The 142,455-nt window shown below is 47.1% G+C and overlaps 4 protein-coding genes across 7 annotated transcripts; 2 read left to right on the top strand and 2 right to left on the bottom strand.

Annotated features, from left to right (window-relative positions):
* The first annotated feature begins 26,881 nt into the window (after nucleotides 1–26,881).
* HJURP (Holliday junction recognition protein) lies at nucleotides 26,882–42,825 on the top strand. The gene is made up of 9 exons (XM_059393764.1): nucleotides 26,882–27,025; nucleotides 27,438–27,504; nucleotides 29,953–30,008; nucleotides 32,783–32,885; nucleotides 35,326–35,387; nucleotides 36,638–36,730; nucleotides 37,750–37,828; nucleotides 38,877–40,434; nucleotides 42,561–42,825. The coding sequence occupies exons 1-9, from the start codon at nucleotides 26,930–26,932 to the stop codon at nucleotides 42,595–42,597; spliced, it is 2,151 nt and encodes a 716-aa protein (XP_059249747.1). The 5' UTR covers nucleotides 26,882–26,929; the 3' UTR covers nucleotides 42,598–42,825.
* Nucleotides 42,826–44,984: 2,159 nt separating this feature from the next.
* On the bottom strand, nucleotides 44,985–88,631 carry MROH2A (maestro heat like repeat family member 2A). The gene is made up of 43 exons (XM_059392722.1): nucleotides 88,556–88,631; nucleotides 88,333–88,341; nucleotides 87,724–87,822; nucleotides 87,294–87,475; nucleotides 84,010–84,141; nucleotides 83,632–83,794; nucleotides 81,556–81,654; nucleotides 80,912–81,063; nucleotides 80,280–80,423; nucleotides 78,924–79,016; nucleotides 78,581–78,659; nucleotides 78,321–78,434; nucleotides 75,596–75,672; nucleotides 74,524–74,643; nucleotides 74,115–74,225; nucleotides 73,154–73,301; nucleotides 72,490–72,530; nucleotides 71,669–71,810; nucleotides 71,359–71,411; nucleotides 70,804–70,911; nucleotides 65,921–66,040; nucleotides 65,585–65,707; nucleotides 64,445–64,597; nucleotides 63,186–63,308; nucleotides 62,135–62,214; nucleotides 60,370–60,478; nucleotides 59,485–59,580; nucleotides 57,387–57,491; nucleotides 56,184–56,307; nucleotides 55,446–55,564; nucleotides 54,468–54,620; nucleotides 53,950–54,104; nucleotides 51,896–52,055; nucleotides 51,627–51,820; nucleotides 51,152–51,289; nucleotides 50,560–50,674; nucleotides 49,312–49,458; nucleotides 49,013–49,195; nucleotides 48,340–48,495; nucleotides 46,770–46,901; nucleotides 46,018–46,120; nucleotides 45,706–45,771; nucleotides 44,985–45,214 (listed from the first exon to the last, which is right to left on the bottom strand). The coding sequence occupies exons 1-43, from the start codon at nucleotides 88,629–88,631 to the stop codon at nucleotides 45,093–45,095; spliced, it is 5,118 nt and encodes a 1,705-aa protein (XP_059248705.1). The 3' UTR covers nucleotides 44,985–45,092.
* Nucleotides 88,632–93,644: 5,013 nt separating this feature from the next.
* LOC132013660 (UDP-glucuronosyltransferase 1-6-like) lies at nucleotides 93,645–139,736 on the bottom strand. Of its 4 annotated transcripts, none has more exons than XM_059393760.1 (5): nucleotides 138,835–139,736; nucleotides 98,731–98,862; nucleotides 97,930–98,017; nucleotides 96,834–97,053; nucleotides 93,645–94,642 (listed from the first exon to the last, which is right to left on the bottom strand). In XM_059393760.1, the coding sequence occupies exons 1-5, from the start codon at nucleotides 139,687–139,689 to the stop codon at nucleotides 94,345–94,347; spliced, it is 1,593 nt and encodes a 530-aa protein (XP_059249743.1). In that variant the 5' UTR covers nucleotides 139,690–139,736; the 3' UTR covers nucleotides 93,645–94,344. The 4 variants fall into 4 exon arrangements, with proteins under 4 accessions (XP_059249743.1, XP_059249744.1, XP_059249742.1 ...); XM_059393761.1 differs by lacking the exon at nucleotides 138,835–139,736 and adding an exon at nucleotides 128,525–129,479; XM_059393759.1 differs by lacking the exon at nucleotides 138,835–139,736 and adding an exon at nucleotides 118,927–119,832.
* LOC132013661 (dnaJ homolog subfamily B member 3-like) lies at nucleotides 112,012–113,176 on the top strand. The gene has a single exon (XM_059393762.1). It carries the CDS (start codon nucleotides 112,241–112,243, stop codon nucleotides 112,973–112,975), a length of 735 nt encoding a protein of 244 aa, XP_059249745.1. The 5' UTR covers nucleotides 112,012–112,240; the 3' UTR covers nucleotides 112,976–113,176.
* Nucleotides 139,737–142,455: the final 2,719 nt, after the last annotated feature.

The following is a 142,455-nucleotide window of genomic DNA, read 5'->3' as shown; positions in this document are numbered from 1 at the left end:
AGAGAGTGAATGGGAGGGAGAGGGAGAGAATCTCAAGAAGACTACCTGCTGAGCAGGGAGCCTGACGTGGGTCTCTCGATCCCATATCCCTGACATCATGACCTGAGCCAAGAGCCAGAGGTTCAACTGACTAAGCCACACGGGCGCCCCGTAAGATGACACTCAATGCCTTACTTGCACACTTTGGAGATAGGTTTTCGCAAAAATGAACGATTTCAATTGCTCTGATTGATTATCAAATACCAGTTTTTAGTCATTGTACCAAAAGCTTTGGCTGTTTCAGTTCATTTGTTCTCTGAATCACCCAATGGAGTGGGTGTCATTATTTCATTTCACAGATGAGGAAATTGAGGCTCAAAAATATGAGGTAATTTGCCCATGTTTGGCTACAATTCTCAGAGCCAGAAATCAAGCTGCGATGTATCCAACTCCAGAGACCGTGCTCTTAATACCAAAAGCCAATTTCCAGGTCGGGTCCAGGTGTTGGTTGTTACTGTTTTGTCTGAATGACTGCTTTGGTGCAGTTAATTAAGAACACTAGCTGAAGTCTCGGCACTACTTAAAAGGCTCATTTCATTGTGAAATCATATGTCTACACTGGACCCAATGGAACTGTCTGTTGGTTGGGCTTTAAACTTGCTCTCTGGCCAACCCTGGACATGGCTCCTGCTCTCACACACTTCTAAAGCAACAACATTCCCCCCGAGGCTCGGTGGGAGCTGTGTTCAGAGCTACAGGCAGCTGACGCGTACCACAGGTATTCCTGGCCATCCCGAGTTCCTTCTTTTCCACCACCGTTCCAGGTGAGAGTCAGGCAGGATCAGAAGATAAGAAAGGAACACCCAAATCACAGGCTTCTCTGATGCCCCTTTTGACAGAGAAGCTCAGCCATTTGAAAGCAGTTGAAAGCAATTATTGAAAACAATTTAAAAATTCTAAATACACTAAATTTTAGAAAAAAAATGGCAATGAAACGACACTTTTATGAAAAATAAATGAGGTTGCTTCCAGTAATTATAGATCAGTGCGGATATGTTTCTTTCATTGGCCATTAATTTATATCAATTATTTATCGAGTCCTGTGATGCTGTGTGCTTAAAACCACTTAGGACTGGCTGCTTTAATGTGGTCTTTAAAGGGACAGACTATAGATTCCTCGTCAAGATGTGCTTTCTCTCCTGTGACTGGCATGGAGAGAAAGAATATGCTATTGGGATCACCTCATCCTTACAAGGAGCTTATTTCTCCTGCCCTCCACCCCTGAAAGTTACAGTGAGAATTTTTACAACTTTTTTCTGGGGGCGGGGAGCCATGAGGTTCCTTGAATACAGAGATGATGCTATTCTTAAGAATTGGTGGTCTGACACAATGGGCATCTTAGGCAGCGTCCTGGCTCAGATAGTGTCCTGATTAGATGGCCCGTTGGATGTCCTGGCCACACCCACGAACATGAGATCAAGACTTGTCCCTGTTTTCTTTATGACATCTGGTCAACCCCCCACCCCACCTAGGGAACATGAACTCAGAATTCAAGTCCAAGCGATAGTATTTGACATATGGCTCTTCTATTCTCTTTTCACCTTGGTGCTATTTCCTGTTCTTGGATCTCTAGTGGTAACAACAGAGCTTGCTGTATACAGAACGGAAACTTCCCCCATGCCAGGGAAGAAGTAGGAAAAGTGGTGAAGGTGACTCAGGATAGAAGTAGTAGTGATGGTGGGGAAGATGCTTTCACTCCGAGACGAACTCAGCTGCAGCTGCCCGCTCACTGGGAAAACCATCTGCCAACATGGCTAAACCTACTGAAGTCCAGCCCGCCTTCTAACGGCATTTAAATGCCTGCAAGCTGGCTGACCAATGCATCCCTTCCCCTTTTTTTCACAACTGCCTTTGATCTCATGCCCCTATCAGGCTGAACAACCATGGTCTGATGCCTCCTCTCCTCCATGCTTTGCTCTCTTATCAGAGCATTTTCTCTACCACCTTCTCTGCCTCGCTAGTGCCTACACAGCCTTGAAGGACCCAACGCCTGCATTTCCTGTTTCAAGAAACTTCTTGTCAGTTTCTGCCCTTGGCTTCCCTGAGTCACATTTCATGTGACCATCACTGCCACTGCATCTGTCCCCGCAGTGTGTTGTGACTTCCGTGAGGACAGGGCTGAGTCTGCTGGCATTCTCAAGGCATTCTGGGACACCCAAGACAGTCCCATAGAGCGTGCTTGGTTTATGTTGCATAATTAATGAACCATGCCCAAAACTAGCAAACAATTCTGGATGTACCTAAGGGGAAACTGTTCCTTGTTGACAAATGTAGAAGTGCTTTATTCATTTCAAATCTCAGGATTTGACTTATATTTTCTTCTGTATAATTCACACACTAGATTCCTTCCTCAAACATTCTCACCATTCTGGTTTCATCTGAAATTTAAATAGTTGGTAAAAAATAATCTACTAAAAGAAGAGTAGATTTGGAGGCCTTATTTCTAAAATAGGATGACGGATCTGATACTGGTCAAATCATAGATACCATTCAGTAAAAGAATAAGATTTCACATGGGAAATTATATGATCCTAAATAAGAACTTCTTGTATTTAAATAGTTCCTTACCAGTTATAAAGAACTTTTGAATATACTGTACCTCACCCATATTTCAGCTCAACACAAGCCTGAATGAGATGAAGCCCACGTATCTGGCATTTCAGCATAGCACATAGGCCAAACAGATCTTGTTTAAGAAGGTTGCTTTAAAGCCAGGCTTCCTGTGTTCCAATTCCATTCATCACAGACAAGCTGTGTGACTTTAAGCAAGTTGCATAAGTTCTCTTAGCTTTAGTTCCTTCACCTATAAAATGAAGATAATCGTTGAATCTTCCTTTGATGGTTGGTGTGAGATATAAAATGAGTTAATGTTGTGGTTCTCAACCTGTAGAGACATCAGAAAGGTTTTTTTAAGATTTTTTTTTCAAAGATTTATTTATTTGAAAGAGAAGGGAAGAGACAGAGAGCAAGCAAGCAGAGGGGCACAAGGAGAGAGAATCCTCAAGCAGACTTCCCACTGAGTGTGGAGAGCTGGACAGAGGGCTCGATCCCACAACCCTAAGATCATGACCTGAGACGAAATGAAGAGTCAGCTGCTTAACCAACTGAGCCACCCAAGTGCCCCCATCTGGAGGGTTTTGAAAAATACTGACGCCGAGGCCACCCTGGACCAAAGATAGCAGAATATCTGGGGTGGAGCCTGGCCATCCAGACACAAGTATTTTATAAAAGTTCCACAGGTGATTCTAATACACAGGCAGCATTGAGACCGTACTCTCTCCAAGCTGAATGATTGGAATCACCTAGCACAGTACCTGGCACACATAATGTTTAGTATGTGTGGCCATGCTTGATGTGTGCAATCACCAATGGGTTTACCTCCATCATTGTGGCACGGGGCTGCTAATGACCTTTGACTTCCACTTTAATTACTGATTTTCCTTGCCTTTTCGCTATTCTCACAGGGAAGCTCTTTAAAATATGTTGCATACTTTCCCTTATTCTTTTTTCTATTGATAACTTTTTAAATTCATGTAGATAGAATTAGAAAAGAACGGTCCATAAAAATGCATTTAAATCTCCTATAATCCTACACTAGAGAAAACTACTATTCACATCTCTTTGGATACTTGTCCAGGTTTTAGTAGCTAGGTATAGGTTCCAAAAGTAGAACATTCGAGGGGTGCCTGGTTGGTTAAGCCGCTAGCTCTTGGCTTCAGCTCAGGTCAGGTCATATCTCAGGGTCCTGGGATCAACCCACATAGGGCTTCCCACTCAGTGGGAAGTCTGCTTCAGGATTCTCTCCCTTTGCCCCTCCCCCTGCTCCCTGTCTCCCTCACTCTCGTTAAAAAAAAGAAGAAAAGAAAAGTTCATTCGTGGTATATCTGCATTTTCTACTCAAACTTTTTAGGAATATTTTGATATTCCTGAATTTCAGGAATAGGTCGATAAATATATTTATAATACTTTTTTAAAATTTTTATTTATTTATTTGACAGAGAGAAACACAGCGAGAGAGGGAACAGAAGCAGGGGCAGTGAGAGAGGGAGAAGCAGGCTTCCCACTAAGCAGGGATCCGAATGCGATGCTGGGCTGGATCCCAGGACCCTGGGATCATGACCTGAGCTGAAGGCAGACACTTAAGGACCGAGCCACCCACGCATCCTGATAAATAGATTTCTAAGACTTATTATTCTACTCTAGAAGCTATCGTAATATATTCAGCCATGCCCCCTCTTTTTTTGAACAAATAATCTGTTTCCAGTTTGTGTGTGTTATAAATAGCACAGCAATAAACATTCATTCATCTGTTTATTCATTCTTTGATTTAAGAAATATTACTAAGTGACTGCCTCATGCCAGGCATTGTTCAAAGCAATAAGGACACAGCAAGGAGCAAGAAAAATCTCTACATCCCTTCCAAAGGGAGAAGAATGACAGTAAAAAACAAAAACATAAAATCTGTGGGACAGCGACAGGGCTATAAGGGAAATAGAATGAGAGCAGCGGGAAGTTTGGTATGTTAACTAGGTGACCAGATGAAGAACTTGTACCTGAGCAGAGAAATACAGGTGGTGAAGGAGGGAGCCAAGCAGAGGCCCTGGGGAAGCTCATCCAGACAGAAAGGGGCACGGAAGTTACACCATGAAGACCCTGTGCCTGGAGTAGTGCAGGCAAGGGGCAGGGGGGTGGGAGAAGTAGAAAAACGTGGGACATTGAAGAACACAGGTCAGTACTTGGGATGTCACCCCAAGAGGGAAGCCTCAGAGGGCTCCTAAGAGAGGAGGGACAAGACTGAGCTGTGTTCTTCACAATGGCTCCTTATAGAGAATGGGACGTAGGAAGGCAAGGATAAGAGCCTCGTCACCAGTGGGAAGGTAATTACAAAATCCAAATGAAAATGGTGGTGGCTTAGCCAAAGCAAGGAAAGGCATGGAGAAAAGTTTGTGCGACCAAATCTTTGTTCACACCTTTACCTTCTGTTATGCATTGAATTGTGTCCTGCCCTCCCCAAATTCCTTTGTTGAAGTCCTGATTTCCAGTCCTTTAAAATGTGACCTTATTTGCAAAGAGCGTAGGTGCTGATACAACCAGTTAAGATGAGGTCATACTGGAATAAGGTGGGTCCCTCATTCAATATGACTGTTGTCCCATAAAAGGGAAAAATTAGGGGACAGAGGTACCCAAGGGAGGACACCATGCAAAGATAAAGACAGAGAGCAGGTGATGCTTCTGTAAGCCAAGGAAAAGACTGCTAACCAATCACCAGTCTAGGAGAGAGGTATGAAACAGGTTTTTCCTTCAGAGCCTCAAGAAAGACACCTTGACCTTGAGCTTTCTAACCTCCAGAACTGTGAGACAAGACATTTCTGTTGTTTAAGCCACCTAGTTTGTGGTATTTTAATACGAAAGTCCCAGCCAACTAATAAACACCTCCCTAGGATAAGTCCCTACAACAGAACTTCTACTTCACAGGAAACATGTATTAAGATTTTTGATACATATCGCTATCACAAAAGGTTGTATCTATTTACACTTCCAACTGCAGCATCTACAAGGGTCCATTTTATCATATTCTTACTAATCCAGGAAATTAGAATTTGTTTTATAACATTTCACAGTACGATAGGCAAAACTATCTTATTGCATTTTAATCTGCCTTATTTGATGACTAGTACTTGTACATTCTTTTTATTTTTTTAAAGATTTTTTATTTATTTATTTGACAGAGAGAGATCCCAAGTAGGCAGAAAGGCAGGCAGAGAGAGAGAGGAGGAAGCAAGCTCCCTGCTGAGCAGAGAGCCCGACGCGGGACTCAATCCCGGGAACTCGAGATCATGACCTGAGCCGAAGGCAGCGGCTTAACCCACTGAGCCACCCAGGTGCCCGGTACTTGGACATTCTTAAATGTTCACTATTTCTTTGTGAATTACTTGTTCCCATCTTTTACCCATTTTTCTATGGGTCTGCATGCCCATACGACTCATACATACACAAAGAAAACACCTTACCTTTTCGAGTTTTCATTTGGCTTTTAATTTTTAATAGTTTATAGTTATAGATTTTATTTTTAAGCAATCTCTACACTCAACATAGGGCTCAAACTCACAACCCCGAGTTCAAGAGTAGCACACTCTACCAAGTGAGCCAGCCAGGGGCCCCTGTATTTATGCTACTTACTACAGTAACCTCTAGCTGCATCTGGCTATTGGGACTTCAAATATGGCTGCTCCCATGTGAGATGTGCTGTTAGTATAAAATACATACCAGATTTTGAAGACTTATCATGAAAACAAAGAACATAAAATATTCCATTAATAATGTTTTCTTTAAGTTTTGATTTAAATTCAATTTTATTAACATTTAGTGTACTATTCGTCTCAGGGGTAGAATTTAGTGATTCATCGGACGCCCATAACCACACTCAGTGCTTATCACATCATGTGCCCTCCTTAATGCCCATCGCCCAATGACCCCATCCCCCGACCCACCTCCCCTCCAGCCACCCTTATTTATTTCCTATGATTAAGAGTCCCTTATGGTTTGCCTCCCTGATTTCATCTCGTTTGATTTTTCCTTCCCTTCCCCTATTTCATCTGTTTTGTTTCTTAAATTCCACATATGAGTGAAATCATACTGATCACATGTTGAAATGGTAATATTTTAGAAACATTGAATTAGATGAAATATGTCATTGAAATAATCTCTTTTTCACTTTCTTAATGTATCTATTAGTAAGCTTACAATTACATATGTGGCTCCCATCGTGTTTCTGTTACATAGGACCACTCTGTATCATAAAGATTTTATGTTTTGGTATATAAGTTTTTAATTGTCTTTACTAAAGTAAAGTCTATCTGGTGTTTCCTTTGTGGTTTTGGCTTTCAGTGTCTGGCTTATATACTCTATACCACACAATTATATTAATGGTGGCCTATAATTTGTCCTAATATATTTTACATTTAAATATTTACCTAATGTGAAATGTATCTTTTGCTCATGGTGAGAGAATAGAATCTAACTTCAATTTTTTTTTCTAAATAGTTATTTTGCTTTGTTTCTAAAACTTGACTGGTCTACTCATATTCTAATCAATATAGCTTCAGAAGGTACTTTAACATCTTATAGGACAAATATCCCACATTGGTTTTCTCTTTCAAATATTTCCTGCCTAAACTTATACATTTGTAATTCCAATTCCAGATGTACTTTCTATCCCCTTTAAAATTAAAAAAAATTCATTAGAATATTTATTGGAACTATGATAAATATATAAACTATTTAGTATGTAGCATATTTTTTATTTTTTTAAGATTCCATTTATTCGTTTGACAGAGAGAGTGAGAGTGAGCACCTGCAGGCAGAATGGTAGGCAGAGAGAGAGAAAGAAGCAGGCTCCCTGCTGAGCAAAGTGCAGGATGCGGGACTCGATCCCAGAACCCTGGGATCATAACCTGAGCCAAAGGCAGCCACTTAACCAACTGACATTTGGCCTGAGCCACCCAGGCATACCAGTGTGCAGCATTTTTAATAACAGAAAAGAATAACAACAATGTCCAAGAATAAAGACCCACTCATGTAAATCTTGGTACATCCCAAGGGAATGCTGTGATGTTGTAGTTGTATACTTATTTAACCTGGAAAGATGTCCATGATGTATTACTGAGTTCTGAAATGTGAAGTTTAATAGTATTCTCTTAGTGTTCATAGATCTATATGTCATATTCAGAGACACCTGTCTGAAAGACTATTAAACCTATTATAATAATTATTTCTAAAGAATTCTCCTCAGCTTCTTTCTCTTATTTTGCACTTTCTACATTACTTGGCTAATTTTTTATAATTAGCTATTTTTTTAAAACTTTTTGTTTTAGTTAAATATACAATTGACCAATTAATTCATTAATCCTGGATTAACATTTGTATTATACCATATTTTGTCAAGCCATTCATAGTATATCACCCAATTTTTTTAAAGATTTTATTTATTTTTTTGACAGACTGAGATCACAAGCAGGCAGAGAGGCAGACAGAGAGGGGGTGGGGAAGGCTCCCCTGCTGAGCAGAGAGCCCGATGCGGGGCTCGATCCCAGGACCTTGAGATCATGACCTGAGCTGAAGGCAGAGGCTTAATGCACTTAGCCAACCAGGTGCCCCATCACCCAATTTCTTAAAATTTTTTGCCTCCTTCAAAAAAAAAGGTACCATTACAATCATACAGATTCTATACATTTCTTATTATTTATATTCCAATTTTTCTGGTTTTCTACTATATATTACAATTAGTAATTGATATGTGAGAAAACTAGAAAATTTTATTTATGTATTTAATTTTTTTTAATTTCAGTTACCTAGAAAGGGAGGGAGGCTAGGGAAAAAAATTCAGTCACTTGATAAAATCCTTAATTAATTCTACATGTTTCCTCATTTGATTTATTCTCTTGCATTTTCTCAGTAGGCAATTGTATCATCTGCAAATCATCAGTTTATTCTTTCCTAATGTTTAAACTCTTTCCTTTTTTACACATAATACACTGGGTAGTTCTTTATATTAATATTGATGTAATTATATACTGCATAGATATAATTATAATGTTACTAACACACATCCTTGTCCTCTTCTCCATCTAACAGTAATACCCCTGTAATTTTGTCATAGTTATAGCTGTGGGCTCCTGGCTCCTTTTGGAACATGCTGTCTTGGTGTTGCAATCTGTGGCATACCCAGCACAGCACCTGCTAGGTTTTGTTTTGACTTAGTTCTAGTTAGAGCCAAGGCTCTGACAGGAGAGGCACGTGCTGTCTGGAGAGGATGAAGCCTCTGCCTTCTCTCCAAGTGAAAAAGGAGAAGGTACTCCCACACAAGGACCAGTGAGCTGCCAGGTTGCTGAAGACACCAGCCTAAACTTCCCATTCTTTCCCAACCAGAACCCTGACCTGGGCACAGTACACCTGCTATGTCTGGGAATTCACCTTTTCCAGAGCTCAGCCACAATGAGCATTCAGCCCTGGGCCAGTACCTCAGCTCTCTCTGCCTCCCTCCTGCAGGAGAAGAGCCTCTCTTCTATGCAACCAAGGGGACATCTGCTCTCAGCTTATTATCTATGCACAGAACTTGAGTCCAGTTATCATAGCCATCCTGTTCCACTGTTCTGAGGGCTGCTACTTCCCCCATATGTCCCAACTGCCAGAAACAGTGCACCAGCTAGCACATTTCCCTTCCAACACTGCACCATCCCCATCCACCACCAGAGAAAGAGGGAAACATTAAACTTCCATTAGATACCTGGCTCGCATCAGCACAGGGTCCAAAACCCAGTTGTATCACCTGTGTAGTGGGTTGAGCAGTGGTCCCTCAAAAAGATATGTCTCCCAAAACCTGTAAATGAACTGTATTGGAAAAGCCTTTGCAGTTGCCATTAAGATGAAGATATTGATAGGGACGCCTGGTGGCTCAGTTGGTTGGGCGGCTGCCTTCGGCTCGGGTCATGGTCCCGGCGTCCTGGAATCGAGTCCCACATCGGGCTCCTTGGGAGCCTGCTTCTCCCTCTGCCTCTGCCTGCCATTCTGTCTGCCTGTGCTCACTCTCTCTCCCTCTCTCTCTCTGATAAATAAATAAAATCTTTAAAAAAAAAAAAAGATGAAGATATTGATAAAGGGCTAGTATCCAAAATCTATGAAGAACTTATCAAACTCAACACCCAAGAACAAGTAATCCAATCAAGAAATAGGCAGATGACATGAACAGACATTTCTGCAAAGAAGACATCCAGATGGCCAACAGACACATGAAAAAGTGCTTCACATCACTCACATCAGGGAAATACAAATCAAAATCACAACGAGATACCACCTCACACCAGTCAGAATGGCTAAAATTAACAAGTCAGGAAATGACAGATGCTGGCAAGGATGCAGAGAAAGGGGAACCCTCCTACACTGTTGGTGGGAATGCAAGCTGGTGCAACCACTCTGGAAAACAGCATGGAGGTTCCTCAGAAAGTTGAAAATTGAGCTACCCTATGACCCAGCAATTGCACTACTGGGTATTTACCCTAAAGATGCAAACGTAGTGATCCGAAGGGGCACATGCACCCGAATGTTTATAGCAGCAATGTCCATAATAGACAAACTATGGAAAGAAACTAGATGTCCATCAACAGATGAATGGATAAAGAAGATGTGGGATGTGTGTGTGTGTGTATACATATATATATATATGTATATATTCATATATATATGAATATATACATATATATATATGAATACTATGCAGCCATCTAAAGAAATGAAATCTTGCCATTTGCGATGACATGGATGGAACTAGAGGGTATCATGCTTAGCGAAGTAAGTCAATCGGAGAAAGACAACTACCATATGATCTCCCTGATATGAGGAAGTGGAGATGCAATGTGGGGGGTTGGGAAGGTAGGAAAAGAATAAATGAAACAAGATGGGATCAGGAGAGAGACAAATCATAAGAGACTCTTAATCTCACAAAACAAACTGAGGGTTGCTGTGGGGAGGCGGGCAGGGAGAGGGTGGTGGGGTTATGGACATTGGGGAGGGTATGTGCTGTGGTGAGTGCTGTGAAGTGTGTAAACCTGGCGATTTACAGACCTGTACCCCTGGGCCTAATAGTACATTATATGTTTATTTAAAATTTTTTTTTAATTATTAAAAAAAAAAAAGACGAAGACCTTGAAATGAGATCATCCTGGATTAGAGTGGACCCTAGATCCGATGACATGCGTCTTTATCAGAGAAAGCACGAAGACAGAGGAGAGAATGAAAGGATGGAGACAGAGACTGGACCCAAGCCAGGCATCTACAAGCTAAGAACACCAAAGATTATCAGCAGCCACCAGATGCTGCCCCAGAGCCTAGAGAAGTAGCCAACCCTGCTGACAAATTGATTTACAGTTCTAATATCCAGATTGTCACTTCAAGTGCCCCCCTCCCCCAGCATTCCCGGTCATTTGTCAGGGAAGCCCTAGGAAACTAATAAAATTTTCTTTCTACAACCACCCTTGGAAATAACTATCTCAAATTGGGTTCCTCAGGAGGCAGATCTGGAGATAGAGTTTAGAACACAGAATATTTATTGAAGACTTTCCTTGGAATCAATATCTGTGCAAGGGAAGATTGGGGTAGAAGCAAGAGGGGACAGCGGTTGAGCCACAACTCAGGTCCAACAACAGCCTTGGCTGACCTTTGCAGTTGACTCAAATTGGGCCAAAATGGCCACAGTGATCAGTCACGGGTGTGGGCCACCCTGGCTGGGTGTGGCTTTGGCGAGGCAGCTTTCTGTAACTGAGGTGACCCCTGGAGTAGCTGCTGCTGGGAGTGCCCCTGGCAGATGCGGGGGGCACTCCCAGCAGGTGAGGCATGGACCCCTCCACTGCAAAAGTGACACATCACAGCGAGCAACACAGCTTCTTTGGCTCAATGCTGTTTTTATAAATTTTGAATTTTACAAAATTCAAAAAATACTGTTTTGTAAAAATCCTTTGGCTCAAAACTGTTTTTGTAAAAAGTCATCTGTTTTTCATGATGTACCATTCAGCTGTTTGCCCTACAATAGGTTTCCATGGTATGAATATGCCACATGTCTACTGTTGATTAATATTTGGTTTTGTTTATGAAGCGAATTGTGTGTCTCCCTCTCCCCCCTACCCCTCCTACCTACACCCAAATCCACCTGTTGTAGTCCTAACCACCAGTACCTCAGAAAGAGACTATATTTGGAGATAAGTTTTTTAAAGATGTAATTACCTTAAATTGAGATCATTAGGGTGGGTCCTAATCCATTTAGGAAGAGAAGATTAGGGAACACACACGGATGACCACCGTGAGGTGAGAGGGAGAACACAGCCATCTACAAAACAATCCTGCCAACACCTTGGTTTCAGACTTCCAGCCTCCAGAACTGTGATGAAATAAATTTCTGTTTTTTTAGCTACCCACTCTCTGGTCCTTTGTTATGGCAGCCCAAGCGAACAGATGCAGTATGATTCCAGTGTGGGGCTGCTACTAATATTCTCATCTGGGTTCCTTTCTACACGTGTTCACAAGCTTCTCTAAGGGTATATAAACCTCTCTGGACCATATACTCCTTAGGCATAGAATTGTTGTTCCAAGTGTATAGATAATGTCCAAGTATTTTCCTAAGTAGTTGACCTAATTTTCATTCTTATCAACAGGGTGTTCAAACCCCAGTTGCAACATATCTTTGCCAACTCTTGGTATTATTACCAGACTTTTTAAATCCTTACCAACCCAATAGTGCATACTGGTATCTTATTGATGTTTTACTTTGTATTTTCCTAGGAATGATGCAGAGAGCTTTGTCATGTGTTTATCGGCCATTGAGAGTTCTGCTGTTGAGAAGGGCATGCTCCAATATTTACTCCATGTTTCTATTGTGTTTCCTGTTTTGTTGGTTGATTCATAATGATCTGGAGTAAATATACTGTATATTATTGTATTACCATATATGCTTTTGTTTTAGTTGTGAATACCTTCTCCCACTCTGTTTCTTTACTTTATGGTATCTTTTGATTTATCTTAAGTTCAATGTAGTCAAATGTATCCACTTCTTTTTACTGTTAATATTTTTCTGTGCTTGGCTTAAGAAGCCCTTCTGTCCCCACTCACCTCTTTCGCCCCTCAGCTTTGCTTCTTTGAGAGATGCCCTGATTCTCCCCTATTGCACACAGTTTCCTAGATGCCAGAGGGCAAAGCCTGGGCACATGTGAGCCACAGACAGCTTTGGAGGCTGGCAACTCTAGAAGGAAGAAGTCTTCTCTCCTAGCATCTTTCCATAAAGGAATGTCCTTGCCCTATCCTAAGCCACACCCTCACCTCTGCAGCAGAAGTGAGGCCATATGATTGACAGCCCCCACCAGAATAACAATTCATTCTGAAAGAATGGGTTGCTGAGCTCATCCACTAGAAGCAGAGGGAGAATCCAGACATTCAAGGACTTGGAAGATGGTCAGTATAGTTGGAGTACTCTAGAAGAGAGTCTTACAAGATGAAGCTCGATATGTAGGCAGATCTAGATCACACTGTGTCTTGTGGATGGTACTAAGGATTTTGGATTTTTATCACTAAAGCAATGGGCTATACCATAGGTATATGATGACTTGGGGCAAAGCACATTAACAGAGCTTCCATCAATACATTCGTCAACTAAAGTATCATTTGAAGTTCTGTTCAGAGAAGTAATCTCCAGCTCAAATGAAATGACTTGAATTTGTGAACTCCATCATCCTTAAAATTAATCTTTAGGGTAACAGATTTCTATTACAAGCTTAGCCCTGGGATTAGTACCATAGGCAGGAAGATGTGGTCCTTGTCTGTAGCACTGACAGTCTTGTGGGGAGATAAAATTAATCTTTAAGGCATTTAGAAAGTAAATTCTTACTGAGTCTGAAATCTTTCACAGCAAACATTGTTATGAAAATAAAGGCAGATCCTCCCTTACTGGGTAAACAAATCTGCCTACTTCTACTTGGAGGCTTTATTTCAGAAAAGATCTCCGAATCTTTTCTGAAAACTCTTAGTGAGACTAAAATATTAGTTACCATATAAGATCAAGAGTAGATACTCTTCCAAATTAAGTTATGAGTTCTGGTTTAAAATACAGACTCACCAGTTATCTGCCATGATCAACCATCTGGAACAGCCTACCCAGCAGAAGTTAATGGTGATGGATAGGCCCCTATCTGCTCTGTCCAATATAGTAACCAGTGGCCAGGCCACATTTGGCTTTTGGGTGCTTGAAATGTGACTAGTGTGAGTCACTGAAATTTAAATATCAATTTTAATTCTAATAGCCATGTGACTGAGTGCAAGAGCATTGGACAGCTTGGGTCTAGAACATGGCCAAGAACCCAGGAAGAAGTGATTGCTCAGCAGCCAAAATGGGTATTCCAATACTTATGAATAAAAACTACCTCATCCATGGAAAATTACCCTAAGCTCTCATGGAGATCATAAAGGATCTGTGTGTGATTATTTTTTACACACTTCTAATAAGTTTTGCTATATTGTTTCTAGTGCACCAAAAAGAATTAAAGTGCATGTTGACAACAACAAGGAGTAAAATCTAAAATTTCTAGGGAAGAGATGAAAAATGTACATATTTTAGTATTCTTTAGATTGTGTTCTGCGGGACATGAGGGTCTTACAATTTTGAGAAACAAGAATTATGTTAGTGCCCCGTAAAGATGTAATTAGAGTACAAATGCTCTGAGAATCTTGCAAAGAAAGTGGTTTAATTTAGCTTAAACCAGTGTTTTCAACCAGAAATTTTTTTTTTTAAGATCTTGCAAAACAAATTTTCCATGGAGCATAATTTGGATTTATAACATAAAAGAAGTTTAATGCAGGAGACATTTATTGCACGCTAAACGTGTCTCAAATTTCAAAGAGCTCTATCATAAAGCTTTACCAATTTTGCTAAATAAATAATCCTCATATCATTTACACTTTTTCACACACACACAGAAATATGGAAAGGTTCCCGATCTACTCAACCAAACAAGCAGTTGCTAAGACAACAAAAACCTAAATAGGACAGGACAAAGAAAGAAAATTATGGAATATGCTTGCTTACAATGATGGATAAAAATAAAGTCCAGCAGCAGGAGATGGAACAAAGCTCTTTGACGAAGTTAAAGATTGCTTAACATTGGGAAATTAATAAAGACAATTCACAATACTAGGTTAGTGAAGGTGAAAACTCACACAATCGTACTGATAGACACCAAAATAGCAGTTGATAAAATTAAAGGTCAAAATGTTGATAAAAGTAAAGATCAAAATGTTCGGTGAAATTGGGGGGTGGGGCAGTAAGGAAATGTCTTCATAAAATAAAAGGAATTCTCTGGTGCCAAAAGCACTTGCTTTTGGCTCACTCACTGACTGTAGGGATGCTGTGCTATACCACGCAGACTCCTGTAACACAGGACCCAACAAGGCAGCATTATGATTTTCATGTGTCTGAGGTAATGGTGCTTCATGGGCCTCTTCTCCCATAAAAAAATATGTGCATATATATTAAAAGTTATATTTTTATGACTCCATGGGTATAAAGACTAATATAATCCAAGCTGAGTTATATCTATTTTTTTTCTTCTGATTTTAAAAGAAATTAGAACATTTAGGTGGCCCTTGAAAGTATGGTAACCCTAAGCAGCATCTTCCTGGGCTGATGGAGGAGCCTCCACTTGAGTTCCTTGGTGTGTAGGTGGTTTTAGCTGTAGCCTTTTCTGGGTTCACCTCAGCTGCAGAGAGCGGCCTCCTGGCCTAGGGTTGTGCTCCTTCCTGGGGGAGTCCAGATCCAACATCTGATCGATGTTAAAAGGCCTGGCCCTCTTAGTCCAACTTGGGGCAATCCAGAGACCCATTTAGCATCAGAACCACCATGGGGCAGCCGACGTTTCCCTCTGACCACCCTCATTTTCATCCCCTTCCTCCTGCAGGGGTCAGTCTTGAGTACCCCAAATAAACCTGCTGCTTCAGACTCCATCTCAAAGGCCTCCTCCAAAGGAAACCATACTGTACATTTTTAGCTCAGAAACAGGCCGAAAGAACCTATTGTTTAGGGGTACATTCACAGTCTGCAAAACTGTAGGAGATAAGGGTGCTATCCTTACAATGTCAGAACAGAGGTCGCCTAAGTGGGAGGGGGCACCCAGTGAGTTTTTTGGGGGGCTGGCAATGTCTCATTTCTTAATCTTTTGGGATTCCAGTGGTGTTTGCTTTACAAGTGTTCTTTCTGCTATACATGGATGTTTTATGTAATCCTCTATAATGCTAAATCTCACATGAAAAAAAAGAAGAGATTTAACAAGAAAAAGTATACTTATTGTCATCATTACTGTCACTATTATCATTTATTTGTTGTGCTGTCCTCTGTTCTGGATTCTGTCCCCTCCAATAGGCAGGAAGAAGGAAAGACCATTTATTCAGGCTTCCCCTCAATATAACGTACAGCTGTGGATGTGTGACAACTGTGTTCCCAAACATTGGCGTCCAGGTTTCCCAATAGAGAGGAATTGTAAGTAGAATCAGTGTCGGTGAGTAACAATGAAGGCTTTTTCAGGTGGTCTGACAGAGTCAGACAAAGTCTGACAAAGTCACGCCTGCCTTCTTGACTTGCTTCCATGAATGATGAGATCAGGTCTCATGTTACCTACTCTTCCCAGCAACGGAATGCATGAGTCCAGCTCCAAGGTCTTAGTCTCACATCGCTTGACTCTCTCTGTGACATTAATGGATATTCTTCCCCTTCCCAAGACTTGTATTCAATAAAAGAATACGTACACACCAAGATGGATGTAATAATCCCCAACAAATGGAGCAGAGCTGAACCTCATCATTCCATCAGATGAGGTCCTAGAGGAAATGGAACCCAAGGAAACACCATGGCTTAGAAATGTCCTTGCCATGGTCCTCAAAGCCATCAGAAAGGTTAGTACAAGCCTCACGTTCCTGTAAGGAGGAAAGCCACAGCTTGAAAGGCAACACTGTCTGCTCATAGCCATTCAAGTTTGCGGCAAAGAAGTGTGATATTCTCAGACCTTTCTAAAACAAAATGGTCCATTAGGCTCCATCCGCAATGGGGTAGGTGTCCTGTAAAAGCCAAGAAAGCAAGCACAAAGCAGATACCTGGAAAATGCAAAAGTGCTGCCCTCCAAGAAGGGGAAAAGGAAAGTAATTTAGCTAAAGCCACTGCTCCGGACCCATTTAGAAATCTCTGTCTTTCTACTTGCACTAATACTTACTTGGTTCCCATCTGGCTTTTTAAAACTTTAAAGCTAGATCCAAGAGCTATTCTCTGAAATGAGCTGGTAGCTCTTTCCAGGCCTGAGATTTGGGATGCTAATTGGAAAATGGCGCCTCCATTCAGATTCCATTCTAACTGCACACACTGGATCCACGGGCTCCTGTCACTGGCACTCAGGACGTTGCAAGGAAACTTAGAAGCAGCCCTCTCTTCTGCCTGTTCCCCAACCCCAGGCCTGCAAATCAGCAAACAACATTCCTTAGTGGCTATCACAGTTCAAGTCAAGGACTGAATCAGGTGATTTGACATAGCTTGTCTGACTGAATCTCCATAACTCTATGAAGTAAAAACTATTCCCATCTTCCAGATGACAGAACTGAGGCTCAGATAAATCACCCAAGGTGGCTTTAGTCACAGGCTGAAGAATTGGGACTTCAACATGGGTTGCCCCCTCCTTTGCTGAGATGATTGAAGGACACAATGCAAGCTGTTTAGCACAGTCTGCTCCATGAACAGGGTCATTGGAGGGCCCAGGGCCCACCTCCCCATCTCCCTCATATTACCCTTTCAAAGAGTCATTCAATCAGGGCTATCCTTGAGCAAAGATGGGCAAAGAACCAAAAAAAAAAAAAAAAAAAAGGCCAGTTTACAGAAAAAGAAAAAATAAAAAAGCGGTGACCATTAAACCTATAAAAATATGCTCACCATAATAAGGAAAACTAACACAAGCTAAGAGTTTACCTAGATTAGCAAGTTGGAGGAGCAAAGTTCAAAGACCCTATAACACAGGACACTGAGGAAGACATTTCTTGTCAGACTGCCAACTGGTAGTCGGCAGTTTGGCAAAGTCTATCAAATATTACATGCAATTACCTATTCATTATCTCTGAATTAACTCTGCTCACTTCCATACACTTCTCAATCTGTGGCATGCAGGCACAAGGAAATGCAGAGCTCTGTTTTTTTTCAATAGTAGAAATCAAAGATAAGAACCATCAGACAAAGGCTGATACATGCATACTATGCCATTCCAGCAGCTGTTAAAGACCACACAAATAAAGTGCTTTTCCTATCCGCAGATGAGAAAGCAGAGGCACAAAAAGGGTACTTTCCCAAGTTCACTTAACTGGGAAGAGACAGAGGCAGGCTCTGAACCAGGCAGACTGGCCCAGAGTCCCACACACCTGCTACACTATGCTGCAGACCCCATCGAAATTATCTTTCACGCTGAAGACCAAATGAATAGCTTTTCAAACCAAAAAAAAAAAAAGCCAAGGAAAAAAATATATACTTGTTAAAGCCAAGAAACGTTATTGCCAGCAGTTATATTGTAAGAAATGTTAAGGGAAATTCTTTAAAGAGAAGGACAATGATTACAGATTTTTTTTAAAAAATGGATATCTCCAGAAATGGTAAAAATGAAAGTACAAATTAAAAAAAATCCATATTCTCATTTGCTTTCAAAAATAATTAACTGTCTGAAACAAAAATAGAAACAATGTGTTATAGGGTTTGTAATGTGTAAAAGTAAAATGCATAATAGTAATAGCACAAAGGATGGAATGGAGGAATTGGAAGTATACCGTTTTAAGGCTCTTATGATGAAGTTCTAGAACCTAGGTGAGGTTTGGTGGGCTGAGGTCCGGAGCCGAAGACCAATAAAGAATTCTTGAGACATCTTTGGTGCAAAATGGTGGTTTATTAAAGCACGGGGACAGGACCCGTGGGCAGGAAGAGCTGCTGCCCGGGGTTGTGAGGGTAGGCATGTTATATACCTTGTGGTTGGGGGAAGGTGAGAGGAAGGGATGGGAGGTTTCAACAGAGTTTTCACATGTTAAGGAGGGCCTACAAGGTGCTGGTAGGGAGGCCTTGCCCTTATGGCTTGATCAATGTCGTCTTTAGGTCAGGCATTAACATCAAGATAGTTGGGAGATTCTTGGTGCGGTGTTATGATCCTGCTGTCATTTACATTCCCTTCTACCTCAGCCTCCTCCAGTTTATGGTGAGAGGGAGACATTAGGGCTTCAGGAACCGAGTTATTTGCCTCTGGAAATTTGTGCTATTGATAAGGTAACCTCCCTGTTTAGGTCTCTAGAACATCTGTAGAGCGAGGGAGATTCCTGTTCTGCAGGATTGCGATCCCTGCAAGTTAACTATTTATCGTTTTATGGCAGTCAGGGGTGCCTGAGGAATGCTACACATATGGAGGGGAGCAGGTGAAGAGGGGGTGCAAGGCGCCAGCTTTTGCTCTGTCCTCAGCCAGCCTCCTGCTCCCTCATCACTTATGCTATATTTGAAGTGATCTGTTATCATTTGAAGGTAGACTGTGAGAAATAAAAAAATATATATATGTTGTAAACTGTAGGACAACCATTTAAAAATGTTTAAGCCAATAGCTAAAAATAAAATGGAATCATAGAAAATAATTAATCTAGAGCTAGAGGAAAAGAGAACAAAAAACAAACAAACAAACAAACAAAAAGATGGGACAAGAGAAAACAACCAGAAGAAGATAGATTGCATTTCAACCATATTGATGAAGTTCTAGAACCTAGGTGAGGTTCGATGGGCTGAGGTCCGGAGCTGAAGACCAAGAAAGAATTCTTGAGACATCTTTGGTGCAAAATCGTGGTTTATTAAAGCATGGGGACAGGACCCGTGGGCAGGAAGAGCTGCTGCCCCAGGTTGAGAGGGATGGCAGGTTATATACCTTGCTGTTGGGGGGTTGGTGATGGGATGGGAGGTTTCAACGGAGTTTTCATAAGCTAAAGAGGGCCTACAAGGTGCCAGGATATCGGAGGCCTACCAGAGGCCTTGCCCTTGCAGGCCTTGCCCTCGAGGCTGGATCAATGTTGTCTTCAGACCAGCCGTTAACATTAAGATAGTTGGGAGACTTTTTCGTGGGATGTCACAATCCTGCTATCAGTCATCTTTGTTAGTGAGATTTAGGACATTTGCAAGCCAAGGGAGACTCCTGTCTAGCAGGATTGTGAGCTCTGCAAGTTAACTATTTGCTTATTGTTCATGGCAGTCAGGGCTGCCTGAGGGATGCTACACATAGGACTGAGGGGAGGGGGTGGAGAGGGGCGGTACAAGGCGCCAGCTTTTGCTTGGTCCTCAGCCAGCCTCTTGCTCCCTCATCAATATCAATAATTATGCTAAATGTAAATGATCTAAACTAACTAAATAATAAGCAGAGATACCAGAATTTTTCAATCCAACATTCTACTACAGACTGTCTATAAGAAATCTGTCTTAAACATAAAGTCATAAATAAATTAAAATAAAATGAATGGAGGAGGATATACCAAATGCTAATCAAACCTAAGATGGTATGGTTATATTAATAACGGACAAGTTAGACTTCAGGACAAGAATGTGCCACAAGTAAAGAGGGACATTATAAAATGGCAAAGTGATCAATTCACGGATCAATTCACAATAACCGTCCTAAATGTAGATAGCAGCAGAGTTTCAAAATGCATGGAGTGAAAACTGACAGTACTGAATGAGGAAATAAACAAATCCACAATTTTAGATGAAAAATTCAAAACTCTTCTCTCCATAATTGATAAAAACAAGTAGACAGAAAATCGGTAAGTGTATGGAAGACCTGACTAATACAATCACACTTGACTTCAGCAACAGCAGAATATATATTTTTTCAAGTATGCAATCACCAAGATTGACCATATTTCAGACCATAAAAGATCCTCAACAAATTTAAAAGAACTGAAATCACACAAAGTGTGATTCTCTTGATGAAGTTCTAGAACCTAGGTGAGGTTTGGTGGGCTGAGGTCCGGAGCCGATGACCAAGAAAGAATTCTTGAGACATCTTTGGTGCAAAATGGTGGTTTATTAAAGCACGGGGACAGGGCCCGTGGGCAGGCAGAGATGCGGCCGCCCCGGGTTGTGAGGGGTGGTTGGTTATATACGCAGGAGTTGGGTAGGTGAGGACAAAGGGGTATTCAGAAGGGCTATTGGGGCAAAGAATACTATCAGAATATTGAAGGCTTAGTTACTATCAAGTAAAGACAATTGAGAGTCTCCTGGTGGAATGTTACATTCCTGCTATCAAGCATCCTTGTTAATGAGATTTAGGTTTAGAAGAAATTTAACTTTATTTACTTTTCCTTCTACCTCCACCTCCTTCGGTTTTTATGGAGGGGAGGGTGACATTAGGCTTGAGAAACTGAGTTCTGTGTCTTTGGAATTTGGGCTATTGATAAGGTAACTTCTTTGTTTGTAAATCTCAAGGACATTTGCAAACCAAGGGAGACTCCTGTCTTGTAGGATTGTGATCTTAGCAAGTTAACTATTTATCATTTTATGGCAGTCAGGGGTGCCTGAGGAATGCTACACCTATGGAGGGGAGCAGGTGAAGAGGGGGTGCAAGGCGCCAGCTTTTGCTCTGTCCTCAGCCGGCCTGCTGCTCCCTCATCACTCTGACCATAACAGCATTATATTGAAATCAATGACTTTAAGGTGGTGGCCTGGGGGTGGGTGAGGGCTTGACAAGAAAAGCACAAGGGAATTTAGGAGATGGATGAAACTCTCCTATATCTTGATCATGGGGGTTATAACAAGACAACGCATTTGTTGAAACTCATAGACCCTGCATGGAATCAATAAATGCTACTGTATAAAAACCACACTTAACCAAAACTAAGATTTTTCAAATAATGATGACAGAAAAACTCTCTAAATTTCTGATATACAATGGAAGTCATTTTAAATTTCTTTCCAAGTCAACATGACTATATATTAACTTTGTTCAAACCAAAGGACTGGGTTCTAGTTCACCACATATGCGTAGTTCGCCTGCTTTGTGAATGAGTAGCCTTAAGGAAAACCCTCTTATACTTGAGATATGAATCAATGCTCCCACACTCCTTGCCTTCCTTGCCAATGAAACTAGATTCCTCCCTATGTGTTGATCTATAATCTTTTGAGATTTTACAAGACGTAAAAAGTATATAATCCTGTAAAAACCATTCATTCTCTGGATCACTTTCTTCCTATGAAGAGTGTGTTCCTGGGCAGCTGTCCTAACTTGGCCACAAACAAAACTCTCTTTCCTACTTTTAGATATTCTAAAAGGTTTGCTCTTTTTGTGTCGACATCTTCAGGACATGAGGAGATCACAGTTCCTTCAGGGATGGACATTGAGGCTCAAGGACACTCACTACAAACAACTAACAAATGTCGCAGAGAAAGGAGATATTGGTTTCTGCAGTTTTTCCTCTTGTGAACACTAGCAGATTATATCATGAACTTCAGAGGAATGACTGCAAATGAAGAACATAATATTTTCATAATAAATTCAATGTGAGGTAAAAAAAAAAAAAAAAAAAAAAAAACACTAAATGGACCATGGAAAGGAATAGGTATTGAAATGAGAGTTATCACAACTTTTATCAAATATTTCCAAAACGGTGGAATTAAGAAAAATCATAAAGAGTTCTAAAATACACATCCCACTCAGCAACAGAAAAAAAAAAAAAAAAAACCTGGGATATTAAGTAAGAAAGACACATAAACAATTCTTACCTCCTGCAAGAAATAACCTTAAAAGAAGGGTGATGGTAGTTGAATATAAAAAGATAAAGATAGTTGCAAGAAGACCTAACACAATGAATATAAAAGTTAACTTTGAGTAAGGACTGGATGAACCCAAACTTTGCAAACACCGAAGCAGTGTCTTCTGTGCCAGAGTGACTGCAGTTGACCCTGGGAAAAAAGACAGAATTGCAATGACTTGTCAAAGAAGAGAGAGAACCCTGGAACACTTCTAAGGTAAGTAATTTTTTTTAAGTATCTAGCAAATTATCAATTAACCTGGTGCGTCCTGTTTTAAAACTATTCACACATAATAACGAAGAGCTGATCCTTGAATGCTTCAGAGAAACATGTCCTCAGAGTTTTCAGATCCATAAATAATGAGGTTGATTAAAAATAGGTCATCCAAATCAATCTAATTGCCTTCTATTTTTAATATAAATTCTTTTCATTGATTTTTAAAATGGATAGTCCATTAAAACACATTAATCATGACTCTAAAAGAGTATTTGTATCACAAAAAGCCTAAGGTGAAGAATAAAAAGCAATTTCCCACCACATGAAGCTGAGGCGGGAACATCACCAAAGAGAGCTGGAGCCCTACTTTTCCTGGGGAAAAAAAAACATTTCTGGATAAAAGCTGGGAGGTGAGGTATCATTATGATAAAATGTTATCCAGCTGTATGACAGCAGTTTGAGAATGTTTGGAGCCATGCATGTCTTCTTTGGGTAAATGGTCTCTAATTTTGTAGAGCCAAGGTAAAAACATATGATTGGATCTGCTGTGTTTTCTATGACATGCATGCTCATAATTGCAGAATACCTGTTCATTCTAGAAAATGCAGCTAAGGAGAACCAATATTAAAAATAATCCATAGCGCCATCATCCAAAATTAACACTAGAAACATTTATTTATTTATTTATTTATTTGACAGAGATCACAAGTAGGCAGAGAGGCAGGCAGAGAGAGAGGAGGAAGCAGGCTCCCCGCTGAGCAGAGAGCCCGATGTGGGGCTACATCCCAGGACCCTGGGATCATGACCCGAGCCGAAGGCAGAGGCTTTAACCCACTGAGCCACCCAGGCACTCCAACACTAGAAACATTTTAATACATACAGAGTTAAAGTTTTAAAACATACAATGTATATTTTAAATGCAGATATATAATACATGTCTATAGCTTTTTATACTTAAAAAATGATACACATTTCAGATGCTAAGATACAGTTTCTCAAAATTTTATGAATGGAGCACACTGCGTATCTATGACCACTTACTCAACCATCCTTCTAGGATTGGACTTTATAAACAGTGATTCACTAAAGGTTCTACAGCTAAATCTTTGCCAAAATCCTTAATTGCTTAAAATAGATTTCAAAAACTAGACTTATTAAATCAAAGAATAAACACTGCTTGTGAAATTTGACTGACACTTTTTGGAAAGGCAACTTGTCAGACACTACAGTCTCTAGAGCCATGAAAGAGAGTGAACCCTTTTCCTGGCAGCCTAACTGATGGGTCTTTGATGCCTGTTGTTGATAATTCATCTTGGATGGACGCTTTCACTGTTACATAGCGGTTGCTATGTCAACTTTGGGACCAGCCCAAAGCTGTGCTTGTCTAATCACAGATGGTGGTGACATTTCCGCACCTTTCCAACACAGAATTATATGCATGAAAACCCTAAAGAATAAATACCCATTTATTATATAAAATTTTTGTAAAATTGAGGCACATTTTATGAAAGCAGGCATAAAATAATTCTAATGAGAACTATTTCCTGCGCCCTTGATTTTGTACAGCACTTAGAGGCTTGAAAATTCCGGCCAGGCCAGCAGAGGGCGCTGTGCAAGTGCAACCGGAGGTGGAGAAGGATCCTGCCGCAGGGCTGAGCACACCTTCATCTCTGTTGCTATGGAAACCCTGTGAGACCATAAGTGCTGCACCCAACCATTTCCGCTGCTAGCGAAGGAGCTGATTTGTGACCCTCCCCTGTTACACGGGAGCGGTGCGGGAGGAGTTTACGTAGCAACTCTGGGGTCCTGAGGTCACATGTTTAGGCTGCTACATAGGGACAGGTTATTTGTAGAGAATGGTATCAAATAAAAAACATCTTTCAGGGCTCCTTCCTTAGCTGGGCCACCACTTTGGGCCACAGGATGGGTAAAACTCCGTCAGAAAGGACTGGAAAAACAGCTGGCCAGAAGAACAAGAGCCAATGCACCGGCTTTGGTTCACAAGTGATTGGCCGAAGTGGGTGTGTTTTGGGAATTTCAATTAAAGACATGAACTTGAGATTAAGAAATTGTTCCCCTGAAGCTGCCCATGAATCCCTGGGGTGAAGGCAGATCCTTGGACAGTCAGTGAAGGAAGGGAAGGTTCGCTCTGGAATCCAGGAGTGGTTTCCTAGGAGTGGGCACCAAGCCCCAGGAGAGGCCAATTTTGAAGTCTCAAATCTCTAAATGTGATGAGTTAAATGTTTGAAACTAACTTGTGTGAAAACAGGGAACAGCATGTTAAATTTCTAAACACTCCCAAGGAAGGGGGAGGAAGAAAACATAGCCTATCTGCAAAAATTCAAAAAGTGAGAAATTGAATGTATAGGTTCAGTGGCCACTTGCAGCGAGGTCCTTGTTACAGGCTGGGTCCTGCAGAAATCAGACTGGAAGACTGAGTTATCGTGCAGGGTGTTTGTTAGGAAGTGCCCCTCAGATTGAGACCTGTGGAAGGGAGGGAAGGAATCAAGATGGGACAGTTTGCCTCCACTGATTCAATGGAGAGCTCAGGAGCTGGAATGAACTGTCAGGGCTGTCCTCCACTGGAGTGAAATGGCCCAGCCCGGATAGTCCCATTTAGATCTGCCAGTGAATTTGGGCCATCCTCAGGCTGTACTCCATGGGTGAGGGGCTCCTCTGCAACTGAGGTGCAATCCCAGAAAAGGCTGATAACTCAGAGTACCTGCAGATAGCCCTCCCAGGAACCAAGGCATCTTGAAGGGAGATCCAGGTGGCACATTCTGTGCCCATCACAATACATTTCCTGGACACTTACACTCCATGCACCCCAAAGTTTTCACCCCCTACTTCTCCCTTAATTTCTGCCCAATGGCCCAAGAGGATTGGGGTGCAGGCTGAGAGCTGGTGAAGAGCCCCATCTAAGGGAACAAACAGTGCTCAAAGTTACGGAATTTTACAGTGTTCTTTGTATAATTGATTCCTAATCTCAGTGGTCAGAAGAGATGCTTGATGATTTCAATATTCTTGAATTTATTAAGACTTATTTTGTGGAAAGAAAAAAAAAAAAAAAGACTTGTTTTGTGGCCTAACATACAATCTGTCCTGGAGAATGTTCCATGTGCACTTGAGAAGAATGTGTATTATTGCTTTTGGATGGAAGGTTCCGTATATATCCAAAACCATCTGATCTAACACACCACTGAAGGCCAGTGTTTCCGTATTGATTTGTGTCTGAGTGATATATCCATTGATGTAAGTGGAATATTGAAGTCCCTACTCTATTACTATACTGCTGTCTATTTCTCCCTTCGAGTCTGTTAATATTTGCTTTATGTGTTCAGGTGCTATGTTGGGTGTGTACATATTTACAAATGTAATGTCCTCTAAATGGATCGACTCCTTTGTCATGTAACATCTTTGTCTCTTATTACAGTCTTTGTTTAATAGTTGATTTTGTCCAGTATTAAAAGTCTAGCTACCGCCCCCCCTTCAGTCACACACTGCCGTAATATCAGCACAAGCACACAAATATGGCCAAGCTATGAAGTTGAATAAAATAACTAAAATAGCAATCATAAAATAAATTATATCAGCCATACGAGAGGCTGAATCATCTTTCCATTCTCTCTGGAGAAAATACTACAGATTTAGTATCCGTGAAGAGGCTGAGTAAGCACTCAAAAATATGTAAGGGAAAAAGTTGCGCCAGGACGTTAATAAATACATTATTTTCTTTGATCCTCAGTGATATTTATGGTTTTTCTCTTAAATACGTGTTCGCTTTCCTTCTCCTTTTGTAATGGCAATTTGGTGTTTTCTTTCTTGGACCCCCCCCCAGGTCCTAACAGCGCACGACCCCAAGGGCGGCCCCTATACCGAGGCGAGACGGCCCCCTCCTACCCTGCAAGTCACCCAGACATCTCAGGTGCACAAATAAAGAAGCACACGTATTTCACAACAAATTCTCGAGGGGCACGGCCCATTGACAGGCACTTCACCTTCAGACCAACCACCCGCCCATCTCCCAACGCGGGCGTGGTGGCAGACCCCACCCCTCTCCTTTTTGCGCCTGCGCGGAGGCGAAGAGGGGCGGGCCGGAAACTCGGGCGCGGATTGGCCGGACGTAAACGCGTAGTTATATTTGAAAGGCCCAATCAGCACCCGATTTTTCCGTGCCAGCCAATAGGCAGTTGGAAGGGCAGGCAGAAAGGGCGGGAGTCGCTATTTGAACGGGCCGCGGGAGGGGCTGCCGTTCTGCTTCCGGCTGGAGTCGGGTGTAGGTCTCGGGAAGCCATGGAGGACCAGCTTCTCGGGGACGACGCGCTGCTGTGGCAGCTCCGGGAAAGCCGCCGCCGCTTCCAGAGGCACATGCAGCGACTGATAGAAAAGGTACGGCACCCCCCCCCACACACACACACAGGCCCGCTGGAGTGGGGGGATAGGGGCGCGAGGCCGACGGGGGAAAACGGGGTTGGGAGCTGGGGTGAGGATGGAGGCGGCGGAGCGCGGGGCCAACGGGAAGGGCGGGAAGGGTAAGGGAGACGGGGGTGGCGAGGAGGAAGTGGGGTTGGGGAGAGGGGACTGGGGGGCTGGGATGGAGAGGGAGGTGGTTGGGGGGCGAGAGGGAGGAACCTTGGGGTGGAAGAGGGTGCTTCCAGACTTCCGGGGTGGGGGCGAGAGGGAGGGAGCTTGGGGTGGGGGGTTCTTCCAGACATCCAGCATCGCGCTGGCGCCGCCTCCGCCCGGGGCAGGGCCTCCTCGTGGCCCTCGGACCTGACGAGATGCCCTGTCTCTCCCGCAGTACAACCAGCCCTTCGAGGATGCCCCGCTGGTGCAGATGTCCACCCTGACCTATGAGACACCCCAGGGTACGAGTCCTCCCCACCTTCTGAGTGTTTACGCGTGTGAACAGAATAGTGTCTTCCCAGAGCGCGAAATGCTGTCTCTGCTCTCATGAAAATAAACCGTGCTCACCTAGGAGGAATTAAAGCATTACTAATTCCCTTGAACCTATACATTACTTAAATCACTTATTTCCGGCAGAATTACTTATTAAAACAGAATTCTGCAGACCCACAGACGCCTGCCCCTGCTTGGTCGCTTGTTCTGTCCCCTTGGGCTGGTTGCTTTAACAGTGGAGGCCGGGTCTCTGTTTCTTCATCTGTCACAGGGGGAGAGGACGACACCTACTTGGTGGGGACGTCTGAAGTTACATGAATGTGTTTGTGGAGTTCTTGGAACAGGGCCCGGCCCTCATAAACACTCCTATTGACTGTCATTTGACCTATTTGACTGGGAGTGTTAACTGTCCTCAGGCTCAGAGCTCTCGGAATGTGACGAGAAGGAGCCGTTCTGTTTAGTGGTTGATGCTGGAAGCTGACCTACCTCTCATGGATTCTCTTTGCTAACTAGGTGAAGACGTCAGTTCCGCCCACTCAGTCTTATTCCCAGCTCATTCTGACCCACTAGTGAAGGCCAGTCTCCCATCCAGCTCTGCTGTGCACTGGACAGGCAGGCCCTAGAAGTTTCGTACCAGCTTCTGAAGTAAAATAAAGGGTTAGCTGTCTGCCTTTTTAGCTGAGCCAGCCACCTGTGGGTGAAAAGTTTATGAAGACAGAAGCTAAGATATTCCGGCTCCAGGTTTCACTTACTCTCACGTCTCCGTCCAGCAATGACAGTTGCTTTCCGGTGTTTTGAGTAAGATGAAGTATAGAGACAGGTGATGACAAATCTAACCTGAGGGCAGGACACAGGGCCATGTAGGAATCTTTCCTAAGGGTGCCATTGGCAGGCTTCACTCTGTTGTGCACCGTCTCTGCAAGGATGGGCAGTGTCTGGAGCATTCTGGCCCCTCCACATACCTAGTAGAGCGCCACTGACTCCAAGAGTGAAGCCCACTCTGACTCCAGTTTGAGGAGAGCAGTAGTTGAAGCATCTACACAGCCTGACAGCACTTCCTGGAGAGCTTGTTATAGCACAGACTCCTGGGGCCTCCGGCAGCAATGCTGGGTGTGGATTCAGTGGATCTCAGGAGCTCCTGGCTAATGATAATGCGGTTCCCCGGACCTATTGCTTAGCCCGAGGAGGTACTTTCTGATTAGAAGTAGCGGACCACCTTGGGGCAGAAGTTCCCAATTTAAGGCAACAGCACATGATGTAGAGTGTAGCTAACACTCCCACACTCGTGGTGGTGAAGACAGTGGGGGAATAATAGTTGTTCACATGTGTTGACCACTAACCATGTGCCCTGTGCTTCTGAGAGTCTCGTGCTTTGGATTCTCAGCAACCCCTTGAGGTAGGTACTAGTCCTAGGATCATTGTTTCATAGCAGAGATGCAGCAGAAAGAGGTTAGGGAACTAGCCCCATGTCACTTTGCCACACCAGCAAAGCCTTAACTTGATTTAGCATATTTGCTAAGCATCACTCTGTTCTGGAAAGGCCACATGGTGCAGTGGGCAAGAGCACAGAGAGTCACTGCCCTGGATTCACAGCCTGGCCCCACCAGTTGGCTGTGCAGCCTGAGCAGCCTGGACTTGGTGACTTGACCTACTTCTTGCCTCTGTGTCTCCATCTGTACAGTGAACTTGGTGAGCGCCAGCCTCCTAGAGAGTTAGGATTTCTCTACAAGTCCCATAGATGTGAGTTGTAAATACTAAATGTGATATATGTGGGAAGTGTTTGGGATAGAGCCTGGATCATTGTAAGCACTGTGTATCATCATTAGCAACTATCTCAACCCAATGATCCCTTCTTATTCACTTTGAATTTACCTGGGGGCAAATGGAGGTTTAGGAAGAGATCAAGTATTCTGGCCCAGGTTCTGCTAGCTAGTAAGTGGCAGGACTCCCAAATCTCAGCATTCACCCACACGCTTAGGCCTTGCTCTGTACTGGTAGACTTCCCTCAGAAAGCACTCCGAACATGGGGTAGAGAGGTTGCCCTCAAACAGTGCTTCTGATCTACGTGTAATATATAATTTACTCTCAATATATCTACTTTAAGGATAATACTTGGCATATGTGTGTTCTTTAACCCCATTTAACTCTGGCTTAATGACAAAACTAGATGAGCTATTGCCTCCTAGATAGGAGCCTGTCATTAACGACAGGTGTTTGTCTAATTTTAATTAAAAAAAAAAAACAAAACCTTCAACTCCACAAAGATGAAAAACAACAGAATATCAGAAGTAAGGCTTGCTTTCAGTGTTGTATCTGTCTTTTGCCTGCCACTTTGGTTTTCTTTGACACAGATTGAACAGAAATTCAGCAGTCAGGATTGCTTATGTGGTAATTTTAATTTTATTTCTTTTCTGAAGGATTGAGAATTTGGGGTGGAGGACTGGTAAAGGAGAGAAACACAGGACACATCCAGGTATTTAGCGTCAAATTTTACCGCCAACACAAGCCGCCATACAGCAATACCGATGTGAATGAAGGTGTGGGTCAGCGGTGGCTGCGCCAGGATCCCCCAGAGATCGCTGCAGGGCTCCTGATCTCTGGCTTTCTCACCCGAGCTACCCCCCACTTTCCTCTAAGTATTTACTGAGAAGCTTTGCTTCTGTTGCTTGTCAGGTACCCGAAGGAGCTGTCCCCGTTTCCTCTGCTATAGGCCGAAGGGCTCTTGACAGCAGCGCCATGGGCAGGGCTGGCTGGAGGGAGAAACCCGTTCCTGCCCTAGCTGCAGTCATGGCTGTGAGCTTACGTTGTTGGGTCCTTACAGAAAAGATCCAAACCAGTTGCTTTGAGGAAACGTGCCTCTTTTCTCTTCTGCAAAGGGAAGAGATTAGGGAGAGGGTGCAGGATCACGCCTCTTTCCCCCATGAGGTCCCTTCCAAAACCCCGGTGTGGTTTTCCTGAATTTATCTGTGGACACTGAGACAGGTGGCCTGCTATGTTCATGGGAGGAGCCAACATAGTTTGCCTTCCCGCTGGGAGACCCACAGAGTCTTGCCACGGTAATTTTTGCAAGGACGTCTGGGATCCCCTTAATGACTGCTTCTCAGCCAAGAAGACGGTGCCCCAGAATGAAAACGTCAGGGTTAGGATTCCTGAACCATTAACAGGAATTCTGAAATAAAATTTCTTCTGATTATTTTCATCACCCACATCATGTATTTAGTTGTAGAAATGTTAGAGATACATGTAACTATTAAATTCAACCTAACTTCTATAGTCACTTATGATATTTTAGTATAATATAATTCCTGTTTATAATACATGTTTTTCACCCTCTTTTTTCCACATAATATATGTTGTGAACATTTTTTTTCATCATCCATTGTATCACTCAATTACCTTTTTTTCAAAACTGCTCTCGTGGGTAGGCATTTAGCTGTTTGCACCTTCCTTTATTATAAACCGGGATCGGCACACTTCCGACAAAGGGCCAGATGAGAAGTATTTTAGGCTTTGCTGGCTGTGTGTTTCCAGCTACTCTGCTCTGTATTAGGAGGGAATACTCCTGTATGCCATACATGAACAGGCATGGCTGTGTTCCCTTGAGCTTTATAAGACCCCTGTTATAAATACCCCTTGAAGGACCATCTTTGCGTTTTCCCAGGGCCTATACTAGCCCTTATCTAGTAGTCGCCGGGAGGTGCGATCATCAGGTCAAAGGATTTGCACTCTAAATTATGCTTAATGATGCCCACCTGTCAGACCAGTATTTGAACGGCCTGGGCTGCCAAGTGTTTTCATCTGCACATTTATTTAAGGTTGTTTTGTTTTGTTTTTTTAAAGATTTTATTTATTTGACAGAGAAAGATAACAGCAAGACAGAACACAAGCAGGAGTGGGAGAGGGAAAAGCAGGCTTCCAGCTGAGCAGGGAGCCCAGTGTGGGATCATGATCCTGGGATCATGACCTGAACCAAAGGCAAACACTTAACTGACTGAGCCACCCAGGCACCCCTATTTAAGGTTTTTGCTTGAAATGTAGGAGCACTGCTGCCTGGGATCTATAGAATTTTGAGCTCCTCTCCTAGGATTAGAAAACTAGATGTTATCTGTGCTGACCCCTCAGACTTCTGCCGTCCCCCAAAGTTATTATGTGTGACTATGCCCAACTCTGCCTTCTTTTACCAGACAACCAGAAACTCAGCTGCTCCGCACCCCCAAGATGGTGCCTGGAGGCTGTGGGAGGCAGTAAGCCGCAGTGGGCTAGGTGTGTGTTGACCTATCAGTCTGGTCCCAACACAAGGCCCGGGTTCTTTTTGTAGCCCCAGAGCTTCCAGCCGCTGGGACATCAGTGCCCAGGACTCAGCTTCCCCTCGTTTTTTTTGTTTGTTTTTTGTTTTATTTTTAAGAATTTATGTATTTGACAGAGAGAGATCACAAGTAGGCAGAAAGGCAAGCAGAGAGAGAGAGGAGGAAGCTCTCTCGGCAGAGAGCCTGATTCGGGTCTTAATCCCCGGCCCCTGAGATCATGACCTGAGCCGAAGGCAGAGGCTTAACCCACTGAGCCACCCAGGCATCCTCCCCTAGTTTTCCAATCAAGTTCTGCCTCACCTCCAGACACAGCAGCCACGAAACAGTTCCAGAGACTTCTCTAGTTCTTCCTATCTGTTCCAGGTGATTCAGCCCTTCCTCACCTGAGGCAAAAGGGGCGACATTCCCTAAGGCAGGATTCAGTTACCAGGCAGTGTTCACAGCCAGCCACAAATCCCCCTGATCCTGAGGTGACACCTGCCAGGGACAGGCCTCACCATGCTCTGACTCCTGTTCTTGTGAAGCGGGGGAGTTCCTAAGCTCCTTTAGCCAATCTGGTGTCTTGAATTCTCAAATTTTACTAATGAGAACCCACGGATGGCATTCGTCAGGATTGTTAGCGAGGCCTATTAGCGGTCTGGCCCCTGCATTCCCGTCTTTGCTCCTCGCTTCCCCTACTCCGTCCCTCGCCATCCACAGTTTACCATCCAAGTGGCTCTGGGAATAGCAGCCCAGGCACACCCAGAGGAAGAAAGCCATTCCTTCTCTGAGGAGAGGCCCTGCCATCAAAAGGGAGTCTCAAGGCCCTTTATGCAGGAAGGTTCTAGGAGTCCGTGAAACCTTGTGCTCTCATGCTAAAGGGAGGATTGTAGGGTTGTTACTTCACTGTGGCTTTAAAGTGTGTTGTCACTGAGTCGAGCCTGTCTTCTGTGCTTTTGAGGACTCCCCGGTGGAGGCAGTCAGCAGGAGTGATGGCAGCCCCGTGGAAGCCAGCACCAGAGGTCCAGCTCCCTCCATGCCCAGCACACAGGTCCTGGCAGTGGGTGAGTGTCCCTGTGCTAGGTGGCAAGTTCGGGAGGGGCACGGGTCCCCAGTACAGCATTCAAAGTCCAGATCCCTCACTAGGACTTTTTACCAAGGTTATTTTAAAAACAAGAGCATCTTAAAGTGCCTGCTAGTTCCTTCTATCTTGCTTAGTTACATTGTGGTTCTTGACACCTAAGCAGCGCTCAGACCTTCCTGAAGAATGGATGTACACGCTCCCATCCCTTTTTTAGCTTATTGCCCCTCTTAAAAATGTCTCAGGAATTTCACAAGTCTTCAGATCGGCCCCACAGGGTGGTGTTTGAACTGCTGACTCCTGTAGGACGTCTTCCTTCCTCTGCGTCACCTTGTCCTCCATGGGGCTGCCTTCCCTGCTCCAGGCCAGCCCCAGGCTGCACAAAACCCGACCCAGCCAGTTTTCTGGTGAATCTGTCAGCACTGCCTTTCTCTCTTTGGCGGCTCCCTCAGCCCTGTGCAGCCCGTCAGTGTTGAACGCACTCAGATTTCACCTCAAGCACAGTCAAGCATAGTTGACAGGCCTCCCTGCCTTGTGTCCCTCTCTCTGCATTGGTTTGACTTCTCTTCACGACCCAACTTAGAGGAGCTGCCCTTGCTTCCCACCTGCCAGGCACTCCACCAGCTCCATCCTGGCTCCCGACTCCCATCTGGAAGAACTCTCAGTGATCCCAGCCACCCTGTTGCTGACTCATTGGCATTCTGGGGCTTCTATCCCACTGCCCTCTTGGTAGTATTTGGAGTTTCTGGAAATCCTGGCTTTAGTCTGTGGCCCTATGGGTTTTCTTCCTTCTCCACCCCACTCCTGCCATCCCATATCCCTTCTCTACCAGATGCCCTTTCTTGAGATTGGTCTGAGCCCCTCACTCTGGTACAACCCCCAGCCCAGACCCTGTCAGCCTCTCTTCTCAGTCTAAACTTGGCACATCTAAACTGAAAATGTCAACCAGAAGAATTGCCCTTGGCACATCTGTAATATGAGCCAGAAACCCAGCCCCTCCCTCCCTCCCTCCCTGTGCCTCTGCCTCCCCCGTCCCTCTTGTAGCTCTGCCCCTGTGCCCCGCCATACCCCCACAACACCAGCCCTTCCCCTGCTGGCACCTGCGACAGCGCCCATTCAGGCATGCCACTTCTCTGCTCAAAGCACTGCAGTGGCTTCATGTTGCTCTTGGGATGAAGAGCAGAATCCTGGCTTGCCCACCGTGTTTCACTGCCCCCAGGAAGCCCCCTGACCCCCAGATCAGAACAGACCCCCACCTTCACCCAGGCTCCATACACCAGCCCTTCTCCAGATAGCAGTTAACCAGACTGTAGGTCTGTAATGTCAGACTTTGTAACTGGCCCAAAACCCCCATCTCCTGCTGGCACTGGTCCTCCACAGGCTTCATGTGCTCTGCCCAGCTCTCGCCAGCAGCTCACCTGCTCCAGGCCAGCTATAAAAATGGATTCAGTCCTTCAGAGAACACAGGGCGGTCTTGCCAAGGAGAACTAGGTGTTTACTCATTGATCCCAACTACAACTCCACAAATCCTTAGTTCCGTGAGTTCCTGGACTGCTTGAAATAATTAGAATGGTTATCCCAGAGCTTCACTGTCCAATTTGATGGCACACATCACCGGTGGACAGTCAAATGAACTGAAAATTAAATAAAATTTAACTTAAAGTTCCCCAGCCTTAGAGCCACATTCCAAGTGCTCGCCGGCCACACTGTGGCTGACATAGCAGACAGCAGGGAGGTAGACAACAGCCCTGAGCCACAGTGACTCTGCTCCTAGAATCAGGCCATCAAGGTAATAGAAGACTTCTCCAGGGGCACCTGAGTGGCTCGGGCGGTTGGGCTTCTAACTTCGTCTCGGGTCATGATCTCAGAGTCCTGGGATTGAGCCCCACATTGGGCTCTGCCCTCAGCGAAGTGTCTGCTTCTCCCTTTCCCTCTCCCCTCCCCCAGCTCCTGCATAAGCTCTCCCTCAAATAAATAAATCTTTTTTTTTTTTTTTTTTTTTTTTTTTTTTTTTTCAGTAAGATTTGATTTATGTATTTGACAGAGAGGGAACACAAGCAGGGGAAGCGGGAGAGGGAGAAGAAGGCTTCCTGCTGAGCAGGGAGCCTGATGTGGGCCTCAATCCCGAGACCCTGGATCATGACCTGAGCCAAAGGCAGATGCTTAAGGACTGAGCCACCAGGCACTCAATAAATAAAATCTTTTTTAAAAAAAAGAAGGAAAGAAAGAAAGCTGCTTCTCCAGTCATATTCCTGCCCTGATGGGTTTGTTGCATTGCTAGTAATCAGGACAGCGACAGATGGCTGTGTCCTTATTAAAGGGAGCACTCTAGAACATACTCCAATGGTGCAAACACTATCCTTAAGAGAAAATGCAAGGTTTCTTTAAAATGCTGATTGAGATTTCCATTTTTTTGCTTTCAGATTCAAAAAACAATAATGATGCATCTTTATATCAGGAAGACATGATTGCTGGGTCCTTCATGGTAAGACCCACCTGTTAGAATGAAGGGACCAAGCCAGAGCTCAGGAGTGCAAGAGCATGTCCTCATTTCCAGTGTATTTCTTGTCCTCTTTAGACTCACTCTTTGCTAATACCACCCCTCACGTCTCTGATCCTCCTCCTCCTCCTGTCTTGCATGCAGCAGCCTTCACTGCCCCTGTTCAAGCCTGGTTTACTGAACTTAAAAAACATGTTGGATGATGTTCCATGTGAACCATCACAGTTCACTGTGCACCCATACCCTTGATCGTGATATTGAAAGTTAGGTTCTAAGTTGGCCTTTGCCTGAGAGGCAGTGTCATAAGGAAGTTGTTTCCAGGAAGTATTTCCAGGTCAGCCCTTGGAAGCCCATGTCATCACGAGGTCACGTCATCAGGCCATTGATTTGCCTGCCACCCAGAGTGGCCCAGTGGTCCCAGAACCACCTGTCAGGATCCAATCTCCTCTTCCCTCCATTGGGATACACTTGAATACACAGAGAACTTAGTCTAGTGGGGTGTCTTTCCTGGTCCCAGTGTCAGATGCTGGAAGAGCTCGCATGTGGGTTTTTCCCTAAAATTGCTGTTTTCATCCAGAGTTTGCCATAAACCTGGTTTGACTTTTTAGTGTCTAACTAGAATAGGCTGTGACCCTGGGGGAAGAAGGAGGGTACTTTTTGAAGTGTTACATAGGGGTGGCAGTGAAGGGGAAGTAGGTGGTCCCAGCAATAAGAAACAGCCTGGACAATGTGTGTTTGTGTTATCCCCCTTATCCTCCTGTGGCTTCCCACTCCGGTGCAGGGTGAAGGTCAACGCGCCCTCTCCCCCGTGCTTGGCAGAAGGGGAACGGAGAGGCCTCCTTAGCCAAAACGCTGAACATCTTTTCTCGTAAATGTACTGATCAGGGCTGATTCTCAAAGTTCAGTCCCGAACTCACCTAAGAATATTCAGATTGTTTTAAATTATTTTCTGTTCTAGGAATGCTGTCCTAAACCTCCACAGACTTCTCTTTTTTGTCTTTTTTTACTTTCTTTTGGATGGTTGCCCCTGAGTAAATGATCCAAAGTTCGATTTCTGGGTCCAGAGGCTTTTCAGAGGATCTGGACCACTTTGCACTAACAGCAAAGAGCGAAAAGTGACTTTGAAGAACTTCATTTACTGATGTGTAGTTAATGAACTTGCCAGTTTGTTCCAGCACCCAAGAGTTCATCCAGACCCAAAAGCTCTTATGAGTACTGATTCGCTTCTGTATCAGCCTGCAGTGCCTTGGAGCCCTTTGAAAAACAAGTTAAGGAGGAAATACTTGACCCAGGTGGATGTTCTGCTCCAGGATGAAGGACGTTCAGAGGTAATGTGCTTCCCAGCATGCATCTTCTGATAATTGAATCCTAGAGACACACAGAGGCCCACCAATCAGGTTCTTGTTCACTCTCTCTGGAACCCAGAAGGAGCCTCCCAAGCAAGTGTTTAGAAACCATATCATTCCCGGGATTGCAGACTTCCACTCTCCTTGAGGAAGCGCTCCAGGTCCTCGGGGGCAGCAGGGATCAGGGAAGCTCGTGGGATGCATCCTCCGTCGCCCTCTGTTCTGCAGCAGCTCACAGAAATGTTAAGGGGCCCCACCTTGGGGTAGTGATGGGGAAGCAACAGCTCCCCGCTCCCCGCGGCTCTGGGGTGACCAGGCTGGCACTGGCAGCAAGTGCCCTCTGCACCTGACCTGCGGTTGTGTCACGGGAGGTCTATGCTGAGGTCTGGGCTGCCCCACCGGCCCTTGCCCAGGGTGGGTGTCCACCACGCTCCCCCACAGCCAGTCTCCCAGAGCTTCGTCTGACAGAGCAAGGACACCAGCTCTAGCTTTCCAAGTTCTGTCAGGGTCTTCTCATAAAGGACATTTTCATATTCAGTAACTAGGAGGTAAGTGACGTGGGATGAATCATTTATCTCAAAGGCAGCAAACTTCACAGGAACATGTACTTTTTCTTATTGTGTTGCTGACCAGTGAGAATGCCATGGCCGAGGACCATTGAATTGATGGATTTACTAGAAATGGCCTTTTCCTTTATCCTAGAGCAGCAGGGGGTGGGGTCCTGGCAGATGGGTGGCAGCAGTGACCCTCTCAGGGGGAGTCCCCTGAGGGTCACATGGACAAGCTCCCAGATTTTACTAAGACACCTCCTCCCTCCCACCACTGCTGGAGGCTGCAGCCACTGGGATTGTGGTCACACTTGTCACATCTGCTGCTGAGCTCAGACCCACGGCCTGTGGATGGGGAAGAGCAGCTCTCATACCATCCTGCGGGGCCTGGCACTGGCAGTGGGGGACAGCTTAGGACACCCCCAAGTGTTAAATCATATGCTTTGATTTCAGTGTACTGACGATGGAGTTGGAGAGGATACCCCTCTAACACTGAGTCCCTCCTTGGCCTCACCAGCTGGGCCTGTCCATGGTGAGTGTGATATAGAAACTTGGCGTGAACCATGTCCCTTCTGCTTATATGCATGTTTCATTGACATAACTGTTAGACCAGCACTTAATAGATAAATTATTCATATTTAACTAACAGACTGCTTTTTTCCTCTGGCACTGTGGTGTGCTAATTGTTAATTAGCTCTTTATTCCAACATACTGTTGTGAAATGTTTGAATCTCCAGAAACACAGGACTCCTACAATAAACATCCTTTGTTTGCATGTAATAATCCACATTTTGTAGCATTTTCTTATTCGCCCACTGCCCCCATGCCCACGTACCGTGTCCGTCGACCAGCGCTCACATCTGTGCTGTCCCTAAGTGCTGGCAGGTCTGCTAAGAACAGGGAAACCCCAGGCCTGGGGGGTGGAGCTGTCCTGTGCAGGCCAGAAGGCTCCTGGGCCATCTCCTATCTCATGAATAGTCCTGGCTGCTGGTAGTCTTGCAGAACGTACCTGTTTGGACTTCTCTGGACTTCCTCCAGGTTAAGTTCATGTTAAACTTTTTTGAGTACAGTGTTCAAAATCATTTGATTTCTTTTTCCTCCTGCCATTATCATAAATTTGATAAGCACTTGAGTGCTTTCTGGGTCTATTTTCACTTTTTAGAGTTCTCCCTATCCTCGTTGTTTTAATTTTATTTTTTAAATACATAAAACATGGCACATGTGCAAGTCCAGTCTGTATGAAGAGGTGTATCCGGGAGTCCTGGGTCTTCCCTGCCCCCCAGCCCTGCAGGTAAACAGTGTCATTGTTTGGTTTCTTCTGAGACTTTGAAAAAGGCATCCAGCGTGCACACCATCACCCGGGGAAGGAAGACCCCACTGGGGAAGTTTTGTGGGGAGAGTAGAAATTTAAGTTCGAGAGCTAGAAAGAAATCTCTGAGAAAAATCTAGTTCTATATTTTCATGGAACTTTCCTCTTTTTTGTCTTGCTTAAAAACGCCTCATCCCCATCTACCCTTTAGTTCTGTGGTCTCGCCCCATCTTGAATGGTGGCACTTTACCTTGTGTGTGTTTTCCTCCAGGAAGCCGTGGCCATGTGTCCAGAAGGAGTCCTGGTGGCCCAGTTAAGCCGGCTTCATCGACCAGGGAGTGTGATCCAGCAGACCTGGCCCTCGTGCCTAGAAGCGACAGTCTCACGTTCCAGGGGGCTGAGGGGCACAGCCGCTCAAGCAGTCCGGCCTTGGAGGCTGACATCATCTGTGACGTGACCATCAGCGACCTGTATGCTGGCATGCTGCACTCGATGAGCCGGCTGCTGAGCACAAAACCGGCTTGTATCATCTCTACCAAAACCTCGTTCATCGCTCACAGCCGGAGCGCCAGGAGGAGGCACAAGTGTAAGAACAGAATGAACCAGACACCGTGCCGTGGAGCCGGGCTCTCTCAAAGTGTTTCCCGGGAGACACTCCCATCCTGTTCTAAGCCACTGAAGGACAGGAAAGTGTTAAGAGATTGCGAGAACTTTCTAGATGCTTCTGGCCAGAAGGCAGCAGTAGAATTGGAAAAAGCTTTCCCTGAAGTCAACAAACCCGAGATCCACAAATTAGATCCACGCTGGAATAAGCTTAGGGGGTTGAAGAGTTTAATGCCTCAGGGGTGTTCATTGACTTACAGAGGAACCTGTACAATGCATCATCTTGGTCAGGAAAATAGACTTAAGGCACTAAAATGGTTAATTTCTCCTATAAAAATCGTTTCCAGACCAAGAGTACTGCGGGACAAGGGAAGAAATCGTTACAGGGAAATTGGAATCCAATTTGATAAGCTTCATCAGGAATATTGCCCAAACCCTGGGAAACAGCCCTGCCTGACTTCCCTTCCGGGACCCTCAGCAGTGGCCGTGTACAGGGGTGGTCCAGTGAGCCCTTGCAGCCCCCGGGGCTTAGAAACCCGCAGGCTCAGTCGGTTCCAGGAGGCTTTTGAAGACCTGGAAGAACGAGCTATTGGAACAGTGAGATGGAACAGCGAACCGCTGCCATTGAGGGGTTCGCCTCCCTTGCTTTCAGAAACCAGCTCTGTGCAGAGCCCAGGCCGCTCGGAGCAGACCCTTGACCTTTTTCAAGGAAACCATCTTGAAATACTTAGAAAGTCTGTATCTCCCAGCAAAGCCACATCAGTAGCTGGCAGACAACCTCCCAGCTGTGGAAGGAATCGTTACAATGAAATAAAGGAGAAATTTGACAAGCTTCATCAAAAGTATTGCCAACAGTCACCGCAGCAGACACAGGCACCTTTACGTATTGGAACATCTCCAGGTGGAGCAAGCCTGGAAGTTCAGTACCCCAGAGGAGGCGCCTTGGAAAAAGCAAACCCAGACTCTGGCTTCCATGGTCCCCCAAAGCGGTCAGCATCACCCCAGTGGAGCATGGAAAGTCCACTGGGCTCGACCGCACTTGAGGCTCAGCCGTCAATGAGCTTCGTGCTTCGGGGCCACCAGTCCCCTCCAAAGAGACGCCGACTATCAGATTCCTTGCTGTATGGACAGTGGGCCAGTTCCCAGGATCCATCGCGTGTGGTGGGCCACGCCATCCCAGGGCCAGGGGAGAGGCCTGCTCCCGACAGCCACCCTGGCAAAAGAAGGTGCGTTTCTGTGGGTCGAATATGGGTGTTTTACAGGAGGATTCTTCTATGCTCGTTTTCCAAACCTCCCCCAAATTCTTTTCCTTCCTCTGAAATGAGCATTTATATCCAGAACCTGTTTGTGGGTGGGATGTGTCGAGGTGGGGGCTGAAAGGGTTCTTAGCGGGAACATTTTTCACACTTCCCACAGCAGTGCATTTGGGGGACTTTTCTAAGAAGCCTCACTAGTAGTGCGCTCTGTCTGTCCTTGTCCGTTTGTGTCCTTCCCAGCCTCTCCTGGTCCTACTCCAAAAACAGACATCCTAAAGCACAGCTGATCTGCAAATAGTGACTTTCCTTTTATTTCTGGACTCCCTGCCGGGGACAGCAGGAGCGGCTGGCCTGGGCCACCTGCTGCTGCTCCGCGACCCAGTGTTCGGCACGGAGGTCCCACCGCATCCTACAGTCTGGTTCGTGCGGGCACTTGAGTCACGTGTGAATGCGCGTGTGCCGTTCTTTCTCGGGAGAAAAGCTGCAAGAAGGCGGGGTGGGGCGAGGCACCGTGGATTGATCACCGTTTTCCCATGAGCCCCAGGCTTTCCAGCACACGCTTCAGTGTCCCCAGGCTGGGGTTTGGGCAATGAGACTCCTGACCGAGCGCACATTTGTGGTTTTGTGCATGGGTGGTGTGGGCAGGTGAGGTCATGTTGAAACCTGCCTTCTCCCTCCTAGCCCCAAGCAGACGGGCGCCCCCCGTCAGTGGCCATTCAGATGGACCCCATCTCCCCTAAACATGCCATATTCTTTTTTCCCCACTATGAACCCATCCCAGGAACCTGTGCATTCCTCTCAGGGATGAGCCCTGAGCTGTCACTGTCCCCATCCCTGAGTGACCCCACTGGTCTTTTCCTGCCTTTGCCAACTCACGCTTCTCGGCATTCAGACCCACATGGCCCCACTCTCGGAGAGTATTCCAAAAACCTGAGAGGGTTTTGGCTGCAGGTGGGGCTGGGTACAGGAGAGGACTGGTCCTTCCTGAATGAACACAACCCGTAGGAGCCAGTGCCTCTTCAGGGTCAGAATCATGGTCTGGTCTTTATTCCTTCTGCTTCCACTTCCTCCGGCTGCCCCTGTATCCTCCAGCCTGCTGTCTGGCTTGTCCTCCACTGAAGCCACTGTTCACCAGTGCCCCTGATGGCCACGTCCCAGGGCATTAACCATGCGGTGGCCTCTGTTCCTCCTGACCTGTCCCCTACATTGTCCTGTCCCTCAGCTTCACCTCTGTGGCTTTTCCCACCTCGTCCCCAGATTTGCTGCCATGTCAGGCCACCTGCTGACCCAGCCCCTAGAGTTCAGCGGGGTCACTCCCCCAGCCCTCTTCCGCCTCCACTGCCGCCGACCCACCCTTCCCACCTTCTCGATGACTGGCGGTCTGTTCTCGTTCACCTGCCCAGTGAGGGCCTGCCAAGGTCACAGCAAGGAGTAATGCCTTGTGCCTGGCAGTGGAGCAGCCAGAGGAGAGCTCGGCCCTCAGTGGGACCGGCTGCCCTGGAATTTGGTAAGTCATGGTGGCCACGCCCTGGAGGCCTCTCGCAGTTCCGTCTTAAAGCTGTGGCATGAACACACTTAACCATTTTCCACATTTTTCTTTCTTCTTTTTCTACTTATAAATCTTGAGAAAATGGACCAGATCTTCCTGAGCTGCCTACAGAAGGCATGTTAATGGCTGACGTCTGAGTCCCTTTCTGTGTGTCTGGCTGTGCAGAACCTTCTCACTGCCTCCTCCCTGCAACGACCCCTTTCATGAGATAGGTCTCATCTAACAGGCAGGCTCTGTCTCTTACTCTATAAATAAGGGAGTGTAGCTGAATAGCTGAAGCCTCTCTCGAATCCTGAGTTGGCCCAGGCCCTTGATGCCAGGCCAGGAACCACCTGGCTCCTGGGCATAACCACCAGGTGGCGCTGCTCCCTGGAGGCGGGTAACCCTTTGGCGGGTTTTTGCGTCCTTGACACATTTTCTATAGTGGCACACAAATGCTTAGATATATATGCAGTGGAATAAATACAGAACAGTTAAGGTTTTGGTGGCATGGGAATTCTAGTGGAATTTTACTGAAACCATTTTCCTTGTCCTCTTTTTTCTAAAGGAAAGAACACACCTTTCAAGATGGAAGAGAAAAGTGATTTTTGTACTCAGAAAAATTGAAAGCTGAAGATGTGTAGCCAAGTTATTTTTCAAGAGTTTGTCCCTCTTCCCCTGTACTCTGTGTGTGTTTAATCCTCAAGAGTATGTGAGAGCTGGCTTCACTTATCTGCCCTTCAAAGCGAATTTCAGTGAAACTTGTCCCTTTGAAATGACTCTGAGTTCTTGGTGTAGAAATTATTTGAATAAAGTTGCTCAGTTAAAATTTTTCATGTGATCCTTTATGGGCTTATTTTCCTTGTGTGTTCTTTTTAAAATGTACACACATCCTCAGAAAGCTCTCCATTCCCAGTCACTAGAGAGCCCTGTTTGCTCTAAAACCCATGTCCACCCCGGACATGAGGGTTTAAGGTTTAAATTCAGAACTAGGGACCTGGTCTCTTCTATGCTAGCAGGTAGCAAATTAAAACATTAGCTCATCCCTGAAAAGTAATTCCTAACATCTGAATGTTTTTAGCTAAAAACATGCTGTATTTAGATAGTCCTGGGATGGTCCCAAACCTTGCAACCACACGGCGTCCCTGACAAAGCATTTGCTCACACTGCCACCGCCCCACAACCCCCCACTACACCACCTGCCTCCTACCCAGCAGGCCTGTGCTACTGTTCTCTGGCCCAGCCAGGCCCTCGCTACCGGAGAGGCTGGAATAGCAGGGTCACCTAGCAGAAGAAGGCAAGCTAGGAAGAGCTCAGGCACGGGTCTTAGGTAATTGATAGGATCTGCCAATAAAGGATGCCATAGACTATGTAGGATGGTGGGTATTTTTAACATGCCCACTTTAGTACTACACGCATTCCGCGTCTTGGCTTCACCAAAAGGTGTTAGCGCTTGCCAGGAGCTGATGGGTGTTGGTATCACATATCAAGATTCTAGATAGCTGGTTTCCTCCACGCTCCTGTTGTGTGTCTGCTGATAAGGACGCGTGCAGCCGCGATCCTCGAGTGCATGCATAAGCTTACCTGTGGCATACATCTAGACGTGAGCTGGTCATGGATAGGTGTCTTCAACTCCTCTAAGTTTGCCAAATGGCTTTCCCAAATGGCTATTCCAGTATGCAGTCTGGTAATAGAAGAGGTCCCATTACTGCCACCCGTGGGCGCCACTCTGGGGGCGGAGGTGGGGGGTGGTTGGTTTGTGAAACGTATAGCAGTTTGCGTTTCTAGGGAACTGGATTTTCATTTGCTTTCTTACTCCTCTGGGTATGTCCTGGTTGCCAGTTCAATTACACAATTACACAAACCAATCTGGTCTGGAATAAATTGTAAGTAATTTCTCCTGTCTGTGATGTGTCATTTAACTCCATGGCACCTTACTGTAAAGAAGTTACATTTTAACAGTCAGATAGCCTAACCCTTTATTTTTTTCTGGCATCTGCTGTTAACTTTTTAGAGAAACCCTAGTCTCAGGATTAAAAATACTCTTTCATCTTGCATCTTTGCTTTTCTAATTTAGGTCCACAAACCTTCTAGAGATGTTCTGCGCAAGCACAAAGGGGATAAAGCTTGGTCGTATGCCACCAAAGCTCTTTCCTCCACACCTGCCCCAAGTGACATGTCTGATGCTGCCCTAATCCGTGGCATTTGGGTCTGTTAACATCGAGAGCTTCTCAGCACTTGGCAGGAAACACCGTCACGATCTATCCCACGGGAGCCACCAAACAACCGGAAAACCACTGTCCAGGAAGGCTTGCACACACGGATGGTTCTCTGCCCTGACCCACAGCCCTCTCCCACCAGTGGGCCCAGGGTGTTGACTGCCCTGGGCAGTCATGTTGGAACAGCCCGCAGTCCCACTCTTACTGCTCAGGAGACTCTGCTGCCGGCGTGAGCGTCCCGAAACCCTCCCCTGCTCACCTCTCTCCCCTGCCTCGTCCTTGGATGTGGCGATCATTTCTCCTTTTTGAGCCTCAGCCAAGTTCTGTTCCAGGCTCTGCTGTGATGTCCCAGCCTGTCCCCGTCAGGCTCCATCGTGGGAAGAGTGAGGGCAAGCCTGATGCGGTGTCACTTCCCCGAGACACCCCCCCCCCCCCCCCCCCCAGATGAGGTGGCCACTCCCCACACCTCTGCACCCTGGCTGCAGCCCTCCTTAGTCAGCTGCCTATCATGGTCCCTGCGCAGACGCCTCTTTTCCCTTCAAGGGTCGGGTCTGGCGGGGCAGAGGCTGGACAGCAGGCTGCCTCCCCTCACTGCCTGGCTTTCAGACTGGATTCAGACACTCTCACACTCCGGGGAATCGTGGGGACTAAATTCTCCCTCTGCCCTGCTGCCTTGGCTCTGAGATGTTGTCACCTTACAATCAGAAATCTGCACTCCCAACGGTAATGGAGCTTTATTTCAAGGGGAGGGAAAAAGGGACGCTGACGATTTTAGAACGATGTTTTTCTTAACAAACTAAATTAAAAATGTTTTGCCTCGCTGCAGTCCGGCTGTGGTTTGTCACTCCGAGGGGGCAGTTTATACTTTATATTCGAACCGTCTAGCAAAATCCTCCTGGGGAAGACAAAAGCGGCTGCTGGCTACACGTATCCAAGATTTTGAGAGTCTCCAAGGCTGCCCTGCGGACCTCGGGGTCCGAGTCGAGCTGTAGCTCCTGGAGAGCTGAGAGTGAGCACAGACAGGAGAGAATCAGGAACCAGTGAAGCTGGGCCCCCAAGCTGGTAGAAGCTCCCCCAACCAGACCTCCTGTACAGTATGGGGCTCATGCGGGCTGCAGAAGGGGGACCCCTGTGTTTGCAGCCAGACGACAGCAGGTGGAGCTGTGCCTGCACACATGTCCCCCATCCGAGCCTTCGGCTGCTTCTCCACCAGGGACAGAAAGATCACCCACAGAACCTGGGCGCCCTGTGGATCTGTTGAAGGAGTCAGGGTGGAAACATTTTGTAAATATTTGTAATGGGGAGGCTGGCAGAAGGCACGAAAGGACTCCACACCCAACTTGTTGTCTTCCTGGAGAGCCCTCTGCAGGCTCATGCAGCCTTCTGTGCCCTGATTATACAAGGGAAGGGTCGCCTGGCTCTTCCCTGGGCGGATTCTCTAAGCTCCCCAAATGAGGTTAGTGCACTCAGTATGATTAAGTCTCCATTACTTACAATTCCTTAATGCTGGGAAGTCCAGTTTTCTCAGATGGTGTGCAGACATCTGCTTCATAATAATTCCTAAAACGAGAGCCAGCAAAATGCTCATCACGCAAATACTGGGTCAGCAAGAGAGTCTGTTTTGCCTTTTGAGATAACTGTTTAGCACTCCGCTGAAGATGCTTAATAGAGAAACAGGCAGGTGTGAAGCTACGTGGGAGAGGACACAGAGAAGGGGACTTCCACCAGAGTCTGTCCCCTACCCTGCTCCCTGGCTCAGGTCTGGCCCTCAATGCCCCTCCCACATCAGGAGACACGCTCACCCACCTGCCAGGTTGCAGGCAGCAATCCGGATCCTTGACAAGTTACTATTGATGTAGGTCATTGTTTCTAGTAAGAAGTTAGAGAGCACGGCAGGCTTTTTCTGAGTCTGCAAAAGATGAGGGATGAACAGAACCAGGGAGGATGAGATCCTAGAGATCATCTGCTCAGAGTGTGTTCCCATCTGTCTGATGTGCAAGGGTCTTCCCAGAGAAGGCAAGTGCCCACCCCAGCATCACACAGCAGACTAGCAGCTGGACGACATAAGGACCTTCAGACCTCTGTTACATTCTGTCTGACCCAGAGAAAAGACGATATTGTCTACAAATGGAGCGGTTGTCCACTACCGTGGCCACTGGCCACATATGGCCCTGGGACACTTGAAATGTGCCCAGTCTGAATTAAATATGAAGAGCTTCCTGCATTTTGATGACAGTAACTCAAAAGTGTAAAATATCACATTAATACTTTATACATTGACTACATGTTGAAATGACAATGGTTTGGATCCGCTGGGTTAAATAAAATCTATTATTCAATTTGGTTTCACCTCTTTCATTTTTCTTAATATAGCTACCAGAAAATGTATGGATATGTGGCTTGCATTCTGCCTCTGTTGGACGGTGCTGGTCTTGACGTTTCATATGTGTGAGGTGAGCACAGGCTCACAGGACAGAAGTCTGTGGCAGCTGCGACCCTAAGCCCCAAGCCCCAGGGCACCCAACCTCCAACAGACCCATGGCCCTCAGCTTCCTCACCAGGATGGAGCACAGCGTTGTCTGGAAAACAGTCATCCCATCAGCCTCACTGCTGTCCCTTTGGCCCGAGCTGCTTTCCAGGGCCTTCCAGCCCCAGAAGTGCACACACTGAAACATGGTGGCCATACAGGCCTGGAGAGACACCAGGCAGAGGATGGAGGAAGGGTGTCAGGCAGACCAAGGGGACTCCCATGGTCTGGGGGTGGGGCGGTGGATGACAGGGCTGACGTTCCACCGATAGGCCAGTGGGCAGCCCCGGAAAAGCCTCAGGAGGCCACAGAAGGGGACCTGGGACCAGATCCCTGCCACCCTATACAGTGTCTGGTGTGCATTTAGGGAAAAAGCCCTGGAGACCGATGCAGCCTCAGCAGCCCAGCCTGGGACCTGCCCCTCCAGGACACTGGGGTCAGGAGCCTGGCAGGGACCGGTAGCACCAGGATGAGCTTTCTCAGCCCCAGACCCTCTCTGAGCACTGCAACAACCAGGCCCCTGGCCTCTGGCCTCCAGCCTCCAGCGGGGACGGGCCACTGGAGACTGGGGGGCAGGGCAAGGCCGGGCTATCTATTCCCCAGGGACAGGAGTGGCAGCAGTGTGCCTGGGACCAGGCCATGTGGTCCTCCTGCTCCAGCCCTCTTGACTGTTCCTTCCTTAAACCCTCCGGTCCCCTTCCTAAGTGTGCCTTCCCGGAAGCACGCCCCCCACAGGACTGTCGCTGCGACAACTTACAACAGTGTGAGCCAGTGATGGATTTGTGAGGAAAGCACCTCTGAGAGGTGACAGCAGGTGGCCTGCGTTATCAGGATCCCCGAGGTAGAGCAAGAGGCCGGAGTGATGCCCTCCCCGACCTACGGGTGCCACCACGCCACCCTGCCCTGCATGGACCCCCACAGGATTCTTGGGACCCCAGAACCGGAGGCCAAGGTGCTAATTGAGCATGAACAGCTGGGTACACCGCAGCTCACTGGGAGACGGAAGAATGACCCCTCGGCTCAGCCCCCTCCCCGCTCCCCCCCAGTCCATACAGGAAGGTGAGGAGAGAGAAGACAGAGGTGAGGGTCAGGAGCCTGCAGGGGGTGAGGGTCAGCCATCAGATGGGCAGGAGCTGTGGGAGGAGCTTGAAGCAGCAGGGGAGCTGGGCCTCCATAGGGAGGAGAACCTCGGTGTGCAGGGCCAGGGCAGGCACCCCTCCCCTCACTGCCCCCAGTAGCCCCAGCTCCTGGCCTGCCCCACAGGGAGCCACTGAGGAGGGATTTAAGGTGAGTTTTAAGCTTGTGTTTTAAGGGTGTGAGTTATCACAGGATATCAAACTGTAGAATCCACTGGGAGAGAAGGCAGATGGGGCAGAGGATGCTGGCAGGCAACCACCGGAGAAGAAAGCTACGCCATGTGCCCCTACTGAGCGGAGACACCTCCGTAAGCTAATCTACGGGTCATCTGAACGGCCCCTCCCCAGCCTGGCATGAGGAAAGGGGTTGATGGAGAGAGGCAAGGGAGAGAGCCCCTCGCACATTCTCCTTTGGGGGCCAGAGGTCCCCACACTTTGGGACACAGAGAGGAGGGTGTGTCTGACCTGGGCTGCATCTGAGCAGGGGTCCTGGCAGTGCAGCATGAGGGTGATCCAAGCTTTCTTCACTTCCTCCTTGAAGAAGTGCTTCTTGGAAATCCTGACCACCTTCGCCAGCTTCCCGAACAGGACGAAGGCTTTCAAACGCAACAGCTCGCTCTCCTATGGCCGAGATGCACAAGCGAGTCCTCAAATTCGGGAAGCAAGAAGCCCAGCAAAGCCCCAGCTGCTCTCTGTGGACCCTTCCAGTCACCTTGGCCCCTGCAAAGGCTTCTGAGACATTCCACCAGGATGGAGGCTCACCTGCAGGGCTCTTGGGACCGGGTGCCATTCTGGGGCCTGTGACCTAGTCTTGCCCAGAGGAGGGCTGTGTCAGATGTGAGGGCACACCACCACCCAGCAGGGGCCCAAAGAACATCTGTAGGCTGTAAGGAATTCTGGGGAGAAGCTCACACCCTAACAGGAGGAGAGGGGTCCCATGAGTCCTAGAGCAAGGGTTTCTGGTGTCTTTCACAAGATCCCACCATCAGCTAATGGATGCGTGGGCACAGGCAGACCTGTAGCCCCTTCTGTCCCACAGGAGAAGAAGGGTTCAGATGTTGGCTGAGGAGGCATTTGGGGAACACCGCCCCCCATACCCGGAAGGCCAGGGGCTAGCTAGGTGATCGTCTAGACTCACGTTGTCAAAGAAGGCCCTGCACTGCTCACAGATGATGCTGAATGAGGACCCCAGGTCCCCCTCTCGGAGCTCAGCCAGGATCTTGGCCAGGGCCTCCATGCCCTCGGAGGCCACACTGGAGTTCACGGGCTCCCGCAAGGAGTCCAGACATTTCTCCAGCAAAAGCTTCCGGTACTGCCTCACCTGGGGGAAGGGGGGATGGCGAGGAGCTTCAGTCCCCGCCTGGTCTGCCAACACCGGACCCTCAGCCCACCAGGCCCTGCACACCGGGCCCCTGGGCTCAGGGTCAGGAGCAGCACCTTCTTGGGGGCACCAAGGGCCATGTTGCCAAGGGCACGCAGCGAGAGCACCCTCAGAGCCTCGTCCTCCTGGTCCGCGCCCTTCTCTAGCGTTAACACTGTGGGTTTCAACAGCTTCTCCTGGTACAGAACCGGGTCACTCATGAACTAGAAAAGAGAACTTTGTGACCGCTGTGCCCCTTGTGGGCTCCTTTCTCAGCCACAAGACAGGACGTGGGACTAGATCCAATGCACAGAGCAGTGTCTGTGAATAGGAGAGGACCTGGAGCCCCAGCTGCCTAGGACCAACCCCAGCTCCTCCTGCCTGCCAGTGGAGGCCCCTGGCCAGTCGCTTAGAACCCCTCTGAGCTCAGCCTCCCCACCCGCGAGAAGGGGCTGACACCAGAGCCTGCCTCACAGGGCTGTGGCGAGGCTCCTTAAGGAAATATGTGGGGAAAGCCTCAGAAGGGTGACCTATAGGAATACGTTTGCTCGGTTGACCTGACAGAGCAGCTCTCACAAGCCGGAGCCCGGGCCCCTGGGTCCCAGCAGCAGCACAAACTTCATTCGTCGGGGACCCAGAAAGTCACAGCCAGCCCAGCACTCAAGGTGTCAGGACCTTGGGCCAAGAGGGACGTCTCTGGCACGCGTGTGTGTGTGTGTGTGTGTGTGTGTGTGTGCATGTGCACAAGTATGCACATGTTAAATAAACACCAAATTGGTGGCCCCAAAATGGCCCCCTTTACAGAAAATGTTTGCCGACCCCATACCAGGAGGATGTTGGCTCCTAAGCCCTATTGGGAATCATGCAGCCAACACAAGTTTTCCTGAAAGTTTTCTGGCCAATTCCCTCAGGACGCTATAAGAGCCTCAGTTGCTCGGGAGGGCCGCTGGGGCCCAGGGGCCGTCACCCCCGTCCCTGGCTTTCCTGCCTGGCAAAACCTCGTCAAGCCCTTCCTATAAGATCTTCCCCAGCACCATCGACCCCAGCAAGAGCCAAGGTGCCCTCCTCTGGACCCCTGGGTGATGCCGGCACTCAGCACAGCACACCTCTCTTCGCTGTGCACCCCAGGTCTCGGGACCCCTTTCCCCACAGTGCGCACACCCTGACTCACCCATGTCCCTGGTGGGGGTTGGACAGCCGCCTGCCCCTTGTCTCAGATGCCCCTCAGAGCCTGGGCTCCTTTCCCTGAGAGGAGCCAGGGTAGGGAGTTGGGGGAAGCAGCAGCCCGCCCCAGCTCGCCCGGCCCTCCATGCCCCGAGCCACACCTCCACGCAGACCGCCGTGCTGCTGACGCGACAGCTGAGGACATCCGAGTCCATGCCTCTGAGCACCAGCTCCGCCAGCCGCTGCCTATACCCCTCCACGCTCCGCAGGCACCCCCTGCAGGGGGAATGCAGCCAAGGGGCGGGGAGGTCCTCTCAGTCGCTGCCCTGCACAGCTGTTCTGGGGGTGCACACCCAGGGACACATTCTTTAACCTCTCCGAGCCTCCCCTCCTCACCAGGGGAGGTTTGGTCAGGATGTCGCTAGAGTACCAACTTTTCATGATTTTTTTTATACAAAGGGACCAGAATGAGGGCCACTCAGGAGTGACCAAGTCCCAGGAAGTAGCTCTCACTCTGGCCCAGCTTGGAAGCCTGGTATGGCCTTGAGGGAGCTCTACCCTGCCTCTGACCTCACGTCTCCTGTTTTGGAGCAAAGATTCCTTCGCCCTACTTGCTGTCATCCCAGAGTCTGGAACATGGGTCAACTTGGCAATCCCTCAGAAGCCAGCACTGCACTGTAATCTAGACCTTCCGGCAAGAAGGCAGTGGCCCTGTGAGTCCCGCGGCCCAGGCCTGGGAGGAGGGGTGCCCACCTGGCCAGCAGGCCCACGCCTTGCAGGAACGTGGAGCTGCTCTGCAGGAGGGCCCACACACCCTGCTCCTCCAGGCTGTGAACCAGCTGCTCACTGCTGAGTCTTCTGAACAACAGCTGCATGCACTTGATCGTGATCCTGGAAGAAGGTGGGACGCTAGCCTGATGAAGCTGCCCCGTGGAGGGCAAACACTGCACCCAGGTCAGAGGAATGGGGGTTCCCGCGCCTATTGGGCCCAGCTCAAGGAGCTAAGGGCAATCACGTGAGAGAGTGGGTCTGCAAACAATGAAAACCACACTGTGTTGGGCTGATGGGAGGGAGGGTTGTAAGATCTGTTTCCAGAAACTTCTCTCCACCAGGAGAAGACCACAAAGCCTCTTGGTAGAGGTGACTCTTGGGATCCTTGACTTCACAGAGGCAGCGTCCAGCTCAGGCCCACTGCCCTGCACCCCCCTCCCCCTCCCACCGAGAGCACCTGTGCAGGTTGATCTCTTCGGGCAACGTCCCTGTGTGGACCAGTCTCCACGTCTTCAGGACAGGCGATGCAGCCTCTGGCCCCTGGTTGCTGCTGAGCTGCAGCAGGAGGGTGTAGACAAGGTCTGGGAAGAGATCCAAGAGCTTGTCGTCCATGTCTGTCTTCTGGATCAGGAGGTGGATGGCGCACAGGGTCTGTAGGGAGGTCGAGGTGTCAGGGCTCCTCCTCGGAGCCCCGGAAGGGCCCTGGGGTCTGCCCCTGTGACTCACCATCAGCGGATCCACTGCAGCCAGGCGCCAGATGTCCGCCTTGGACGTGGGGTTGGCCCTGGGGGTGAACCTCACCTGCAGCCGGCCCATCAGCCCATGGAGCATCGTCCTGGAGAAGGGCACATTCTCGGCCACAGCCAGCCACACCTCTGTCAGGTGGCTAACCAAAGACAGGAGAGAAGGACTGTGGGACCCCGCCTTGGGTCCTGGCAGGTTAAGAGCCTTTGGCCCCCCAGGCAGCCCTCTGCATAGGGGTTAGACTCTGGTGCCTGGACCTCAGGGAGGCGGAGGGCATGGCCCAGGTCTGTGACTCCACGCTCACTTCCCTTCCTCTGCCCCGGCACCCTCGGACCCTGTGGCCCCACTGCCGGGTGACCTCAGAGGTCCCCACCCGGCCTCCTATGTGATGCCTTCATATATATACATCCAGCGACAGCTGCCAACTACCCAGTTCATCCCACTGGTCCTAAGCAGCCCCTCCCCCTCCCAACACACCCTTGAGGAAGGTGTTTTCAGCTCCGTGGCCCACAGAAGAGGAAGGGGGGCCTGTAGCGGTTAGGGGCCAGAGGGCAGTTTGAAGTGGCACCCCCATCCCCAAGCGCAGGCCTGTGGCTCTGCTGAGAAGGGACAGTCTGCGGGACAGTGACCTCATGAGCCCCATGTGCATAGGTACAGGGGAGTGGGAGGCTGGGGGGGTCTGAAGGGCCAAAGACCCAAGTCCACTGAGATCAAATCGAGCAAGGACAGGTGTGTCCAGCCTCTGCGAATCCACAAAACCAAATGCACAAGGGCAGGGAGTAGAGTTTTTTCGGGGGGACATGCGGGGGGCACCTGCTGGCAGGAACCAAATGGAAGGTGGGCCCATGAGCTCACCAGCAACCACTTCTCATAAAGAAGCCATCAGGGTGTAAGGAAACAAAAAAGCAGGACCTCAGCCAGCAACAGCAAGAAACAACCACGGGAGCCTGGGGAAGCCAAGTCCCCAGGTCCACCGTCCCCAGGGCCCTGGCCATGGACCCCCAGCCACAGATGCTGTCAGGTGAGGACAGGGCTTGCTCTGAGCCCCCAAGCTCAGGTCAATGTGTTACACAGTGGGAGCTAACCAATGCAGTGACAGCCAGCGCCACCCCGCCACCAAGACCACCAGCCTGACGGAGGCCACGCAGCATTCTGTCCCCCACCCCAGCGCCGTTCTGAAAGCCACTAACCCCCCCCACATCAAGCAGTCCACACTGTCCTCCCTTCTGATGAGAAAGCAGAGCCAGGCCTGCATTTCACATGGGGCAGCCCTTGAGGTTCCTGACGTGCGGCCTCTCTGCTTGTGTCCCAGCACAATGAGTGAGGTCTGCCGCCTCTCCCTCCCCCAACAGTCTCAAGGCTCTTCCTTTGCTCTGCAGCCTCAGCTGACCTGGGGACAGCTGCCCACCCCTCTCTGTGCCCTCCCTACGGAGTCCTGGCCCCATCCCAAACACACTCCCCCAGGCCGGTGAGGTCCCACGGACTGCCTGTGTGACACGGTGACAGAGACCCAGAAACTCATCAGTCTGCAGATCACCCCAAGAAGCGGGGGGTGGGGTGGGGCGCTTTAACAGGAGGCCACCTAAGGGGCACCTGGACTTCCCCTCTCAGGGCCGCATGTGGAAGGGAAGAGGGACAGAGTGGAGCTCATCCAGAGGCCTGCTCAGGTCTTGGTGATCACGTTCTCGGTGAATTCTGAGGAAGCCCAGACTTGGGAGGGGGCCCAGAGATCTGACCTCTGCAGGGAATGGAAGGGCTGCTGTGGGTAGAGTCCTAAGGGGATGGCCAGGACATGTGAGAAGCCACAGGATCTGACTCCAGCTCCAGAGAAGGGAAATGTGACACTGGGGCTGCCGGTCCATGGTTCCCCGAGGCCGTACATCCCCAACAGGAGCTGCAGGGAGGGGGTCGGGCCCAGCCCCGGTTTGTTCCCGGCGCTGCTCGAGGGCCCCGTCCTCCGGGACATATCCGTGGTGGTGAGGTGGGCCTGGTCTGGGGTGCAAAGGGGAATGTGGCTCCCTGGACAGGGCACCCACCTCTCCATAGGCAGGGGTTGTCTCAGGAGCGCCGTGAGGACGGTCTCCTGGTGGTAGTGTGCCAGCAGGAGGGTGCCCTCGATGAGGGGGCGCCGCACCTCCAGGTGATCCACCACGGGCAGCTGGACCAAGACGGCACCCAGGATCTCGGCCACCTGGGGAGGGGCGGGCATCACCGGCACAGCCTAGACGCCCATGGCCCGCTGCCCTCGCACACCCGCTGCCTGCACACCCCATCCCCAGCGCATCCTTTGGTCTGTTCCTAGATTTGATCAGGTTTTCTGTATGGAAGGAAGTACGCTCCAAGAAAATGGCCACGGGCCTCTAGTCCACTGTCCACTTACTAACGGGGCCACCTCCCTTGTGTCTTTCTCCTTTTAGAACTCCACTTCCTCCTCCAAACAACCAAGGGTTTAGGAAGCCCTTCTCAGCAAGTGTGCTGAGCCCTTGCTTGTCCCTCTAGCCTGGGTATACTGGACAGCACCACACCCTAAGTGGCCCAGCCACGGCTCTGCCACCTTGTCCTCCAGCTCCTTGGCCCGCATCTGGAGGAAGGTGCCTATCCAGGTGACGGAGGCCTTATCGTGCTGTAGGTCCATGGCCCCGATGTTCTCACAGAGCTTCTGGATGAGTGAGACCACCTCATCGCAGTTAAATTGCATGCAAGCCACCTAGGACCAGAGCAGACCACAGCTGGGATCCAGCTCTTTGCCCCAGCCCGTCACCACTGACAACCACCGTTCTTCTGCCTCACACCACAGCCCAGCCCAAGGCCTCCACTGTCTCTCAGACCACTGCAGGGGCTTCCTCCCCGCATCCTTGCCCAGCATCTCACACCAGCCCAATCGCCAACCTTCTCAGGACGTCACTCCTCTACCTCAAAGACTCAGAGCTCAGCTTGGCTTTCCAAGGCTTCTGGCATGTGCCCCCAAACTCTCCTACTCCTCTCTCCCCTGGCACCGCCCACCCCACTGAACCCTGCTCAGGAAGCTCCCCCAAAACGTTCCCCATCCTGTCTCTACTGCCCTGCAGCCCTCACTCGAAGTGCACCCTGAGCCAATCACCCTGAAGCATCCTCCCACCGCCCATAAGCCCCCTGCTTCAGAAAGCTGTCTCTGCCCCGCCCCCATCCCCAAGGCAGAAGTCACTCAGCTCCTCTGCCGAGTTTGTGGGGCTCTGGGCATTCAGCCCTTAGTGTGCCGGTGTGTGGTATTTGTGCAAGGCTCTGTGTTTAATTCCCTTTGGGCCCCTCCTCCCCCAGTGGTAGGCGGGGCCTATTAAGTACCTACTACATGCCAGGCACCATGGTAGGGATCTTTCATATTGTAGGTCCTTTAGGTACAGAGGGCATGAGTTGGACCAAAATCCACGGGGACTGTAACCTCCAGAGAAAGAGGAAGGCTGCCTGGCCAGAATGAGCAAAGTCCCATGCCCCAGAGATGGTCCGGGCGCCAGAGTGCAGCCCAGGAGCCGACCCCTCCTTCCCAGCTCATCACCTTGGCAATCCTAGAAGACGCACTGAAAATCTTCTCCACATCCAAGCTCTGGAGATCCTCCTTACATTTTGCAAGCTCCAGCTCCTTGGAAGGGCCCCATGAGGAGCAGGTCTGGCTTGCTGTTGGGAATATAATTTTAGACACTAGATTTAGACATTAGATCTAAAATATAATTTTAGATTAGAAGGACAAAGGGCCCATCCACAGGCCACATCGGGGTGGCCTCCTGGCCTGGCCCACAGGGCTACCTGGCTCTGCAGGCCTGAACCACACTTCAGTTTTTGGACATTCCATCCCTTCTTGTCTTTGCTCTCATTGTCCTTTCCCTCCAAACCACCTCTACACACAGCTCAGATGCCTGCTTTTCAGGAAGCCACCAGCCACCAAGCCAGAGGCGAGGTCTTCCGCTTTGAAGGTTACCATCCTGCATTCGCCTCTCAGTTCATCTCTGGCCACTTCTGTGTCCTTGGCATCTGTGAGCTGATCTTTTCCCAGTGAGGTCCCTTAGTACACAGGACATGCCCTCAGTGAGCTGTGCCAAACCAGTGAGCCTCTCCTTCTAGAAACTTCCATGGTTTCTGAGCGAGCTCTGCACCCTCTCCACCATCTCTACTAATCACCCTTGTTTGTTTACACAGAGAGGCCATGCTCCCCCCCCAGGATAGTCCCACGGCTGACACCCCTGCTGTCAGACCTCCCCCTCAACCTCAATGTCCTGATTTCTCACCCTCCCCATACCATGAAGGTCCAGCAGGCTGGCCAGGACACTCATGGAGGCCATGCGGGTTCTTCTGTGGGAGTCACAGGTACAAGGGGCGATGAGTCCAACCAGCGTGCCAAACTGCCCCAGCTTCAGGGGGATCTGAGGGACAGGAGACTTCAAGGCTCACATCCTGTGTCCACTCACACACACACCTGGTGCTGCCCAGGGGCAGCGTCACTGGAAGCCAGAGAGAGTGAACCCTGCTGGAAAACACCCCAGTGGGGCCCCTAGAGACTCAGCAGGCAGGCCAGGACTGGAAGAGTCTGGCTCAGGACTTGGCCCTCTCGCTGCAGGCCCAGGTTCCGTATCAGCACACCTGCCCTGTTCCTGTAACTGAGCCCTGGGTTCAAATCTGGCCTCCCCAGCTCCCTAGCTCTGTTACCCAGCAGGGTTCTGAGTCTCACACCCTCATGCTCCTCATCTGTAAAGGGGAGAAAATCACAGTGCTTCCTCTTCCAGGAGATGTGGAGAATCATTCCGGAGAATCCAGACGATGCCTTCAGCACAGTGTTTGGCCCCAAACCTAGCATGAGTCTAGGGCCTGGCCTCTCTTTGTGGGGCTCAGACCTCCACCTGAATGCTGCCTCCAGACCACCAGGGGTGCACCTCATCTTGTTCTCACCATGCACCAGTCCCCTGACCTGAGGCTGTCCCCAGACCCCAGACCCCATGCCCCAGGGACCCCATCCTCCCCATGCCATCACTGAAAGCCAAGTCATCAAAGAGCATGAGGCCAACAAAGGAACCAAGAGATGTCTCATTGAGCCAGGTCAGAGAGTTAATCAACAAAAACACCTCATTGCTTTTCCAAGTTTCGTAGAACTTATAATTTCATAGTAGTTTACTGAGTAGATAGTCACTTTTGTAACCAATGGGATATTCATAAGTGTGTGTTCTTCTTCTTAAACAGGGCCCTCACTGCTGAATGAGCCTCAAGCCCCACTAGACTTGGATCCATGCTGAGCCACGTCCCGTCCCTCTCTTGCAGCCCGGAGCTCAGGGCTAGTTCCTCATGGGGCCTCCTCTGTCATTCCCAAACAAGAGAGCCTCTTTCCAAGGGACTCTTCAGGGAACAGAATTTGATTTCAGAAGTGTTCCCTCTTCTCATAAATAGAGACAGAAACTTTTTTGTGGGTGCCAGAGCCACAGGCTAGGGGCTCAGGGGCTCAGGGACTCACACAGACACCGATGCTTTGCACGTAGATCTGCATGAGATGAAGATGGAGGTTCATGGCCTTCTCCCGCTCCCCTTCTTTCTCTGACAAGATCCACTTTTCCAGAAGCTATGAGTAAGAGCCCAGAACACAGAATGGACAATTAAAACCCCAAGGCCAGCCTTTCCTGGCCAACTATTGGTTGCCTGATCTCTCCACTCAAAGTCTGACTTTGAGGGGTGTTGGGTGGCTCTGGACACTTCTGGTTCTCATTCCAGGAACCCTCATGAGGGACATGAAGCTGTGGGCAGAAAGGGTATCCCCACTATCCTCACCAAGATGGCGCCTGGCTGCTGTCTTTGGCCCTACTCCAAATGTTTGCCTGCAGGTCAAAGTCCAAGAGCATAGCCTGCCTTGCACTCCAGGGCCTAGATGTTCTTGTGCATAGTAACTGAGCTTAACAACACATGAAGCAAAACTATTACAACTGAAGAAAAAAGAAACAAATCCACAGCAAGAGTCAGAGATTTCAGTACCTCTTTTTTAGAAACTCATGGAAGAAGAAGACAGAAAATCAGGAAAGACAGGAAAAATTTGAACAGCACTACCAACCAACTTGGCCTGATACTTATGAACACTCCATCCAACACAGTACACACATGCACACAGAACACTCTCCAAGATAGACCATACTGTGCAAACAACTAAGTCTGGGTTGATTTAAAAGGATTCAGATTATACAAAGTGTGTCCTCAGACCACACTGGCTTTAAGTTGAGAATCAAAAACAGGAAGACCTCTGGAAAATCTTCAACCATTGGGAAGTTCTAAACCCATGGGTTAAAGAAGAAATCAGAAGAGAAAGTAAAATGTACTTTGAATGGAAACAAAAGGAGAATACAATATATGAATATTTGTAGGATACAGCAGCAAAAAACAATCAGTAAACTCATACTATCTGCTCCTGATCACAAGACTTATTGTAATGTTACAGTAATCAAGATGGGATGACACTGGTGTAAAGATAGACAAATACATCAATGAAACAGAAGAAATGACAGCAATAGACCCACAAGGACATGGTCAGTTGCTTTTTGACAAAGACTCAAGGATAATTCAATGAAGAAAAGTCTTTCCAACAAATAGTACTGGTACAATGGGTTGTCTGTACATAAACAAACAAAGAAACAAACTTTGATCCATACCTCACAACACATACAAAACTGAACTCAAAATATATCCTAGACTTTCTTCTTAAACCTGAAACTACAATCTCTTAAAAAAGAATCTTTGTGACCTTAGGTTAGGCACAGATTTCTTAGAACATCAAAACTGTGATCCATAAAAGAAAACAAATGGTAAATTAGACTTTGTCAACATTTTAAAACTTCTGTTCTTCAAAAGACACATGAAATAAATGGAAACACAAGTCACAGACTGGGGGGAAATATTTGTAAATCATGTATCTGTCAAGGACTTGTATTCAGAATACATAAAACCTCTGAAAACTCAATAATAAGAAAGCAAATGGCCCAATTAAAAAGCAACTAGCCATACCTTTCAAAAATGCCAAGATTGTGGAAAATAAAAGAAAACTGGGGAATTGTTCCAGATTTAAGGAGATTACAGAGACGTGGAAATAAATGCACTGTGTAACCCAGCTTAGATCCTGGATTGGGAAAAGTCACTATAAAGGATATTACTGGGACAATTCATGAAATTTGAATATTAGCCAGAGATTAGAATTGTATCAACATTACAATTCCTGATTTAATCATTGTACTGTTGTTATACACGAAGGTGAGGTGTTCTTGTTCTTGATGTCTGCAACTAACTCTCCATGCTTCAAGAAGTGTGTGTGTGTAAAATAAGAAAAAGAAGGGAAGAGGATGAGAGAAAAGAAAATGGAACAAACTATTAAGAACTGTGACCCTGGATGAAGGGTACATAGGAGTTCTTTGTTCTATTCTTGCAACTTTATAGTATATCTGAAATTTTACTAAAATAAAATTATTGAAGCAATCTTAACACATACCCCTGTTTTCCACAGACCCTGGACCTCACACCAGCTCTCTGAGAGGGGTGGCCATCCCTAGTTCCTGGCCCTCTACCGAGGAACTCACGTGTACCATCTCCTGCAGCCCCTTGGGGTCCAGCTGCCTCTGCATAAGACCCTCCATCAACTGCTCCAAGGCATGCTTCGCATTCGCATACAGGGTCTATGGCCAAGAGAGGGGAGCACCGGGCAGCAATGAGGGGGTGTGCGCAGCCACCCACCACGACTCTGCAATGATCCATGCCACGGTTGAGAAGTATGAGGTGGTCTGAAAATCACCCTTTTACTTCTGCTCAGACTGGGTCATTCATACCTATAGTCTCATGTGACATATGAGACAATCTCTGAAGAAGAACCCATTTTACAAAGGAGGAAACTGAACGCCTAGAGTCCAGTTCTTCTGACTCCTCATCCAGGACCAGGACCTTAAGGCTGAGATGGCTACCTGTCCACAAAAGGTTTGTCCTCCTTCTCCACATTATTGCTGGGAAACAGCCATCTAGTCAGGAACTGCATTTCCCAGAACCTCTTTCATCTAGGCATACCATGTGACTATGTCCTGGCCAATCAAAGTGAGAAGTATGGCTCATAAATCCTCCATATTCTTTCTCTTCCTCTCCAGTACCCACAAGGGACCTTGAGCCACACACTGAAGATAGTCAGGCTTCTGTCAGCCAGGTTCCCCCAAAGAAGCAGCTCCATCTCCACCCCCACTGCCAAATGGACTTTACTTGAGTGAGAAATAAACTTTCTTCTTGTTAGATCATGGAGATTTTAGGGCTTAGCTGTTACAGCAGCTAACATTGCCTTACACTAACTAATAAGGCCCACTGCACTTTGCTGCCTTTAACCACTCACAGGTGGTTTAGGAGGGTGGGCTCTCAGCACTGCCCGAGTTATCGTAAACTTTCAAGTCCTAACCTAGAAAATGAGGTGGCTCAGAGGGACATACCTGAATGGACTCATTATCCTCTGCTGGGGGTTGGAGAGAAATTACAGAATGAATACTGATATCCATCAGCTCATTGCTTTCCTCGGTGGAGTAGAATGGCTTCAGGTTGCTAAGGAAAGCAGTGACAAGAGGAGAGGTCAGAGGGTAGTTGAGACCGTGCCACCCCCACTGCACAGTCCAGGATGCAGAGGCCTGTCACAGAACGAGGGAGAGGTTAGCCTCCCTGGTTGGGGGTGCAGGCATGCATCCTTCCCCACTCAATAGGATAGCAGGAGGGGCCCTGCGTCTACCCAGCCACCAGAATCCAGTGACTGTGTCTGTGATTGATGGGGAGACCCAGAGGCCCAAGGCTAGCTCTCCGACTTGATGCCTGCTCTGAGCCTGTCCTTCTCCTGCTCAGAAGTCTTTCCTTGCTCCTCCCTGGCCATAACCACAGACTGCCTCCCAAGCTGGCCTGGCCCAAGGGTTTTCAAGTGATAACTGCACCGCCAGACCAAAAGCACCTTGGAGCTTCTTAGAAATGCAAACTCTCTGGCCCTACATCAGAGCTACTGAATCAAGAATTCCAAATGGAGCCCAGCCATCTGAGCTTTAGTGAACTTTCAGGGGTGGTAGCTGGTTGCTTGAAGCATACCAACTCATTCTTCTCCTATCCTGTCATCAATAGTTCTCAAGCCTAGGTGCATACTGGGGCCACCTACAGAAGCTCTGAGGTGCCCCAGGGCCACATCTGTGGTCCAGGGATCCTAACTGAAAGGTCCAGGGTGGAGTCAGGGTATTGGTATGTTTCACAGGTCCCCAGTTGGCTTGGTTGTGCCTCCAGGATTGGGAACCACCATTCCACTTAACTTTAAAACTCCTGCCCTGCAAGGAGGTGCTGTATTTTGCCCTGCTGGGAGCTTCCAGCTCCTACACAAATCCTGCTATTTTGTGGCAGATGCCAGCACGTTCTGATCACCCCTGTCATATCGACAAAATTGTATCTTGTCAGTAGCCCCCCCTTTTTCTGGTCTCAGATTTTTGTTCTTTTTATTCACCCAAAACCACTGTAATTCCTTCTGTATACACTCGCCTTACCGCTGAGGCCCCAAAGAGATGTTCATGAAATTTACTCAAAATCTGCCTATGTGCTAACTCTTAAGGGCACCGGGTGGGGGGAAGGGTGGGGGGGCCACAACAGATATTTCTGCTATGAGCCTAAATAATGCATCTGCCCCCACAGGTGCAGAATTCCTAGAGACCACCCAGCCCATTCAAATACTAATGCTACTCAACTTCTTCCCCCTTCCCTGCCAGCACTCAGTGGGAGCACTCCAGGAAGGCAAACCTGGGATATTATATCACTTTATATCACTTTGTATTGTAGTTTGTATCACTTTGTATTAACTATATCAGTGCTGTATCAATCAATAAATTCCTCGACCCAACTAAAAGGATGCCATCTCCCTGCTATCCTATTGAGTGTCATTATGCGATTTCTTGCTCAAAATACCCCCTTATGGACTGAAAAACAGCCAGTCACCTCCCAACCCAGGAGAAGAGCCCAACTTGAACTACTGCTGAGAATTAGGAAAAAGACCTGATGGAAGCAGACCCTATGTCCTAGGGCAGCCCACTGCCCCAAGTGCTGCCCCCAAAGCCCCTGCTACAGAGGCAGAGAGGCCAAGTAGGGGCGACCCTCCCCCTCAAGGAACACTGAGGGGTGGTCTCAGTCTTTGGCCCCACCCTCTGAGACACCTGGGGCCAGAACAGAGGCCCAGCTCACCTTAGGTGTGAGAGGGCCTCCATGGCCATGGTCCGCACAGGAGACACCAGGCTGTCGGTGGGCTCTGCCTTGATGGTGGCCTGCCGGGCACAGCAGGGCAGTGAATGAAACATCCAGAGCCTGCCAGTGAAGGCAGTGAGCGTGGGGGCAGCGGCACCCCTCAGGCTGGTGCCCGGGGCCTAGCACTGTACAGGGTGCAGACACCCCCTACAATGTTCTCCCTTTTAAAGGATCACATGGCTGTTAGCATTTTAGGGGAGGCAGCAAAATCTGTTGTGGGAAGGAGTGGGGCTCTAGACAGGCCTGGGGGCTTCTCGCTCAGGCCTGCTGCCTCCTTGCTGTGTGTCCTTGGGCAAAAGGCTTCCCCTGCCTGAGCCATTATGTGTAAAACCAGGTCTGTTTCATGGGGCTGTGGCTGCCTGGTGTGAAGTGGCACATGGACAGATTCTGGCCCAGAGCGGGAGCAGGAGGTTCCCTCCCTCCTCGGGGCCTCCTGTTCCACCCACACCTCGCTTCCCTCGGGGTTGGCTTCAGTCGCAGGGGCATACTTTCTAGGAGCCGCAACCTTGGAAGGGAGGGGGGAGGTCTGGGGCTGAAGGGCAGTGGCTGCCTGTACCTCCATCGCCTCCACCAAGGCTTCTAGCCCTCAGGCAGCTGACGTTTTCTAGAACTCACTGAAGCTCTGTGCAAAAAAAGCTTTTAAGACCTGTCTGCGGCTGAACCTGCCCCCTAAGTCCCTCCTGTGGAGAAACACAGGGGCTACAGAAGGGCAGAGCCAGTGAACCTCTGTCCCCCAGCCCTGAACCAGCCACCTTTGGGCACCACCAGATTCCTGGCCATCACACCCTTTGTCAGAGAGACAAATGTCACACTCAGAACCTTACAGGGGGATCGAAGCAGAATGGAGACAGGGAGGGGCTTCAGGAACCCTGCAGCCCCCTTGTTCCTCAGATACCCCGAGGAGCTCTGCAAACCTCTGGCCAAGGAGAAGCTGGCCAGCAGTTAGACCCAAAAACCGCCCAACACCAAGGAAGCCCCCTACCCAGCTTACAATTATAATGCCAGTAAGAGTCATCTTCTGGGCAAATTGAAAGTCTTCCAGGTCCTTGATGTTTTTGATGGCAGTGGTGACCTGCACCACACTCTTCATGAAGGCCATTTTGAGACAGGTGTCCTATTCCCAGACCAAGAAGAGAGAAAGGTTGGAGCAGGTTGTGAGTGAGCCCAAAGACCCCAAGCCACAGCCCTCATCGGGGAGGACCCTCCCTCCATGCCAAAGAAGAGACGTCCAGAGATGTCTCAGAGACATCTGAACGATGGCAGGCCTATTCTGTCCTTCAGCTCCCTTAACTGAGCTTCTGCCGTATGGCCAGAAGGCCAGCCAGGGGCCAGACAAGGCACAGCACTCTGGCGCCCTCTGAAAACACCACCTCCCTCCGGCCCCCGACACCTGTGTCGAAGGACAGCTATGACCGTCTGTGGGCATCTTCCCTGGCCAAGGACCCCGAACCATGTGTGTTGCCACAGAGACAAAAGAAGTTGAGATAAAATTGTTTCTGCTTTTACAACATGGATGAGCTTTGAGGATGTTATGCTAAATGAAACAAGCCAGTCACAAAAAGGCAAATACTGTGTGAGCGCAGTTCCATAAGATTCCTGGGGTGCTGAACTTTTAGAGACAGGGAGTGTGGGTTGCCAGGGACCGGGGAGGGCAGCATGAGCATATGATCAACAGGTGCTTTTCCATTCCAATAAGATGAAGAGCTCTGCAGACAGCTGCTGGGGACAGTCACACAGCAACGTGAATGTCCTTAATCCCGCAGAAGCATGATTATCATGGCAGATTTTATGGCATGTGTATCTGACCACAGTTTTAAAAACAATAATGAAACAATTTTTGCTTTATTCTGTGTTTCTGCCTCCTTGCCCTTCCAAGAAAGCAGCAAGTCCCTCTGCCTCCCTGAGGACATTCCCACTTCTTATCCCTTGTTAAAGGGCTTCGGTCAGATGTCAGGAGGGGAGGGGGCAGAGGGAGTGAGCGAGGCTGGGAAGGCGGGGGGGAGGTCTATCCTGTGACTTCTGGGACCAACACTCACCTGCCCACCAGCATTGTGGGGGAAGGCTGTCCGCCCCCCGCCCCAACTTCCCTCCACACCAGAGAACAGCACAGTTTGAGGCAATGGGTTTCCCAAAAGCTGGGAGTTGGGTGGGACTCCTGGCTGTCTGCTGGGTGGGGATGGGTGCTCAGATAGTGAAGCAGGAGACTCTGCCAGACTGGCTCGGATGTGGGGGTGTGGCACGTGGGGTTACCTGGCAGCTGCTGGAGTAGTGATGAATGATCTTAGCTGTGATGGGGTTGTCCACGTGGGTGAGGAGCAGCTGGGGGTGACAGTACGAGGCCACGCAGCTGTACATCACCATGAGGGCGCTCTTCACTGTCTCCCGCCTCCAGGGGTGGTCCTTCTGCGAGCCCAGTGAAAAGAGGAAGAACCACTGGATATGCATGAGGGAAGGGCGGGGGGGTCTGCTCAACTTGCCCTTCTGAGAGGGAGCAGGGCCACCCTGGCTGCAAGTGGATGGTCTCTGGTCACGTGGCCAAAGGAGCCGTAGAGTCAGCAGAAATGGCTTTCCGGGTGCCTGAAATGCTCATTCATCCAATGTACCTTTATTGAGCACCTACTATTTGCCAGGCACTGGGGACGCAGCGGGGAACCACTCACACCAGGGCCCACCCCCACAGAAGATTCAGTCCAGCAAGATGCCAGCAGCACCCATTCACTGGGAGCAGGTGGTCTGTGGGGACACGGCTAAACAGAGGCCACCTGTACACTCCTTCATAGCTTCACCTGCCAGGCTCTTGCTCTGGGCCATGGTCTCTCGTGATATCAAGAATCCAGTGGGAACAAGCCTGGGATGAGGTGTTATAGGGCCACCAAACCCATCATGGAGGGTGGGCAGGGGTGCTTGGGGCTCTGTGTCCTGTGGCAGAGAGGGGCAGCCTCCAGAGGCCAGCCCACGGCTTCCCTGCGGCCAGCGGCATGTCCTCCGACAAGCTGCAGCGTCCTCTCCTAAGGACAGTGGGCCTGACAGCCCCTCCACCCCAGTACACTGATTCACTGAGGCCGAGCTCCCAGCATGACTGAAGAGGCCACTGAGCTCTACATGAGCAGCTTCTTCAGCTCCACTGGGGCTGTGTGAGGCCTGCATCCCCTCCAGCACCCAGAGGGAGACTCGCCGCTGCTCTGAGGAGCCCACATCGGGATTCCCTTTGTAGTGTCTGGATCCTGAAAAGGCCCACCTCGTGTTCTTTAGATTATCCAAGGGCTTTGTGGGAGGGGCTGATTCTAAGGGCAGTTTGGTCTTGAGACCCAGCAAGGACCTCGGCTGAGTGCTGAAGGCACTGGTCTATGAGGCCCCTAGAGACTGGACTGGGGAGCGGGGGTGACTCACCCGCCAAGCGCCAATCTGCCAAGACTGCTCCGACTCCTGGATCCTCTCCTCGAAGTCATGGAGCACATTCAGCACTGTCTTCACCTGGCCGCGGGCACACAGGCCAAAGCACAGAATCACGCCCTGCAGGAAGACCCGGCTGGCTGGAGCGAGGGCGGGGGGCCGAGGCCACAGGAGGACCCCCACCCCTGCACATACGTATACACATGGCACACACACACACCAGTAGACACACAGGCACGCGTGCACTCACGCACACTCAAGCATGCCTAGGCCCATAACCCCCTAGGGTCAGAGGTGTCTGCTGCACAGGAAGGGGCTGCAGGGCCCCCTCACCTCCCGGTCAAAGTCATTGCCATAGTCTGTCTTGTACAACAGCTCCAGCAGCAGCACCTCCACCTTGTCGGCCTCCAGGCCTGTGGCCAGCGTGAAGCCGAGGGCCCGATACAGAAAGCCCTGGAAAGGCAAGGGACAAAGGGAGCCTCAGCCTCTCGGCTCTGCTTGCCAGGGGTCACCTCCATGGGGGCCCCCTACCCCCGACACTCTAGATTGTCTGTTTCAATGCGCAGATACCTACGCATTTCGTAGAGTCTTTGAAATAAACATTCAGGTGTTCTGGAGTGTTTTATATTATAAACAAGCGTTTGTGAGGGTGTGGCACCTGGGGTTACCTGGCAGCTGCTGGAGTAGCGATGAATGATCTTAGCGGTGTACTATAAACACGAACGTATTCTAAACGCTGAGGGCCAAATTTCCTTCCTATAGAGGTTGAATGAATTTCCCCTCACACTAACAAATTAAAGAGCACCTGGGGACAAGCTGTGCTGAGTGCCCTTGCACATTGTCACCATCTGGTCTCTGAATCCCCGCCTGTGTTCTTTGCCCATTTCCCATTGGCTTATTCTTCCTGTTTTCCTTTTAGCTCGTAAGAGCCTCAGGTGTGTATATGGAGAAACCACAAGAACAAACATGTCTTGTTTCACTTAACCCACATAGCAACGGTAGATACGGTAGATACGGTTGCTGTTTTGCGAGATGGAAATGCAAGTGGGCGGTGGTAGAACCGGGATTTTTAAATCAAACGTTGTCTGGGGCGCCTGGTGTGGTGCCTCAGTGGGTTGAGCATCTGACCTTCAGTTTCAGCTCACGTTCTGGTTTTGGGATCATGAGATCGAGCCCTTCATTGGGCTCTGAGCTCAAGCACAGAGTCTGCCTGAGGATTCTCCCTCTCCCTCTGCCCCTCCACCTGCTCCCTCAAAATTAATCAATCAATAAAGTCTTCAAAAAAAAAAAAAATCACGCATCATCCCAGGCTCCTTTCTTAAGGATCACATACCAGAAGCCTCAACCAGCAGATCACTCCATTGCTGTATTTCTCCCAAGGGTCTCTGTTCCTTTTTAATTTTACTTATTGCAACTTCTTTTGTCACACAGAAAACATTCACTTTCACAGAGCAAAGTTGTTTCCTTTATGTATATGAAGGCCCCTTCTGTGTCAAGCTTAAAAGCTATTTGTTGATGTACTCTGGTCATTCACAGTTTTCTTTCATTTGGTACACTTCAATCTTTGATCCATCCCGAGAGAGTAAATCCCTCCTTCGTGAGCTTTATTGTCAATATGTTCTGAGCCATTCTCTTAGACTCGTTCATTCAGGTGAACTTGGAAATAATCTAGTTGAATTCCATAAAATTGTCCAATGTCCACAAAAACTCCTTTTGGGGACGTGACAGGGAAGTACCTTGTACCGCAGGTTAATTTGAACAACGTGGGTGCCTTTCCAACATGGAGACTTCCCATCCGAAAGCAAAAGATGTGTCAATGTCATTTCGTTTCTCTCATTGTTCCTGCACCTCCTTGTCATTTCGTGCTCCTACGCTGGTTCCACATACGTCACTTCATCAATAATGTCTTCAATTACATGTTTACGTTGTGTCGCTACTTGGAATGGGATCTTTTTTCACTATATCATATTTTTGTTTTATTTGTTTCTGGGAAAGAGAATGATTTCTGCATATCAGTTTTGGGAGAAGATTGGCTCTGACAACAGGGGCTGCAATTCTGGAAGCTACTGGGGGCCACCTTGCTTCTACAGGGAGGTGCTGGCTGAGCGATGAATAGACAGGAGGGTCCTGGTGAAGTTCCCTGAGCCGCTGTATCCAACTGTGCCTTCTTGAGTTTTCTAAGCCAGTAAAATCCTGCTTACTGATTTACTTTCCCTAAGCAAGGTGAATAATGGCAATACGGTTGAATTCTTTAAATACTACATAATTTTTCTTTTTTCTTTTCATTTTTAAAAAGATTTTATTTATTTATTTGACAGAGAGAGAGAGGGAGAGAGAAAGAGAGAGACCACAAGTAGGCAGAGAGGCAGGCAGAGAGAGAGAGTGAAGCAGGCTCTCTGCTGAGCAGAGAGCCCGATGTGGGACTCTATCCCAGGACCCCGAGATCATGACCTGAGCCGAAGGCAGACGCTTAACCCATGGAGCCACCCAGGAGCCCCTTTTCTTTTCTTTTTAAAGGGACCCAGACCCCCACATGCAGCCCCTCATTGGATGTGTCTGGAATCTTGGAAGCTTGACTGCCCTACGTTCTGTTATAAAGGAACCTCGAGAGGCTCCAGCAAGGGAGAGCAGCTATTTGCATGCCCTTGACCCAGCAACCTTGTTCCTCCTCTATGGAGCAAGGTCATCTTCTTGGATCAGGCAGGCAGCTTCAGGAGAGACACGCATGGAGCTGTGAGGGAGGACGGGGATACCCAGTTAGCCAGGCGGACAGCCTGAATCAACCCCGGCGACCAATGGGGTGACAGATGTCCCAGCCAGATCACCCTCACATCCTATGTACAACTTTCTTCCAAATGGACATCGGTCCTTATATTGACATTGAATAAAATCTTAAGCCTACACATGTATGTTTAGCTATAGAGGAGTCTCTATAAGACAGCCTTGCTTTTTGTTATTTTACCTACTCACCTATCCAGGCTATCTTTTGGAACAAACACAATTTTTGGTTGACACCTGTAAGAAGCTTTCCTTAGACAGCTCTTTGAAATATAGTTCACATACCATAAAATTAACCCACTTAACGTTGACGGATTCAGTGGTCTATTCACAGAGTTGCGCAACCATCAGCACAACCTAAACCTAGAACATTTGGATCACTACCCTCCCCCCATGAAAGAAATCTCAGACCTCTAACAGTCACTGCACATTTCCTGCAGCCTCTTACACCCACTAATCTTTCTCTCTCTACAAAGATGTCTATTCTGGACATTATAAGTAGACAAAATCATATAGTATGTGGGGTTTGGGTTCCTTTGCATCTGGCTTCTGTCACTTAGCATGATGTCTCCAAGGGTCAATCTTTCTGTACCATAAATCAGTACTTCGTTCCTTTTAACGGTTGAATAATAGTCCATTGTACAGATAGACCACATTTTGTTTATCCTTTTGTCCACTGGCGGGCATCTGGGTTGCTTCTACTTTTTGGCTATGTGAATAACACTACAGTGAATATTTATGTATGAGTTTTTGTATGGATGTATGTTTCCGTTTCCCCTGGGCATATACAACTCAGAGCAGAATTCCTGGGTTATATGGTAACTCTGTATTTAACACTTCCAGGAACTGGCTTTCCATTCCCATCGGCAGTATATAAGTGTTTGCACTTCTCTACATTTTTACCAACACTTGTTATTATCTTTTGTATTATAGCCATCCTAGTGGGTGTGAGGAAGTATGTCCCTGCGGCTTTGATTTGCATTTTCCCTAATGGTGATAATCTTGAACATTTTTTCCTGTGCTTATTCACCATGTATGTACCTTCTTCAAAAAATATCTATTCATATCATTTGCCCATTTCTGAACTGGCTTGTTTTTTTGTTATTGAGTGAGAAGAGCTCTTCATATATTCTAGATACAAGTCCCTTACCAAGGACTTAATTTGCAAATATTTTCTCTCATGCCAAGGGTTGTTTTTTCGTTTTCTTGATGGTTTGATTTTCAGCATAAGAGTTTTTCTTTCTGATGATGTTCAAGTTATCTATATTTTCTTTCTTCACTCATGCTTTTGGTGCCATATCTAAGGCTTTGCACAAAATCAGCTGACAGCAAATGTGAGGTTTATTTCTGTACTTTCTATTCTTTTTTTTTTTTTCTATTACATCAATCTGTCTGCCCATCCTTATGCCAGTACTATGTTGTCTTGTTTACTGCAGTTGTGTGAAGCAGTCTTGAAATTGCAAAACTTGAGTCCTCCAACTTTGGTCTTTCTCTTAATCATAATTACGTTGGCCATTCTGGGTCCCTTGTATTCCCAAATGGATTGTTAGGATCAGCTTGTCAATCTCTAAAAAAAAAAGAAAGAAAGAAAGAAAGAAAGAAAGAAAGAAAGAAAGAAAGAAAGAAAGGAAGGAAGGAAGGAAGGAGTGTGGCTGGGAGTGACAGAGGGAGGGAGGGAAAGGGAAGGGAAGAAGGCAGGCAGGCAGACAGGTGGACAGGCAGACAAACCAGCTAGGGTTCATGACAAGGATCACAATGAATCTGTAGAGACATTTGCGGAGTATGCCATCTTGACCATATCGCCTTCCAATCTGAGAACATGGATCCTTTCCATTAACTGAGACCTTCTCTAATTTCTATCAATAATGTTCATAGTATTATAAAGACAATGAATGAAATACACATGTGACCATGAGCCAGGAGCTGGATGGGTCAAGTGTACACAACGACATCCCGCAATCTGCCAGTGGGATTGGGGACAGTTGAAGGTCGTGCTCCAAACCTCAGCTTGCTCGCTCTTTCTTTGTCCCTTCCTGACCTCATCATCTTCACGTCCAAGCTAGAACTCAGCACGCCCTTTAGCCTTCTGTGGTTCAGTGTCATCCCCATCATTTTCACCATTTGTCAAAACCTGTTCAGACATCTCGATTCTTGCCTATTGGACTCCGCTAGGAGACCACATCAGGTGGAGAGCAAAGTGAGAGGATCGGGAATCTGGCTACTGGAGAAGAGATCCCCCAGCTTCAACACAGCAGTTTCTTAAAGAAAAACAAAACAGAACAAGACACAAAAACCCACTGGCCTAGACCACCCATGTCTCCTCACAGGACCCCATAGACAGCCACGGGTGCAGCTGGTCTCACACACAGTGCGAGCCTCCATCCCACCATCCCTGGAGGCCCTTCCCTGTCTTAACGGTCCTGACACTGAGCACAAACCTTTTCCAGGGAGGGGCTGTCGAAGCTTTCGATCTGGTTGTTCAGCTCCTTGCTCAGACGCAAGCTCCAATTGGAACCTCGGGTCTTCTTAAGGGAATTTCTCAGAAACTGAGGAGGCAGAAGATGTCACTGGGCAATGCCATATGTCCCCAGTCCTGTTCTCTCCCAAGCTCCAGGAGCACTGTGTGATCTTGAGCAGTGACTCCCCCTCTCTAACCCTCTTCCCCAATCTCTAGATTGCTCCACCCATCGAACCCTGACCCAGTGCTAACATTCTGGGGGCCTGGGAAACAGCTGTGGTTTGGGGGCTGGAAGGAGGAGGTCACCCCTATGCTGCTTTCCTGAACACTTGGTCCCTGAGGATAGAAGGCTCTCTGTTCTCCTTTGCTAATGGATACAGCTGTAGACATGCTTGGCACCCTCCACCCCAAGTTTTCTTGGGGGTGTCCTTTAGGGACTCCTGAACTCTCCACACATCAACCCCACCAAGGGGCCTGCCATGCACTCCTCCTCTTGCTCCCGACCCAACCTCAGCAAGCAGGATCAAGTCTTTACCTGAATCAGCTTGTCCTCCCAAGTTTTCTGATTCCAAGTAAACTCAGTATGTTCTGCAGAAAGAAGGTCCACACTTGCGGACTTCTTCAGCTGCTCCCCTCTGGATCAGCCTCCTTAGTCAGGCATTCAAAGCCCTCCATGCATGGTCTCAGCACATGCTGCATTTCCCTCCCCGCTTCCCCAAAGACCCAAATAGGCCTCACGGGTCTACCCTGAGCTTTGGTTCTTGCTGCTCAGTCCCTGTGATTAGTACTCCAGCATGCACACTAAGAGAGGAGCTGACTTGGGTTTGGTGCCCTGGATGCCTCACCTTCCAGGTACTTGACCAGCAGTGGGATCTCCAGCTCCCACATGTCAGCCATGGAGGGAGCAATGCTCTGTCTCAGGGTCCTCAGGAGGTTGAGCATGGCTATCCCTCGGCCCTCCCCCTTATAGGGGGATGACATCAGCACCTGGGGAGCACCAAGACTCCAGTGGGGGCCTGCCCCAAGCTGGGCAGTGCCAGGCATTTTGTTCCCAGAAAGAAGAAGAGGGGTAAGATAGTGGGCTTTCTCCCCACCCCAGGCTTCCACGGGGTGTGGATTAGCGCCCATAGTCAACATAAGGAGGAAATCCGGGGCACCCGCGTGGCTCAGTCATTTAAGCGTTTGACTCTTAGGTCATGATCTCAGGGTCATGAGATCGAGCCCCACGTCAGGTTCTGTGCTGGGTATGGAGTCTGCTTGGGATTCTCTCTCTTCCTCTCCCTTTGCCCCTCTCCCCACTCTCTCTCTCCCCCTAATAAAAAAGAAAAAAAAAAAAAAGAGGAGGACGAGAAGGCCCAGGTAAATGCCTATGAAGGACCCCTGGGGGCAGGCAGGCCATTGGCAGTGTCCTGGAGTTGTTTAGGGGCTGCTCAAAGAATGAGCAGAGGAATCCAGGAGCATGTCCTCACCAGGTCCCAGGGCATCCGAACACACTGCCGATGCCACGTCTACCCAAGAGGAATGAAAGGGACCCAGAAAGCTCTGTCCTCCCAAGTGTCTAGCTCCCTCCTCCCACTGGAGACTTCAGGAATTAGGAGCTCAAGGGAGGGGGGCCATAGGCAATGGCCTCAGTCAGGCCAGGGCATAGCCTGGGGGAGCCACTCACCAGGAGACGGGCCAAGAGTTTCTGGGGTGCAGGAAGGTCCACTGAGGAAGAAGGAGACGTGAACCTACTCCAGTTGCCCAGTTCATACCAGGACAGGTCCCCAGACCCCTAGGGCCCGTGCCCCTGAGAAGGGCTCTGCCCTGGAAGGTACTTCCCCAACATCAACCCATTGCCCCCAGAACAGAAAATGGGTTAGCACAGGGACCACTGATATGTCCATAAGGAACCTCATTTTCATTGGTTTAGCCTGGGACGAGGAGAGAATCAATGACATCATTAGAAGATGTCAGGGGGCGGCCTAGCCCAGAGTCCAGGTAAGGAGATGAAGAAGACCCTCCCCCCCATTTGCCATCCCTGGGTCCTGAAAGGCTCCTAAAACCATACCCACCACCAGCAACGCCCATCCAGCAAAGCTCCAGGCCCATGTGAACAGCTCCCTTGGAAGAGCAGTGTCACCCCTCTGTTGGGGGAGGGGAACTCGGGGAATGAACCGCCAAAGCAGGTTTGCACAATTTTAACACATCCTCAGACACAGTAAGGATGGGCCTTCGGCCTGGCTGGCTGGGATCCCGGCGGCTTCCTGGAAATAGCAGAGCGGCTACTTCCCGGGACACCAGTAGTCCACCGGCCCTATCTCACAGGCTATGGCAGGGAGGCTGCCCACCGTGCCTGCTCTTGCCGGCCACGCTGGCCTCCACGTCCTTGGTGTGGAGCTGGCGTTCTGCCAGGTTTGTGAGGCTGATGCAGATGGGGGTCAAGGCCTCCGTGTAATCCGTCTCCATGATATAGCACAGGAGCCTCAGCCAAAACTCCTGGGTTGGGGAGCAGGGAGGAGGAAGCGTTAGCTGGGGCACTCACGGCCGAGTAGGAGCCCCATCTCGCTGCTGCACAGCTCACCTGCTCTAAGCAGCGGCTCGACAGATTGGAACTCCCATTACCCTCCTCAGTACTTCTGGTCTTAAGATAGACTGCCCCCCGGACAGGGAGCATCTAGCCCGAGGCCTCACTTAAAGGACAGTGATCCCCTCCTTGTGCTATGATGGCAATTTTTTTCTACTTTTCTTTGCTACATCACAGTGCGTTGCCATGAAAAGTTGGCACATTTGTTCCTCCTTCAGCCTGTGTCCTCCTTGGGGTTATACTGAGCTCTTTGAGCATGTGGCCTTCATGTCTTCATAGTAGGAACTCACTGGATGCTTGTGGAATTAATCCATTAAAATTATCTCTGCACACACACACACACACACAAACACACACACACCTAGACTGACGGGGCTTTAAGGAAATTGACACATTACCTGCTCTAAGTCAATGGATACATACTGAGACCCACTGTGTGCCAGGCACTGCCTTAGCCTCTGGGACACTAAGTTCCCACCAAGGACCCAGCTCTGGAACCAGATCTTCAAGAACAAGAGCTCAGGCAATAGGAAGATGAGGGGCCCCTCCAGACATCCCAGACAGTGGGAATGGGAGAAGCAAGAGCGCAGAACCCTGGGCATGCCCCATCCTCCCTGGAGCCCGGGGCACAGGGAGCATGCAAGCCAAACTGTCAGCTGCAGGGGCCCCACCAAGGGGGCAGCCCCACACAGGGGGCTGGCTGCAGGGGTGTGGGTCACACTCACATTGGTCATCCCACTGACGGAAGAGGTTATGATCTTCACGGTGTCCATGGTGACTTTGTGGACCATCTTCTCCTCCAGGTCCCTCTGATAAAAGCTCTCTCGGTGATTTGTCTGGAAACCAGAACCAAGGGGGTCCCAACTCTTGGGCCGGCAGGGGCTTGCTGCAATCTCGGGCATGGTCTCCTCATGCCTCTGAGGCTCAATGCCCAGATACTGGGTCTCCAGGGTTTTCTAGATGTACTGCCCACACCTCTACCTACAGCTCACCGTGAGCCCAGGCACTGGTGTCCTGAACGTAGAGATGGGAGCAGAATCAAGCATGGGGGCAGCAAGGAGATTCTTCCCTGAGGCTCTGGAAACTACTTCCCAAGACCAACTGCACCATGGTCTGCCTATCAGGGCCACTCACCAGCTTGTAGGTGGACAGAGTCAGCTGCACGGACACGTACTTCAGGCCCCAGCCTTTGATCCTGTCCTGGTAGCCAGACAGAGCCAACTGGCCGATGATGCGGAGAATAGCCATCCTCACCTGAGGGGACAGGACGGTGGACATACAGGAATTGGGGCGGGCTCCATGGTGGGGAGGCTCTGCACCTAACTCCCAATGTTGGCCCATGAAGCAGCTAGGAATTCAGAGTGCTCAGGGTGGGAAGAGGCCTCAGAGGCAGTAGCCCACTCCGTCCACCACCCCCTGCCCCATCCAGAGAATCTCACTGGGCAGCATGACCAGCCAGGAGCCTTATCTCCGATCTCAGGCAGCCCTGTTGGGGACAGCCTGACTCTTACCCAGGGCTCCCCAGGCTTGGGCTCAGGCTTGCTATATGGGCTGGCTGTCCTCTCTTGACAGCCTGCACATTTTTGAGAACAGCTCTGCCTAAATCTTCAGCCCAAACCCCTCCCCCACCCCATCTCACGCCCTCTCCCGTCAGTGCAGACCCTCGCCTTCCTGGACCTCCCCTCCCCAGGGGCCATGCAGCAGCGGCCTGCAGAGCCTACAACCAGAACTGAAGCTACATTGCAAGGTGGCCGTGGCTCCAGCGCAGTCTGGACTGTGGGGTTTTTTAGCCTTTATTTGCTATGTGGGCTGGCTGTCCTCTCTTGAGGACAGGGTGTCTCCCTCTGCTGCCTTGTTCAAATGCAATAAAGGTTTTACAAAACCCTTGGGCAACCCCGCAGCTCTGGATGAAACCAGATTCACTCCGCCTCTCCTCCGTCCAGGGTGGTGTCTGAGCTCCTTCATTGGGAAACTCTGGGTCCTCCACGCGAGCAAGTGTCTCAGGAGCAGGACCACAGCTCGGGGGGCACCTGTCCTCAACCCTGCTCAGTGCTGGCTGGGAGGCTAGGCTTCCCATCAGAGAGCCGGCAGCATGTGGCCCCTGCCCACAGAGTGGGAGAGGAGTGAAGGCCACCCACAGGACCTCCCTCTGCTTCCCCGCAGAGTGTCCCAAACACCAGCCCCTTCCAGGTCTCTGCCCTGTTACCTTGAAGCGGGTGTCAGAGAGGGTGTTCTTGACAACCCGGATGGCCAGGCAGATGGTCCTGATATTCATTCTGGGCTCTGAAAGAGGAAAACCAGCCTGGAGGGCCACCAGCCCCAGAGCTGGGCTCTCAGGAGATGCCTGGGAGTAGTGAGACTCCCAGAGCACCAGGCACACCGGCCACCTTCCCCCCAGAGCCAGGCGTCAGGTGGCTTGGGCCTCCTGAGAGCCTCTGACTGCCACCACGGCTCAGCGACACCTCCCTCGGAAGCTTCTCTGGCCACCTCCTCATCCTTTCAACCTGTCCCACCCCACCTGGCCGGGGAGGGCTTTGTTTCTGTGCCTCAGTCCCTTGGCCTCTGCTTTGTGATCCTCTTCAGAACCCAGGTGGACTGTCCTAGAGAGCATGTCTCCACCTGCAAGTCCTTCAGGGCGGCACCCAGGGCCAGGCACGCACAGGCATGGGCACAGGCTGCAAAGCACAGCAGGGCAGAGGCTGCTGCGTTCAAAACTTGTGTCGGCCACATCCTAGCCATGTGACCTCAGGTGAACGCCTCAGCCCCCACTGCCTCAGTTTCCCTACCTTTAAAGTATGGATAATATTAGGGTGCTGGGTGGCTCAGTCAGCTAAGCATCTGCCTTCAACTCAGGTCATGATCCCGGGGTCCTGGGATCAAGTCCCAGGTGGGGCTCCCACCTGGGACCGGCGGGGGGCGGGGGGGAGTCTGCTTCTTTCTCTGCCCCTCCCCCCCACTCATGCTTGATCTCACGTGCATACGCGCATAGGCACAAAAGTAAATGAAATCTTTTTTTAAAATGTGGCCCATAATAGTACTTCTCTCACAGAGCTTCTGTAAGCAATAATGAGCCAACACAGTGCTTGGCACACAAGGAAGTACTTCGTAAGTGCTTGTGAGTCATAGAACCGACGATGGCCGATTCAGGGAGGAGGAAGATTAAGAGAGGTAAGAAAGAACCATGAGAAGGTTTTGGAGAGGTCCAGTAGGGACAGAATTACAGTCAGATGCTCAACTTGACACTAGACTCCAGGCTAGAGATTTCTACAGGTCAACGGTGGTGGAAGAAAGAGAGGGAAGGAGACCAAGGGGAAGGTAGCAAGTCATCGCGCACTAAGGAACCATGATACAGTCTTGAGTTTTTTAATCTGCAAAGTAGAAACCTGCTTCTGATCTTAAAAAGAGTATATGCTCATTGCAAAATCAAAATAAAAGATAACCTCCCTAAGCTCATTTATGCAAAAATAACCACAGATTCCTTGCAAGTAACCAAGGTCATGCTACATACACTGTTCCCAAACCGTGCTGATGTGCTCAACAGGGAGCCCATCCTGTCCACAAAAAAGTACAGATTGACTACACCCTTTATGGTTGAGTCATAGTCCACTCTGTGGATAAGCTATCATTTGTTCCAGAAATTCCTGTAGAAAAACCTGTAGGTTGTTTCCAATGTTCTGCTTTTATGCACAACGTGCTAACGAACATCATTGTCTAGTTACCTTTGGGCAACGATTTCCTTTAGACAATGGTCAAAAAGTTAGATTGTTTATCCCAGGTTTCGGTCCCTATGGAAGTGAGCACTCAGAATGCTTTATCAATTTACACCCTTGTCAGTGAAGTGCAAGGAGCTAGTTTCCTTTTATTCTAGCACAGGGATTAGCTGTAAGCCTATTTTTGTAAATAAAGTTTTATTAGAACACAGCCACACTCTGCAGTTTATGACTGCTTTGGCACAGCTGAGTCTTTTTTTTTTTTTTTTTAAGATTTTATGTATTTATTTGACGAAGAGAGAGAGATCACAAGGAGGCAGAGCAAGAGGGGGAAGCAGGCTCCCCACTGAGCAGAGAGCCCAATGTGGGGCTCAAACCCAGGACCCTGAAATCATGACCTGAGCCAAAGGCAGAGGCTTAACCCACTGAGCCACCCAAGAGCCCCAGATCAGTTGAATCTTAACTATCACAGAGACCATATAGCCTGTAAAGCCAAAAGTATTTTTACTATCAGGTCTCTTATAGAAAAATGGCTATGCCATTTTTCATTATCATCTCTTTCCACCAGACAGAGAAAAATGGTCTCATTGTTGCTTAAATTTGGGCTTTTTTTTTTTTTTTTCAGAGAAGTCTTTACTATTAGCAGAATGTGCTTCATATACAGTTGCCCAGATTGTGCACTGCACAAGGACACTCAGTTGAAAGACTGAATAGGAGTGGTCCATGCTCTTCTAAGCAAACCATGTTCCTGTAAGGCCACATGCTGCCAGCAAGGGATGCCTTGTTCCAGTTCACACAAATGTGCTGTCTGAGCTGGTGCCATCCTTGGGGACAGGATTTCCCTTCTGATTGCAAGGCCAGGTTTAGAGTTTGGCCTTAGGAATTTAGAATCAGGAGTTTTGACTACGATTGGGCATTGGGGCCTTAGGACTAAATCTACACAATGTAACCTAGTGTTATTTAAGGTCTTTGATTTCATTTGGGGTGTGGGGTTTGTTCTAGGATTCGGGTTAACAGTTTGGAGAAGCTGTGATTCAGAGTTTGAGGAGAGGGTTGAGGGTAGGGTGTAGGGGACACAGTGCTGGTTAGGTTCAAGGGTAGAAAATATAAAGCAACCTCGGTCCACCCAGTAGCGTCTAATAAAAGAGGAAATGATGACGGTCCAGACACCGGTGAGACCTGCCTCCCCAGCCTCCCGCCTGACTTCCCACTCTCGCTCACCATCTGCGCTCACCACTGCCCTAATCAGGGTCAGGGTCCCCACGCGGATGGCCTCCTTGCTCGTCTCCATCTGACTGAGGAAGAACTTCATCAGCTCCTTGGGGTAGGACCGGGCTGCAACGGGACGGACACCTTCAGTTCTGCCCATGGAGCCAAAAGGAGGAGGAGGCAGCCCAGGGCCAGGCCTCCCAGAGGCTGGGGCTCCCACAGGCTCATGGCGGACCTGGGGCGGGGCGGGGCAGGGAGGAAGGGAGCCTCACCGAGAGCTATGAAGCAGTGCACAATCTCCGCCAGGTTTTGGCTGCTATATTGCTGCTGGGCAGGGGCCTTGGAGCACACCTGGGAAGTGAGGGTGCAGGGCGGGTGGTGAGATCGCAACCAGAGAGCAGACACAAGTGTAGGGGCAGCCTGGGGCAGCCATACCAGAGGGCACGAGGGTACCACCGCCTTGCATCCCTATGGGATACGGGAGCCAGATGAGCGAGACGGGGGCTCCACCACCCTCACACCCTTTCCCCTGGCCGGCCATGCCACCTGCTGCAGCCCACTTCCCGCTGATCCACCCCGAGGAGGCCAGCACCCAGCCAAGCCTGCCGGCCTCACCTGGATGTGGAGCTCGGTGAAAATGGTGTGTAGTTGCATTTGCGGGACGGGGGTGCTGGTGATGACCGACATTTCCAGGATCTGCCTCAAGACCTACAATGGAGAGGCAAATGATTGCAGATGATCTTCTGCCAATTCAGGGTCCGTTCACTCTAGACTCTTGCTGCTCAGCATGGCCCGTCGGCCAGTGGTATCATCATCCTCCCCCACCCCCACCCCGGGAGCTGGTTAGAATGCAAGCTCTCGGGCCTGGCTCCAGACCTGCTGAATGCAACCCTGCATTTCGGCCAGCCCCCCGGCAAGGCCTACACGCGGTTAGGCTTGCAAAGGGCATGCGAGGCCACTGAGCATGACATTCTTCCCCCTTTCTCTTCTATCCACCTGGAAATGAATCCCATTCTTTCACCAGACCCATCTACGGCGGCCCCGTAGATCTACCACATGAATTTCTGTTCCTCGCTTTTAGAGTTGAGCACCACGCCACAACAGCAAATCAGTCAACCCCTTATAATGTATCAGCCTGGGTCATACCTCCACGTGGAACCCTACCAAGAAACTCCACCTTTGGGGCGCCTGGGTGGCTCAGTGGGTTAAAGCCTCTGCCTTCGGCTCAGGTCATGATCCCAGGGTCCTGGGATCGAGCCCCGCATCGGGCTCTTTGCTAAGCAGGGAGCCTGCTTCCTCCCCTCTCTCTCTGCCTGCCTCTCTGCCTACTTGTAATCTCTGTCAAATAAAATAAATAAAATCTTTAAAAAAAAAAAGAAAGAAAGAAAAAGAAACTCCACCTTTTGTGGGTTAAGAGCTGTCATGGGTTAAAGGGTCCCACAAAATGCCTGAGGCTTTCCAGATGTAGTTAGTTAAGGGTCTCAGATGACACCACACTGGATTTAAGGTGGGCCTTAAGTCCATGGCGTCTTTATAAGAAAAGGAGAGGACACGGGCAGGCACAGAGAAGAGACCACATGAAGAGGAAGGGGTCACACTGGAACGATCCAGCCGCCAGCCATGCAGTGCCTGGGGACATCAGAAGCTGGAAGAGGCAAGAAAGCATTCTTCCCCAGGGCCCCCGGAGGGATCACTGCCTGCCAACCCTTCGATCCCTGGAACTATGCGAGGATCTGTTTCTGTTCTTTTAGGCCACCCACCCTGTGGTTCTCTGTTATGGCAGCCCTGGAAACAAACACACAGCCTCACTGTGGCCTCTGAGACCGTTTGGGTCCTCATCCCTTCCACGTGGAACAGCAGCATTCATTTCTCAAGAATTCAACTGCTGGGCCCAACTCCTGCCCGGGGGACAGCCCCCTGGGAGCCCCAGGAACCGAAGCTCCGTCAGGCAGATGGCCAGTGGCCTCTCACCTGCGTGACGAAGAGTGCCTCCAGGCCGCCTCGGTACTCCGCCAGCAGCAGGGGGATGTAGTCGTACAGCTGTTCCCGCAGGTCGTCATTGGGCAGGAGGAGGTTCAGCATCGGCTTCAGGGACTTGATGACCCCCAGCTTCACCTGCCCCAGGAGCCCGGGCCCGAGGCAAAGCCCAGTGATGTCACACCAACCAGAGTGCCAAGCACGCACGACAGAGGGGACCTAGGAAGTAGTTGAGGCCCCGCCCGAGACCCCACAGGCAGGCAACGAGGCCGGATTGTCCCTGTGAGTCCCAGCTCAGTCACTTAGGAAAACCTGAGTGCCTCAGTTTCCTTATCTGTAAAATGGTCCCATAGCACAGAGTTGATGTGGAAATAGTTCCCCTTGGTAAAAGGTGCTGTAACAGGGATCCTCATCCAGCAAGCCCCGGCCCTTCTCAAGACGCCCTCCTGAGGCTCCAGGCCCCACGTGGTTCAGCAACTCTGTTTATCAGGTCACTGTCTCTCCAGGGTTCTGGGAATGAGGCTGGACCCAGCGGTTTCTCTGTGCTCCTAGCCACACAGGCTGGGGAGCCGTGACCTGGGGGGACCACGGGACCCTTCCCTGCACCCAAGAAAGGTGCTTCTCACCTCGGGGTTGTGGCTCCTCAGCCACACGGTCACAAAATAGCGGTACATGGGGAAGAGCTTCATGGCAAACTGATCCTCGGTCATCACCGGGTACACGCTGTCCTCCAGATGCTTCAGGTAAAACTGCACCATCTCACAGAAGGTCTCCATGGCTGCCAAGGGGGGAAAGCGGTGAGCCCGGAGGGACAGGAGCCGGATTCGGCCTCCCCCGGACTAGCCGGACTAGACCTCCTCCAGGACGGGGTGCTCGCACACTTCCGGAACCAACGGGTGACCCAGATGGCCTCAGCCATCCAGGAAAACCCGGTCTTTGGCCTGACTTGAGCAGGCCCACTGTAGGGCCATTTTCCCTGGTCTCTGTTCCAGGACTCCCATTGTCCTTTCCGGGCCTCCTCCTGAAATGCTTGGAACAGAGCCTGCTGAGCTGAGTCCCAATGTTGACCTCCTCCCGCTAAGCCATCTTCTCCTGAAAGCACGTACCACCCCCCACCCCCAAGAGTGAATCAGAGGCCACACGACGCAGGAGATTGGGTCACCGTTTGGGAAGAAACATCTTCTGTTCAACAGACCACCCACCAGTTTGTCCCAGTCCCACTTCGGGCACCCTGACCGGGGCCAGAGAGGCAGACCAAGCAGACACCTACCACCGCAGATCACCTGCCGCATTTTGGCTTCGTTGGCAAGTCTCAGCATCGTGAATATAGTGGCCAGGGTGATGCCCATGTATGGCATAAACTCAAACACTGTGTAGGGCGCGAGAGAAGACAGGGAGCAGGGCCAGGTCAGCAGGGGCAAGGCAGAGAGGATGAGCCCATGGTCTGCCGCCTCCAGTCCCCACGGGGGCAGAGCATGCCACCAGGGCCGCAGGAAACAGCACAAGTCGGTGCTACAGGAAAAGAGGACGCTAGCAACAGGTGTAGGGGGAAGGAGCCGGGGACAAGGAGTCAGAAGAAACCCAGACGGGGCTACAGGGAAGAGTGGGCAGATCAGGAAGGTGGGGAGGGGAGACTTAGTGGGGCTCTGCTGGTAGATGCCTGGCTCTTTAGGTGTCCCACAAATGTCCTTGGATGAAGGAAGAAACCAGGAAACAGCCAGTGAGAAAGAGGGACCAGAAGAAGAGAGAGAGGAAGGAAACCAAGAATTGGACTGGGAGAGAGGAGGGATTATGGAGGGACAGAACCACCCTTCCCCACTTCCCCCCAGGCCTAGCCCATCCGGCTGCCCCCTCGGAGTGGCAAGTCCACCCAGCCCCACTGCCTCTCCGCCATCTCTCTCCATCTGTCCGGCCCCATGTGACCAGAGCCAGTGCGAAATGGGACATGCTGGCCCCTGGCCCCTTCCTGAGTCACTGTCCTCACAGTCTCCATGACCCACACTGTCCCCAAGCCCCTGCCAGCTCTCTCCCTGGGCTGGGCTTCCCTGGGCCAGGTGCTGGCCTCTCCTCCCCTCTCTCTGCGTCCGCTCCGCGGGCATGGGTGGCTTGGGCACTACCTGCACGCTAAGGACCCTGCAAAGAAGATCCCTCTACCTCCCCTCTAGCTCTGCATCCACACACCAACTGGACGCTGTCCTCATTCTTTGGAGGTCCCCTGTGCATGTGAGCTCCATGCATCCACTGTAGAGGCAGCTGCTCAAACCTGAGGCCCGGGAGACATCCGCGGCTCCTCCCACTTATTCCTTCACCTTGGGCACACATCTCATCATCCCATCGATTGGAGTCTTGTTTATGTCTCCCCTCTATCCACTACTCCCCAAATTTGCCCCAGCCTGAGCCACCAATGCCTCTCAGATACACACCTCTTCTCCCTTCTCTGTCCACACAACAGCAAGAAAGGTCTTCCCAGAACCTTTGTTCCACAAGGCAATTGCCGCTTTGACACCCTCAACAGCTTTCCAGGGCCCTCGAATGAAGTCCAGACTTACACCAGGCCCTACAGCCTCTCCAACCCCTCTTTACCCCATCTCCCCCTCACCCTAACTATAACCACAGTTTCCCTGAGTTCTGCAGAGAAACCAAGCCTTTTCCTGCCTCAGGGCCTTTGCACATGAGGCATATCTGGTTCTCCACACAGTTACCATCCTCTCATCCCTTCAGGTCACAACTGAAATGTTGCTACCTCAGGGAGACCCCCCCAGAGGTGAGGTCCCTTCCCTCCTCCTGATCTCAGAGACCCACCAGACTGTTCTCTTCCCATCCCTCACCTCATATGATAATCATCGATTTTCTTGTTGACTTGTTTACAGACCTTTATAGGGCGGGACACGGCCCCTCATCCAGCACTGGCCACAGCCCTGCCTGGAGCAGGAGCTCGGCACCTGCTTGTGGAATGAAGGGGGAGCCCAAGAGGAGAAAGCTTTGAAGAAAGAATGACAGGGGAATAAAGAGACAGAAACAAGAGGCAGGGACACAGAGAATCTTCACAGCGGCGGGAGACACAGGGAAAGGGAAAAAAGGAATGCAGGAGCAAGATAAGAAAAGAGGGAGGGGCTGTGGAATTGGTGACGACAGGGAGTAAGGAGTGCTCCCGTCGGGACAAGCACCACGAGATGCGTGCAATTGCTAAACCGCTCTCTTGTACACCTGAAACTAGTATAACGCTGGGTGTTAACTAACCAGAATTACAAAGAGAAATTTAGACAGTAGAAAAGAGAGGAAGGGGTTGGTCCGAGAACAGAGAGGCGGAGACCAGCAGGGGGCGCCGGGCCACCACGGGGCCTACCGTTGCCATTGGCCAGCTTGGCCAAGGTGATGATGACAAATTCATCCGTGAGGTTGAGGGGCTTCAGGTGGTGCTGCAGCTCGTACATGACCATGCTGAAGTGGTTTCGGGACAGAGCCACCAGCGTGTCACTGGCCACCTCTGCCTTCACATCACCATCCTCCTGCCAGGGACGGGAGAGGGACGTGGGGCTCCACAAAAACCCTCCCGCTCCACAACTGCTCCAGCCCCGTGCGCTCCTCGGGTTCAGCCTCCTCTTGACCCCTGAGGTCCCTGGACAAGGGCCTTGCGTGTCCCAGGCCCTACGTACCAGGGCCCAGCCCCTGGGTGGGTTGGGGATGGGGGAGGTGGGGGGGCATTGTGAGCGGGCTCTCCTACCTCCAGGGTCTCTCTCATTTCCTTGGAGGCGATGGTGACCAGCCTCTGGACTCCCTGTTCCTCCAGCTCCCCCTCCTGCTGAATGATCTCCTGGAGGATGTTGTAAATGTTGACTTTGCGCTGAGTAGAAATCTGAGAAGCAAGTATGGCAAGTGGCAAGATGCCAGACTTGGGCCACGGAGCCCAAGACGGTGCTGGGACAGACCCAGCACAGTCCTCCATCGGCTCCCTCCAACGGCCCTCCTCCCATGTACCCATGATTTATAAGATATGTATATTTGATCTTTGTCCATTTCTAGCACAGACCTCCTAAAACTCTTAGCATTTTCAGAGTTGAGAGTTTTTAAAGTGTCCTTTGTTATGCTAATGAGGTGACTCGGGAAGCCTCTAAGGGTGGGGGCTGGCTCCCAAGAGATCTAGCCTTTGTTGAGAGGACTGGAAGAGGGGCTGGAATTTGAGGCCAAACCACAGGCCATGTTCTGATCCACGTGCCTCTGTAATGAGGCCTCTGTAGGATGGGGCTCAGAACACATGGAGATACCAGGAGGGGTCCCCAAAAGTCCAAGAAAGCATCTGCCCTACCCTTTGCCCTCGTGAGGGAACACCTGAGGCCAGGAAGTGTGCCTCTTACTCTACTTTGATTCCTAGATAGCCTTATCACCATGTTAAACCACCTGGCTTAGTACAACCCAGGCCACACCTGCAGATCTGCCTTGGAGAATAACTCGTACTTAATCAAGTGTGATGAGCCACACTTAAAGGATGAATGTGGGCCACGGCCTGCAAAGCCCTTGGAGGATGGCCCCCGCTCTTGGGTGGTAGGGTGGCCACTTCCCAACAGCCCAGAGGCCTTGGAAAATGTGGGCACCTCAAGAAGAAAGGAATTCACCCAAATGGATATGTTGTCCTAGTGAAATCTGCTCCAGAGAGTTTGGCCTTGTTTGCCTGGTCTTAGCATAGCAAATAACCAACAATCCTACAGCCCGATCAGAGATTCCTCACAAAAACCACTAAAAGGGAGAAAGTTGTAAGGCCTTGCCTGTCCAGTACCGCCTGGCCCTGGATGGGTGTCCTGCAATCTTCTTTTTTTTAACTGCTCCCTAAAGATCCTTCTTAGACCTATTTTTCTAATTTCCCCCTCCCCCACCATGAAACCTTAATACCACCAATATATTACGTGTCTGTTTACGAGCCATATACATGTCCATGCTTTATACATAAGAAGGTAAGGTTTTCTTCATGCCTCCTCCCACCCAGAACCCATTTTATCTACTTCAGGACAGTATCATCCCCGTTGAGAACATGTGCTCTAGGTTTTCAAAGAGAACTCAGGGAGGCCTGAGTTCGTTCGTTCTTTCTTTCTTTCTTTCTTTCTTTCTTTCTTTCTTTCTTTCTTTTTTTAAGATTTTTATTTATTGGGGCACCTGGGTGGCTCAGTGGGTTAAAGCCTCTGCCTTCAGCTCAGGTCATGATCCCAGTGTCCTGGGATCGAGCCCCACGTCAGGCTCTCTGCTCTGCAGGGAGTCTGCTTCCTCCTCTCTCTGCCTGCCTCTCTGCCTACTTGTGATCTTTGTCTGTCGAATAAATAAATAAAGTCTAAAAAAAAAAAAAGATTTTTATTTATTTATTTGACAGAGAGATCAAAGGTAGACAGAGAGACAGAAAGAGAGTGGGGTGGAGAGGAAGCAGGCTCCCTGCTGAACAGAAAGCCCAATGCGGGCATCCATCCCAGGACCCTGGGATCATGACCTGAGCTGAAGGCAGAGGCTTAACCCACTGAGGCCTGAGTTCTTAATTAATACTCCTGCAGCCCCTACATAAACAGCCAGATCAGTTACAAGACCAGCCTTATCTGTGATCAAGAGGACTCTCTGGAGAACATTTATGGTCAACAAGACAAAAATTGTCCAAGACTTAGAAGCTAGTGTCAAACAGGCCCCCGAGGAGGTCTGGGTTATAGTGCCTCAAGGAGAGCGTGTCCTTGATCTCCCATGATCCTCTAGGTTAGGTTAGGGCTCCATGGGGCTAGAAGCTCAGTCACAGGAAACTGATAACGATGCAAATGTTTCCTCCATAACAACAAAAATTATTCCTGTTCATTGCAACATAAATGAGTTTTGTCTGGCAAAGAATATAAATCTCTGTGAGTAAAACATTCTTCTTACCAGATTTTAACATTTTGCTGGTGCCTTCACTAGTTAATGAATAACAAATCTTTGAAACGTGTTCATTTTTAAAACATGCACACCTGTTTATTGGCTATTTATTGCCACTTATCACCGATGACAGCCTGGGTATTAATCCTGTACTTACACTTTTTTATATCTCCTGACATCTTGGGGCCTTGCAGGTCCTGGAGAGACAGCCCTTCCCAGGTTGAGCCAATTACTACAGAGAGCAAAGAACTCAGCCCAGGAGCCTGCTTTTCTACTGCAAACCTTTGCCTGTGGACCATGGCTTCCAAACCCAAACCCGCTGTGTCAGAATAGACTTGGAGAAACAAACTGAGGGTTGCAGAGGGGTGGGGGTGGGGGATAGGTGAGCCTATGATGGGTATTAAGGAGGACACAGATTGCATGGAGCACTGGGTGTTATATGTAAATGATGAATCTTGGAACACAACATCAAAAACTAATGACACGGGGCGCCTGGGTGGCTCAGTGGGTTGGGCCGCTGCCTTCGGCTCAGGTCATGGTCTCAGGGTCCTGGGATCGAGTCCCGCATCGGGCTCTCTGCTCAGCAGGGAGCCTGCTTCCCTCTCTCTCTCTCTGCCTGCCTCTCCGACTACTTGTGATTTCTCTCTGTCAAATAAGTAAATAAAGGGCGCCTGGGTGGCTCAGTGGGTTAAGCCACTGCCTTCGGCTCAGGTCCTGAGATAGAGTCCCGCATCAGGCTTTCTGCTTGGCAGGGAGCCTGCTTCCCTCTCTCTCTCTCTCTCTGCCTGCCTCTCCATCTACTTGTGATTTCTGTCAAATAAATAAATAAAATCTTTAAAAAAAAAATAAGTAAATAAAATCTTTAAAAAAAAAAAACTAATGACACACTGCATGGTAACTAATATAATAATGATTTAAAAAAAGAATAAGGCAGCTTTTAAACATTATGACAGCCCCTGCTGGTCCTCCAAGTGAGAACCTCATAGTCTCTCCCACCTCTGAGCCTCAGCACCTGGCCCCACGCCCGCCGTGGTCAGTAAGGTGTGCTGAGCGGTGGCTGGCTGTGCAGGCAGCCACAAGTAGGGCAGGGCTCCGGGGGGCAGGTGTCGGGGGGCAGGCAGGCCTTACCTCTGGCACCTGCAGGCAGCGGATGAGAGCATTCATCACTACGGATGGCTCTGTGGTGGCCTTGTCTGTGATGATCACTGAAGCCAGCATCTTCCGCATGTCAGGACCTGTCCCGGCGGTGTCCGTCTTTGCTGACCCACTGTCCATGATGTTGAGGAGGTTCATGACTTGCTGGAAAGTCCCTGAGACAAGGTGGCACAGCTGGGGTGCTGAGAGGGCCATCCCAGGAGGGCTCCATGCCCAGGCCTTCCCAACACTGCCCTGCTGCAGCTCCAGCTGCCCCCGCAATGGAGCCGGGCCTCCCTGTCCACTGTGCAGAAGGAGAAACTGAGACTGAGGCTAGGACCCGCTCCCAGAGAGTTGGTGGCCAGGACTGAGCGGTGGGCATGGGGAAGAGGCAGGAATGCAGGGGTGGGGCCAACTTTCTTGCCTCTGTCATCTGGTTCCAGAGGTTCCAGGTCTTCTGTTTCCTCTGATGGGTCCTCAGTTGAGTCTATGGCTGCTTCTGTCATCTCTTCCTCAAGCTCCTCTAAGACCAAATTTGTAAAATAGTCTGTGTATCAACACACCCTGAGATGACCCCCAGTGAGTCACGCCCTGTATAAGACTCTCCCCTTGAGTGTGGGCAGAACCATGACTTGGTTAGACCCACGTTCTAAGCAGTGGACAGTGGCATAGGCAACAGGAAACCACTCCCATGATCACATGATCTTATACAAGCCTGGAGAGGATTCTCACACTAGCCTCGAAATGGAAACAGTGTGACAAATTGCCAAAGGAAGGAGCCATGTGGCAAGAAAGTGAGGGACTCAGTCCTACAACCACAAGGAACTGGATTCTGCAACAACCACAAAAACTTGGAAGAGAACTGAAAGGATGTGGTCCTGTCCACACCTTGAATGCAGCCTGTGAGACTGTCTCCACCCTGAATCCTGACCCACAGAAACTGTGTGGTAATAGATGGGTGTTGTTTTAAGCCACTAAATCAGTGTCATTTGTTACACTGCAGTAGCTAACAAATACACTTGTTAAGAAGGACCCTTCCTCTCTCTTCTCTTGAACTTAAACTAATGATTAATGAGAAATCCACCTCAGCTGCCCCCATTGCTCCTTTCAAGGGGCTCTTGCAACATCAGCAGCTTCTTAAGGGTTGGCAAACAACACAGATGTCCAAATGGAGAGCTGAACACTCCCAGATCAGTCCTGTGCTCTTTCCCTCCTGGGAATCCTTTTAAGAGCTACACATGGACCCAAATACTGACCTTTCCTCAGAGACCTCTCCTGGATGGAACAAAAATATACCACAAGAAAAACCCCTGTTCTTTGCCTAATACACATCAATGGTAATGGGAATAATAGCAGGAGGGGTTGCCGAAGAAGTGGGGGTAGTTGGCTTCTCCGCCGTGCTGTGGATAAGGAATGGGTCCCCTGGCAGGGTGGGAGGGTTTCATTAGAATCATCACCGTTAGGTAGCAGACCTTTGGAACTTTGAGATCTAACTGCCTTCCTGAGTCTTTCTCAAGTGAGGGCTTTGAGGAGTGCACAGGGCCCTGTGATTAAAGTGCCACATTATGTTGTCATTAAATGATTTTCTTACTCATGTGTGTGGTAAAGTATGGTGGCCTCTTTGGGAAAGGGGCACGGTGATAGTGGGGGTGATTCGCCACCATGTCTCCTGGGGATGCACTGATGGTTTGCAAGCTCCATGGGAGCTTCCTGGCCCCTGCACTCAGAAGGCAGGGGGAGGCCCAAGAAAGGTCACTCCAGGGTTGGTAGATGGCAGTTTTAATAAGCAAGAAACTCACATGCAGTGATTCTCTTGGGAAGCATCAAGACTGTGGATCCTTGCACCTGCCAACTGCATCTGAAGAGTTTATTCCGAGGCCTTAGTAGGTTCAGTCACATATACCATCAAGGTGGCCTCAACACCATATCAGCACCTCAGGGCTGTGTCCTTGGAACAGGCTCTGGGAGTGGGAAAGGCAAGCAGAACCCTCATTCCAAGGACAGGAGAGGGGATGGGGAGCCTTCAATTTCCCAGGCCCAGCTCATGGGTCAACCGGCAGTCACATCTTCTAGGTGACTTCTTCCAACATGTGGTCATAGGACTTCGGGGTGGGAAGATGTGGTCAGGGCAGTTGGGGTGGGGTGGGTCACAGAGGAGTCCTGGGAAAAGGACTCTTCCTCCCCAGGGACTGGACAGATTACCAGATGGGGAATGGGGTTCCCATTGACAGAATACTTAGATGAAGCACCTCTAGGACAGGTGAGAGGGCAAAAACCCTATTTCCCTGAACCAAAAGTAGGGCCCAAGGATTCCCCTGTCAGTTGTAGCTGTGAGTCAGGTCAGATCGAGAGTCTGAGCAATGAAATATTGGCCTTTGGAAACCTTTCTACGCATTACAGGGCAGCAGAACAAGACTCAGAGCCACCTAGGTCCAAGACTGCTTAGTTAAAATTCCCACTCAAAGTCTGTCCACCCTCCTGAGAGGAAGTTCCTCCGCCTCTGCTTGGACACCTCTGATACCAGGGTCCTCATTACCCTTCCTAGCCCATTTCTACTTCACTGAAACTGGATGTTTAGAAGATGAGCTTCCCCGGCATAATGCCAACCTCTTCTTCCCCATAAAATCCCTGTGTGGTTCCTCCCTCTGCCCTTTGGTGACAAAACGACCAGCATGGAACAGGCGCAAGAAGACAGTTATCACCCAACCCTCTTTCGTAGCTACCTCTGCCCTACCTCCTCCCACCACCCTCTGGGCCAGCAATTCTCCTCCAAGATCACTTAAATGGTATGGTTGCCATTCTATTCCACAGACCCTACCTGCCTACCTGTTGTGTACAGCTGACATGGCTCTCCATGTAGTGGTGAATATGGAGGTGGGTAGGACACCTGTGTCCTCTGACAGGCTAAAGACCAAACACATGAAAGACTGTGGATTAAGAGATAGGACGAAATGTATCAGTTAGCTATTGTTGTGTAAAAAACCACCTCAGAGCTTAATGACTAAAAACAACTCTTAATTATTGTTCATAAATCTACCAGCCAGTTCTGTTGATCTGGGGCATATCCATCCATGGATTCACTCATGCACCTGCAGTTAGCTGGTGGGCTCGGTGAGGGCTGGCTGGTGATGGATGGTCCCCCAAGATTGGCAGGCCAGCAATTGGCTAGCTGTTGGCTGAGTGGCTAGGGTGATTGGGTCCCATGTCTATCCCACAGCAGGGCTAGCCCAGGCTGTTCTCACAGCAAGGAGATGGGCTTCTAAAAGAGTGAGCAGGAACAGGAAGGCCTCCTGGGGCCTCCACTTGGGACTGGCCCCTGCCCCCTCTACCACATGCTGCTAGCCAAATGCAGGTCACAGGCCAGCTAGGTCCCGAGGGAGTGGGGAAATGGATCCCTCCCATGCCCAGTCGCATAGGGAAGGGTAGCCATCAGGAAGGGAGGAGAAAGGAGCCATTTTTGGTTGCATACCTAAGGAGTGTGTAAGCCATGGCAAAAAGTGAGAAGCCCCCCTAACACAGTATCTAGAGAAGACACTGAGACCACAAGATCGAGTAGAAAGAAGTGGGTTCTGCTTGGTTTTTGGACATAAAAACACTTTTCAGGGTTTGTTTGTTTGTTTGTTTCCTTCAGATTAGGACAGTAATATTTGACTCCCATATAATCCATCCACGAAATCAGTCACTCGAAGCTGCTGTCATTCAACTGAGCTTCCCACCTTCTATGGGAGCTACTTTGAAAATTGGAAAAAACTGAATTGTAAAAAACTGTGGGTTTAAATGCATGAAAGTGCCAAGGCAGGAAGTGAAAAAAAAAAAAAATGGACGCAACGTACGTATATAGTGGACACACTTGGGAACATCTCCCCAACTCACTAAGCTCCCTCTTCCCTGACCCTTGGGGTCAGTTAGGGCTCCCTGTGGCTATATTTTCCCTGTGTAATACCTCCCTCAACATTCCTGATTGGATGACCGGGAGTAGACGCCTGATCTGGACCAATCAGATTCTTCCCTTCTGGGTAACAGAGACTCTGGTCAGTCTTCCATGGTCCTGTGCGATCTTGAGGACTGAAGAACAGTCAAGACCAAGAGGAGAAGGAAGAGTAGGGCAGGCACCCAGAGTGTATGGGGACCGGGCCAGGCAAGAGAGGCTCTTGGCACCATTGAGGCCTGGCCATGAGCCCCACGTCCTTAGGAAGTCTGCCTCCTTACAAAAAGTCCCCCTTTTTGCTTAGGATATTCCAAAAAGAAGACATAGGGACCAGAGAAATCAAAGTGTGAAGAAGCACAGGCTGGTGGAGCCCCATGCAGCTCAGGTCCAGAGAGGTGGGGGCAGCAGGGAGCCTGGGAGCTGGTCCCTGGGTGGACCAAGAAGGGCCTTGCGGGACGGTGGATGTAGTCTGTGAGTCCCGGTAGGGCTCAAAGATGTGGGGAGGGATCTGGCAAGAACAGCTTCCCAAAAGCAGCCAAGGGAGGGAATAAATGGGGCTGGGTTCAGGAGAAACTACCTATCCATGGGACCACAGCTCCAGTTTGAAGTCTGCACATTTAAAATTGTTATGTGTGATACAAACCACAAAGCAACAAACACACAGAAGTGTGAGCAAAATTAAAGGCACAGAACAAGTGGAGAAAATACGGTACAGGTCAGAACGATATTCTCATTAATGCAGTAAACTCTCTGAACAAACCCTTGGGGTAATATAGCCCATAGGAAGACAGGCCAAGTACAGTCTCCAAAAAAGAAACACAAATTACTCCTAAAATTTAAACAAACAAACAAAAAACTTTGACATAACAATAGTAATAAAAGCACATTTAAAACAAGACCCCAGGGTGCCTGGGTGGCACAGTCAATTGAGTGTCCAGCTCTTGGTTTCGGCTCAGGTCATGATCTCAGGGTTGTGAGATTGAATCCCTTGTTGGGCTCTGTGCTCTGTGCTCTGTGTTCTGTGCTCTGTGCTCAGTGGGGAGTCCATTAGAGATTCTCTCTCCCGCTCCCTCGCCCCCTCCTTCAGCTGGTCGTCTTTCTCTCTCTTTCCTCCCCACTCTCTCTCTAAAATAAATAAATCTTTTTTTAAAAAATTTAAAACCAGGGGGCGCCTGGGTGGCTCAGTGGGTTAAGCTGCTGCCTTCAGCTCAGGTCATGAGCTCAGGGTCCTGGGATCGAGTCCCGCATTGGGCTCTCTGCTCAGCAGGGAGCCTGCTTCCCTCTCTCTCTCTCTCTCTGCCTGCCTCTCTGCCTACTTGTGATCTCTCTCTGTCAAATAAATAAATAAAATCTTTAAAAAAAAAAATTTAAAACCAGATCCCATGGCTCATCTCCCAACTGATACTTTCCTTCAAGATATTACTTTACACCAAAAAGGGTGCAGGAAACTGGCTCTCCCACACACGGATAGCCCCTCTCTGAGTGCAGTTTGCAAATAACTCAAGCCATCTATCTGCTCAGGGCAGCAAGGTTGCGGTGCCCCACCCAGATCCCTGTGTCCTTCTGCCTTAGGGCCCAAGGGGCTGCCTCCAATGCCACACCTCACTTTCTCTCCTGGGGGCTCTTTTTGGCTTTTAGGGTCCCCTTGCCCACACTTGGGGCTGACTGGAAGCGAAGGGAAATTAACACAACCTGGGAGCAGCCGGTCACAGACACAACAAATGCTCAGAGAGCCCAGGACTTGGCTTCCTGCTAAGGTGGGATAAGTCTGACGTCTTACATTGGCCCCCAGCATCGAAAGAGAGATTCGGCTCCAGCCACCCACAGCAGATCAGCTTCTTGGAGTCCCTCACTGCTAATCCCATTCCCCACTCCCATATCAGGGTTTCCTTCACTTACCAAATAAGCTACTTTCCCTGGAATCCTTGCCTCAAGGGAACCCAGGCATACCATAACCATCGACTTGATGGAGACAGTCATGAAGATGTACAAAGACCTAACCACTGGGCTGTTCAAAGAGGGCTCTTTTATAGCAGAAAATACAAATGAATCCACCCAGAGGTCTTGGTTAAATAAGTCCTGCCATATGCATGCAATGATTAACTTCTTGGACATGAAAAATGCAATAAATGTTATAGAAAAGTGTGGGGAGGGCATTCCCAGTAGAGTGAAGTGAGAAAGAGAGTTGAAAAGTGCTAGATATGCTTGGTGTAGCTGCAGTATTTTGTAAGTAAACACATTTGCCAAAATAGCAACTGAAGTTATTGCTGGGGAACAAGATTACCAGATTTTCATTTTCTTGTGTATGCGTGCACCTCTGTTTTTCTAATTTGTCATAATCATGGTTTATTTTTACAATCAGTACATGTAGCCCCCCGAGAAATGCAACAAAAATGAAGAGAAGAACACCTAAGAGATATAATTTATGAGAATTTATTACTATTTTCAATTGTTCAAAACATCAGAGAAAATACACTTGTGAGACACTCTGCTTCGGGTTTTTCTCAAATGAGATCCATTTGCCACAAACATTGATTAACCTCTTGAACACACCATTCATCAATTTCACACATCATTCTTTCCCCTAAAGTCAGAAATCAGACAGGGTTCATTATTTCAAGTGCAAGGCCCTATGGCCCTGGAAATAAACAAATGTATCCTTCTTTAAATACAAGTGCCTTCTGCGAAGCACAAGCTTAAGTTAGGACCTTAAGTTAGGATGGCAACATTCACAAAATTTCCAGAAGCCAGACGATAATGTTAGAACCATCTTCCCGGGTTGCAGGCTGGGGATGTGGGAACCTCTGAAACCTGTGCTCCCCAAACAGTCCTCACTCCTAAGTAAGAAAATTAATGCAAAGTGCAGGAAGGACCTGTCTGACCCTCTGGCAAGTCATTTGAATGAGGACAAGAGTAGTCCAGATTAACAATACTAAAGGGGGCAGAAACCTTTCAAGATCTCTACCTGTAGGTGTGACTACCAATTAGATTGTTTTTATTTTGAAAAACCACTCAGGGATATCTCACTCCGGGCTAAGCATTTGTTTAATAAGCAGAATATGAATTTAACATTGTGTCTAGTTGCAACTTTGGGTCAACTCACTCCCCACCCCCTTCTCAGTGTGCCTTGGATTTATGAGATTTCTTAACTCGTCCTTTCTTTCCAAAGCACTTCCGGCAGCCCCAGGCGCAACATTTATAAGCAATGAAGACAACACCCAGCACAATGGCCAGGAGGAAGCCGATCACGTCCAATGAGTGGTACTGGTACCAGGTGAGATCATGGGCTGCTGGGCGCAGGTGTGGGGCCCCCTTGTGCCTCATCACGAACTCCACCCAGAACACAGCCAGGTCCAGGGGCTCGATGGGGCGGTCCTTGTGCAGCCTGGACAGACGCATGATGTTCTCCTTATAGCTAAACATAGAGACAGTTATGTGAGTGTCTGGAACATTGGTCTCAATGAACCATCCTCCCTTTAGGCTCGCTATGTTTGGGAAGGCTAACCTTGGCAGAGGAAATGAGTTTCCATTATAGACAGAAAATGCAAACACACACACACACACACACACACACACACACACACACACACACTGGTCTTTATCTCTGAAACTTAAAAAAAATGTAGAAAGAAAACTGGAGGCCAAAATTATGATACGAAATTATCTGAATCTTGCTTCCTCCTGTCTTTTTTTCTTTTTCTTGATATTTCTGTAGGAAATTAGATACTTTTTTACAATAAGAGAAAGAAATAAAAGGGTGTGTCAGAAATTATGAGCGGTTCTGCTTTTCACAGAGTTAAACAATCCCATCTAGTCAAACCAGAAGCGGTTTGGAAGTGCCTTCTGCAAGGGGGTGGCCTACTTCCGCATTGGTGACAACCACACCATCCAAGTCTAGCGTTAGCACGAGGCTGCATCTATGCAGCCTGCTCAACAAAACAGATTTTTGTTGATTTGGGGCAGTGTGGCTAGCTGAATCAGAACATTTAAATCCAAACTGGGTTCAATGCTTCGACCCTTAGTGTGGATGCTCTAGAAGAAGAAAGAGACCGAGGAGGAGGGGGACAAAAGGGAAAGGAGAAGAAAGACCAGAGTAAGACACTCTTCCTCAGGAGCGATTATGTCATTATATATGTCATTATATTTGGACACATTATTGTACTGTGTAATCATATTTGGCCATAAGTCTTATTAAACATCTTCCTTTTATGTGTATCTTTTCTTAAAAAGATAGATTTTCTAGAACTTTCCTTCATTCATCCACCATTTACTGAGTGCCGGTTATGGCCTGGTTGCATCATCTGGTGTTCAGAAGGTTTCCATTTGTCTTTATTTCCTGTCCCAGCTTGGCATGCTGGGAACATGGAGATTCACAGTTAGGCAGAGATGACTCCCAAGCAAATAGATGAAGTTCGCTGGTAACTCAAGCTTATTGATGAAGGATTTAAAAATAAATAAGAGAAGTTCCACCAAGTCATTTGTAGGCTCCAGGTCATTTTCTGTACCACTCAACAGAAGATCAAAATTGTACTACTAATGCATATCTCCAGAACGAGTTTTGTCGACACGGGGAGAGAAGTCAGGTTTTCCCTGCCTTCAACGTGGCAGTAGTACGGCTGCTGGGCTGTCAGAAGAGGCCCATCAGAATGGAGGGATGCCACCCGCTGCTCTGGGCATGCTGGGCATTTACCCATGGGGGAGCGGGTTTCGTTGACTTTTCTTTTTCATCCATTGGCGCCCCATTTTCCCCTTTTTCCTTGCCCAGGCTCACCATGTCACCCCGCGCGGTGTCCCATCCCGTCTGAACACATTCCAGTCTTTTCACATCTGACCCTCCAAATGACATCTCTTTCAAAATGAAGCAACTACGGGTCAAGACTCCTGACATTCTCACAGACACACACACGCGTGTACAGGCACTCACATGCACACGTTAATTGTTGGATCAAGTCCACCCCTGGCCGTCACTTCTTCCCATAAGGTTTTGGCCAGCCTGTTTGTTACTAAGGAATGTGACAGCAATACAATAAATGTCATGCAGAGATCATTTGATCTGATAGCTTTGCCTCTCGAATTGTTTTCAGAGCCACATTTAAACAGACTTATCTTTGCTTTTATTATAAGCCTTTGTCTGTGATATCACATGACCCCATCCCATTTATAAATCCCCATGATTTATAAATCAAAGTTTATACTTTGATTTATAAACTTTTGAAACAAAGTTTCTCCCGGGCTTTGGTGCTAGAGAGAGCTGTCCTTCTAAGGACAGCTGTCCTGGTTTATTTTTATCTTATGGACACTATGCTTCTTATAATGGAATATTTCTCTCTGCAGGAACTCACAGATTAGATGTCTACTTGGTGACTGTATTTTTTAATAAATTGAAGTTTTAATCCTACTGAGGGAAATAATATTTAAAATCATTTCAAAGATAATAGGAATTAAATAATAGGAATTAATGCATTCTTTTATAAAATGAATAATAATAATCCCCAAATCATCTTACTTATAAATTGAGTTTTTATGTGTTTATTTTCACATTTGAATATTGCTGTGAATGAGATGGCCAAAATACAGGTAGTATCCCTCTGTACCTTTTCTCTTACCTTTTGTCACTGATGACAGTTTTCAGGGCATTTGCTAAATCTTCGGAAGTCATTTCCAGGACGTTCAAGGTCACTCCAGCCCCCCGGGTCTCCATGCGCTTTGCATTGTCCATTTGATCAGCAAACAAGGGAAGCATCACCATTGGAACTCCGTTGCAGATTCCCTCATATATGCCATGGGAGCCAGAATGTGTGATAAAAGCACGAGTCTTCGGGTGACCTGAGAGGCAAAGCAGGGAGGGATGTTAGGAGTCGAGTCAGCGAGTTTCTCAGTCTAACACTGTCTAGGTTCTGAAAGCCTCAGTGCCATCCACATGGGGCTCCTCAGCAGAAGTCTGCTGAGGAAAATGTGGGTTGAGATGCCCCACTGGATAAAAGGCAATGTGGAATACTCTGGCCATAATATTTTCCAGCTAAATAATCCTTTAGAACAGCCCTGCACAAGCCACTTTGTTAATTTCACTTGGGTTTGACCTACACACCACATCCTGCCTATTGGGTCCATGGTCAAACGAGTGAGACTGATACAAAGCGAAGGTCAAGCAAAGCTTTATTTCGCACCAAGCATCAAGAATCAAACTGACTGGCCAGGGCCATCTCTTGCAAAGAGGCGACATCTCTCTGCCTTACAGAGTAGCTTTTAAGGGCAAAGGCCATGTGGTTGGACCTGGCCACGCACAGGTGGCAAATGAGATTGTAACACACAGAGAAAGCTGCACTGCACAATCATGCTAGGTCACACAAAAGTGACTAACTGAACCAACTGAATTACAATGTACCCTGTAGTAGATATTTGAACTAGCCTATCACCTTGGTCAGAATTGACGCCCAAAAGGCAGGGCCTACTCTCCTTGGTAGCTAGCGAGACAATATGCACCCCCACTGATTGGATACCTCCACCTGGCCTGACCCACCCTTGTATTTGGGCTTTGTTACCTGGGACTAGTTTCTGGGACTTGTTTTTAAGTAAGTCCCCTCGGGGAGAGGAGGAGAGGGACAGTTTAAGTTTTACTGTATAAACAACAAAGTCACTCAAGGTCATAGTTTAATGGATGGAATCGCTCTGGCTCAATAGGCTCTTACATTGCCCACATACCAAGCAGATCATTTTGGGGCAGCCACTTGACAAGTATTGTATTCTTCGCAAGATTTGGTGGTGGCGTGCCAGTATACCGCCACAGGACCTTGCAGAAACAAGAACAGAGTTTAAGGAACACAACAATTCAGAAACATCCGTGTAGTAGCTGGAAGGCGGCATCCTCTGAATGAACATAACCTTGGCGAGGCTGGGGAGGTATTGTGACTAGGAAGGCTTTGGGGACTGGTAACACTCTGTGTATTTATGCAAATTCATCAAGCTGTACAGTTATGATTTTTGCACTTTTCTGCACTTCAAGGGGAAGTTTACTTAACAAAGTGAGTGAATGTAGAATTAGAGAAGCAAAAATATAAGAAATGAATCCAGCAGCTTTTTGTGGAAATACTCCGACGTAATATGAAGAAACACTATCCCGTACATTATCCTGTTGACTTTATTTTTAAAATAAATTCTCCTTGAAGCATGTGACACTTGATCTTGGGGTTGTGAGTTTGATCCCCAGGTTGGATATAGAGATTACTTTAAAAAATAAAATATTTACAAAATAATTAGTTAACAAAATAAAATAAATTCTCCTTAGTACACTTTTGAGTTTCTTAGAGAAAATGAGACCTTCAAGTGAAGTAGACCATGGTTTAAGAATAGTTGAGAGTGACATAGCAAAAAGAATTTGGGATTAATAATTGAGAAGTAGCAGGGAAGCCCAAACCAGAAGTCCAACTGATAGGATTAACATCGATACTTAGAAGTCTGGGGTTCCAACTTTTGGGAAAATAGAATTGTATGGAATCTTCTTACTGTCTGAGGTATTTTGCCCAAGGCATCAGCAATTTCCATAGCTTTCTTCTCGGGAATCTCTGAGACCATGGAGCCCAAAGAGAAAACCACAATTCCATGTTCTCCAGAAGCATTAACATAGGCTTCAAATTCCTAGAACCATAAGAGAAATTTCCAATTAATTTTTTTCTCACCTTCTTTGGGAACTGCATACATTCACCTATGAATCAGATGTCTTCATCTTAAGAATGTGATTAAATGTGTGTGTGTGTGTGTGTGTGTGTGTGTTAGAGATACAAAGTATTAGTGCATGTTACAGCCTTCCCTCCCCCACCTACTCCCTTCCAAAGGAGGAAGGCTCCTTGCAGATCCGGTTGTCTCCTGGGTTCTCCTCTTCTTCTTTGATTTGCAGAATCCAGGTAGTATGCTAATTTTCCAAAGGAAAAGCAACCAGAGATAAGACCAGATCCACTTCCCAGGGGCTTCAAGCAGCCGGGAGGGTCTTGGAAGAAAGCAGGCTTTCAGGAAGGGGACTAAAGGAAAGAGCAGAAGGCAATAGGAAGGAGGGAACGGTAAATACACATCACAGAGAAGGGAGAGCGGTAAATACGCATCACAGAGAAGGGAGAGCACGGTTTAGCAGATCCGTGAAGGGAGATCTTGGGCAGGAGGAAAGCTGTCCAAGGAGGATTTCAGAAAGCTTTCTGCAGACTCTAAAAGTCCTGTACCACCCCTTTAAGAAAAGCTACGGTAAAGATGTGTATTATTTTCCAAGGCTTCTACAATATTCCTTTTACGTTGAAAGAATGAATGAAGCCCAAGGAGAAAAGCAAATAGTGTTGAAGATAAAGGCAAATAAGTGTATGAAGATCTCATGGTTAAGAAAAACCTCAAATAGCCAAGACAGCCTGTAACAATACTTGCTTCCCCACAGCCCACAGCAGAGTCTTCCACATGCCAGGCAATACGCTGGGGTGATTAGGGATTATACTCACGTCATCTCAGGGCTGAAACTTAACCAATCAACCTGGCAATTTCCCACTTTTCCTGGAGAAGAGCTTTCTGAAGAGTGTTAGTCAACTTTCCTGCCTCAGCAAGAACATACAGAAGGATACCTGAATCTTTCTTTGCCAGCTTCGTAATGGACAGTAAAAAGCAAAATATTTCTCCCTAGGTATGAGAGATACAAAATAGGACAGAAAACCTTGCACCAGGATCTGAGCCCCTTCTGCATAGTTCAGAGGGGGTCACGGGCATGCGAGCAAACCCTGAGTACCAAAATCACCTGTGGGAAGAATAAACAAGAACCCACCCAGCACGTGACCCCCACAGAGTGTTCCTGTCCCATTCCAGAAACTGATCCCTTCTAGCAATATATCTATCCCCATCATTTAAGGAAGATTGCAAGTAAGGCTGTTCTGATGCCTCCAAACAAGATCACTATTGTGCATTTCGGTCTTGGCCATGTAAGGATGAAACTCAAGACAAAGCAATGGGTCTTGCTTCTGAAGAAACTTCTGGGTCAGATGACTCAAGGAATAAGGAATGAACTGTGAGTGGTTTTCTAGTCAATAATGAACCTTACAACTACTAGAAAGTGGACAACCCATGGTTCTTTTGGATGAAGCAGGGGGATAGGATCTTCGGAAATGTCTGCATGTATAAGGGTGAGAGACTGTGATGGCTAGGACCCCACTAGTAAGCACAGTTCACAGATTAGAACCTATCAAGCCTCTGCCCCTAAAGTCAATAGGCCATAGAGATGGATGTCAGACAGAAGCTCTGAGAGGAAGCAACAAAAAGATGATCCAACCAGAACAGCAGCATTACCTTCAGTGTGGAAACCGGGGAACCTGGAGTCAAGAGTGGTGGCTGTGTCCCCAGGAAGAGAGGAAGGATGTACCCAGACTCAACCCTCAGCAATAATTTCAGCCCAGCCTGATCTGGCCCCAACCTTCAAAGCCAACTCCAGGGTACTGTGGTCTTCAGAAAACATACATACATACTCGGGTATACACACAGGCAAACACCTGTATGCACACATGTGTGGGGACACACACACGGAGGGGCAATTCCACGTAGAGGAAACAGAGGAGGTGTGAGTGTGTCAATTTCCCCCCAACTGTAGGTTATTCATCATCTAATGAACTCCCCTAGAGTCTTCCAAATGGTTTTATATGTTTCCCAAGAATGCGAAGGACATTAATGAGACTGTGTGATGTGCTGGGTTTTGCTCAGAATTGAGGGGTTTCCTCAGATATGGGACTTTCAGTCCCGTTCAAGCCAGAATGCTGGGCACTCTGGGTGTGACATGGAGAGGACATCCCACAAGGCTCACCACACATGATTTTAAGAGATTTCTTTCAGGTTTGGTTCAGAGCATGACCAATAATGCCCAAACACTGCCAAGCCCTCCTCAGATGTGAGCCCCAGATTGGTCCCCCCCTCTAGCTCTCTCCAAGGCCTCCGGCCTCCAGTGGCTGTGTCCTAGCCTTCTCCACTGGGCTCATCTGAGAGGCCAAGGAGGCCAGCATCATCCCCTCCACCACATGCTACATTTCTGGCCTATGACCAAAACATCCTAAAGATGGTTTTCCTGAAGTCCCTCCTCCCCAGGATTATACCACATCCTTCTTTCCTCAGAAAGACAGCTCATCTCCAAGTACCTTTTGAACTCTTCCTTTTGAGTGAAAGTAAGCAGCTCACCTCACTTGCTGGGACCTTCCCTCTTCTGTGAAACCCATTCTTACTTTAAGCCTAACTACAAAGGTCCACATCTGGTTTCCCCTCCTTGTACACTGTCCCACACCCACTCAGCACCCAGTGGGGTGTGATTATCATAAAATGGAACCCACAGGTCCATAAACACCCAAAGGTACACAGCAAGACTAAAGTTTAAATATCACGGAAGTTCATGTACAGATCACAGAAGGGCAAACTGCAGAGATTGTATTGTCACACCCAAAGCCTCGCCTGGGCCAGGTCTTCCAGAATTCAGCCATGGTGAGGTCCACACCCTGCTTGGCAAAACTTCCCCAAACATGGCCCTGACTTCACAGACTGTAGAGTGGCCAAAGAGTGATGCGACAGGTTAATGAAAATAACCCTCAATTCCCACACCTGTTATCCCTTCCAAAAAGGACGAGGCCCCCTCTGAAGTGAGAGCACTTGCTTACCGTTGAAGGCTGTAACCCAGGTTCTAACTTTTGCTGAGAGTTCAGTATTTTGAGTTCTAGGCTTTTATTAGATTTTCTCTTCCCATATGTCATCTGTTTCTCCAAATCCTTGGTAAGTACTTAGCATGTTGGAAAACTTGCTTTATCACTATGCATTCAGAACCATGGACAAAGACTGCTGGCTTCTGGGCTCACCAGTCCTTCTTCTCCTCGCCATCATCAAGTCTCTGTTTCCACTGACCTTCTGTTTGGCTGTTTCCCTCAGACTCAAAATATCTGGATGGATATCATCTCTGAATACTCACACATTCACAAAGACGGTCTCTCACCCTGAGCAGGGAAAGACATCTTGGAATCCTTGAGCTTTGCTCTCAGTGTTGTCCTACTATCTTTTATCTGCCAGGTATCCCAGATATGCCCAACAGCAGGTGTGCCTTCCATTTGGACTCTCTTTATCAGCTAAAGATTGTATCTCTATTCTTGAAGTTCAGGACTTTGACCAAGAGCACTGGGACAGGGACCATCTCCACACGAGTAATGGAAGCATAGAAAAGCATTCTTTAATTACCCAAGGGGAGAAAAGAAAATAAATAACAACTTGTCAAACCACCAAAAATCAGGAAAAGGGAAAATGACCAAGTAAAATAAAAATAAACTGGCATAATTAGAATCAAATCTAGCAATTGTTAAATTAAGTGCAAACAGGCAAAAGTCTCCTGACCAGGTTACAAATATCAGCTCTGTGTTTAAAAAGAAGAAGAAGAATTAAAAAAAGCTTGAAGACAAAGGGTACAAAAGAGGCACTAAGGAAATGTAAACAAGATAGTGAAGGAACGGTAATATTAACATCAAAAAAGTGGAATTTCAAATTAAAAATATTAAGTAGGACAGAGAGTGTTGCTGTCCAGTACAGGTTACAAAGACGTTCTCACACAAGGCTTGCTTGCACCAAATGAGGCAGCAACCTAGACATAGTCATTACAATTCAGCACTTAGACAAATTTCTGACAAAGAAAATATATTGATAAATGATACCAAAGCTGTGATATTGAGAAAGACGGTAGACAAAGTTCTGTAGCCCTTCTTAGTATACATCCTAAAGTAAAGAAGGAAATCATTTAAATAAATAAAGACTATTTGCCAAAAAACAATGGCAAACGTGACACAAAATGATGAAATGAAAATCAATCTTCATTACAATCAGGAACAAGACAAGAATCCTTGCGATTGTCACAATTATTCAATTGTTTTTAAGGATTCTAGTGAATTCAGTAAGATCAGTGCCGGGCATAGAATTCAGAACAGAAGGATCCATATTTTCTTGATTGATGAAAGTCTGCATACTGTTTTTTTTTTAAACTATGAAATCAATATCTTGATTAGGCTGAATTTTGATTTGGGCCTGATCAGTGAGTAGATAACCAGGTACAAACAGAAATGGAAAAACTATCATATTCACAAGAGTGATCAAAAAGAAGTGTAAAATACTTAAGAAAAGCTGAACAAGAAAGGAATAGAAAAATATGAAGGAAACTACAAAGTGTCCTTGATCTTTGGTAAGGTAACATTAGAAGTAACTATAAGAAGGGCAAGGCCCTGGAGTATAAACTTCAGTTTTCTTCCTAGGAAACAAGATTACATGGTTAACAGAATAACCTGTGGCATGTAAATACCGTGAAACATGGTGCAGTTCAAAAAAATAGATAGAATATTTAGAACCAAAATGATACCCATGACATATTTATAAGGGAGCCATGGGGGTATATTATTACCCTTTTCGTAAAACAAGCAAAAAAAAATCAACACAAATACATGTTTCTCTTTGTGTATGCTATAAGAGAATGGTCCAGTTTCATTCTTCTGCATGTGGCTGTCCAATTTTCCCAACACCATTTGTTGAAGGGTTTGTCTTTTTCCATTGGATATTCTTTCCTGCTTTGTTGAAGATTATTTGACCATAGAGTTGAAGGTCCATTTCTGGGCTCTCTGTTCTGTTCCATAGATCTTTGTATCTGTTTTTGTGCCAGTACCATGCTGTCTTGGTAATCACAGCTTTGTAATATGGCCAAAGGGCATATGAAAAAATGCTCCAGACAACTTGCCATTAGGGAAATACAAATCAAAACCACAGTGAGACTCCACTTCACAACAGTTAGAATGGCTAAAATTAACAAGACAGGGAACAACAAATGTTGGCGAGGTTGTGGAGAAAGGGGAACCCTCTTTGCACTACTGGTGGGAATGCAAGCTGGTGCAGCCACTCTGGAAAACAGTATGGAGGTTCCTCAAGAAGTTGAAAACAGAACTACCTTATGACCCAGCAATTGCTCTACAGGGTATTTACCCCCAAAATACAGATGTAGTGAAAAGAAGGGGCACCTGCACTCCAATTTTCATAGCAGCAATGTCCACAATAGCTAATCTGTGGAAGGAACAGAGATATCTTTCGACGGATGAATGGATAAAGATGTGGTCCATATATATAATGGAATATTACTCAGCCATCAGAAAGGATGAATACCCACCATTTACATAGACATGGATGGAGCTGGAGGGGATTATGTTGAGTGAAATAAGTCAGGCAGAGAAAGACAATTGTCATATGGTTTCATTCATATGTGGAACATAAGAAATATTGCAGGATTATAGGGGAAGGGAGGAAAAACTGAATAGGAAGAAACCATAGAGGAAGACAAACCATCAAAGACTATGGACTACGGGGAGCACCTGGGTGGCTCAGTGGGTTAAAGCCTCTGCCTTCGGCTCAGGTCATGATCTCAGGGTCCTGGGATGGAGCCCCGCATCGGGGTCTCTGCTCAGCAGGGAGCCTGCTTCATTCTCTCTCTCTCTCTCTGTGCCTGCCTCTCTGCCTACTTGTGATCTCTGTCAAGTAAATAAATAAAATCTTAAAAAAAAAAAAAAAAAAAACTAATGAACTAGGGGAAGCAAACTGAGGGTTGTGAAAGGGAGAAGGGTGGGAGGGTGGGGTAACAGGGTGATGGGCATGACGGAGGGCACGTGATCTGATGAGCACTGGGTGTTATACAGGAACCACTGAACACTATCTCAAAAAGTAATGAGGTACTATATGCTGGCTAATTGAATTTCAATTTTAAAAATCACCCAAGAAAAAAGGGGAAAAAATACATATGTTTGTATGTAACTGTAGGAGGTTAAAGAACTGGGGGAAGTTACTGCCTATCTGGTGACTAGTCCTCAGTTCACACCCTTTTGTGGTTTTCATTCATTCCTTTAACAAACATTTGGCAAGTGCTAATTATATGCCCAAGATGCTGATATTTACCCAACACCAATCGTGTGCAGACCCACTGCCAGGTGTTGTGGGTACAGAAATGGGCAGCAGTGGTCCCTGTCCCCACATATATGGAAGAGACGGTCAATAAACAAATATTTAAATGAGATGATCACGGTACTTGATGTGCTATGAAGGAAAGAGCATAGGATTCTATCTTCTTCAGGACTTCTTCAGGACTCCCTGAAGAAGTGACATTACAGCTGAGCTGAAAGCAACCCAGAAGGACAGGACATCATGCTCAAGGGCCCTGAGGTGGGAAAGATTTTGGAATGTCCCAGAAATAGAAAGAAGGCCAGTATAACCGAGGATACCCATGCAGATTTACAAGAAAGTCCTTCCATTTGGAGTGGAATTTCTATTATGCATGCACATCTCCAAAGTTTTACATTTCAAAGTAAATGTGAAACACAATTGTTTTCACTTGGATCCTATATAATGATACCAAAAATATTCCTCTTTAATTCCACTCTAACTTCGACATGCTGACTAGGTCTCTTCTTTGATCTATGATGTGACCACTGGTTTGGTAATATTTCACCTTTTCCTATATATAAAGAGAATTATTACTGATTTTTTATAACATGAGGTATTCTCATTTTCTTTCCAAAAAATCAACACCATCTCCTTTTTTCTTTACCAGACCACCCCATCAAACATATACTTCTCCAACAGGCCTCGAGGTGTCAGAATCTTACTGATGGGAGGTCTGAAAGGGGTCACCAGATCTCTCTTCACATTACGGGGGAGGAATAAGAGCCCCACAGAGGGGATCTGGTCATGCAGCAATGGTCTGGAGGCTCTGGATTTCTCAAGTGGTGTTTTTTTCTGCTATCCAAAGTTTCTCCTTGCCGTGACAATGACATGATCATTTAAGAGGTGAGTCACGTCGGAGTCACTCTGGGAATAAGATTCAGTGCTCTCCATTGGTGATAATAGTCCCTTGATAGGAACCAGACTTAGCACCTGCAAAGTACCTAGGCTACCTCAACCGATACTTGAAAAATAAATGAATGCCCACTGAAATGTCACCTCCTTGAAGAATCCTTCCCAATCCCTCATCTGACAGAGATTCTCCTGTTATTCTGTGTCACCTCCACTGAGATTTGGAAGAGGATGTAAATGCTACTTTTTTGCATACCTCAAATTCTGCATGGGAAAAAAATTCATCATCAGCATTGCAAAGAATGAAACTCAGGACCTTTCTGCCCAGTGCCAGAATCTGATTGCCTGATATTTACTCATTAGAAGAGAAGGGATCACAGAAGCCAGCTTTCTATCAGAATATCTAGCAACTGGATCTTTAACCAGAAACAAAAAGGCAACTTTTGCCATGAGGATCCATAGACATCAAAGAATTATTTCAGCAGTCTCAACCCTTGTGTGTCTGACCCAATCAAGGGCAAGGTGCACACTGCAGATTTGTGTTCTCTGTAAGAACTCTACAGCCATTGTTCTGTGCTTATATCGATTAGCCTTTGTCACATCTAATTGATTACTGTTTGTTGGAGCACAAAGGAAAAAACGCCCAAAGTATACTTTCCTAAATTGTCCTATACAAAGAAACAACCCAGAAGAGGATGCCTAAGACTGATGTAAATTACAAGCCAGACCTGGGAGATTTGTAAGGCAGAAACTAACAGAAGGGGGCATTTGAGACTATGTCAGCATGCTCATTGGGCATATATCAGGGGCAAGTTCATCCATCCAAAGTCATTGCAAGGATATAGACTTGTAAAGTTCCCCCTCAAATACACACCTTGGACAGTGGGTTTTTGCCGGCACAGTTGATCCCACCAACAAAAACCATGTTGGGCATGATGGGCCTGGAGTAGTCCTTGACAAAGTCACTTCTGAGAATCCAGACAGATGCAGAGCTCATCAGGTCCTGGACAGTCACATCTTTCTGAAGGACTTCTGAGGCAAGTGCTCCATACGGGGAATAAACCACATTGCACAGAAAGCTCTCTGACAAGAAAATGAGCATGTTCTTCACCCGCGGTAAAAAGGTCATGTGATCTGAGTTAAGGGACAGAGCCCTGGGCACATAAGATGGTGGGTTGGGGCACTGAGTACCTTGAAAATCTAGGCCACACGGCAGCGCATTCAAGAAGAACACAGCAGGCAGACCCAGGTACAGCGCCACGATGGGGCCACAAGGGAGGAAAGGGTCTGCCAACACGGCATCGAAGCGGCTTTCCACCAGGGAGGCCATAAGTTCCTTGTTGTGCAATAAGTGGGAGCAGGCAGAAAAAATAAGGGCAGAGTCCTCCTTGACTTTCTTGTACGTTTTGACCACACGCTGCAGCAAAGGCTCATTCTCAAAGACACCGTGCCCGAGTTTGATAAAAGCTTCTTCCACGTCCTCCCTTCTGAATGGCACAGGGTACCTCTTCAAGGTGTAGAACGCTCCTTCTTTAATGTGCACGGAAGCCTCGGAAGCTAGGACTACCATGTCATGTCCCCTCTGGTGCAGCTGCTCAATAACCCCAAGCCCACTCAGCCAATGGCTACCATCCACGGGGACCAGCAACAGCTTCCCAGCCTGGGACACAGTGGGGTTCAGAGCACACAGCAGCAGGCCCAGGACAAGCGGAGATGGATCACGGGACCTTGCTGCCATGGTTCCCCTGCCTTTGCTACCAAGACTCTCTCTTGCCAAAAGTTTGCCCTCTCCTACTTTCCTGTCACAAGAACCAGTCTATACTCAGAGTTAATGGTTGATTGTATCACATGACTATAACCGGTTAGTCAGCTGAAAATAACAGGAAGTTCACCTTTAGAGGTAACAAGGACAGACTTTATCGGGTTTCTTTTTTCTTTTTTCCAAGTATTCTTGTTTTTTATTTATTTGCTCTTAAGTTTTTATTTTAATTCGTTAGGTTAACATACAGTGTCATATTAGTTTTAGGTGTGCAATATAGTGATTCAGCACTTCCGTACATCACCCAATGCCCATCCCAGTCAGTGAACTAGCTTTCTTGGCCGGCAACAACAGTTTCACCACTGGAATTCTTTACCAACCACTCAAATCACATTCTTGAGGGGCCAGAGAAAGGAAAGCAGACCCAGCATCGTTGAATGCATTAAACGAGTATTTCCATGGACCAAGAGGGGAAGAAAAAAGGCTATGTGGTGACAAATTAGACTTCTTTTCAGGAATGAAATAGAAAGCAGAATGTGCCTTTTAGAAAGAGGAGAACATGACGCTGTAAGCCTGCTTTTGGCCCGTCGCAGCCTTGCGGGATGTCCTTCCTCGTGGGTCACTCAGGGTCTTGCCCAACGTGGTACCATTTTGACGCATTCATCCAACAAAATGCTTATTTTGTCCTACACGGCACAGAGCCTCGGGGTGCCGGCAGAGACCACCACAAACGAGTGTCCTGCCTCCCCAGAACTTGGGCTCCATCAGAAGAGACAGACGGGCAATATGAGCAGATAAACAGGCGCGTCAGGGGCTGTGAAGCATGTCAAGAAGCAGATGAACGTTGCCAGCTAGTGAATGGCGGGAGGGAGGCCCACTCGAGTGCACATGCGCAGAGGGCCTCTCTCAGGAGGGATGCTTGTTCGCTAGGACAGCCGCCAGGGCAGACACTGAGAAAATCTGATGACCCGGTTGCAGCAAAGGGGAAAGGTGAACAAAACCAATAAGAACATGGATGTGTGGAGTATGTACCAGGTATCAAATAAGGTATTAAGCATGTCACAAGCATCTTACATAATCCCCTAAAATATCCCTTAAAGGCAGATAGTATTGTTCCCACTTTAGGAAGGAAGACACTGAGGTTCAGAGAGAGAAAAAGGGCTGCCAGAGTTCTGTGCTTACTAAATGACAGAGCTGAGATGCAGGCCCTGAGTGTCAGAGCATGGAGACCCCGCTCTTAACCACAACTCCCCATGGCCTCTAGCACTATCTGGATCTTAGGGCCAGGTTCGACATTTACAGCAGGTTAGGAGCTAGAAGTAAAGCTGTGATCCCCACAGTCACTACCCCATCAAAATAAATGGGGAGAAGGCAGATGTGCTCACCCAGTCATGCCCAGCACTAGCTGGTGCCCCCAAAAGAGCAAGGGAAGGGTCAGGGAGCAAGTATGGTAGTCCCAAACAGAAATGCCCCTCCCGAAGAAAAGGCAAATCTGAGCGCAGACAGAACGGATCATCCCACCCTGTTCTTTGTCCATTGCTGTACACTACAGTCCCAGGATGGGAGCACAGATCTCAATAATTTGACCATGGACGTCACTGACCACCCATATTCGGGGACTTGATAAGAAGGTCATGGAGAAACTGCTAAGTCTAAAGTTTTGATGTCCTGTGGGGCATATTCACAGGGCCCCCTTCATTCTGGTACTTAGAGTCCCTCTTTCCCTGTACCACTATCCTTCCTCCACAGACCTCCAGTGTCACATGTGCTTATGCATGGGTGCACACACACACACATGCTTAAACATACATGTACTCAGAAGCTTCCCACTCACACACAGCCCACCCTACCCCAAGCACTTTCCGTCTCCTGGGCTAAGGTTCTGGGTGGGTAGAGGGGCAGCAATGCTATTCAACCCACTGGTGTGCCCCTATCTGCAATTCTGAAATTCACAGTCCAGTTTAAATATTAAGAGCAATAATTCATCCGAACTCTCAGTGTCATAAGAGTTCATTCATAAATTACCCAGAGCAAAAGGGCTGTGAACACACACAGTCACCACTGCGATGATTTTATGACTTTCCTACATCACGCAGAGCCTCAGGACTTTTTGAGGCTTCTGTGTTCCTGGATGCTTTGGGGACATGACTCTGCCCTTATAAGCAGGGTTTCAGCTTTGGAATCACTCGCTTGGGTGCCAGTCCATGGCTTTGCAGACAGTAAGCACTCAGTAAATGTTTTTGTATAGATGGGACTCATCTCTTCTCCTTTGCTCTAGGCCCCCATATCCAAGCAAGCAAGTGCTGAATGCTCTGTCTCTGAGACCCAGCTTCCACAGTCCTCCAGGGCCCCCAACCCGTATCTACTCATTCTGGTCCCAGCATCAGCTGCCCCCCCTGCACTGCCCCACCCCGCCACCATCCCTGAAGCCTTGATCAACAGCTTCCTAGGACCCAGAATAAAATTTAGACTTCAGCCTTTCCCTCAAAATTCCCTGGAATGGGCCTTCAACCTACCTGTCCAAGCTCATTACTCCTCGCCACTCCTTTCACCTGACCCCTCACTCTCTGCCCCTTTCCCTCCACTCATTCTGGATCACTTGACCTTCCCCAAACAGACTTTTCCCATGTGGCTTTTATCACGCTAGACTCTACTATGAATCCACTTTCTACTACTGTTTATTGCATGATTACAAAAAGCCAGCTCCAGGATTGTACTTGGCCCCTCAGGGTGATATGAAGTTTGTCCTAGAGACATAGAGTGCCTCATTGGATCTACTGCCCTTTATGATGAAATATTAGAGTTCACTGGTTAATCATTTTCCTCTTAGAACTAAGTGACCTTTATTGGTATTACCTTGCCATTTATCAAAGCAAAAAATAAAGTGTCAGAGAATAAGAAGAAGGCAGAGAGAGGTCAGATGTCCAAAAATGCCAAAAAGAAAGTTATGGTCATTGTATAGCAGTTTTACTGGAAATAATTACGGTACCAAGATTGACCCACACCACCACAAGCATGACCGGCAAGTTTTAATCGTTTTGATACACTAGACAAGGAGTTCTCAAGCTATGGGCCAAGACACTCTGGGGATACCCAAAAATTTTTTAGGGGAATTTTGCAAAAAAGTCAAACTATTTCCATAATGATATTTGGCTTTTACACTCACATGCTCTCTCTCTCTTTTTTTTATTTTCTTTTAAGATTTTATTTATTTATTTGACACAGAGAGAGAGATCACAAGTAAGCAGAGAGGCAGAGAGAGAGGGGGAAGCAGGCTCCCTGCTGAGCAGAGAGCTTGATGTGGGGCTCAATCCCAGGACCCTGAGATCATGACCTGAGCTGAAGGCAGAGGCTTAACCCACTGAGCCACCCAGGCGCCCCTCACATGCTCTCTTAAGGGTACAGTGGTTTCTCAGTGGCCACATAACCTGTGGTATAGCAATAGATGGACTGTAGAAGCAGGCAGAAGAATCCCGTTCTCTTCTTTCAAACCAGAGAGATGTGGAAAATGTAGGATGTGCCACTCTTCACTAATTTTTTTGCTTTGAAGAAGTTATTTTGGGGCTCCTGGGTGACTCAGTCAATTAAGCACAGGTCTCTTGATTTAGGCTGGGGGTCATGATCTCCAGGTCCTGAGATCCAGCCACATGTAGGCTCTAGGATGAAACTGTGGAGTCAGCTTGGGATTCTTTCCCTCTTCCTCTCCCTCTGCCCCTCCCCCACATCCGCACGCGCACATCTGGGAGCACTATCATTCTCTGTCTCGCTCTCTCAAATAAATAATAAAAATATGATTTATGTTAGCATGTAATGGCTTCATTGCTATTAAATGGGCTAACGAATTTTTTTCATTGCTTTAACTTCTAATGGAGTAAGTACTGATAGATAAAACCTACATTAAAAGAGCAAAAGGGTCCTAGAAACAAAACCGGAGAACTCCTGTTCTGGACCAATGATATGGCTATCCTTGAGCACAGGCTCAGACAAAACACACACCCCTCACTCTAACCCCACGGGCGGAGGGAGAACCTGACGGAAGGCCTATTCTAGCAAAGCCACAGCCCCAGACCCCCTTACTCCCACTAACTTCCTCTTTTTCCTTCGGAGAGATTAGGAGAGCACGGCTCGCCTGGGCGGGGCCAGGGCTGGGCGGGGCATCCACCCCGCCCCCATAACCCCGTGCGAAACACGCCACAGCGACCCTCGTCGTCGGAAGCGCGGCAAGGCCCCCGCAGTGCATTCTGGGATGCGGTCTCCACCAATGAGATGTGAGCTACGTCACAAGGGCGCCCTTTCCGGGTGGCCTGGGCTAGCAGGGCACTCGGGCCCGTGCCCCGGGGGCAGCCACCCACACCTCTTGTCGTGCCGGTGGCTGTGGACCGTGCCGGGCCTTCCGACATGGTGGACTACTACGAGGTGCTGGGCGTGCCCCGCCAGGCGTCATCAGAGGCCATCAAGAAGGCATACCGCAAGCTGGCGCTCAAGTGGCACCCCGACAAAAACCCTGAGAACAAGGAGGAGGCGGAGAGGCGGTTCAAGCAAGTGGCCCAGGCCTACGAGGTCTTGTCAGACACCAAGAAGAGGGACGTTTACGACCGGTATGGCGAGGCTGGAGTAGAGGGCGGCGGCGGGGGCGGCGGCGGGGGCAGCGGGCCCTGCCGCGACCCCTTCGAGTATGTCTTCACCTTCCGCGACCCGGCCGAGGTCTTCAGGGAGTTTTTTGGGGGCCGCGACCCATTTTCGTTCGACTTCTTCGGAGACCCACTAGAGAACATCATGGGCGGTCGGAGGAGTTCCCGGGGAAGCAGAAGCAGAGGAACCGCTCCCTTCTTCTCCGCCTTCAGCGAATTTCCAGCCTTTGGAGGTGGTTTTTCTTCTTTTGATACGGGATTTAGTTCCTTTGGTTCCCTGGGGAACGGAGGCCTTTCTTCCTTCTCCATGTGTTGTGGTAGTGGTGGGACCGGCAACTTCAAATCCATGTCGACTTCCACCGAAATCGTTAATGGCAAAAAAATCACCACCAAGAAAATCATTGAGAATGGCCAAGAAAGGGTGGAGGTGGAAGAAGACGGAGAGTTGAAGTCCCTGATAATAAATGGCAAAGAGCAGCTGCTGCGCATTGACACCAAGTAATTCCAGTCCACGTTCAACTTAGAGCACATGGTGAGGAATAGCAGGACTTTTTTTTTTTTTAAGATTGCAAGGGAACTCTACTTTCAGAACAACTGTACTGAAGAATTTATAAACAGTCATGCCAATGCCTATTTGTTGTTATTGTTGGGACCACATGAATAGGACCTCTGATTCTCTTTAAAACTTATGTAAATATCTGTATGCACTTTGCTATTTATTAAACATAATCCCCAGGCAGACGGTGATTATTTCCTAGTACTAGGACACAGTGTTACAGCACCTTGAACCTTGCCTTTCCATTTTGTTTGAAATGTGAGCCAGGTAGTTTTCTCTGAAGTTGACCTTGCCAAGATAAATCGTTTTACTTCCATTTTTTTCACCACATTATAGTAAAAGATGTGTACACACTAATACTTCTGGCTTAAGGATGGTTTTTAGTCCCACATAGACGCCGGTGACTAGTAAGAGTTTTCCGTTTAAATATAATAAACCTAGGCTTTTTAAGAAACAGGTAAACCTGGCAAAGTGGGTGTATTCATTTCCTACGGCTATTGTAACAAATTACCACAGATTTGGTAGCTTAAAACAATGTAGATTTATTCTCTTAAAGATATGGAGGTTGGAAGTCTGAAATCCATTTCAGGAGACTGAAGTCAGTGTAAGCAGGAACGTGTTCCTTCCAAAGGCTTGAGCAAAATACATAGGTGAATTCCTCACAGTTACATGATTATTTAATAGCATCAAATGGACTTTATTCAGGTCACTTAAGCAATTAAAAAAACTGGTAGTGATGACTCAAATAGAAATCTGATTGCTAGCCTCTACCCACCCAACCTGGTTCTACAACTATGGTTGATAGAAATGTGGAAAGTTACTTCTCTAAGGCTACACAAAACTACCCTGTTGCTGTGTGCAGGATGTATCTTGTTTCAAATTAGGTTGACAAAGCCAAGACTATTGGAAAGCTTGGAGTAGTAATTGGGTGAGGCAGCATACATCTGAGAGTACATTTCTGTTGAAAACAGTGGAACTATACCCAGTGGAAACCACTTCGGGTATAGTTGCGTTGAGATTGTCCATCACAAGTGTGCCATCCCCTTTGGTCATGACTAAGGGAAAGTTTGCACGAGGCATTGGAGCAAAAAGGCAACTGAACTAGACAGACTAAAAATGCAGCACATTCCTTCCTTACAGGAAGGTCATGTGACTTGAGCACACTGTTTAGGAATATATGAAACCGAATTTGATATCTGTAAAGGCCAATCCCTGTGGAATGGCATGTGAACAACATGCAGCAGGAATATAGGATTCAGCCACTACTGTCCCACGAGGGCACAGACTCTGTTAAAACTACCTCACATGGCCACTGAGGTACCCAGGCAGTGCTTCTCACCCACTAATTGTACAAGAACTATCAGAATAAAACAGACTACTGGGGCTTTAAAAAAAAACAAAATGAGTTTATTTGCTTGCCAGGCTAGGGAACAACACACCAGTGAAGATATTCATAGTTGTTGGTGCGGAGGGGAGAAGGAGCAAGGAGGGAAGGGACGTTGACTTTTGAAGTGATAGAAATTAAAAATCACCACTCTGTATAGGACAGGATAAGTGCATTTGTGTCTATACAGCTGGTTAACGTAAGTCTCCATTGGTCAGGAAAGTCTTCAGTTGGGTCCAGTAAGACTGGCATGGGGGCAAGGAGGGTCATTCAGAGATCATGTATTTTTTTTTTTTTTTAAGATTTTGTTTATTTACAGAGACACAGTGAAGAGGGAACCCAAGTAGTGGGAGAGGGAGCAGCACACCTCCTGCTGAGCAGGGAGCCTGATGTGGGGCTCAATCCTGGGACCCTGGGATCATGGCCTGAGTCTAAGGCAGACCCTTAAAGACAGAGCTACCCAGGCGCCCCAGAGGTCATGGATCTTAACGGCTCTAGTGGAAGCAACAAACAAGTCAATGGATGAATATATAAGCAAATTTGGTCAATCCATACTAAAGGATATTATTCAGCCTTAAAAAGTAAGGAAACTGACATACGCTGCAACATGAGTGAGTCTTAAGGACATAAGCTAAGTGAAATACGTCAAAAAAAGGCAAATACTCTATGATTCCATTTATATAATGTACCTAGAGGGGTCAAATTAGTAAAGACAGAAAGTAGATTGGGGGATGCCAGGGGTTTTAACAGCATTTGTTGCAGCGAACAGCATTCAGTTAGAGATCTGGTGGAGAGTTTCCCTTTTGCAGAATAGAAAGCATTTTATGTAAAGAATTTTCAAAACTGAAAACCGCTTTTTAAAAATAGCTCTAAAATCACAGTCCTGTATATCAGTATTTGTTGTTTATGGAAAGGCTTGAGTAGGCTTTCAGAGTAGGGAAAACACTTCCTCTGGTGCAAAGATGAGCATCTGCAGGACCCCACCGTGGACTCTCTCCAGGGAGAGAGAGCACTTTCCCAGGGAGTGCACTAGTTAATAAGGAAGTAGTTTAAGACATCATTTTAAGAATTGGGCATATTGGGGCGCCTGGGTGGCTCAGTGGGTTACCAGGGAGTGCACTAGTTAATAAGGAAGTAGTTTAAGACATCATTTTAAGAATTGGGCATATTGGGGCGCCTGGGTGGCTCAGTGGGTTAAAGCCTCTGCCTTCAGCTCAGGTCATGGTCCCAGGGTCCTGGGATCGAACCCCGCATCGGGCTCTCTGCTCAGCGGGGAGCCTGCTTCCTCCTCTCTCTCTGCCTGCCTCTGCCTACTTGTGATCTCTGTCAAATAAATAAATAAAATCTTTCAAAAAAAAAAAAAAGAATTGGGTATATTAAAGTTTTTTTAAAATAAAATTCTTTAAAGCTTTTTTTTTTTAAGATTTTTATTTATGTGACACAGAGAGAGAGGCTTAACCCACTGAGCCACCCAGGCACCCTAAATAAAAATTTTAAATAAGCATTTTTTTAGGTGTATCTATGGGACATTTACAAATGCTAATCATATCTTATGCAATATAGGAGCCACTAGCTACACGTGACTACTGAGCACTTGAAATGTGACCAGTCCAAATTGAGATATGCTGTAAGTGTAAAATAAAGAGCAGATTTTGAAGACTTAGTATGGAAGCAAAAGAATGTAAAATAGCTCATTAAAATTTTATGTTGAGTATGTGTTGAAAGTTTAACATTTTAGATATATTTGATGGAATAAGATAAAATTTTAGCCCTCTTTTTGCCTTTTTTGGTAACCTGTCTACTAATTTTTAATAAACTATATATATAGCCTGCATTATAGGTCAATTGGGCAATTCTATACTAGACCACAAAGAAAACCTACTAAATTATTTAATATAGGGACTTCAAAAGAAACATTCTCTGATTAAAACCTAGAATAATTAGAAAAAAATAAGAGATAGCTGTGGGAGGGAATAAACAACTTTGAATATAACTGTGGACTTAGAGAGGAAATCCAAACCAGAAAATTAAATGACCAAAAACAGAACGAAGGGGGGCGCCTGGGTGGCTCAGTGGTTTAAGCATCTGCCTTCAGCTCAGGTCATGATCTCAGGGTCCTGGGATCGAGCCCCACATCGGGCTCTCTGTTCAGCAGGGGAGCCTGCTTCCCCCTCTCTCTCTGCCTGCCTCTCTGCCTACTTGTGATCTCTCTTTGTCTATCAAATAAATAAATAAAAATCTTTAAAAAAAAAAAACAGAACGAAGGAAAGAAAAAGAAAATATGAACAATTTATGCCAAAACCTAGGAGACATAAAAAATGTTCTAGGAACTTCAATGCTTCGTTGTTAAGAAAACTCTTAACAGAAAGGAACTTAATGCTTAGCTAAGGAAAATTAGAAAAATAACTATAAAATAAACCAAAGGACACAAGAATGACAATCATTACTAAAAAGCAAGCTGGGATTAATGAAATAGAAAACAAAACTAGTAAAAAGAATAAGCAATTCCCAAAATTATTTCTTTGAGAAAACCAATAAAACAATTTCACCCATCATAATTTTTGTATTATTATTAAGTAGACTCCAGGCCCAGCTGGAGCCCAGTGTGAGGCTTGAGCCCATGACCCTGAGATCAAGACCTTAGCTGAGATCAAGAATCAGATGCTTAACGACTGAGCCTCCCAGATGCCCCTCACCCATCATAAATCTTAAGAAAAGGGGAAAAAATATGAAAGACTTCGACTCTGATCTTTCATACTTGGAGAAAATTTCCATGACTACTTAAAGAAGTAACATTTAAGGATAAACCAAATAAGTAAGAGTGACAAGATCTCAAAGTAAAAAAGAATTTAGTGGAACAAAAGTGATAATGGTGTGCCTATCACATATAATAATTGAGAATTTAGGTATAAATGATCCCTCATGTACCCAGTAAATTAGCACAAACATATCTAAAGGTCTTCAGATGACATACCTTGTCCTGCCGGGTACTTTCTAAATAATGGTAAGAGAAAATATTTGTTGTGTACTCATTGTGACAATAATGAGGCCAGAATATTTAGGTAATACCTGCCCACCTGCCCATTCAGCCAGAAAAATGGGAGTGAGAATTTGAACCAGTGCAATTAACTCCAGAGAATATTTTCACAAAGGAAAACTAAAAGATGCAGCCACTCCGGAAAACAGTATGGAGTTTCCTCAAAATTTTTAAATAGAACAACCTTACTACCTTACAATCCAGCAATCACACTACTAGATAATTACCTAAAGAATACAAAAGTACTGGGGCGCCTGGGTGGCTCAGTGGGTTAAGCCGCTGCCTTCGGCTCGGGTCATGATCTCAGGGTCCTGGGATCGAGTCCCGCATCGGGCTCTCTGCTCAGCAGGGAGCCTGCTTCCTCCTCTCTCTCTCTGCCTACTTGTGATCTCTCTCTGTCAAATAAATAAAATCTTAGAAAAAAAAAAAAGAATACAAAAGTACTAAGTTGAAGGGATCCATGTACCCTGATATTTACAGCAGCAGCATCTACAATAGCCAAATTATGGAAAAAGCCCAAATGTCCATCAGTAGAATGGATGATTAAAAAAATAAAATAAAATAGGTGAGTGGATAAATACATGGTAGAGGGGCACCTGGGTGGCTCAGTAGGTCAAGTGTCCAACTCTTGATTTCTCCTAACATCCCCTTCCCTTTTAGATCCTATTCTGTTCATCACTTCACCCCCCTTTCACTGGGTTCATAGGCTCATAGTCTGACTTCCCTCCCACTGTCTCCTTTGAGGACTTCAACATCCCAAGTAGGAGACCTTTCCAACCTGCAATCCAACTCTGATCGTCCCCATGTCATACCCCAGTCATAACTCCTGGTCAGAAACCTTCACAGCACAGCTCCATCTCTGAAAAGTTGAACTCATTTACTTCTTTCTTGGATCACACAGACCCCTTTTTGTCTCTTGCACATTGTCTCACTTCCACTTAATTTATTCAAGTTTCCTGACACTGCTGTGTTTAGGTGTTTAGGTCTCTTGTGATCAGATCACACTCTAGCCCCTTCCAAGACAGGGCCACTAAAAATATCATGTCAATAAACACAACTTGCTGGTTCCTTTGTCCCTCCACTGAACAAGCAAACACCCACAAGCAAAGACTACTGATGGATCAGCTCACAACTCAGCATCTCTGCTCCTACACAGTTTGAGAAAATTGCACAGCCCCACAAAGATGGTGCCTTTGCAAAAGGATGGTACTAGCTGACCCACACCGGTGCTTGTCAATCCTCCCACAGACCCATGCCTCTGCCTCTCATTTCTTTTGGTGACCACTGCAAACCTTTACTACACCAGTGGAGTCACTTCAACATTTATCTCACTGAACTTTTAGGAGGATGAGAGGTAGAAGTCTTAGAAAAACTGGTAGATAAGTAAGCACCTGGAAATAAAAAAAGAAAAAAAAAACGACAACAACAAAAGTGTTCCACTTGGAACGTTGATTGGACATAAGCACCAATACAGACCTGAGACAATGGCTTCCTGTGGCCACAATTTATGCCCCCAATGAAGACCATGTTGGGCATGACTGGCCTGGGGTAGTCCAGGACGAAGTCTCCTCTGAAGAGCCACACAGATGCAGAGCTGAAAATGTCCACCACCGACACCTCTCTCTGAAGAAGCTCAGAAGCAAGGCTTGCATAAGGGGTGAAAGAAATGTGGCAAATGTACTTCAGGGCCAGAGGATAGAGCATATTCTTGACCCTTTGCAAGAAAGTCATGTGGTCTGAATTCATTGTTAACAACCTGGGAATATAAGAGGAAGGGTTTGGGCACTGTGTACCCTCAAAATCTAAGTCACATGGAATGGAACGCAAAAAAAACACAGCCGGAAGTGACAGGTACTTAGCCAGTACCGCCCCACAGGGGTAAACGGGATCAGTTAAAACCACATCAAATGAACTGGCATTCAGGTGCCTGACCAGGTCCTTGTTACGCAGCAGGGCCTCACAAGACCTTTGATAAACCAAAGTAGCAATTTTCAAACTTTTCATAGTTTCCAAAAACATCGTTAGAAAAGGCATTCTTTTAAAAATCAGGTAACTCCGGCCCAGCAGGAGGTAATTAAACTCATCCTCGGTGTACGGAACTGCATAGCTCGTCATGTTGAAAAAGTCCTCCTCTTTGATATGCAGGCTCAACTCTGGCGAAACCACCACCATTTGGTGGCCTCTGGCATGGAGCTCCTGCACAGCTTCCTTCATGCTGAGCCAGTGGCTGCCATCCATGGGCACCACCAGCACCTTCCCACCTTCAGCCCAGGGTCCGACACACACGAAGAGCAACAGCCCCGTGAGTGCGGGCAGGGGAACCAGGAATCTGGCAGCCATGTCGGTAGAAGCCCAAAGCAGCTGACTTTTCAGATCAGGCTCTGTCTCCTACCTTTATTTCCTTTGTCTTTATCTTATCATTGAGCCACTTAGAATATCGGGTAACTGGCAGGCAGCATGTCCTCCTTGTGTTAATCATTACAGACTAGATCTATCCCTCGCTTTCACCATCACCCCCCTTCCTTCTCCTTCCACGCAGGGAAAGATCAATCTCCCTTATCACAGAAAAACTCATCTACTTGACAGCTCTCTCCAGGGAACACTCTAATTCATTCTGTTGCTTTTTATCCAATTCCCAAAACAGGGCTGTGGATGCCCATTTCATTTGATCTCCTCCTATTTCTCTGTTAACTGTGTCCTAAAGCTCTGTGACTAGGCTCTGAAGAGTCACCGATGCCCGGGTCTCGAAGCATAACCTCTCTGTTGGATGTGACCTCAGCTGAAATCTCTCAAAGCTCTCTCCTCCCATTGGTGGGGACCATGGTGCACAAACCAATATATAACATTGCTAAGACAGCTTTCTCTGAATAGGGAAGGGGGAGGGGGTACTAGCTCTTTGGTTTTGTTCCTTTTCCACATCAGGACATCTCTTGCAATGGTCAGGGAAGAAGAATCTTGAAGCAGCTGTCAAATATGGAAATATCTCAAAGAATCCTGCACTGGAGATGAGAGGACAGCCTAAGGGTTTGTTGAGCATTCTATATTTACTCCGCAGAATGTGAGTTGCTGTTACCTAAAGAGTAAATGGGCAAGACTACAACCCTGATCAATGACATGGTGGGACCAGACAGCCACCCCCCCCCACACACACACACACAGGGCCTGCTTGCTTCTGAACAGGAGGTAGCAGTCACCCAGTCTCCGTTCAGCCTCTAACTCCACTCCTCTTCTCCAGTCTTCTCTGTTTAGGGACTGGGGTCTTTCACCGATAACTTCCTTGCCACACCCTCCTTCCATGAAACCCCTCATGTCATACAATGCCTCAGAGCTCCCCTATACTTCCTAGATGGGATGATGCATGATTCATGAATCCTTAATAAAGACAATTAGATCTGCAAATTTACTCAGATTTTTGTTCTTTAACCACTTTAAGATATAAATCTAGATAAAATTAAAAAAGGAGACATACAACATGATGGATGGGAAGATTGAACATGGTAATGCTCCTGATGTTGTCCCCAGGTAAGCTATAGATTTAATGCAAACCCAAACTAAATCTCACTGGGATTTTTAACATGACCAAATAATATTTTTAAATTCACCTGGAAGCATTACTGTCTTAGGGTGATAGAGGAGTAGCTCTTATCAGACCAATGGTCCCACAGATAATGATTATAAACTCTTGCAAAATGGTCTGTTTTGTTTTGTTTTGTTTTCCTTAATGCTGTCTGAAGGCACTGGGAAGCAAACAAAAGCAAGCAGAAACTTAAGGGGAAGATGGAGACAGGATGGCACAGGAGCCCGAGAGTGGCCAAGTGCCAGGGTAAACGTTCCTTACTCTTCTTAACACCCACCTCTCATCCTTCTGCCCTCAACCACTGTACAGCTCCTCCCTGTTAACAGGGAGATTATCTTAATGCCATTTGTACCCACACAGCCAGAAAATGGCCAGCACCTCAGTCAACCCACTACCCATCATGGGGTTTCTGCCTCCTTCCAGAGCTCAGACCAAAGCTCTAGGGGTACTCCCTTTCTGTTGTCTCTGTCACAGTGCCCAACCCTTGTCTGTCAGCCCTGAAGCCAACAGAGCAGTGGGCACCACACGCTTTTCTCCAACCTCAGCCCTTCCAACCTTCTGACTCAAGCTTCAGCCTCTTCAGCCTCTAGCTGAGCTTCGGTGGCCCACCAACCTGCCCATGGTAGCAGCCCGCCGAGCGGATAGCCATCCATTTCCCCCTCCTCCAATGTGTACTCTGGGCACTGCCTCCAACATGTACATTGAACCAGCCAGTGTTTTCATGTGTCCCCATACTCAACATGGCGGTCAATACCATCTGACATACATGCCACTCTCCCTGCAAAAAGGTCAACAGCCTACTTAGGATTTCCCCCATGATACTCATTCTCAAGGCCCATTTCTTCAGTTTCCTGGCTGTTTCTCCCAACTGTTGGCTCACGAGCTGACCACCCTACATGGAGGGCAAGGAGAGACTGAAGAAAGAGGCAGGCCACTCCAGAGGGTGGGTGGCAGGGGTAATAAGCAAGAGAACTTACTCACAAGGCTTGTCTTGGGTGGCCACAATACCAGTAGATCTCTGCCCCTGCCTGCCAAACCTTGAAAGTTTACATAGAGCCCTTAACTGGGTTCAGTCATGTATATGATTCAGATAGTATACCATCAATAACACTGACTCTCTCAAGGCTACATCCTTGGAAACAGCTCCCACTGGAGAATGGTGGGCAGAACACATATCCCAAGGACAGTGAAGGAGCTGAGAAACCTCCAATTGCCTGAGCCCAGACCCCAGGTAAACCAGCATGAGCATCCTCCCAATGATTCCCTCCAACACTCAACAACACTAACAAAAGCAAAATTTCTAACTACACAAAGGATTTAAATATATTATCATCCAAACAGGATATAAGAACACTCATCAAGCATAGGAAAATATGCTCAACATCAATAGTCATTAGGGAAATGCCAATAAAAATGAGATTTTTCCTCTTGCCCACTAGGTTAGCTATAATTTAAAAAATTTTAATGCAAAATAATAAATGTTGGCAAAGATGTAGAAAAACTGGAATATCCACACATTACTGGTACAAATATAAAAGGGTGTGGCCACTGTGGAAAATAGTTTGTCAGTTCCTCCATAAATTACACATAGGATTACCATCTGACCCAGCAATCCTACTCCTGGGTTTTTACTCAAAAGAACTGAAAACAACTGTTAAAAACTTGTCCATGAATGCTCATAGCAGCACTATTGACAGTGGTAAAGAGTAGAAACCCATCAGCTGATGACATAAAAGTCCAGCATCAGAGGCACCTGGCAAGCATGTGACTCTTGATTTCAAGGTGGTGAGTTCTAAGTTCCATGTATGGTGCAGAGATTACCTAAATAAATAAAACTTTTTTAAAAATGCCCATCAATTGATAAATGTACAAACAGTGGTCCATCCACACAGTGGGATATTATTCAGCTATAAAAAGAAATGAAGTGCCAGGGCACCTTGGTGACTCAGTCCATTAAGTGTCCAACTCTTGGTTTTGGTTCAAGTCATGGTCTCAGAGTCCTAGAATGGAGCCCCACATCAGGCTCCACACTCATCAGGGAGTATGCTCAAGGATTCTCTCACTCCCTCTCTCTCTCTCTGTCTCTCTCTAACCCTCCCACCAAATAAATATATAATCTTAAAAAAAAAAAAAAGGAATGGAGTACCAACACCTGCTACAAATGGATAAGCCTTGAAACATGAAGCTAAGTAAAGAAGCCAGATATAAAAGGTCACCTATTGTACAATTTCATTTCTATAAATCATCCAGAATAGGCAAATCTACAGACAGAAAGTGGATTGGTGATCACTAGGGTTTGGGGAGGGCAGAATGCAGAGTGAGTACTTAAAAGATAGATAGGTATGTGTCCTTTTGGGGTGACAAGAATATTCTGGAACTAGGTAGTGGTGATAGCGTACATCCCAGGTGTACTGCACACTTTTATTTTATGTGTATCTTGCCACAAAAAAGCAAATGGAGCAGGCACTTTGAAAATCAATCTGGCAGTTCCTCAAAGATAAAACATAGAGTTATCGCACAACCCAGCAATTCTACTCCTCAGTACGTACCCAAGAGAATTGAAAACTTAGTCCACACCAAACTTGAATATGAATGTTCATGTATTCATAATGGCCAAGAAGTAGAAACAACCCAAAAGTCCATCAGCTGATAGGTAGATACATGGAGTGTGGTATATCCATAGAAGGAAATATTATTCAGCAATAAAAAGTAATTCTACAACATGAATGAACCCGGAAAAAATGTCACGTTAAAAAAGTCAATCACATATTCTGTAATCCCCTTTATATGAGATGATCAGAATAGGCAAATCCAAAGAGACAGAAGAGTAGATCAGTGGTTACCAGGAGCTGAAGAGTAATGGCTAATAGGGTGGGAATTTATTTTAGGGGTGATTGCAAAATTCCAAAACCAATTGTGGTGATGGTTGGTAGAAATACACTAGAAACCACCAAACTACAAACTTTCTGTGAATGAATTGTATGATCCATAACTTGTATCTCACAAGTTATTTGTTTGTTTAAACCCATTTGATCTCATCCTCTTAGAATTATGTCAATTATTAATCAACCAAGGTTCAAGTTTTTCAGATATTCATGTTGAATTTTTTTTTTTTTTAAATGCTGACTCCTACTAGCATTTAGCTACTCTGGATAATTACTTATTAACAGAAACAATACTGTCAAAATGTCCTGCGTGCCCGATCAGTCATAAAAATAAACACATTTCAAAACCCTTTTTGAAAGAAAAGCAAACCACAAAAGGCATTGCAGACATTGGCCCAAGTCGTGTACTTTAAAAAGTACCGATTAAGAATGACTTGGCATTTTGGGGTTTTGTGCCCCTGACTTGCCTCGAATTCAATCCTCAGCTCAACCAACAAATGTAGAGGCTGCAACCTGCATGACTATTACTTGCAGAGACCCCTGAAGGGAGACCAGATGGCTCAGGGAGTGAACAAAGGATCTTTGTGGCCCCTCACCACCCAGCTGGGGCCCTGCTGGTAGAAGTCACTGAAAGTCACATGGCATTGATTTAGATCAGCATTTCTCAGCTTTAGCACTATTGGAGTACAGATAATTCTTTGTTGGGAGTGGGTGTGTGGGTATATCTTGTGCTTTATAAAGGATTTTTAACAGCATCCCTGGCCTCTAAAATTAGACCCTATCATCCCCTAACTGCAATACCTAACATGTCTCCAGATGTTGCCTCCAAGGGTTGCAAAATTACCCCTGTTTGAGAACCACTATCTAGATGACTCTAGAATGCAAGACAAGCTGGGATAGAAGAGCTAGTCCTGAGGAGCTGGGATCTGGTTTTCTGAGAAAATGCTCCCCAAAGAACAATGCGAGAAAGCCATGTTGTTTGGATCACCTCATAGAGAGAATGTTCCGGCTGCTTGCTGAGTGAAGGTCCTGAGAAGAGAGGGACAGGGCCATGGCTTCCCCTGATAGTCTTCCAAGCCCCTTCACACACTGCCCACGTGACCCTCAAACAGCCCTGTGAGGAGTGAGGCACATGCTGTCAGCCCCATTCTGAGATGAGAAGACCCAAGCCCATGGCCAGGAGGCCAGGAAGAAATGCCTCAGATCTGCTGAGTCATCCTTCCGCCTCCTTTCTTCCCTTCATGGGCCTGCTACCCTCCAGGTGTGGTATAGTTAGAGAAAGAGTACCGGGCAAACGGGGGGTCTCCAGGTGGGGGAGTGACAAGGGGGTGGGTTCTTACCCTGCCTCTGCCCCTTGCTGCAGCTGGTGGCTTAAAGAAACTCACTTGGCTTGCCTGGAAATGGGTTTGCTCCTGTATGGGAAAACTGGACTTTTTCCTGTCTGAGGGGCCTCCATTCTGTCACTCCAGCCTAAAGCAGCCTGTCCTGCGTGTATTGCATTTACAGTCTTCAAAGTTCTCCCATGAACTCTATCTTCCCTGCCCCCAGCCTTGACTCTAGAGTGTTCCCATTTCACAGATGGAGGAAAAAACAATGAGATAAACCATCCACCCTGACCACACAGCTAGACTTGAATCCAGGTCTTATAGTTCTTACTCTTCTAATGTAATGGAGACAAAGGAGGGATCCCTGGAGCCAGCAGGGGAGGGAAAGCTGGTCCTTTCCCACCCAGGCTCAAGCTAGGGCTGGGGTCTGGTGCATTCCCTTCCACAGCAGGCTAGGCAGAGAGGATGTGCACGTCCGAAGCCTGAGCTCCCCAGGTCCGTATGGCCCCTAAAAGGGAGAGTAAAAACCTGTCCCTGAACCTCTGAGCAGTTCTCTGCTTTGCAACTGGAAGAGACTAGAATTTATCTCTGAATTCCTTTATTCTAAGAAAAATGCTTCAAGAACCCTTCTAATTCTGAAATGTAACATCAAACTCTCTTCTAAAATGGCTCAGTTGGTAGATTATCTGACTCTTGATATCAGGGTTGTGAGTTCAAGCTCCTCGATGGGTGTGGAGATTGCTCAAATAAATAAAACTTTTAAAAATGGAAATATTGGAAACCTAAGGAAAGGAGATTAGCCATGGGGCAGATGAGTCTCAACTAAAAATCAAGGACAGTGGAGACAGTGTGCCAGCATCTGGCCTGGACTGAAGCCCCTGTGGGCAGAGGGAAAAGCCCCTGTGGGCAGAGGGAAAGGCAGAGGGACCAGGTGACAGGGCGCACGGGGTTGGAGAGGAGGCCCTCAGTGGGGACAGGGAAAAGCGACTTCAGGACATCTGGGATCTCCCAGTGGGAACCACTGGCCAGGTGCCTGAGCAGCTTCTCTGGGAGCATCTTGAGCGAAACCAACAAGGAAGCCTTCTGAGGTGGTTGAGTCCCGCCCAGGGTCAAGGAGGCAGGAAGAGCTATAGTCAGTCACGCTATGGTGGGTGTTGCAGAGTGATCTCATCCTTTGTTAGACACGCAAGCCTACCAGCACCCAGTTATCGTTACCATCGGACCAGAGTGTGAATCAGAGCATTACTGCAAGGTGTGTTCACCAAGCTCTGGTTTTCAAAAGGCTCTGCACATTAGCCAAAGCATAATAAGAAACTTAATTATATTTGTTTTGTAGGTAGGCCAACAAGTTACCTATAAAATATGCTTGTTGATTTGATGAGCAAAATTGAATTTCCTTGTTTATTAATTTGAGTTTCTTGGATTATTTCTGAAGCCACATATGTTTCCAAACTTTCAGTGGCCCCTTGTATGGTGGCTATGTGTTGACTGATCAAGTTATTTGCCTACTGAGGAGTATTTGTGGGGTTTTTTGTTGTTGCTGTTGTTGGTTTGTTTCCAGCTATGAATCAGGTCTTTAGTTTTCCTGATTTATGATGTATCTTCTTTTTTAAGTAATATTTTTAGGTGAAGTCACATAACACAATTAACGATTTTAAAGGGAACAGTTCAGAGGCATTGAGTACATTCATCACGTTTGCAACGACCACCTCTGTAGGATTCCAGAACATTGCCATCACTGTCAAGGACACATTTTTCTCCTGAGTGTTGAAATGGTTTGATCATCTAACAAAAAAACCTCTGATTTTGGTCACTTGAATTCCTAATATAAAAATACAAACTGATAATTACATATGGTCTAATGCAAAAGGTTCTCTATGGTGGACATTTGGGTTACAGCTGAGATGCCAATATAAGTTCATGGTGCTCCAAAAAAACCACATTCACCACAGTCCGTTTTGCAATATGACTAAGTCAAATTCTTTTTGCAAAAATAAGAGGGTGGGGATAAAAGGTACCAAAAATGTGATTTTTTTCCTTCTTTTTTTTGTGATTTTTTTCCTTCTTAATGCCAAATGTTTCTTATGACATTTTTGCTTATTAATTACTTGGTTAAATTTTCCAGGCATGTGGGATTTGAAGTCCATGCCCCATGCTTCCTGGAACCAATCCAATTATGCTCATGGGCCCTGACCCTGCCCATTCTCAGAGGTATGGCCAACTGTCTGATGAAATTGTCATACGTGAAAGAGGAGGGATGAGAGTCTCTGGGACCTCTCTGAGGCTTTCTTTTGGATGAAAAATGCTTTGAGAAAGAGAATTCTGCTGGGAAAAAAGTGACCTGAAGCCTTTCAAAGGTATAAATATTAAAACAAAAACAAAGAACTCGTATGTTTTTAACTGTCCAAAGTAGCTCTGGGCTCTCTCCCCATATGTCAGGAAAGCTTCTAAGAACATTTGCCTTAGGTCAGAGGTCAATGTACTTTTTCTGCCAAGGGTCAGGTAGTAAATATGTAGGCTTAGCGGGCCACATACATCCCTGCCATGTATTCTTTGTGGTTGCTGTTTTTAACATCCTTTTAAAAACATAAAAACTGAGCACCTGGGTGTCTCGGTTAAGTGTCTGCCTTTGGCTCAGGTCATGTTCCCAGATTCCTGATATCAAGCCCCACGTTGGGTTCCCCGCTCACCAGGGAGCCTGTTTCTCCATCTCCCTCTGCCACTTCCCACTCCCCACCCCCCGACACCTGTTCTCTCCCTCTCTCAAATAAAATAAAAAAATTTTAAAATAAGATCAACATATAAAAACCATTCTTAGCTCTGGGCCATATAAAAAAATGGGCCTCTGGGCAGATTTGGTCAACTGGCGGCTATTTGATGATCTCTGCTTTGGGGTCCCAGAAAAAAAAAAGCATGGATTTCCACATAGATTGTCCTCTCAGCAATGCATCCGCTTGGTCAAGCCTTCCCCTGTTTCCTCAACAGGTGGGTGTAGGATTTAGACTGAAAATTTCCAAGGCTTATTCTATGTTCCGTGACTGCCCCCAGATGACCTAGCTAAGGATCCCTCTTCTTGTTTACCTCATCTAAAGCCTCAGCATCTTTTAGAACCTCAGCATCAGACTCCATCCATACCCCTCTACTCCAAGCCTGGCAGCCCGTTCCTCAGGAAGCCCTCCCAGCTGACAGATGCTTAAGAGCCAAATGAGTGAGGGAAGATTGAGCGTGTAAGAACAGCATCTGCCCATAAAGACAAAGAGCAATCAAAAAGAAAGAAAACCACCCACCTGAGACAGGACCCCCGTCTTCTTGCAATTGCTCCCTCCAACGAAAACCATGTTAGGCATGACCGGTCTGGGATATTCAAACACAAAGTCATATCTTAAGAGCCAGATGGAGCCCTTCTGATACAAGGTGGGTAGGTGCACATCCCTCTTGAGGATGTTGGAGGCGAGGTCTTCGTACTTCGAGTACAGACAGTGGAACAGATAGGTCTCCAAGTAATTAACGAGGTAGTTGGCCACCCGTTGGGGGAACGTCATCTGGTCTGAGAACTGAGTGTAGCATCTGGGAATGTGGGACACAGGGTTTGGGCTTCTGCTCATGGTATGCTCCAGGGAGCATGGGAAGCCCCTGAAGAGGTACACGGAGGGCAGGCCCAGGTACTCAGCCAGGATCACCCCGCAGGGTAGGGCTGGGTCTGTGAAAAGGGCATCGAACTTGCTCTCCCTGAGGAGACACAGGGTGGCTGTGTCCTCCAGGAGGCTCTGGCAGGTGGTGAAATACATGTCAATAACAATCATGCTATTCCTGTATTCCATCTGAGCAGCGTTCAGGAGCCATCTCTCAGCAAAGTGATTGTTTCCAAAAGAGCGGTACCGATTCTCCAGCTCCTCCTGTTGGAACGGCACTGGATAGGTTTTTCTTGTGTAGTGCTTGGACTCCTTCAGAAGCAAATTGACTTCTGGCACCAGCACCACAATGTCATGCCCCTTCTCACTGAGGAGCTCAACTATGTCCTTCATACTGAGCCAGTGGCTTCCATCCTGAGGGACCACCAGCAGCCTGTCACCTACAACCTCCCCCCAGAGCACTAAGAAGAAAACTTTCCAAAACAACTGGAGGAGGCAGGTCATCTGGGGGAGAGGACAGGTAGCGACAAGAATAAACAGTTCACGTTCTCTAAACCTCGGGGCTCCCTGGCTCTTTTCCCCTGAAAGAACCAGTGCTCTTTACAACCCCTACCTACCTCTCCTTGCTCTGAATTTTGCCCTGTTTTAAAAGAACGTAAATTAATATTTAACCATTTTTATGCACACAGCGAACTTGACCCAATGAGGTTTCTTATCGGCTTTCACCTGAGCTTCTGGGTTTATTTTCTCTTTCTCTCCATTCTGCCTCTCCTTCCCGAGCTTAGTCATGCTTGGAGGACAGCTTGGGAGGCTCCTGGAGGCTGGTAGCAGTCCTCTGTCCTGAGCTTTCTGGATTCCCCCGCGTGGTGATGATGTTCATAGACAAACACTCTAAGAGCTCTTAGAGCTTCTCCTCTTCCTCAATGTTGTTCAGAAAGGAAGGGTCAACAGATGCCAAATTCAAGATTTGAAACAACAGAGCGGAGCTGCCCATTCCACCTCCTGGTGACCTTGTGACCACAGCCATCGCTGGATTTAAAAGTGGGCTGCTGGAGGGCGCCTGGGTGGCTCAGTTGGTTAAGCAACTGCCTTCGGCTCAGGTCACGGTCCCGGAGTCCTGGGATCGAGTCCCGCATCAGGCTCCCAGCTCCATGGGGAGTCTGCTTCTCCCTCTGACCTTCTCGCCTCTCATGCTCTCTCTCACTATCTCTCTCTCGAATAAATAAATAAAATCTTTAAAAAAAAAAAAAAGTGGGCTGCTGGAAGCTGAATGGACATAGAGGAGTCTGATCTAGGCCCCTCCCCACCCCTTGGGTTCTTTGGGGTAAACCACTATTATTGTGAGTTTCCTGTTCTATCAGAAGACAGAATCTAATCCTTAAGATACATGCTCTAAAACCAGAATTCCCACTTTGACTGTGGTTAAAAGCAAAAATTCTGGAGTCAACCTACCTCTTCCAATCTGTGCAGCCCCACTGTTCTGTGCCTGAATTCCCCATCTCTCGAAAGGGAGTGGCATCTCTACCACCTCCTGGGGTGGGGGGGAAGAGCCGTGAAAATTAGTAAGTCAATTCATAATCTGTGGGTGCCCAGGACAGGTCCCACGGAGGGGCTCCCTCTGGTTGTCATCAGGCAGCTGGGTTCTATGTGATATGAACTAAGTGCACCCCGGTGGTCAGAAAGTAACACCTAAAACGTCTCAGCAAGGGAAAGATCTAGTTTTGCCTTCTGTCAACCCCAGAGTATAGGAGGAATTAAAGGAGACAGAAGAGGAGGTGGGAAGATTAAAAGGGAAGAAAATGTAGAGGTATAAAACAATGGGAAGGCATCAGGTAACAAGACATTTGACGGGAACAACTGGCCAGCCAGCAGTCGAAACAAAAAAAAAAAGTGCTAGCATCGGGACCCCTGATGTCTGCACAACACTTTGCAAGACAGTTTCCCAGGGTCTTAGCGTCCAAGGGTCTCTGCAATAAAGTATCACACAGTGGCTGGCCCAAACAACAGAAATGTATTCCCATAGTTCTGGAGTCCAGAAGTCCGAGATTAAAGCATCAGTGGGCTTGAGTCCTTCTGGAGGCTTCGAGACAGAACCTGTTCCTTTCTCCTAGCTCCTGGTGAGCTAGGTGGATTGCTGGAAATCTTTGGCAGTACTAGGCAGATGCAGGCATCACTTCATCTCTACCTTCCTGTTCACCCTTCTCCCTGTGTACGTCTGTGTCCAAATCTCTTAGGACACCAGTCATCCTGGATTAGCGCCCACCGCCAATTATCTCTTCTTAACTAACGTATTTCCAAAATGAGTCCCATTCTGAGGGACTAGGTATTAGGACTTAGCGTATCTTTCCAGGGACACAAGCTAACCAATAGCGCTCATCCATCATCTCACACAATTCAAACCCCAAAGTCCAAGTCCGAGAAAACGAGGCTTACCACTTTAAGAAGGGGCACTTTTGGGGAACGTCTGCACCTCAGAAGGGAATACAGAACTGGCCCCCTCTAGATCCCCCATTCTCAAACCTTTCTATCTCAGGATTCCTTTACACTCTTAGTAACAACGGGAGATCCCACCCCAAAATTTGTTTATGTGGGTCATGTTTTTCCAGATGAACCATTTTAGAAACTAAAACTGGCGTGTATAAAATAGACTTCCTCACTCATTTATGATAACAAGAATAAGCCCAAGAGAAGTTAACATGACTGACATCTTTAATGAAAAAAATACTCTATTTCCCCCAAACAAGCAAAAAATTGAGCGCGACATTGTTTTACATGTTCTGCAAGCAAGTCCCTATGATATGAACGTCTGTCTAACTTGGTAGACAATGGTGGGACTCTGCCCCCCACCTCTGCACTCATCCTAGACAATACCACATGTCGCGGAGCCTATGGAAAACTCCACGGTACCATGCTGAGAAGATGAAGTGGAAAAAGCAAGTAACGTCTTAACATTATTATGAAATCATTTGACCTCAGGGACTCCCGGGAAGGGTCTCAGGGATCCCTCAGTTTTTGTACTTTGAGAATCACTGTTCTAGATCAGAGGATGGCAATTTTTTTCCTGGAAATGCCTAATAGTACATATTTGAATTTTTATAAGCCATTGGCCTAGATACTGATACAAGCCAAGGTGTCACCTCTTCCCCACCCCCCATGTCCACATGGCTTGCTCCCTCCCTGCCTGCCTGCTTCGGTCAATGTCGTGTCCAAGAGACTTCTCTGGTGAGCTCATCTTCTCTGGTGAGCTCATTATTAAATAACCCAGCCCATCACTGGGAAGCCTTCAACCTCCTTATATTTCTCTGTTTCATTCATCACTACCCAACCTATTGCTCATTTATGTGTCTCCCCCCGACTAGAATGGGGAAACCCTGAGGGCAGGAACAATATTTGTTTTGTTCTCTGCTTTATGCCCAATATCTAGAAGAATGCCAAGCATACAGTAAGCTCTCCATAAATGTTTGCTGATTAAAGAACGACACTTTGGTTTGTCTGTTCTATTCCTACATTTCCTTTTTCTTCATGGAGCCCATCGTGGGGCTTGAACTCACCACCTGAGATCAAGACCTGAGCTGAAACTGAAAGTCAGACACTTAACCGACTGAGCCATCCAGGCAACCCCCCAACCTGCATTTCATTTTCATGTCACTTTTCAAGTTGTGAGAATTCATATATGAAATTTAAAGAATGATGTGCTCCTTTTTTGAGAAGAAACTGGTAAACGGCATTATAAGCATGTGATGGGTCACTTGCCTTTTAGGAAACTGAGACTTGAGAAGTCTGAGTGTAGCCAGCAGGTGGTGAGGGCCCCGGAGCAGGAGTTGGACAGCATTGAGCCCACTTCCAGCCCTGTACCCCAACTCACCCCCCATCTGCCTGGGGCATGACTCATCTCCTGATTGTTGGGTTTCTCAACTGAGACTCAGAGTGAGAGGGTCAGGATTATCCTGCCATATATACCTACCACATGACCAAGGGAGGTCCAAGAGGATGAGGGTTGAAACCAGGCTAAATGAAAGGTAGTTCCTGGCATGACTAGAACAGACTCGCCCACAGCTACTCAGGCACAACTGAACTCTCACACAAGGTCTTGTCATAATCCATGCCTGTGGGCTCATGAGGCATGCTGAGACCTAGGAAAGGAGATGAAGCCTGAGGAATGGCACGGAATGGCATGGAATCACCATCCCAAGCACAGGGCTGGTCCCAGGAATGCAGCCAAGATTGCAAGATTGCAGCCAATTGTAAATTCATTGCAATCTCCTCCAGGCAGGGACGCCAGCAGGATTTTCCATTTACAATCATCAGAGCCTGGAGGAGGGCAACATCCTGGTTTGGGTCCATCTAGACAGCAGTAAGACCCCAAGATATTTACAGAGTGAGCACAGTACAGGTCTACCCTTCCAGGGCGGACAAGAGCTAAGCAGATCCTTTCTAAGAGCGGTACATCAGGAGGCAGAAAGGCTTAAGCGAGTGTGTAGAGGGAGGAGAAACAAGATAGGCTACAGATCTCAGCTGCTTCACACCAGACCTCCATTCTGCTGAGGACCTTGGCCTGGGCGCTTCCTAGTTGAGCCTAGCTCTGATCTTGTTGTTCAACAAGAAGGCTGGGGAAAGCACATGACTTGGCTGGGGGCCCCATTCTCATTCCTAGCAGGCCCAAACTTACACACTGGAGATAGGAGATGAAGGAAAGGAACCAATCCCACTTTGCAAATCATCACCAAAGACGTGTCTTGCAAATTAAGAAAGCTTTAGAAAACAGTTCTCTTCCTCCTCCTGAGATTTGACTGTTTCTAAGAATGGTGCATGTGTACACACACAGGGCAACAGGAAGAAGGATCTAGCATGTATGCCAATCCCAGTGGTTGCGGAGACCCTAAATGTGATATACCCCAAAGGCCAGACCCACCCTGGGCAGTACTGTAGAGCTCGATAGGTCTTCAGGCATCATGGAGTGTCTGGGAGAAGGCCAGTGTTTTCTTAGGGATTCTTGCAGATCCAACAACTAAGCTTAGGACATGTATCAGTGGGGAGAAGGAGGTAGATCCTGGGAGTTTCCAAAAAGTCAGAGGAGGACACCTGTCATTTGGCATAGAGGGGAGTTGTAAAGGTGTGCATGGAGGTGATGACAACCTCAGAGAGGTTGACCCTCAAATCACCCACAACCTATGAGTAACGGAGCCTGGACCTACAAGATTTAAAAGCACCTGCATGCAAAGTGCTTGAGACCTGAGAAAAATTGCTACCTGCAGAGCACAAAAATGCAAAATCAAATTAATAAATATTTTGTTAAATAACTACACAAGTATGCCTGTGTGTGAAGAGTCTGCTGTGGTTCAGAGCATCAAGTAATGTGGACAATGTATGAGATGTGGGATCCTGGGGCAACTTAATCCATTGGCTAGGCCATGGGGTGTGGGCTGCAAAAATTAGCATTCTGGGTCCAGGTCTTGGTGCGGGTCCGAAATGGTCAAGTCTGAATCACCCACGGCTGGGATGGGGCATCCAGAGAAGTGTGGCTTGTCTGGCCAGACAGCTCCCAATGGGCACTTGTCCTACTGTAAGAGCTGTGTCTATCACTACCCAGGGAGGTTTGCATCGACATAGGTGGTGGTTCCTGAAGCTGGGAGCAGTGGGGAGGAGCACAGGCCTGACCAAGGGACTACTTAGAGGACACAGACAGTAGGATTTCCACTTGCCTATTTTTACTAGAGCAGTCCATCCCAAAAGATCATGGACTAACACTGCCCAATCTAATCCAGGCTTGGTTACTGAGTCTTGGATCCCTCAGGACTGCGGGGAGCCAAAGCAGGCACAGGACAATGTGACTCTCCACTCAGATAGCCTGGTACGGGGTGCCGTCTGGTGTGATTGAATGGTGTGGATGACATATGCCTGTGGAACAGTGGAACCCGGGTCGATCAAGCCCATACCAACTTCCAGTTTCCAGGAACAGCTTACACTCCACCACCAGAAAGCAAGGAGACTGGAAGAGGTCAGAATAACTGACCCAGGTACTACAAAAAGTCACAGCTGTTTTGAAAAGGCAAGGAAGTATTACAGATTAATAGTGTGCTAGAAGAAATGATGCAACATGGAAAGTGTGTTTGTGTCCTGCTCAAACAAACCAGTTGTTGAAAGATGTGGTTTCTCTTTTTAAGAAAATTTTGGTCAAATTCACATGATGTGAAATTCATCATAATCATTTCTAAGAGGGCAATTTGGTAGCATTTAGCAGAGTCACGGTGCCATGCCTCTGTCACCACCATCTAGTTCCAAGACATTTTCATCATCCCAAAAGGAAACCTCTTCCTCATTAAGCAGCCGTTCCCCGACTCCCTCCTCCCCTGAGCCTTTAGCAACCCCTCACCTGCTTTTTTATCTCTATAGATCTACCTATTCTGGCTATTTCACAAAAATGGAATCACAGCACATTACGGCCTTTTGCGTCTGGGTTCCTTCACTCAGCATTATCTTTTCAGTGCTTATCCACATCATATAGCAGGTGTCAGGTCTTTATCATTGTTATGGCTGAATAATATTCCCCTGTATGAAGAAACCACATTATGTTCATCCATTCACCAGCTGAAAGACATTTGGGTTGTTCCTACCTTTTGGCTATTATGAACGTGCTGCTATGAACATGCCTATAGAAACTTTGGTTTCAAGATTTGTTTTCAATTCCTCAGATACATAACCAGGAGCAGAATTGCCGAATCATATGGCAATTCTATGTTTCACTTACGCAGGAATGGCTAGAATGCTTTCTATACTGGCTACACCAGCAATGGACAAGGGTTCCAGGTTCTCCACATTCTTACCAATGCTTATTTTCCTTTTTTTTTTTTAAGTATAGTCATCATATCAGGTGTGAATTGGTATCTCATTGTGATACTGATTTGCATTTCTCTAGTACCTAATGGTGAGTATCTTTTCATGTACTTGTTGGCCATTTATATATCTACTTGGGAGAAATGTCTGTTCCAATTCTTTGTCCATTTTTAATGGGGTTGTTTAAGTTCTTTATATATTTTGGATACCAGAATCTTATCAAATACACGATTTACAAATACTTTCTCCCATTCTTTGGGTTGTCTTTTTATGCTCTTAATAGTGTCCTTTATTTATTTATTTATTTATTTATTTATTTATTTATTTGGCAGACAGAGATCACAAGTAGGCAGAGAAGCAGGCAGAGAGATGGGGGGGGGGGAAACAGGCCCCCTGCTGAGAAGAGAGTCCCCATTTGGGGGCTCGATCCCAGAACCCTGAGATCATGACTTGAGCAGAAGACCAGAGGCTTTAACCCACTGAGCCACCCAGGCGCTCCTTCATAATGTCCTTTAATGCATGAAAGTTTCTCATCTTAATGAAGTTCAGTTTATCCATTTCCTGGTTTGTTTCTTGTACTTTGGGTGTTATACTTAAGAAACCATTGTCAAATCTAAGGTCAGGGAAGATTTAGTCCAATATTTTCCTCTCAAAGTTTGATAGTTTTCCAGCTGGACCCCATAATCATTCTGTTGGAACTCACGAAAAAATTGAAAAACACTAGAAGGCCTTTCCTTTCCCTTTAAAACTATTTTAGTGTTCTCCTGAATGAGGACCTGCTGCCCTTGTTAAAGTATTTAATTACATCCTTTAATATAATTCCCCTGGACAGACTAAGGAAGATTTTGTTATAGGAGACTCTCAGGAAAATCCCCTCCATGGCACTTGAGACATGGCACACAAGCAAACACATGCACTCACCCAAAGACACACATGCATGAATGACCTACATTGCCTTCAGGCTATGTTTTCTTCTAGCAGATGAGATTCAGACTTTGACTCCTGTTCTCAAATTCATAAAATCATCTTATGTCATATAAACAGAACATTAATATTTTACTTCTCCATTTGCAACTAGACAAGAGAATTTTTAATTTTGTGAAGGAGAATAAATAACAAGAATCACCAAGAAGATTTAGAAAAATCTGAGTATGGGGTTTGCCTTACCACATATTAAAACTTACTACAAAGCTGTTGCAATCAAAATATGACACTGGTATGTGAGTAAATAAATAAATCCATGGAACAAAACCGAGAGGTCAAAAGTAGAGTTCAAAAGAGTAAATAAATATGGAAATTTAAATTTGATAAAGATACATTTCAATTCAACAAAGAATGAATTATTTTATTAAATGAGGTTGGTACAACGGACTATCCATTTAGAAAAATAAAAAAAGGTAGATCCTTACACCATGTAAAGTCTTCACTGTAAAAATGTAACTGTTAACACCGGAGGAATTAAAAATATTAGGACATAGTATGGAAAAAAAGTTTATGTATCTCAGGCTTGGAAAGACCTAAACAAGTTGAAATCCAGAAACCACTAGAAAAAAGTGAAGACGTGTGACCATCCAAAATGAAAACACTCTATGACAAAAGATGATGAATAGCCAGGGGAAAAATATTAACATTTCGTAAAAAATATTAATATTCCTAATAAGAGGCTTAGAGTCATAAGCTATAAAAAGACAAAGGACCCTAGAAAAATAGTTAAAGAGTCTGGATACATACTTCCCAAAAGTTGAAATCAAGTGGCCAACATATGTATGAAAATTGAAGCAGGTATTAGAATTTTTATTTATTTATTTTTGCCAAAAGAGTTTTAGAAGTTTGACAACATCTGAAGATGGAGAAGGTATGGAAACCCTGGAGCATATACTGTTGACCAAAGTGTAAGATTGTTCAATCTTTTGAAAGCAACCTGTCAAATGTATTAAAATGCAATGTGTGGGGGGCACCTGGGTGGTTCAGATGGTTATAATCCCAGGGGTTCTAGACTTGAGTCCTGTGTCTGGCTCCTTCCTTGGTGAGTAGCTTATTTCTCCTTCTGCCTAATTCTCCCTCTGCTGGTGCCCTCTCTCTCTCACACACACACATGAATAAAAATCATAAAAGAATAAAATAAAATATGTGCATAGCAATGTGTGCCCTACTCCTAAGGACATCCAGCCTACAGAGATAAGAACAGGAAAATGGAAATGTGGGAAAGCAAAGAAATTACTTAAGAATGGTTAGTACAAAAAACAAAATGGTTAGTACAGTCTTGTTTATAACAAAAACAGTGGGAAAAGCTTAAATATCTATTAGCATTGTTTAGTTGAATGAACTATGGTACATCCAAAGTAAAGAGTTTTATATAACTGTTACAAAGAATGTGACAATCTGTAGGGATTGACTATAAAGATGTTAATGATTTATTAGTAAGTGAAAAAAGAAAGGTAAAGAACACTATGTCCAGTCCATTACTAGATTTTTCTTTCAGTAAAACAGGTGTGAGAGTTTACATTAGATATATCCGTACATATATAAAATAATTTCAGAAAAAAATGGAAAAACAGCATACAAAACTGCTAAGAGCATTTTCCTATAAGGGTTGGCATTAGATTTAAAAAAAAGGAAGTTTCAGGGCAGCTGGGTGGCTCAGTGGGTTAAGGCTCTGCCTTTGGCTTGGGTCATGATCCCAGGGTCCTGGTATTGAACCCTGAATCAGGCTCTCTACTCAGCAGGGATCCTGCTTCCCTCCTCTCTCTGCCTGCCTCTCTGCCTGCTTGTGATCTCTGTCTGTCAAATAAATAAATAAAATCTTTTTTTTTTTTAAAAAAAGGAAATTTCATTTCTTACTGTGTTTTCTAATAGTTTCCCAAGGAGAGTGTTACAAAACACAGCCTGGAAATTGTATACAATTATTTCAATTATATATGTATGCATATCACAGACAGCAGCTTTATAGAAATTTGTTAATGCACAATTCAGTGAATTAGCACAAAACAATTCATTCAACCAGGAAAAGATTTCCGAATGTGACGAATGTAAATGACAAACCACAGTTCAGTAAGGAACGTTTCGTTCGTTTGTTTGTTTAATGGCCGAAGCCAGGTTATTCTTACTATGCAAAAGAAGAGGTCACTTACCTTTGGCAATGGCTTTCTTTCATGGCAGTTGATTCCTCCAATGAAGACCATGTTGGGCATCACAGGTTTGGGATATTCCAAAACAAAGTCAGTTCTTAACAACCAAATTGATGTTTGGCTGTAGAGATCATAGGGTGTGACAGTCATTTGGAGAATCTCGGATGCAACTTCTACAGCATTTTTTAAAAAATGCGGACAAAATAAATGTTCCTCCAAGTGGAAGATGTGATTCCGCACTCTCTCTCTGAAAGTCATGGCATCCGAGAAGGCTAAGAAAAATCTAGGAACATAAGAAAGGGGACTGGGGCACTGTGTGCCTTCTTCAAGATAATGACAAAATGCTCCCCTGGTGAAGACCACCGATGGGAGTGAAAAATACTTGGCTACAATTAAGCCGCACATATCAAAAGGATCCAGAAATATTGCATCAAAAAAACTCTCCTTTATGTACTCTATTAATTTTGTGTCTTTAAACAAATTCCTACAATGTAAAAAAAGCTGTCCAAATATGTCATTGGATGGACTCATTACCAATGAAAGTAAATTTTGTGGCTGAGCTTTCCATTGAAAGTCAGAGAAAGTCTTGAAGTGCTGATTCAGCTCCTCCAGAGTGTAATCTGTGGAATAAGTCTTCACTGTAAAATTAGAGGATTTCCCCAGTTGCCAGCTCACCTCTGGCACGATTAAAACCACCTCATGTCCCCTGTGGATGAGTTCCTTCACCACCAACTGCATGGTAAACCAGTGGCTACCATCCATGGGTACCACCAGTAGCTTGCCTGCCATGGCAAAGCCAGAAGTCAGCAGGAGACACACACAGAGTGGAGGGAAGCCAGTTAAAATCGCGGGAGCCATTTGGGAAACTGTAGCCCAGAGCTATCCAGCTGCTTGGATTCTGAGGGGGCATAATACAGTCCAAGGAAGAAATACAGGCACAAAGCCCGCCCCAGGAAAGGGCGTGTATTTGTATGTTCATTAAAAAAAAAAAAATTACACTCATTGCCCACAGTGCACTCATCAGAACAGTAAGAACGAGTCTCATTTGCTGAGACACGTGCTTCTATGTTTTCCAGATAAGGATACCTTTTGATCTTTGCCTTGTCAGAGTTCACGGGCTGTATTGCACGCAACGCTCATTTGGAAACAGAATTATTAAGCAATGCTTTTGAGGACTCAGAGTGACAAAAAGGAATGTAATGTCAATAAACATGATACTTTTTTTTAAAAGATTTTTATTTGTTTATTTATTTACTTGACAGAGAGAGAGAGAGGGATCACAAGTAGGCTGAGAGGCAGGCAGAGAGAGAGGCAGGGAAGCAGGCTCCCCGGCTGAGCAGGGAGCCCGATGTGAGGCTTGATCCCAGGACTCTGAGATCATGACCTGAGCCAAAGGCAGAGGCTTAACCACTGAGCCACCCAGTGCCCCAACTGATACTTTTGCAATCAGTTCTAAAGAAGGTTTGGCTGCATCCTTGGACTCCATAAGACAGTTGGGTCAGAAAGAGATTGGCATCCCCGTTTACAAGGAAAGACTCGAAGTCACTTCGCGCTACCTTCCTCATGGGCATTGGAACTGTGTTCACAAGAGTCTCTGAAATGCTGGCCATTGCCACTTGTTTGTTCCATATCCAAACTCTCTGAGCCTCCAAAATGTTAAGAGGGACAATTCTGCTCCCAAGGACCATTCCAGGGATGGGATTGATGGGAGACTATGTCCTCTATTTTACATCACTTTCCCTAGATCCGTCACATGCCATGGGTGGTCACCTGCCCTATGCTTGCCAGAAGCACTCTGCTAAGTGACCACTCTCTTTCCTCTCTGCTTCTGCATTCCTCTGTCCAGACCTCTCTGCTGTGGGCTGGCCCCAATCGGCCTGCTACCCTACTTCAGGAGTCTCTGTGTCTGTCTCCTACACTATACAAGCACTTGCTGAGGCTAGAGGATGTACCCTCTCCATATTTGCACCCCTCCTCCCATGGGACCCATACTGTGCCTCACACAGAGAAAGCACACAAGGATATTTGTTGCATTGGACTGAATGGCACTATGCAAGGTTTCTAGACACCTTTGTGGGTGAGCTCAGGAGCGTACATCAGATAAGACCCTGAGAAACATTTAGTGAGGGATTCTAGAGCCAACCTGGGGGCATAATCATTGCTGGGACCCAACATGGCTCCTTCTGGGATGCCCTGAACTATTATCAGTGGCTTGGTCACCGTTTACCTCGGTGACGGGGGGACTTTCAGATGAATATCTGAAAAATAAAAATGGGGCAAATTGTCTATCTTCTCGTGAAGCTTACTTCAGAATAGATATCAATAAAATAGAAAATAGAAGAACAATAGAGATAATCAGTGAACCCAAAAGCTGGTTGTTTGAGAAGATGAATTAACCTGATAAAGCTCTAACCAAAATGATTAAAAAGAGAGAGAGAGAGAAGAATAAATTACCAATATCAGGAATCACTACGCATTCCACAGATGTTGAAAGAATAATAATAAAGAATATCAAGAACAAACATATGCAAATATATTCTACAACTTAGATGAAATGGGCAAATTCCTCAAAAGATGCAAACTACGAGAGTTTAATCAAGAAGAAATAAATAGGTTGAATAAAAATACCTGTATGTTTTAAGTTGAATTAAGTTTGAATTCAAACTTTCCCACAAAGAAAACTTCAAGCCCAGATGGTTTCACCTATAAAAGCTACCAAACATTGGAGAAGAAATAAAACCAATTATTCCAGAATATATTCTGAAATGAGGGAAGATATATTCTAGAGAACAGGTGCACAAAAAACTTCCTAATCTTTCTTAGAGACCACAGAATTGGCCTATGAGCACTGTCACATATGAAAACTAGATAGACATCATAAGAAAGGAAAGTGTATAGACCAAGAGGGGGTGGGGGGAAGGGGTTATCAGATGATACATATTAAGGAGGGCATGGGTTATGATGAGCACTGGGTGTTATATGCAACTAATGAATGGTTGAACACTACACAAAAACTACTGTTGTCCTATATGCTGGCTAATTGAACATAATAATAAAAAATTAATTAATTTTAAAAAAATAAAAATGTATAGAACATACTCCTCATAAGTATAATGGAAAAATTCTAAACAAAATTTTAGCAAATCAAAATAAATAATATACATGTATATAAAAGTATAAAAGATACATAATAGTAATATACAAAATGATTGGAGGACTTATCGTGGGAAGACAAGACTGTTTTAACATTAGAAAATCTATCAAGGGGACGCCTGGGTGGCTCAGTTGGTTGGATAACTACCTTCGGCTCAGGTCATGATCCCGGAGTCCTGGGATTGAGTCCCGCATCGGGCTCCCAGCTCCATGGGGAGTCTGCTTCTTCCTCTGACCTTCTCCTTGCTCATGCTCTCTCTCACTGTCTCTCTCTATGACAAATAAATAAATAAAATCTTAAAAAAAAAAAGAAAGAAAGAAAGAAAGAAAATCTATCAAGGTAATTCACCATATAAATAAACTGAAAAAAATAAAACCATATCATCATCTCCATAGGCACAGAACAGGTATTTGACAAAATCCAACAATCATTCCTGATAAAAATAATCACAAAACTAGGACAAGAAGGGA

This window comes from Mustela nigripes, chromosome 3 (assembly GCF_022355385.1).
Source record: "Mustela nigripes isolate SB6536 chromosome 3, MUSNIG.SB6536, whole genome shotgun sequence".
Classification (NCBI taxonomy): Eukaryota; Metazoa; Chordata; class Mammalia; order Carnivora; family Mustelidae; genus Mustela; species Mustela nigripes.
The sequence above is the reverse complement of the archived record's forward strand: the minus strand, read 5'-3'. Positions and strand labels throughout refer to the sequence as shown.

Excerpts from the sequence above, each read along its gene's own strand:
- HJURP (XM_059393764.1), top strand. The coding sequence starts at position 26,930 with ATGGAGGACCAGCTTCTCGGGGACGACGCGCTGCTGTGGCAGCTCCGG. Across the intron at positions 36,731-37,749 it reads AGGATGAAGGACGTTCAGAG|TGTACTGACGATGGAGTTGG; the intron begins GTAATGTGCTTC and ends CTTTGATTTCAG. Across the intron at positions 37,829-38,876 it reads ACCAGCTGGGCCTGTCCATG|GAAGCCGTGGCCATGTGTCC; the intron begins GTGAGTGTGATA and ends GTTTTCCTCCAG.
- MROH2A (XM_059392722.1), bottom strand. The coding sequence starts at position 88,631 with ATGTGTATTAGGCAAAGAACAGGGGTTTTTCTTGTGGTATATTTTTGT. Across the intron at positions 81,064-81,555 it reads GCGGCAGGTGATCTGCGGTG|CCATGGAGACCTTCTGTGAG; the intron begins GTAGGTGTCTGC and ends CCCCCTTGGCAG. Across the intron at positions 65,708-65,920 it reads GCAATGACTTTGACCGGGAG|GGCGTGATTCTGTGCTTTGG; the intron begins GTGAGGGGGCCC and ends GTCTTCCTGCAG.
- LOC132013661 (XM_059393762.1), top strand. The coding sequence starts at position 112,241 with ATGGTGGACTACTACGAGGTGCTGGGCGTGCCCCGCCAGGCGTCATCA.
- LOC132013660 (XM_059393759.1), bottom strand. The coding sequence starts at position 119,790 with ATGGCTGCCAGATTCCTGGTTCCCCTGCCCGCACTCACGGGGCTGTTG. Across the intron at positions 98,863-118,926 it reads ACAGGAAGCCATTGTCTCAG|GAATTTGAAGCCTATGTTAA; the intron begins GTCTGTATTGGT and ends TTATGGTTCTAG. Across the intron at positions 97,054-97,929 it reads GCCCCAAAATGATCTGCTTG|GTCACCCGAAGACTCGTGCT; the intron begins GTATGTGGGCAA and ends TTTGCCTCTCAG.